This window comes from Theropithecus gelada, chromosome 13 (assembly GCF_003255815.1).
Source record: "Theropithecus gelada isolate Dixy chromosome 13, Tgel_1.0, whole genome shotgun sequence".
NCBI lineage: Eukaryota > Metazoa > Chordata > Mammalia > Primates > Cercopithecidae > Theropithecus > Theropithecus gelada.
In genome coordinates this window covers 102,314,231-102,458,409 of record NC_037681.1, presented here as the reverse complement: position 1 = coordinate 102,458,409, position 144,179 = coordinate 102,314,231, and positions in this window count along the sequence as shown.

Genomic DNA, 144,179 nt, shown 5'->3' with positions numbered 1-144,179 from the left:
GTTTTTAGACTTTAAGTGGATATCATGGTATCCGACCTCTAGTAAAGGCTCAACAATTGCTGGATTCAATGAAAATAAATGCCGAGAGACACTCCGGCTCAGGGAAGTCCTTGTGTTTTGTTTTGTTCTTGTTTTTGTTTTCTAAAGTGCAATCCTTGCACAAAGCTAGCCCTTGTTCTCAAGAAAACCTCATGAAAGCTGCAGCTTGGTTAAAGGGGCTGCTCAAGGAGAATGCCGACCTTTAACCTCTACCACATCCATCCTTTCATGGGAAGACTGTACTTTTGCAAAGGCAGCAGGCCAAAAGGAGGAATGAGAGACTGTCATTTGTGAGGTATCTGCTTTGTCTTAGGTGTTGTTCTCAGGGTAGTTCAGTAGAGGCATCTTGGAAAAACTTGAACAAAACTTAAGGGATGGGCTGGGGAAAGAGGCAGGAGCTCACACTTAAAGGGATCACATGTAGCACAAATGACTGGCAGAGCTCCAACACCCGCACGGTGGCCAGGGGGAAACCTGTGAATCGGCTCTGAGTTCTCAGGCAAAAAGGAACTAAGAGAAAACAAGGTAAGTTATGCCTGAAGCACGGACTGGGAGTTACTTCTTTTAAAGATTTATGGTGGTGGAGAAGTCCGGGACGTAGAAAAATTGGAAATCAGGCAAGACCTTTATAAAAAAAAAAAAAATAGGCAATAAGATTCAGGGTTAAACTTAGCAAATAATAACAAATCACAATAAGATACATCTAAGAAATAATTAATTAACAAAAATAGGTCATTAAAATCAACATGAAAAATAACTTAAACAGTTGGGTGCAGTGGCTCGAGCCTGCAATCTCAGCACTTTGGGTGGCCAAAGTGGGTGGATCAGTTGAGGCCAGGAATTCACCAACAGCCTGACCAACATGGCAAAACCCTGTCTCTACTAAAAAATACAAAAAAGTTAGCCAGGTGTGGTGGTAGGTGCCTGTAATCCTTTCTCAGGTGGCTGAGGCTCAAGAATGACTTGAACCCAGATGGCAGAGGTTGCAGTGAGCTGAGATCACATCACTGCACTCCAACCTGGGCTCTGTCTCACAATAATAATAATAACTTAAATGTCTGTTTATAGTTAAGGTCATAACGGACAACTGTTTTTAACATTTTCAACTCTTGGACATTGAATATTTGAATTTTTTTTTGTTTATTATTGGCTCATTATCCAAGATCTATATCATCTATGATCAAGCCAGACATAAATCAAATTTTGAATCAGAAAATGTCAAACTTTTGTGTCCCTGTTAATAGGAAGTTTCCTTATTATTTTAATCTCATGCACTTCTTTAGAACAGAATTGTATTAATTTTGACCCCTAGGAAAAGCACCTGTATCTAGTTTCTCTGTTGTAGATTATTCCCCCCCAAAATTTATGTATCTTAATTTAACCAGATGCATTCAGTAATGATTCATTATTTTCTTTCACATTTCACATACAATCTATCAGAAAATCTAGCCATATTTATCTAAAAGAAAAAAAAAATCCCTCACCTTTTTACTACTTCTCAGAATCACTCTGACAGACTGTCTAATCCAAGCTTACATTGGCTCTCACCTGACTTATTAGAAAAGCTTCTAACTCTTCAGCCTAGCTCCCTCTCATCCCCAGACCAGTGCTGATTATTCTTAAAACCACAGCTAGAGCTAGCCTAGCAAAATGTAGTTAGGTAATGGCACTTATTTTTCCTAAACCTAGACCCTTTCTTAGAGCTAGATTCAATTGCATTTTATTTCTTTTTCTGGCATTTGATTGTCTGTTTAGCAATAGTATGTGTTGGCTTTAGAGGAGAAAATAATTCTCGCTTGTGTACATAAATGGCATATCAACTCATCTTTTATAGATGTGAAGTATATTTTACTTCCAGCATATACAGAGACTGAGAGGTTCTTATTTATGCAAATAAGCTACTTCAAATACATAATACATAAGACACTGACCTCAATTCATCACTGGTATGTTTTTAATGTAGAAAACATAGAATCATGCTAATTCTACTTCTTAATTCCTTTTACGAGTCATATTTCTTTCCTGACATTAGCCATATTTATTCACAGTGATGACAGTTTCATTTAATTCAAGCAATCTACAAAACCTAAAATAAGAACCTATTTTTAAAACCTCTTCCTAATTTTTTTAAGATTAAATGCTGTTAATATTCCAGAGGCAATAGAAATTATTACGGTGAGTACACAAAATAAATCATCTAGCTTACATATTTCCCAATTTAAAAAAATAGTAACTCTATTGCATTTTATATGAAGAATAATTATGACATTTTCGAATGTCCTGATGTTGATATCAACAACTTATATTTTCAGAAATTTTTAATAGATTTTGTGAAGTTATCCCGATACTAAAGTCAGCCTAGAAGAATGTCATTGAAAGTAGTAACTGAATTTCACCATAATGAATGCATGAATGCCCTTATGTGAATTTGTGTATCAGATATTTTCCAGCATGGCATCTGAGTAGATTTGTCTGAAGGGAGATTTGTTTCAGACTAATGAGTCCAAGTTCAGAGGCACACTCAAGCTGGAATCCTAGGTCTCAGAGGGCAATCTAAAGCCACTAGACCCCTTCCTGGTTTCAGTCTAAGTCATATCCCTACCTGACATCATTTACTTCCTACCTCCCTCACGGTGGTTATCTTTTCTAATATACAGACTCTACTACTTCTCCTCTGTGAAATTCATGCCAATGCATCTGTCCAGGAGCTCTTCTATATGTCTGTAAGCATTTTGCCACAATTTTTTGTCAGCCCACATTGTGAGCATCATTATTTACCCTGTTTTCACTCTGAGCTCCAATCACACCCATTTACCACTTCTCAAGTATGCAGTGTGTGTTTTCATATCTTTGTTGATGAGGTTTTGTTTGTCTAAAATGCATTCCTGCCCCTCAAAAATCCTCAATCTGTTTTTTGCATTTTTTAAATGCCATGTTTATTAATGAAAAATTCAGACCAAGCTGCCTTAAATCTTTTATTTTTTGAACAAGGTGAAATTGCAAATAAATAAAATGCAGAACAGTTGAAACAAGAAACTAAATCATCCATTCCCATCATCTAGATGTATAAGGAAATGTTAACAGTGGTTGTTGCTTTCATCTTCCCCCCTTCTCTGAGTAAATTTGTTTTTCACACAGTTATTACAATATACTGTATATTTTATTTTTGTTTTCCTGTAACATTAGCTTGGGTATTTCTCTGTGCTATCATGAGGACTTTGAAAACATTGTCTTATGATTTCATTTCCTCCACTGAGTGTCCAAAGATGCTTACAGAGATCTCAGAGCCTTAAGTGTATTCCCATTTTCCTGTACATTGTCTTCTTCCCATGGGGAGGCTTGCTTATGCTCCCTTGGTATCCTTTAAAGAGAAAATCTGAATTCTAAATTATCTGTGCCCTACAGTTCTTAGCTATAGCCCTGACTGTGGAGCTATTACAAATAAATTACAAAAGTACGATGAAGAGTGCCCCTATATCCCTCATTCAGTTTCCCTTACTCAACCACTTACATTACAATAGGGTATTTATTTACCTTATTAAACTTGGTTAAATGTCCATTGTTTCTTTTTTATATGTTTTTAAAAAATAATTTTTATTGTGTATAAGTAAGGTATACAACATGGTATTATGGGATACATATAGATAGCAAAAAAGTTACCATAGTAAAGCAAATTGATATATCCATCATCTTACATTGTTACCCATTTGTGTGTGTGTGTGTGTGTGTGTGTGTGTGTGTGCGTGTGGCAAGAGTAGCTAAGTCTATTCATTTAGCATGAATCCCATATTTACAATCTAATTACCTATAGTCCTCATGTTGTACCTTGGATCTCTAGACTTGTTCATCCTACATATCTGCTACTTTACATTCTCTTATCTACATCTCCAATTCTGCTCTCCCCACCCTCACAGGAGTAACTATTGTTTTGTTTTCTATGTATATTTGATTTTTTTTTTCTTAGATTTCACATATTAGTGAGATCATGTAATATTTTTCTTTCTGTGTCTGGTTTATTTCACTTAGAATAATGTCCTCCAACCTTATCCATGTCGTGAGAATGGCAAGATCTCATTGTTTTCTGGGGGCTGTATAATATTTCATTGAATATAGGTACCACAGTTTATCCATTTGTTCCTCAATGGACATATAGGCTGTTTATCTTGGTTATTGTGAATAATGCCACAATGAACAAGGGAGTGTGCAGATATCGTTACAAGGTGGTGATTTCATTTGCTTTGAGTATATGTGGAGAAGAAAGATTGCTGGGTCATATGATAATTCTGCTTTTAATCTCCTTAGAAACCTCCATACTATATTCATAATCGGTGTACCAATCTACATTCCTACTAACACAGTACAAGAGTTCTCTTTTCTCCACAACCTAGTCAACATTTATCTTTTTACTTTTTTTCTTCTCTTCTTTCCCCTCTCACTCTTGACTTCCTGATAATAGCCATCCTAACAGGTGTGAGGTAGCGTCTCATACGCATTAGATTTGTAATGCCCATTCTTTCTATCAATGTTTTTTTGTTGTTGCTATTTGTTTGTTTCAAAATCGAATCCAGGATCTCACATGAATTTAGTGGTCCTGTCTCTATAGTTTCCTCCCATTTGTAACAATTTGTCACTCTTTCTTGTCTTTCATAACATTTTTTCGTGTTTCTTCTTTAATATTTTTCAACTCACTTTTGAAGGGTCAGCTAGTATGCTGAATGTCCTTCAATTTGAAATTGCCTAACATTTTCTTAAGATGAGTGTTAAAGCTATGCATTAGTGGGAAGGACACAACAGAACTGATGTGCACTGCGCATCATTTCAGAGGGTACGTGATGTCGTGTTTTACTGGCAATATGAACCCCAAGCAGTTGACTAAGGTGAAGGCTGCCAGGGTTCTCCACCCTGAACTACTTTTTCCCTTTGTAATTACTAAACATTTTGGGGAACATACTTTGAGGTTATGCAAACATTCTGTGTCTGCTGAAACTTTCACCTACTTATCTTAGCATTTATTGGTGGATCTTGTCCAGGAATTTATTACTGTGATGTATTAATGGTGATTTTCTATTTCCCTCACTTTTTATATATTTATTAATTGAAATTTCTTGCAAGAAACACTTGGCACATCTCCCTGTCCCCCCTTTTTTTTTGAGTCAGAGTCTCACTGTGTCACCCAGGCTAGGGTGCAGTGACATGATCTCAGCTCACTGCACTATCTGCCTCCCAAGTTTCACCAATTCTACTGCCTCAGCCTCCTGAGTAGCTGAGATCACAGGCACCTGCCACCACACCTGGCTAATTTTTCTATTTTTAGTGGAGACAGGACTTCACCATGTTGGCCAGGCTGGTCTTGAACTCCTGACCTCAGGTAATCCACTCACCTTGACCTCCCAAAGTGCTGGGATTACAGGCGTGAGCCACTGCACCCAGTCTCCCTGTCCACTTTTATTTATTTGTTTATTAAATATTTATTCATATAAGTATGAACTTACGGATTTTTTTTAGTACATTCTTACTTTCTGGCACTGCCAGAAGCTCCAGGCTTGTCTTTATTTTCCCTGCCCAAGCCCCAGAATCAGCCAGTTTACTAAGGAGCTCTGATTCATTGTTGTTGAGGATGGTATTAGAAGCCAAGATCTGGGTGCTGGCTGTGCTCATTGCTAACGGATGTCACTGCTTCTAGTCTCTGTCAGTGGATAGCACTACATTTTTGAAGCACAGGAAGGCATTTTAGAGAAATAGAAATGCTTCCACAAAGACTTTCGTATGTATGTATATGCACACGTAAACTCATGCATATACACGTTTACATTTATTATCTGTATCTATTTATCTTTCTGTATGTGTATGTTTTCATACAGTCTATACTGATACCTTAAGCTCCAGTCTAAAAACACAGGTTTTATTCTAGTTCCTACTTTTTCCTTCATTGTAGATGCTTTCTCCAGCAGTGAGAAACATTACTTTCATTATTTACAATTTATTTATTCAACACCAGTATATGAATAAAATGGTTCTGGAATTCCTAACCCATATCCCTGTGAGAAAACAATGTACCAACTAGGACACGATGTTTATGGTCAGTTCTCTTTGTTTTAGCCTCACAGTATCCTTCCTGATTCATGTTTGCAACTCATGGCTCACATCTTCTGTGAGACCTCCTCCCATCAATGACTCCTCTGCCTGGGTTTCCATGGATATGAGACCACAGTTTTATGAGGTTCCTGTTGACCCCTGAGATATAGAGAGAGGAAATACCCATCTCTGCCCTCAAGGAGTTTGTTGCCTCAAAACTGGTGTTGTCTTTCTGTTTGCTCACAATACTGGATCATGTGGTCATAACATGGTACCCAGAATTAGAATGATTTTCACAAATGTTATGTCAATAAGTAAATGAGTGAATGTATATTCTTCTTCTTTTTTTTTTTTTTTTTTTTTTTGAGACAGAGTCTTGCTCTGTCACCCAGGCTGGAGTACAGTGGCGCAATCTAGGCTCACTGCAAGCTCCACCTCCAGGGTTCATGCCATTCTCCTGCCTCAGCCGCCCGAGTAGCTGGGACTACAGGCACCCACCACCACGCCTGGCTAATTTTTTGTATTTTTAGTAGAGATGGGGTTTCACTGTGTTAGCCAGGATGGTCTCGATCTCCTGACCTTGTGATCTGCCCATCTCCTTCCCAAAGTGCTAGGATTACAGGCATGAACCACTGCGCCCGGCCCAAGTGAATGTATATTCTATGTAAACAAGAGAAAGAAAGGGGTCTGGAAAGTCATATAGGGGCTGAAGACACAGAATCATTTGATGGTTAGGAGTCCTGACTTTGGAGTGGCACATACCCAGGTTTGAATTCCAATTCTGCCATGTACTGCTAGCTGTGAGAACTTAGCTGCATATGATTATTAGAAAGAATTACAAGTATAAGATAGCACTGAAAAGAATACATTGGTGCAATCAAATTGCACAGTATGTTTTAGAAAACCCAGCAAATGTTAGTGCTAGCAAAATCTATGACAATCTAGTGGTTATATGGGAGATTAAGATATTCCCATCATTCAGAGATACAAACACAATGTTAAAGTTAAAATAATTTAGGTCTATACACACAGACATTTAGGTTTAATTCACTTGGCATCATTAAATTTGAGTATTGCTCATGAGCTTGTTTTTTCCTTAAGAAGATAAAGTAAAATTATTTAAATTCCTTTTCCCATTCTAGCCAACCTTCAACCCCAAAGTGATTTTAGACTATTCCTGGTTATGGCTGATATGCAAATTACATTTGTGAAGGGGCAATTAGCAGAGCCCCTTAGAAGACACCAATTATTGTGCTCTCTTTTATTTTGTATTCCTCTCTCCCTGTACTTGGGCTTAAACTTGCAAACCCTTCTCTGAGTAGATAAAAAGCACCTGCTTCAGCTACAGGTATTTTCAAGTTTTAGTGATTCATTTGAGTAGACATCAATGAAATATTCCATGAGGTGTTCTGGTGATCATTAAGGTGACTAACCAGATAAAACTTGATGGTACTATATGTTTCTTCTTATATGATTATGATGCTTGCTGAGGATGAACTTTGCAGAATTAGGAATAATAATACAAAGGCTATGAGTTCTTTCCTCAATATGGATCTATTTCCACAGCTCTCTGTTTTTTCCATCATTCCTAATCATAGTGTCATAAACCTTGACTTGCTAGATATAGTCAGACAGATCAAAAACTATAGATTCTCCAGTAGTGTCTATTCCACAGAAGCAAGCACACTGAGGACATACTTGAAGTCTATGAATCCCATGAGGCCCTGCACAACTAACCATCCTTTTCATTCTGAGGTGAGGGTTAGCTGTGAATACATTTCGTTGAAGGAAATGTTAAGAATCTATAATGATGAAACTCTGATTTTCATAATTGCATAGTAATCTAAATAAATAAAGGAAAATTATTTACAGAGAGGACATATGCAAAACGGTGAACAAATATAAGAGGACTTCTTGTGACCGTGCAGAGACCAACAGCTAGTAGCACCAAAGCTGAAAGGATGAGGACAGTGATACTCAAAGCTTGAAACATGGACCATCAGCATCAGCTTCACCTGGGAATTAATTAGACACTCAAGTTTTCAGAATCCACCCCTGAATTAGAAACTCTAATTGAGATTGGTGTGCAGCAATTTGTTTTCACAGGTGACTCTGATGCACGATAATGTTTGAGAAACAGTGGACTAGAGGAAGCAGAGGTAGCTGGTGCCCAGAAGAGGAGGGAATTGTAGGAACAATGTGATTTACTGAGGATTATAGCCCAAGTTAGGATGAACATACATACAGATTTGTGCTAGTTGAGCTTTATCCCTATTGCGCAAGTAGAACCATTAGTAGTGCCTCTTTCACTTTCAAGTATGTTCCAATTTGGAAGGGAAATTGTGTGGTCATCCCATACAAGTGTTGTGTTGCAGCAAGAGAGCTAGGGAAAAATATCTGCCTCACTCTCCTCCCTCTTTCTTATCTTACGGAAGGGTCCTCATTATCCAAATCCTTCTGAATCCTACTGGCATATGAACTCTAGACATAGTTTACGTAGGCCAACTATAATGGACACATAGCAAGGTGGAGAAGGGGGAAAATGAACCTGAAGTGGCAAATGGAAGCTGTTTGTTATACCTAATGTTTGTTTTCTTCATTGATTCCAAAGAAAAATAAGAAAGCAATGAATTCATTTGTTTCTTACTCCATAACTTCATCTCTTCTTCTATTGAATCTTCAATAGATGGCATTTTTTTTTCCCAGCTAGCAAATTATTTACTTCTAAAATTTTTGTTCTTCTATTTAAAAAATACAGACAAGATCAAGATAATAAGATGTTCTCTAAAATGTTATTTCTTTTAGATTAAATATATTGTACTTTAACTCTGATCTCCTCAAAATCCAGCTTTTAAATGTTATATTGTTTCATCAAAGAAGGCATAAGGTCATAACCTCTGTATCACATGTGACCATATTCTTTCTTTTGTGGGCTTGAGTGATGAACTACAATATTTTGATTTATTTTAGATAATTTAAACACATTGCAAATGTTGAACTGGTATCAGCTAAGGCTAGCATTTTTCTAACTCTTTGTCAGTCTAGAAAGTTGGCCACAGTTTCTACCCATTCCCATGAGTTGCTGCTCTCTCTTCTGTTTCACTTTGTGTATCTTTATTTCGTGCAGCCTCAGTCTCACTGACAATAATTTAAGTGCAGAAATCTGCTTTTACATTGTTATTATTGGTGTCTTTAAAGAATTTTACTCAATATTGAGAGGGGAGTACATCCCAAACTCTTTCTCCATCATCCATGTAGGCTTATGGCAATACATCCTGTTTGGCTCCGCAGAGCATGGCACTATCTAAAATGCTCTTGCTCATGTATTCATTGTTTAAATATTTATATTCATTATATTATAAACTGGGGGAAAATAATCTGTTTTGCTTATTGCTGTAGCCTTTGTGGCTAGCATATGGTAAATGTACAATAAATAATAGCTGAATTAGTTAGTAAATACATGAAATAATGAATAATTGAGTAACACTTTATACATATTTTACCTCCTTAGTTTTTTCCTCACCGATCTTACCAATTTTTAAAATTCCTTCTTCTATTCCTACATCTCATCTTTGCCCTCCTCCTTTCTCTCCCCTGTTCTTTCTCTTCTATTTCCTTCTCCTTCTCCTCCTTCTATTTTTCATCTGTCTTCTCCTTCATAGAAATATCTTGTATGTTCAGGTACCCTTGGAGTTTCACCCTAAAATACTTACCTTTTTTTTTTTTTTTATTTTTTAGATGGAGTCTCACTTTGTCGCCAGGCTGGAGTGCAGTAGCACAATCTCGGCTCACTGCAACCTCCCCCTCTCAGGTTCAAGCAATCCTCCTGCCTCGGCCTCCTGAGTAGCTGGGACTATAGGAGTACGCCACCATGCCCAGCTAATTTTTGTATTTTTGGTAGAGATGGGGTTTCACCATGTTGGCCTGGATGGTCTCGATCTCTTGACTTCGTGATCTGCCTGCCTTGGCCTTCCAAAGATTTTCCTAATTTTTGTTTAATTCAGGGCTTTCTCTAAATGGAATTCTTATTGAGTCAATTTTTTATATCTCTTACACAGCAATTATTTATTGAGCGCCAGCTCTATTAGTGCTGTACTAGCAAACATTGATAGCAGGAGGCCTGTAGCAGACATAATTGCTATTCAACATGGTGGGAAAAGGAGATATTAATCAAATTATAAATTATGTATTTGGATCATTATTACAAGCAGAGATTAGTACAATGACGAAAAGTGATAAGAAACCATGAAAGCATACTACAGAAGGAAAGATGTAGTGTAGAGATTCACAGAGGGCTTTCCTCAGCAGTGAATCTGAGTGAAGAAATGAAGAAATATGAGAAGTTTATGAAGCCAAGAGAGACTGAAAGTCTGCTTGAAGTAGAGGAAACAGCACATGCAAGGTGCTGACTTAGAAGGAAACATGGCAGACTGTAAAACTTAAAATACTGGTGGTAACTGAAGTACCGTGAACAAGAGTTAGACAAGGGTAAGGTCATACACAATTACAAAATCATGTAAAATCAGATTACATATTTTAACTTCCTTATCAGTAAAACAGAAAGCCATGTAAAAGTCTTGGCTGTTGACTTTTAAATTAAACTACCCCTTCAGCTGCAATGCGGTGTAGAGAACAGATTGGAAAGCACCATAAATAGGTATATAGAGACCAAGTAAGAAACTTTTGCAGTTATCCAGGTGAAAAACGATGGCAGCTGATGACTGCAGAGATCAAAAGAACGGATAGATTTCAGCAGTCATTCAGACGAAAAATAAACATGACTAAATGAGAATTGTACTTCTAGGATGGCTGTTTTCTGGGCACTGTGTTATTCAGAGAACACAGAGTTGTTTAGGGTAGCCGCCCGGAAGGAGTAGTGATCTTCAGCTGAAGGACGTGCCTCCTCAAAAGCGCAATACAATCCCTGGTATCCCATAAGTAGTACAGTGTTTTTCTGTTTCTCCAGCATAATGTAAGCCACTATTTAAAATGTATAAAATATGTAAAGTTCATACAGTGACTAAGCTCAGACTAAGAGTTAAAATACTGTTAAAAAAAAAAAAAAAGAGAACATACTGGAGCATTTCATTACAAAAATAAAAAACAATTTATTTTTTCCATGCTACTAGGGAGAAGATTTTAGATTTTTTGGTTTTTCTTTTAAAAACAATGTGGGTATTAACATTTATTTCTATATCTCCCAACGTGCTTATGTGAGGGTTTCTTAATATTTACACCTCAGCAGTACAAAGGAGTGCTTTACATCTTCCCCTAACGTTGGAATTGGCATAGTTGAATAAAAAAACAAACTGTAAATCTAATAAAAATAAAATTGTATTCCATGTAATATTTTATTTTTATGAAAAATTTGATGATTTTGCATTACCATCATTACTGTTAAAGTTCTGTATCTTCACAACCGTTTATTAGTCAATCATGTTTCTTCCATAAATTGCTTGTTTGTATCTTTTGTGTACTTTCTATTGGGCTGTGTGTGTGTGTGTGTTTGTGACTCTGATTGATTCGTAGACTGTATTATATATAGTCTGAATTTTGTCTTTCTCATACCAGTAAGTGGTAAATATTTTCTCCCTGTTCTGGTTGTCTTTTCATATTTTCTGTTATATTTGGGTAGATTATTTTTTATTAACATTAAATGTGATCAGTTTTATTTTATACTAAGTGCCTTTCATCTCTTTTTTGAGAAATTCTTTCATTTCCCAAATATATATTGATATTCTCTCATATTTTGAAGTTTATTTTTGTATTTATTAATTAATGCACTTGGAATTTTCATTATATGTTGAGAATGACTTATTTTTTTTTAATGTGGAAACCAATTATATTAGCAGTGCTTGTTAAACAATCTTCTTTCTCCAGTCTTCTACATTGCCACCTAATTTACACATTAAGATTTAGGCGTGCAAAATGTTTCTGGATTTGACTTTGTTACATGAGTTTGTATCTGTCATTTTCCTTCATTTTAATTTCTATCATTTAATGATACATCTTGATCTCAATGTAGGACACACACACCTTGCTCTTATTCAAAATCACTTTATTATTGGCACTTTAATTATCTACATGTCACTTAGAACTAGTTTTTCAGTTTTCTTTGGTTGTAATAGTATTACATTTATAGAGAATTTAGAAATAATTGATATTTCTAAAATATAATCACCCTCCTCATGAATGTAGGGCATTGTTCTTTTATCTTAATCCTTTTTCAGTAGTATTAATTTTCTTCATAATTCCATTCAGGTTTCTGTTAGTTTCACATTTATTTTAACTCTGAGTCAAATTACATAATTTTAAAATCTTTTAAAATATAATTTTATTTTCTAATTACATGCTTAATATGGGTAAATTCTCTTATTGGTTTAAATGTAGAAGAAATAATTATCATGCCTACAGATAGTAATATTAGACTTTCTATTTTTCTAATCTTCATATATTTCATTCATTTTTCTTGCTTCAGTTCACTTAAGGAACACCTAGGAAAGTACAAGTTAAAAAGAACATTAATATTGGCAATTATTATCTTATTCCTGATTCTTAACATAAAGTCTTTAAGATTTTACCATAAAGATAAAAATTGCTGGTTCATTTTGTATTTCATCAGGTTGAGTATATTTTCTTCTAATTAAATTTTTAAAGATGTATACATATATATGTAACTATGTTAAATAAATGATACCCATTTTTCTGCATTTTACAATGATAATACGCTTCTTTTCTACTGTGTGCAAATAAGTTAAAAATATATGGATATATACATATACATGTACAGTCATAGGCCCTCATGGTTTTGATTTGATGATTATAAATTTAGGATTTTCTGTGTGTGTGTGCATGTGTGTATATATATATACACAACATTTTTTTTTTTTTTTTTTTTTTTTTTTTTTTTGAGATGGAGTCTCACTTTGTTGCCCAGGCTGGAGTGTAGAAGTGTGATCTCTGCTCACTGCAACCTCTTTCTCCCAGGTTCACGTGAGTCTCGTGCCTCAGCCTCCCGAGTAGCTGGGATTACAGGCACACCCCACCATGCCCAGCTAAGTTTTGTATTTTTAGTAGAGATAGGCATTTCACCATGTTGGCCAAGAAACTCCTGACCTCAAGTTGATCCTCCTGCCCCAGCCTCCCAAAGTGTTGGGATTACAGGTGTCAGCCACTGCGCCCAGCAGCTACATGTATATTTATAAGTAATATTGTTAACTAATTTTTTGTATATTGTGATGGCTAATTTTATTTGTAAACTTGACTGGGCCACTGGTTGCCCACATAGTTGGTCAAATATTTTCCTGAGTATTTCCATGAGAGTGTCAGGGTGTTTTGGATGTGATTAACATTTAAATCTGTAGACTTAGTAATGCAGACTGCTCTCCCTAATGTGGATGAGCCTCGGTCAGTCAGTTAAAGGCCTGAATAGAACTAAAAGCTGAACCTCTTCTGACTAAGAGAGAATTCCTCCTGCCTGACTGCTTTCAAACTGGGACATTGGCTTTTTCTTACCTTCAAACTTGAACTGAAACATCACTTCAACCTGGGTCTTGAGTTTTTGGCCCTCAGGACAGGAACTAAAGTGTCTATTCTCCTTGTCCTCAAGCTTTTCAGCTCAACTAGAATTTGCACCATTGGCTTTCCTGGGGATCCAGCTTGTTGACTCACCCTGCAGACATTGGGATTTTCCAGTATTCATAATCATGACAGTGAATTCCTTTTAATACATTTCTTTCCATATATACATCCTGTTGGTTTTGTTTATTTAAAAAACCCTGGCTAGTAAATCTACTGTCCTTATCTAATTTGGGTGTAAGGTTATTCTAGTCTTATAAAACTAGTTGAAAAGAATTTTTACTCTCTTTTCACTCAGTGGAATAGTTTGCATAATATAGGAATTATTTCTTCCTAAAATTTGTGTGACACTGTCAACAGAGCAGTTTAGGCCTTGTGTATTCTTTCAAAACCTTTTCACTTTCTTTAGATGCCGATATGGTTAGAAATGGACATTCTGGAAAACACTCTCGCCTTAATTACTGAACACTGCTCAGTATCTATGTTTTCAAAGATTTTTTTTTTAATAATATCCTCTTATGTTGCCTAACTCTTCTCTTTTTCTAATGAAATATGACCTTTTTAATAATGACAATTAGGGTTTTTCTCATTTTTCCTGGTCAATCTTCCACAGGCTTATCTATGTACTTTTTTCTCTTAAATAATATACTTACAGTCATTTTCTCCTCTTTACTGTATGTTTTATATTTAGTTAATATTTACCACTATATTTAATTCTATTTCTTCTTGCAGTTTTTACAATGTTTTTTCCTTATTCTAACTTCCTAATTTAGATGATTATCCCAATAAGCATTTAAGATAAAATTACCTGGAAGTACTACTCTAGCTGTACCCACATATTATGTTATATAGAATTTTCATGTTTTTCTTTTGATTAAATTTATAAATGTTTTAGTGATATGGTTTGGCTGTGTCCCCACAACCCCCAAGTCTCACCTGGAATTGTAATAATCCCCACATGTTAAGGGTAGGGCCAGATGGAGAAAATTGAATCATTGGGCTGGTTTCCCCAATACTGTTCTCGGGGTAGTAAATGAATGTTAGGAGATGTGATGGTTTTATAAATGGGAGTTCCCCTGCACAAGCTTTCTTGTCCGTCACTATTTAAAACGTTCCTTTACTCTTTGTCTTTTGCCATGATCATGAGGTCTCTCCAGCCATGTGGAACTGTGAGTCCATTAAACCTATTTCCTTTATAAATTACCCAGTCTTGGGTATGACTTTATTAGCAGTGTAAGAATAGACTAATACATTTAGTAAAATATTTATTATTGAATCCAAGACCTATTTAGAAGGAACTTTAATAATTCTCAAATATAAAAGCTTATGTAAAATATCTTTGGTTTCTGAGCATTTAAAGGAGTTATAGAGAGTATGAGCTTATGACATATGGTCCTTCAAATTTATTGAGCATTAATAAAGTGCCTCCCGTTCCATTTTAAGAAAAATGTCGCATGTATGAGTTAGAAAAAATTTTAACCTTATAATTTGCAAGTTCTGTGTTCTAGAATGTCTGTTCATAACTTCTGTATATCCTCATTATTTTTTGTATTTAACGTTTTTCTTTCTTAGAAAACTCTTCTCCATTGTGCTGATAAATTCAATAACATGTTCTTGAAATTTCTCCTGTTAGGTATATTTTTATTTTATATCTTTCAAAGCTATATTATTAGGCATAAAAGAGTTTACAGAGTTTTTATGGCAAATTGTTTATTACTATGCATCAATCACTGTTTTCGTTAACACATCTTTTATTGTTATAAGGTCTATTACTTTGCTATTAATATACCACATTAATGTGGGGGTGGGTAATATATACATCGTATTCCTTTGGCTATAGTCTTATTTTCAAACCTCGTATACTTTATATTTTATGTTTAGCTATTTTAAAAAGCATAAAATATCAAAATTCAAATTCAGAGAATTCAGATATTAATTTTAAGAAATATAGATTACAACAAAAGTATATATTAATATATTTGCAGAAACAAAAGCAGAATTGTGTAGTTACCCTGGACATTTAAACTGATGTTTTCATCTTGAAAGTTTCTTCTTTTTATACAATCTTTAACTTTCTGGTTATTTTCTTTAGATGCACAGAAGACCACCTGGTTTGTGTGTATGCCCTGAATTACAGTTCTTTCCTCCCAAATACAACATTTAATTTCAATGATTCATCTCTATATTTTATTTGAGTTTGATACTACCTCACTTCTACTAAATGTAGGCAACTTTGCCAAACATTGAACATATAAACATTAGAATATACTCTCTACTTTTGAGGGCCTTTGGTCTAGTTGTCTAGGCCATTCATGCTTGTGAAAATATAAATAACAATAAAAGCACTGCTTTATTTACTATACACCAAGTGACAAATGAATGGTCCACATAGCTAACTGCTAAGAACGTTCATTATCAGTCTCTTCTTCAAGCAGACAGATACTTAATTTTTATATGCCTCAGGGTTCATTGTTTACAGTTTTCCTTTCTATTCAGCACAACTGTGGCAGCTGGAGTAATGTTTAATTTGAAAAAAACAGATCATCAATGTCATCCTGCCATCAGCTGGATCATCTGTTAGAAGTGCTTAAAAGTTGCAATTTTATGGATGTGTGGGTGTATTAAATTCCAAACAAGTTCAGGTCAAAACATTTCTCTAAGTAGGAAAACAAATTAAAATTCCATCACCTAGAAAACTTAAAAATACAAGAATCTGAAGCAATAGTTATTTTTTAAATTAACATTCACTTTGACATTTTCAGTAGAATTGGGTTGCTTTCCTCTGATATGTATTAGTAACTATAAAGAAAAAAAAATGGATATTAGTCAATGGATAGCAAGAGCAAAGTCTAATCCTTTCTAATTTGCAATCCACAGAACAGTTTCTGAAATAACAGACATACTATTTAGTATGAAATAAATTACAGCCCCTACTCTAAAAGGTAACTTACTACAAAAATAATTAACTTTTCATAATCTACTAAATTATTTGAATTTCTGTCCAGATAGAGATGTATAGGGATGCATTCTATAAATCCTTGTTTTTACCTTACTACAGAATTGCTTGTTTTTCTTCCAAGTTATCAGCATTCTGGCAATTGTCTCTCACTGTCTCATCCTGCTTATTTTTAATTTTCTCTAATGTCTTTGAAAATTCGGCCTTTAGTTTAGACATAACAATTTTCTTCTGCTTTTCATCATGCACTTTATTAATGCTCAGCCATAGGCTTTGCACAGTTAATTTAGTGTATGGAATTGGTTTATTTTTGTTTCATTTCTCAATTCACCCCTTTCTGTCACTTAGGTCCAAACAAAGGGCAACTGATCTGTCATTCTGTGATTCTGGAAAATTCTCTTCCTCTCATTCCAGTGTCCACTGATATTTATCACATGCAAAACACTGAGGGGAGGTTTAAGTACATCTGCTTGTGGCCTCCCATTACTTTTACATTTGAACTGTTTCCTGATTCACTCAGTTTTGAATTTGTTGAAAGAAAAAGTAATCCCATGTTCCTGTTTCTCTAAGAAAAGTATATCAATTTGAAGAAACATTGATTCGAAGAGCTTTAGAAAAAGTTGTTTTATTTGTAACCCCTCTTCTTTTTATGACTCCACAGTGATTCCGTATCTGCTATTGACAGGGTGGTCATATGGTGAAAGACCTACAGTTTCACAGCCCTGATGTGGTCTTCTTTCTTTGTTCAGAAAAAGTATAAAACATTTGCAGAACAGCAAAGCTCTGATTCAAACTGGCAACTGACTACCAATCCCAGCATGGAATACAATTGCCTGTCTAAATTTCACATATCATAGGATTGAATTCGAGAAAGGGGTATATCTATGATCTAACTGCTGCTAGAATCTGAAGTGAGCATAGAAACTGAAATAAGTAAGACTAAAGATGATTACACACCAAACAAACAAAAAGGCAAAAGCAAAAGTAGTTTTGAATATGTGCCATTATATGGAAATGGGGATGATAATTCTTTGTAATAAAAAGTTTTGTGTAATGAAACATAAGTACTATAATATTATCCTGGAAAATATTAAAATTTTAAAAGTACTTTTCTAAAAAATATTGAAACATTTCTCTGATTCTGAACAGAATATACACTCTTTTTTCTCATTAGACTTCCTATTGTGTCATAAATGAAAAGTGAATGTTTTGTTTTCTAAATCTTCAATTTATACACTTAGTAAAATGGTCTGAATTAACATAAACACACACAGACATACACACACACAAGATTTTTTATATCCTTGGCTAAATCTTACATTCTTGTTCTGTGTTTCTTACTGAATTGTCTCCCTAATATTTGGACAGAAAGCAAATAAAATCCACTGTTAGGTTAAAGACCATATCCACTGAGATATGTTTTACTCAAATATTTTTTGCAATGTTAATGGGCAGGTATGATGTGTACATGAGTAATTGGGGGAAGGGGGCCTCAGTATTTTCTTTCTTTTTTTTTTTTTTTTTTTTGAGATGGAGTTTCACTCTTGTTGCACAGGCTGGAGTGCAATGGTACGTTCTTGGCTCACTGCAACCTCCGCCTCCCAGGTTCAAGCGATTCTCCTGCCTCAGACTCCTGGGGCAGTAGTAGCTGGGATTACAGGCATGTGCCACCACGCCCGGCTAATTTTGTATTTTTAGTAGAGACGGGGTTTCTCCATGTTGGTTAGGCTGGTTTCGAACTTCCGACCTCAGGTGATCTGCCCACCTTGGCCTCCCAAAGTGCTGGGATTATAAGCATGAGCCACCGCACCTGGCCAGGGCCTCAATATTTTAAACGGCTTTGACAGGTACACATGTATACCCCCACATATGCACATTAAATGCCAACACTTGATCAAAGAAACATTGCAATCTGAATTCTGAAAACAGGAAGTCCAGGGGGATATGATTAACTGGATAAAATTAAGAAAGAGAGAAAAAGAGATATAGCATAAGCTTGATTACAAAAATCCGAGGATACCAGAATGATTTTTAAATTAGGCCAAATAAATCACAAATTTTATACATTAAAAAGCAAAATTAAGATGTTTGCTACTCCCAAGAGGTTAAAGAGCCTAGAAAGAAAAATATCTGCAAAAAGGGTTTAGAAAAAATTATGGATAAAAAGTTACAATGAGTTTTAATTTGAAACATTTTTTGTTTCAATTGTGGTTTACCAGAGAGTTTATAAAACATGAGTTACTTTACAGTGTTAGATATCTACACCAGGAATTATATGGTATTTATTGAATGAGTTTATTTCTACAGGCTCAGAATTACATATGAACATCAAATATCTTTGATAATTCAAAAATTACCAATTAACTAATTTGATTATTTAATTAATACGATAATTGGTTGACTATTCTGAAAATACTTGTGTATATTTGACTGAGATGGGGGCAGACTTCAGATCATGGAAGACATGTAGTGGTGAGAGGGTTGATGCCGGGGTCAGCCTACCTGTTTGGAACCCTGGCTGTATGAATTAGTTGCTGTGATTGATGTTGAGTTTAAATACTTCTTACTCTCTAAACTTAGTTTCCTCATCTATAAATTTGAGGATAAGATTACTCCTCTTACATTTATCATTTAGCATAATAATAATCTACAGCTATTTTGTGCTCACTAATACTAGCACACAATAAAAGTTGGCTCTTTTAGTGAAGATACTTATACCCCATCTCCTTATTTTCTCTGTTGGTTAAATATCAACTCAAAGGGGAGAAAATCTTGCTGTTTTCTCTAATTAGTTAGAGTCTAGTGAATAAAAATAACACACAAATTCCTTCTTATGACAGTGTTGTGTTAACCTTTCGTCACCTACCTTCTACACTAAGTATGTACACACAGCATTAAATAAATGTATTCTGTTCTAAATCACTATGCATATGTAATTATTATGACAAAAGTTTGGGAAGAGTTGTAACCTAATATTCTAAAACGTAGTTGGATAGGTAAATTGTCTCAATTCTTCTATACACAATTTTCTTGCTGCCAGAGTTCACAGGGCTCTTGAAAGATAAACCAGAATTTTAATGGAAATCAGCTGGTATAGTCAACATAGTTGGATTGGACCTCACTCTCAGTTGCTGTTGCTACTTCGAATGTTCTCCTGTTTTGACTCACTTCGATGTGTTCTTTCCAGCTTTTAATTTTAACTCTGCAGTCTATTCTCAAATTGTGTTCCTCATCTGGTACTTTCTAATGGCTTCCCAGACCACTTAAGACAAAGGCTGGCCAGGCGCGGTGGCTCACGCCTGTAATCCCAGAACTTTGGGAGGCCAAGGCTGGTGGATCACGAGGTCAGGAGATCGAGACCATCCTGGCTAACACGGTGAAACCCTGTCTCTACTAAAAATACAAAAAATTAGCCGAGTGTGGTGGCGGGCACCTGTAGTCCCAGCTACTCAGGAGGCTGAGGCAAGAGAATGGTATGAACCCGGGAGGCAGAGCTTGCAGTGAGCCAAGATTGTGTCACTGCACTCCAGCCTGGGCGACAGAGCAATACTCCGTCTCAACAACAACAAAGATAAAGGCCTACAGGGAAGGCTTTTCATGACCTCCTTCCACCCACTCCTCCTTTACCTTTCAGAGCCTATCTCCTGCCATTCTCCCTCTTGCTCCACCTATCCACACTCATGTCCTTGATGAGCCCTTGATGTATTCCCAACACAGAGATTTTGAATTTGTTGCTCCATTAACTATGTTGTTTTTGACCCAGATCTAGAATACTGGGTTCATTCTAGTAGCAGAGATCATTTTGTTGTATCATATCAAGTGTGGTGGAGAGGACAATGCTCTGCCTCCAAAGTAGTCCACATTCTAAGCCCCAGAGCATGTCAGAACATGTGTCTATGTTGCCTTACATAACAAGAGACTTTGCAGAGTGATTAAAGATCTGGAAATGGGGAGAGTATCTCGAATCAACCAGGAGTGCCTGATATAATCACAAGTATCCTAGTAAGAGAAAGGCAAGAGGCTCACAGTTGGAGAAAAGGCAATGCAATGATGAAAGCAGAGGGAGAAGAGACAAGGTCAAATAGAGACATAATCCAGGGAATGAGGACAGTTCTAGAAGTTGGAAAAGGGCCTCTGGAAAAAGCACAGCTGCCAACACCCATTTTAGAATGTCTGATCTTCAGAGCCATACTACGATGAATTTGTCTCCCTTTAAGCCTCTAAGTTTGTGGTAATTTGTTAAAACAGCCAGAGGAAACTAATACATCAAGTTTTCCTTGATAGCCCTTTGTGTAGGATTGAGTCATGTGATTAGTTCTGATTACTAGTCTGTGAGCAGAAGGAATATGTAGGGCTTTGAGACTGAAGCATGTATAATAAAAACTGATGTGTGACTCTCTAGTCTCTCTCCCACAGTACAGAGACATCCAGAGCCATATGTTCCTGTGCAGTCCAAATAAGATGGAGCTGCCACCTGTGCTGGTGCCTCACTGATTACGGAGAGCAGAGCACCTCACCAACGCTTGCTCAACATGCAACAAATGCAAGAAATCATCTTTGGTTGCATTATCCCACTGATATTGCAGAGTTAATTTGTTACTAGAGCATAGACTATCACTGTGAATTATATGCTTTTCCTTAAGTTCTTTGGCCAAGTGTCACCTCAGAAAGAACTTCCCTGACCACATTTAATTTTTTTAAAAAGAAATCTAAAAGCAACATCTTTCTCTGGTAGTAAATTTCCCTCTGCCTTGGTTTATTTTATTGTTTTGTTTTGTTTTGTTTTCCAATGGCAATCTTCACCAAACGGTGTCCTACATTTTATACTTATTTATTTTTTATCATCAGTGTCTCCAACAAGAAAGCTCCAACGGAGCCAAGATTTTTATCTGCTTATCACTGCTTTTTTCCCAGCACTAGAATAATGCCTAACATGTGATAAGAGCTCAGTAAATGATCACAGAAAGAATAAACTGGCTTGTGAGGTGACTATCCATTCATTTTTGACCATTTTGTTGATGATTAGAGTGGTTTTAACTCATTTCCTGACTTTGACTTCTGCCCCAGGCTGAATAAGCCCACTGCTTTATTTCTGAGCCATTTATTCAATTCTTCTGATCTACAAATTTCACTTTGCCAAGTGTGGTAAGAGCTCTTCCAATTCTTTTCTCTCCCCTGCACTTTGATAGAAACAAAAACATGAAGTACAGAACAAGGAATGAGAATATTTGGACCAAAAACAAACCACATGCTAAAACTTGGGGTACAGAAATAAATGTAGCCAATCTTGAAGGAGCTCTTAATCATGAGAGGGATGGTATGCAATCAGGACAAAGTTACAACCAGTGACTACAAACATTCATTATCTGTTACCAAAATACTGAGTGTAAGGCCCAGAATCTAAACATAATTTTCTGGATGATGTTACATTTAAATTGAGTAATTTTTCATTTATTCAGAAAATTTATTTATTGACTACTCACTACTTAGCAGTCACTCTAATAAGTGCTGGAAATATAATAGGAAGCCCAATACATACAATGATTGCCCTCATACAGCCTAGTGACTTATGTGATTAGTAGAGACTTGGGAAGAAAGAAGAGTGACATTATTTTCAGCAAAAATAGCAAGAGAAATTGCATGTTGGCGATAATAAATTGCAGATGGTCTGAAATGTCTAAGTTACAGGTACATGTAGGAAAAGGAGCAGCACATAGAGAAAACCAGTAGAGGCCTTGTAGTAACAATATGTCAAAGGCTATAGAAGTTTTTCACGAAGAAAATTTGGGGTCACTAAAATGATTTAGAAGAATAGCATAATCATGTATACAATTTAGAAAAATTGTTCTGTAAAAAATGCAGTAGATAGATGGGAAGAGAACAAAACTATGAGTAGGTATCCTATTAGAATTTCATTATAACAATCCTGGTCAGGTGTGGTAGCTCATGCCTGTAATCCCAGCACTTAGGGAGGCCGAGGCAGGCAGATCATCTGAGGTCAGGAGTTCAAGACCATCCTGGCCAATATGATGAAACCCCGTCTCTACTAAAAACACAAAAATTAGCTGGGTGTGGTGGCACATGTCTATAGTTCCAGCTACTTGGGAGGCTGAGGCGGAAGAATCTCTTGAACTCGGGAGGCAGACGTTGCAGTGAACAGAGATAGCGCCATTGCACTACAGCCTGGCAACAGAGCAAGACTCCGTCTCAAAAAATAAATAAATAAATACAAAAATGATGTGGGCGTGGTAGTGGGTGCCTGTAATCCCAGCTACTCAGGAGGCTGAGGCAGGAGAATCGCTTGAACCTGGGAGGCGGAGGTTGCAGTGAGCCAAGATCCAGCACTCCAGCCTGGGTGACAAGAGCAAAACTCTGTCTCAAAAAAACAAACAAAAAAAAAGAATTTTTGATAACAATCCTAAAAATAAATTATAAGTTTCTTTGAAGATAGGTATGGCTGTGAGTATAGAGATTAGCTGACTGATACTGTAAAGGAAAAGATTGGTTTAGAAATAAAGTCAATCAGGATATTGGATGCAGACCTTTTATTGTCAAATATCCTGATTGAGACCAGGCAGGTGGTAACCTTAATTTAATTGGTATTTTCTATATACTCTGGTAATGATTTTCTCCCTCCTGGATCTCAAGCCATATGCTAAGTTTTAAGTGGTTTTTTTTTTTTTTTGAAACCTTCTTAGATAATGCCTGTTAATTTCAGAAAGATATTTAGTTTATCACAAATGCAAATGTTTCAGCCTAAATTGAACTTAAGAAAAAAAAAAAAAACTGTGACAATCGTAATTTGAGGCAATGATGATGTCTGCTTTGGTTTTATGTTTGGAACACAATTACTTCCAGTGATGGAGGAACTTAGAAAGTTCTTAATCCACTATCATTGATTTTGCTCAGTGACAATTTTTTGTTTCAATCTGTTGATCATAAAACGTTGGAACTATATCCTGACAAGTTTTCAAAAATATGAATCTGTAATGAAACACACAATAACCACACCCAATTTTAAAAGGGTCCTAAGAGAGAATGAAAAGTAATCCTCTGATAACATATAATGCTGAGAACTTTGGCTTAAACCAAAAACTGTGACCTAGAAGAAGCACAGAGTAGTTTAGTAAGTTGTATAAAGGCTCTATAATTCTTGTAACATCTTTTTGAAGCTCTACAAAGAGTTTTGCCTATATACCAGGATGAGTTATTCCGTGGTCCTTTTCATCTTACCCATCCATGCTTTTCTTGGTCTTAGATGAAAGAGAAGAAAATAAAAAAAGAACACAGGGAAAATTCCACCAAAGGAAAAACCAAAAGGCTGCCTCTCTCTCTCATTCTCTCTGTCATGTATAGACAGGACCTCAGTCACTCCTCAGCCTGGTACTCTCCCAGTTAGGAGAAAGCCTCAATCTTATAAGACAACACCAACTATGAGGAAGAACCAACATTCAAAAGGGGTATTTGCAAAAGCAGAGCAAATATTCACAGAAACACTAAAACCTGTAAATGGATGCTGTTTATTCTTTTATTTTTTTTTTCTTTTTTTTTAATTATACTTTAAGTTCTAGGGTACGTGTGCACAACGTGCAGGTTTGTTACATATGTATACATGTGCCATGTTGGTGTGCTGCACCCATCAACTCGTCAGCACCCATCAACTCGTCATTTACATCAGTTATAATTCCCAATGCCATCCCTCCCGTAATAGGCCCCAGTGTGTGATGTTCCCCTTCCCATGTCCAAGTGATCTCATTGTTCAATTCCCACCTATGAGTGAGAACATGCAGTGTTTGGTTTTCTGTTCTTGCGAAAGTTTGCTGAGAATGATGGTTTCCAGCTGCATCCATGTCCCTACAAAGGACACGAACTCATCCTTTTTTATGGCTGCATAGTATTCCATGGTGTATATGTGCCACATTTTCTTAATCCAGTCTGTCACTGATGGACATCCAACTCTTTGCTATTGTGAATAGTGCCACAATAAACATACTTGTGCATGTGTCTTTATAGCAGCATGATTTATAATCCTTTGGGTATATACCCAGTAATGCGATGGCTGAGTCATATGATATTTCTAGTTCTAGATCCTTGGGGAATCGCCATACTGTTTTCCATAATGGTTGAACTAGTTTACAGTCCCACCAACAGTGTAAAAGTGTTTCTATTTCTCCACATCCTCTCCAGCACCTGCTGATTCCTGACTTTTTAATGATTGCCATTCTAACTGGTGTGAGATGGTATCTCATTGTGGTTTTGATGTGCATTTCTCTGATGGCCAGTGATGACGAGCATTTTTTCATGTGTCTGTTGGCTGTATGAAAATCTTCTTTTGAGAAATGTCTATTCATATCCTTTGCCCACTTTTGGAAGGGGTTGTTTGTTTTCTTCTTGTAAATTTGTTTGAGTTCTTTGTAGGTTCTGGATATTATCCCTTTGTCAGAAGAGTAGATTGCAAAAATTTTCTCCCATTCTGTAGGTTGCCTGTTCACTCTGATGGTAGTTTCTTTTGCTGTGCAGAAGCTCTTTATTTTAATTAGCCCCATTTGTCAATTTTGGCTTTTGTTGCCATTGCTTTTGGTGTTTTAGACATGAAGTCCTTACCCATGCCTATGTCCTGAATGGTATTACCTAGGTTTTCTTCTAGGGTTTTTATCGTATTAGGTCTAACATTTAAGTCTCTAATCCATCTTGAATTAATTTTCATATAAGGAGTAAGGAAAGGATCCAGTTTCAGCTTTCTACTTATGGCTAGCCAATTTTCCCAGCACCATTTATTAAATAGGGAATCCTTTCCCGATTTCTTGTTTTTCTCAGGTTTGTCAAAAATCAGATGGCTGTAAGTGTGTGGTATTATTTCTGAGGACTCTGTTCTGTTCCATTGGTCTATATCTCTGTTTTGGTACCAGTACCATGCTGTTTTGGTTACTGTAGCCTTGTAGTATAGTTTGAAGTCAGGTAGCGTGATGCCTCCAGCTTTGTTCTTTTGATTTAGGATTGTCTTGGCAATGCGGGCTCTTTTTTGGTTCCATATGAACTTTAAAGCAGTTTTTTCCAATTCTGTGAAGAAACTCATTGGTAGCTTGATGGGGATGGCATTGAATCTATAAATTACCTTGGGCAGTATGGCCATTTTCATGATATTGATTCTTCCTATCCATGAGCATGGTATGTTCTTCCATTTGTTTGTGTCCTCTTTTATTTCACTGAGCAGTGGTTTATAATTCTCCTTGAAGAGGTCCTTTACATCCCTTGTAAGTTGGATTCCTAGGTATTTTATTCTCTTTGAAGCAATTGTGAATGGAAGTTCATTCATGATTTGGCTCTCTGTTTGTCTGTTACTGGTGTATAAGAATGCTTGTGATTTTTGCACATTAATTTTATATCCTGAGACTTTGCTGAAGTTGCTTATCAGCTTAAGGAGATTTTGGGCTGAGATGATGGGATTTTCTAAATATACAATCATGTCATCTGCAAACAGGGACAATTTGACTTCTTCTTTTCCTAACTGAATACCCTTGATTTCTTTCTCTTGCCTGATTGCCCTAGCCAGAACTTCCAACACTATGTTGAATAGGAGTGGTGAGAGAGGGCATCCCTGTCTTGTGCCAGTTTTCAAAGGGAATGCTTCCAGTTTTTTCCCATTCAGTATGATATTGGCTGTGGGTCTGTCATAAATAGCTCTTATTATTTTGAGATACATTCCATCAATACTGAATTTATTGAGGGTTTTTAGCATGAAGGGCTGTTGAACTTTGTTAAAGGCCTTTTCTGCATCTATTGAGATAATCATGTGGTTTTTGTCTTTGGTTCTGTTTATATGCTGGATTACGTTTATTGACTTGCGTATGTTGAACCAGGCTTGCATCCCAGGGATGAAGCCCACTTGATCATGGTGGATAAGCTTTTTGATGTGCTGCTGAATCCGGTTTGCCAGTATTTTATTGAGGATTTTTGCATCGATGTTCATCAGGGATATTGGTCTAAAATTCTCTTTTTTTGTTGTGTCTCTGCCAGGTTTTGGTATCAGGATGATGTTGGCCTCATAAAATGAGTTAAGGAGGATTCCCTCTTTTTCTATTGATTGAAATAGTTTCAGAAGGAATGGTACCAGCTCCTCCTTGTACCTCTGGTAGAATTTGGCTGTGAATCCATCTGGTCCTGGACGTTTTTTGATGGTAGGCTATTAATTATTGCCTCAATTTCAGAGCCTGCTATTGGTCTGTTTGGGGATTCAACTTCTTCCTGGTTCAGTCTTGGGAGAGTGTAAGTGTCCAGGAAATTATTCATTTCTTCTAGGTTTTCTAGTTTATTTGCGTAGAGGTGTTTATAGTATTCTCTGCTGGTAGTTTGTATTTTTATGGGGTCGGTGGTGATATCCCCTTTATCATTTTTTATTGCATCTATTTGATTCTTCTCTCTTTTCTTCTTTATTAGTCTTGCTAGCAGTCTATCAATTTTGTTGATCGTTTCAAAAAACCAACTCCTGGATTCATTGATTTTTTGGAGGGTTTTTTGTGTCTCTATCTCCTTCAGTTCTGCTCTGATCTTAGTTATTTCTTGCCTTCTGCTAGCTTTTGAATCTGTTTGCTCTTGCTTCTCTAGTTCTTTCAATTGTGATGTTAGGGTGTCAATTTTAGATCTTTCCAGTTTTCTCTTGTGGGAGTTTAGTGCTATAAATTCCCCTCTACACACTGCTTTAAATGTGTCCCAGAGATTCTGGTATGTTGTATCTTTGTTCTCATTGGTTTCAAAGAACATCTTGATTTCTGACTTCATTTCTTTATGTACCCAGTAGTCATTCAGGAGCAGGTTGTTCAGTTTCCATGTAGTTGAGCAGTTTTGATTGAGTTTCTTAGTCCTGAGTTCTAGTTGGATTGCACTGTGGTCTGAGAGACAGTTTGTTATAATTTCTGCTCTTTTACATTTGCTGAGGAGTGCTTTACTTCCAACTATGTGGTCAATTTTGAAATAAGTGCGATGTGGTGCTGAGAAGAATTTATATTCTCTTGATTTTGGGTGGAGAGTTCTGTAGATGTCTATTAGGTCCGCTTGGTGCCGAGTTAAGTTCAATTCTTGGATATTGTTCTTAACTTTCTGTCTCATTGATCTGTCTAATGTTGACAGTGGGGTGTTGAAGTCTCCCATTATTATTGTATGGGAGTCTAAGTCTCTTTGTAAGTCTCTAAGGACTTCCTTTATGAATCTGGGTGCTCCTATATTGGATGCATATATATTTAGGATAGTTAGCTCTTCCTGTTGAATTGATCCCTTTATCATTATGTAATGGCCTTGTCTCTTTTGATCTTTGATGATTTAGAGTCTGTTTTATCAGAGACTAGGATTGCAACCCCTGCTTTTTTTTGTTTTCTATGTGCTTGGTAGATCTTTCTCCATCCCTTTATTTTGAGCCTTTGTGTGTCTCTGCATGTGACATGGGTCTCCTGAATACAGCAAATTGATGCGTCTTGACTCTTTATCCAATTTGCCAGTCTGTGTCTTTTAATTGGACCATTTAGTCCATTAACATTTAAGGTTAATATTGTTATGTGTGAACTTGATCCTGTCATTGTGATATTAGCTGTTTATTTTGCTCGTTAGTTGATGCAGTTTCTTCCTAGCATTGATGGACTTCACATTTTGGCATTTTTTTGCAATGGCTGGTACCTGTTGTTCCTTTCCATGTTTAGTGCTTCCTTCAGGAGCTCTTGTAGGGCAGGTCTGGTGGTGACAAATCTCTAAGCATTTGCTTGTCTGTAAAGGATTTTATTTCTCCTTCACTTATGAAACTTAGTTTGGCTGGATATGAAATTCCGGGTTAAAATTCTTTTCTTTAAGAATGTTGAATATTGGCCACCACTCTCTTCTGGCTTGGAGAGTCTCTGCCGAGAGATCTGCTGTTATTCTGATGGGCTTCCTTTTGTGGGTAACCCGACCTTTCTCTCTGGCTGCCCTTAAGATTTTTTCCCTCATTTCAACTTTGGTGAATCTGACAATTATGTGTCTTGGAGTTGCTCTTCTCGAGGAGTATCTTTGTGGCATTCTCTGTATTTCCTGCATTTGAATGTTGGCCTGCCTTACTAGGTTGGGGAAGTTCTCCTGGATGATATCCTGAAGAGTGTTTTCCAACTTGGTTCCATTTTCCCCCTCACTTTCAGGCACACCAATTAGATGTAGATTTGTTCTTTTCACATAATCCCATATTTCTTGGAGGCTTTGTTCATTTCTTTTTCCTCTTTTTTGTCTAAACTTCTCTTCTCACTTCGTTTCATTCATTTGATCTTCAATCATGGATACTCTTTATTCCAGTTGATCGAGTCAGTTACTGAAGCTTGTGCATTTGTCACGCATTTCTTGTGTCATGGTTTTTATCTCTGTCAGTTCATTTGTGGCCTTCTCTGCATTGATTATTCTAGTTATCCATTCTCCCATTCTTTTTGCAAGATTTTTAGTTTCTTTGCGCTGGTTACGTAGTTCCTACTTTAGTCTGAGAAGTTTGATCGACTGAAGCCTTCTTCTCTCAACTCGTCAAAGTCATTCTCCGTCCAGCTTTGATCCGTTGCTGGTGATGAGCTGCGTTCCTTTGGAGGGGGAGATGCCCTCTGATTTTTTGAATTTCCAGCTTTTCTGCCCTGCTTTTTTCCCGTCCTTGTGGCTTTATCTGCCTTTGGTCTTTGATGATGGTGACGAACTGATGGAGTTTTGGTGTGGGTGTCCTTTCTGTTTGTTAGTTTTCCTTCTAATAATCAAGACCCTCCGCTGTAGGTCTGTTGGAGATTGCTTGAGGTTCACTCCAGACCCTGTTTGCCTGGGTATCAGCAGCAGAGCCTGCAGACGATAGAATATTGCTTAACAGCAAGTGCTGCTGTCTGATTCTCACTCTGGAAGCTGCGTCTCAGGGGTGTACCCCGCTGTGTGAGGTGTGAGGTGTCGGTCTGCACCTAGTGGGGGATGTCTCCCAGTTAGGCTACTCACGGGTCAGGGACCCACTTGAGCAGGCATTCTGTCTGTTCTCAGATCTCAACCTCCAAGCTGGGAGATCCATTGCTCTCTTTAAAGCTGTCAGACAGGGTCATTTACCTCTGCCGAGGTTTCGGCTGCTTTTTATTTAGCTATGCTCTGTCCCCAGAGATGGAGTCTACAGAGACAGGCAGGCCCTCTTGAGCTGCGGTGGGCTCCACCCAGTTTGAGATTCCCAGTGGCTTTGTTTACCTACTTAAGCCTTAGCAATGGTGGGTGCCTCTCCCCCAGCCTCGCTGCTGCCTTGCAGTTACATCTCAGACTGCTGTGCTAGCAAGGAGGCAGGCTCTGTGGGCGTGGGACCCTCCCGTCCAGGTGTAGGATATAATCTCCTGCTGTGCCATTTGCTAAGACCCTTGGTAAAGCGCACTATTAGGGTGGGAGTTACCTGATTTTCCAGGTGTTGTGTGTCTCAGTTTCCCTTGGCTAAGAAAAGGGATTCCCTTCCCCCTTGCACTTCCCAGGTGAGGGGATGGCTCGCCCTGCTTCAGCTCTTGCTGGTCAGGCTGCACCAGCTGACCAGCACCGATTGTCTGGCACTCCCCAGTGAGAAGAACCCAGTACCTCAGTTGAAAATGCAGAAATCACCCGTCCTCTGTGTCGCTCGCGCTGGGAGCTGGAGACTGGAGCTGCTCCTATTCGGCCATCTTGCTCCGGAAATGATGCTATTGATTCTTAATCATAATAACAGCTTTGACTTAATGAGTGCTCATTTGTACTGAGCCTGAGATAAGCTTTTTATATACACTTTCTCACTCAGTCTTAACAATAGCCATAGACACAGCTATGTCTGTATTAAGAGGAAAATGAAGCTCACACAACCTAAATCATGTTATTCATTGAGAAAGTAGGAGAGCAAGATTTGGATTTATAGCTTTCTGGTTTCTTCACTCATTTCCAAACCATTGTATTATGATACCCTGGCCTAGGTTTTAACCACATAATGATCCAGGGTAGTAGCTCTTAATGATCCAGGGTATTAGCTCTTCTCTTGCTCTCTATAAAGGACTTTGAGCATTCCCAAGTGGATTGAGTAGATCATTAAATTATTAACATCCCAAACAGTCAATCAGCTGGTTTTTCAGACTAGGATTCCAATAAGTGACAAAATTTAACTAAGTTTCCCAGAAGTTGGGATGAGTGTGAAGGTGGTAGATATGATAAGCATTCTCACCAAAGGCTAAGAAATGTAAAATAGCAAGGAAGTGCATGTTTTTGACACTCAACCCTGTTTTTAGGCTATATCTGTGGTCACTGTGTTCCTACTAGCTCCTGGAGAGGAAAGCAACAACCAGCATTACAGACAGGTGCCTGAATATATGCTGATGCATTTAAGGAGGAAGGAGCAGGAGAGTTGGACCCATATTATACCTGCATGGGCAGGGATCATGCCTTCTCTATGGTATGGTAGGAGAATGACTGTGAGTGAATAATTATTAACTATTCATAATCTAGAATACACTGGACTCTGATTGAAGCTGGACAGCTGGAAAAAAATAAATTAAAGCAGGAAGTAAACGAGCCCATATGGTGGTGCCAAGTGGCATCTAGTCCACAGCAATAGCAAAAGATAAGCCAATCATAAAAAAGAAAAAACTCAAGCATTACAACTACTAGTAGAAACAGCCAGGAATAAAGAGAAAAAAATAATCAATGAATTTGATGTACCCTGGGAGTATTTTCTTCATTTAATTGAAAATAACATGTCATCTTATGACTTCATTAAAATTGATGACCATTCATGAAAGTAGTGACCCTCGACCACAACTGTCCCCATATTTGGAGCAATATCATCTTCACTGAAACTCACGCATATTGCAATCTAGATGCTATGGGTTCTTTTGTTTGTTTTCATAGTTTCCTGAAATCTCTCCCTTCATTTTTATTTCTCTATCATTGACTGAGTTATTTGATACAATGCTCCTCTGAGTCTCACAATTATGACACCCATTCTAAATAGCTGCTTTTTGGATGAGCCCCATGTTCTTTCTGATTATTGAAATATTTTCTTAGCAATTTCATTTAAAGAATCTCTTCAGATTTACTCATTAGGGTAATTGTGACTGCTGAGGTAAACGACTGTGTGATCTTAAGAGGTGAATGTAGTCACTGGTTGAATTAAACAATTCTGGTAAAATCTATAACAAGAAGAAACAGCCAACTAAGACAGGTTCTATTTCATTTTGGCCCAAATGAGTACTATGAGACTTCCAGAAGGAACTATAACTGACATACACTGTAAGAGATGCTGAGAAGTCAGATGTTATAACAGGAGTTTTCTTTGCATGAGCATTTAATGAGTCCTTTAGGAAAACTGTCAAAGAATCATATCAGGAATGTGGAGTGAGTCTCTGGACAGTCTCTCCCAAATGAAACCTATCTCTTTCCAGTATTCAGAAATAGTGCCCTTAAAGTGCATCCTGAAGAAGAAAAGAGTTGAAGGGTCTCGACACTGGACTGAGAGATGGATTGATAATAACAAGATAAAACAGTGTTTCTTTGAAACATTTTATGGTATCAATGTAGTGTTCTCTGCCATGTTGACATACATATGTATGTATGTAGCCAGTAAGGTAGACTCAAAAGTGAGGGACCAAGCTTAATATACTATTTGTAACCCTGGAGCATCCATAAGAAAAGAGAGAAGGGCATCTACAGCCATACCACCCTGTACACGCCCGAGCTTGTCTGATCTCGGAAGCTAAGCAGGGTCGGGCCTGGTTAGTACTTGGATGGGAGAAAAGAGACAAGGGCTTTGTTGAATCCTTATGAAAGGAACCAAGAAACATAGAACACTCTTGTGCTTCTGTGGGTCTTGCTGAAGTTCTGATAGAGCTACTATTAAAATGAACAACATTAACAGAGGCAGAAGGAGTGATGGAAACAAAGGTAAGCATACATATTAAAAACATAACCAGCAAGGTTGATTCAAAAGTGAGGGATGAAGCTTAATATATTATTTGTAACCCTGGAGCATCCATAAGAAAAGAGAAAGAGAAGGGCTTTGTTGAATCCTAATGAAAGGACTCAAGAAGAACACTCTTGCACTTTTGTGAGCCTTGCTGCAGCTCTGAAGGAGCTGGTATTCAAATGGACAACATTAGCAGAGACATAAGGAGTGATGGCAGCAAAGGTAAACGTTAAGACAAGGTGTAACTCTGGTAAGATTTGAACCAGGAAGCAGGAATAACATTAGCAGTCACTTGGTAGGGAGACATTATAAGGCACGGGCAGTGACAACTAGTGAAACTGTGTGGTTCTGCAGCAGAATCATCCAAGTTGAGAAAAACAAGCCTGCCCCAAATGGATAGCAACCGCAAGGAGGAGAGGTGAGCTCCATTACAAACAGGAGATAGAACTGAAATGGAAGAGTCATGGTTCCGCAGTGACACCATGGAGAGCTGACAGAGAGGCAAAGCACATTCATTCTCCATAACTATTTCACCTAAATTTCCTTTTTGTTCCCCTGACTGATATGGGCAGGGGAAACAAGAGTTAGACTAATAAGGGCAGCAGAAAACATAACCTCAGTATTTATCTTCGGTATTTAGTCAGAGCACTCCAGGGTGCCCCTGCAAAAGAACCTGAAGAATTCTTTTTTTTTTTTTTTTTTTTTTTTTGGTGCAGTTGAACTTTAGCAACAGAATTATACAAAGCAGATTCATGGATGTTTCATTAACTGTAGAGCATTGGGCAATAGTAATTAAACATTCTGATTTTATTTTGCTAGAATTTAAAAATTAGTGATATTCATATATAACTTGCAGGGGCATTCTGGGGATTAAAGTAGATATGTGTGGCAATATTTAGCATAATATTTTATGCATCATAAACATTTTTAAAATTATAGTTTCTCTTCTTCCTTCCCCTTCCCTACTTTAAAACAAAGACTAGATGATGAGATTTTGGTTAACAGGGAGTACATGATAGAATATTTGACTTGGTGATTTGGTTTCTGGAACTGATTCTGTTATTAAATAAATCAAGAATAATTACAGATTATTCTTAGTCTACAATTAAATTTAGTACTGCTATATAAGAGACTATGAGTAACGTAACCTCTCCAGGTTTTAGTAAGTCAACCAGATGAATTCTGAAGTCTTTGTTGGCACTAACAATGGGACTCTCTGGCATAGAGTAATTGTACAACAGGATTGATGTTCCACCTCTGCCTAGGAGGGTGGTTCAGTATGTTTTTAAGTTAGAGATGAAGAAAAGATAAATTCCTTCGCCAAGCTAAAATTGCCACCTATTTTACAGACATATTTAAAATACATATAAATGCAAATATCCTGCCAATAGTGTTAAATTCACCATCAAGTATTAGCAGTTTCAAGGTTCTATAGAGAAAATTGGTTGGCCAGTTGGAGTCAGTCATTGTCTTGAATAACAATGGCACATACGTATAGTCAATGGGACAAAAACCACGGTGCGAGAAATACCTGGCCTTATGCTTCAGAGCTTTAACAGATTGCTGGCTGGGGTGAGAAGAAATTTATTCTTTTTACATCTTGCTGTGAAATTAGTCTAAAGCATTCTGGGAACTCACTCATTTCTTTACAACATCTGGAAAGGAGACTGAATATTGATCTCTTTGGACTGCTATGTTTTGTCAAAGGTGACAGTTTCTATATTCAAGGGAAAGGTTATTTGAGAATAATGAAGACATTTCACATAGCAAACCCCAATACACATCCAGATAAAAAGCTGAATTCTTGTCCTCAGGTTGTGCAATTCAATACAAAAGGTAGAAGTGAAAATGGAGAGATCACTGCTGCTCTGCTGCCAATTCATTACAGAAAATGCCTCTCAAGGCTGCTGACTGGTGTCATCTGCAGCATTGTCATTTGCTTAGGGAGGGGCACACAGGTTAAAGCTGACAGAAAGGTAGGCTGAGCTTTCCTATGCTGTCCTTTTTATGCCATTTTAATTCCATTGCCTGGAGTTGTGTCAACTTTTTCTTAACACTACATATTCATTTCTTACAATACATGGTTATAACAACAGTGGATACACAGCCTCTGTGCTGCCATGTTCCCATTAATTAATCAATTATGATTGACATTCAAGATACATACAAATGTAACACTAGGATTGTTCCAAATACAACACTGTAAGCATTCATTATTGATCTGTTGCAATTGGTGTTCAGTTATGAATTTGTTTAAATCTATAGATTTACATATTACTAAATTACTGATAAGACCTGTGATATTGTTTGGCTCTGTGTCTCCACCCAAATCCCATCTTGAATTGTAATCCCTACGTGTCAAGGGAGGGACCTGTAATCCCAACATGTCGAGGGAGGGAGGTGATTGGGCCATGGGGACGGTTTTCCCCATACTGTTGTGGTGATGAGTTCTCACAAGAACTGATGGTTTTATAAGTGTCTGGAAGGTCTTCCTCGGCTCTCCTCTTTCCTGCCACCTTGTGAAGAAAGGTGCCTGCTTCCCTTCTCCCCATGATTGTAAGTTTCCTGAGGCATCCCCAGTCATGCAGAACTGTGAGTCAATTAATCCTCTTTCCTTTATAAATTACCCAGTCTCAGGTAATATCTTTATAGCACTGTGAGAATGGATTAATACAACTTGACTACTCTGACAAAACAGGGTCTCTTCTCTCCGTGGGCTCGATATGACCAAATACCTGAACATTATTTTCCTTTTGCTTTCATTTTCCTATAAAAGTTATGATCTCTTCAATAATGTTTGCTGATGATTTTCATGAACTACATTTTTACAATATTTTTCAAAATCTATCAAGACATGTATTCAAGCCCTTTAACATAAGAGGCTTAATGAACGTAAACTTACTATTAAAAAGAAGATGTTCATGAATTCCAAGCATACAAACTTCTAGAGGTAAAATGTCACTCTTAAGAATCATTGTAGATAACTTATTTTTGCTCCTGATTTTTGCAGATGCAGTACATGAAAGCCTTAGAGTTGAGGTCATGGGGCAATTGCCCACTCTGTCTCATGTAAGTTTGGTCTCTATTAAAATTACACAATGTATATCAAGAAAAAGTATAATTATGTCATCTAATATACTACACAATATCCCATTGAACTGAGTAGCAGTGATATTTGTTTATATTCATTTATTTAACAAAGATGCATTTAGTACCAACTATGAACATGATTCTACTTCTGTGTAGCCTGTTGCTTTGTTATACTATAAAATTTCTAAAATAATAACCTGAGATCTGCTTTTAGGATCCCAGTTGCATCCTCATAACAGATCCAAGAAATTGAGTAAAACCGGTCAAGTGACCCAACTTTGCTTCACGTGAGAGGTGGTAGGGATTATATAAAACAGACAACGTCAATTCTAAATCAGCCAGCCACATCACCATGTAATTAGCTTTCAGATTTATAAAATTAAACATCTCAAATGCTCCAGAATTTACTGAGTGACCAGAGTCGAAAGCATTGTGATAAGGAGGCCAATGAAGGCCACAAAGTGGAGTACCTCTATTCAAAAAAAAGAAAATGTCTATGAATACTGTATGTACTTCCAGTTGGTCACTCAAATCTCCAGTTGGTCACTCCAATCTCTACCTCCATCCCACCCTAAACCCTCTTTATCACTCCTATTAAAGTAACTAGGGGGCACTAATCTTAAACAGTGTGTGTTCGCAGAGCATTCTCTCCTTTATCATTCATCATGTCTCAGTCCTTATTCAGGCCATAAATGCACTTTCTGACCCTAAAAGGTTCACATCCCCCCAAAATATTTAAATTGAAAACGTCACAATATTTAGGCCTCCATGTCCTGGAAATTCCTTTTCCCTCATTTTATTTAACTTCTCTTTACATGACACCTTCCCATAGAAAGTAGTTTTGAATTCTAACAATGATCTTACAAGGCCCAATGGGAGGTGACATTTTTCAGGCTAAGTAGCACCATCTGGTTAACTCAAGGAAGGTGGTCACTTAGTCTGCGTTTTTACAGACCCCACTCTGGCAGAGACAGGAGTGACCCTGGGTTATAGGTAATCTCTCTTGCTCTGCTCTGATTGTTTCTGAATGTGCAGGTGCTGAAAAATCAATAAACAAATTATATGTGTATGTATATAAGTGTTCATCATTTATATATATATGCATTTTTTTTAATAAAAGGAGGGTTGGAGGATGAGATTACTATACAATCAAAGTCTGTGAAACCACAATATTCATCGAAAACACAATAGTAAATAGAAGTAATTCTATTGCATCTGATATAACAGAATCAAAAGTCTTTTTTAAATTTGTTGCTTTGAAAATTGTATGACTTTTTCCATTTTGAAATGAAAATTTCATCACTTTGCTGTCAGCCATTAAGATACTAAGAAATACACAGAGAATCAGGAGAAGGAAAGAATAAATAGAAGTTATACCTAATTGCTTTAAACAGAGTGTGAAAATAAAAATTCATTAACATATGCTTTGACCAAAGTGAAGCAAAATAGCTGGATTTTCTGAGTCATAAACTAGAATACCAAAAATCATAGTGAGGCCAGTCTATGGGAAATAATTAAAATACAAGCAAATGATTATTTTGTGTAAGGTGCTCTGCTAAACACATAAAATGCATGATAGGTTTAATCCTCACAACAATCCTGCCAGGCAAGTGTTTTCATATCTCTATTTTAGAAATAAGCAAAAGACCAGTGAAGTTAGAAATCTGCCCCAAGTCACACAACTAGAAATGATAGAGTGAATTTAGAATGTAGATCTCTCCAATTCTAAAGCCCAGCACCTAAAACAGTGCAAAATATAAAGCAAGTTCCTAATAAATATTATCAGTGTTATTTAAATACTACATGGTACTGTTTTCTGCCTGGCTAAGCAGGCCATGCACATAGGTAGACCCGACTGCCACACAGCTATTGTAATTTGTGGGTTCTGCAGGCTCCATTCAAATGAATAATATACTCACCCTCAGAAAAATTTTATATCCCACTCCTGGCTTATATCCCTTTAACCCAATTACTTTATTTGCAGAAAAGTCCAAATTATCCTGGGGAGCATAACCCTTAAAGAAGAAGCTTATTGAGACTATATTGAAATTAGGTGGAAGGGGAACCAGCATGAACATTATAACAAGGTGCAGAACTTCCTTTGTAGATAAATTCCAATGCTATTCCCAATCCCATACCCACTGAGGACCAATAGTAATGCCTTCAGTGACTTTCCCTCTTTGAGAGACTAGGACAGACTTCACAAAAATAACAGTGTTTTCAGGATTCCCAAACACCTTGTTTATTCAAAAGTAAGATTACAGACAAAACGCAGTTGGTAGTTGACAAAAAAGAGGCTAGGGAAATTAGAGATTGGGCAGTTGATTGAATAGGAAAGGAAGTTATTTTCCTTCTCTCCAACTTGAGAGGTTAGCTTCTATGTAGCTAGGTAATTATCTAGGACTAATCTAGATACAATAATAAATGGGGCTATGACTCACATGGCTTTCTTTGCCACATAATGAAATGTTCTAATGCAATATGGCAAAAATGAACATCAACTTTAAAAGGTATAGAAAAAAGAGAGTTTACAGAGTATTGGGGTGGCTGCCCATCAGTATTACCTATGGATGCAAACTCCCTGGCTTCCTTTTCCTACAATCCATAGCTAAGGTGATTTTGATTCTAAATTGTGAACCTTACATCTGCACTTGCAGCTGTTAGTAATTTCCAAATTAAAGAATTTGAGTCAAAGACAAATGAGAGGAGCTATACAAATTGTCTATCAAGCTATCATTTTACATGAGAAATTCTACAAACCACTAATGTGTTATTTTTCAATTATCTGTGATAGTAAATTAAATAATATAATACACACTCATAAAAATGCAAATAATTTTTCAACTATGAAGTGTGAAAATTTATTTATTTCTGCCCTAATATCTTTTATAATTTTCAGAGTTTTAGCCCTCAATATACTTTACAAATGCACGCAGATTATGTATGTCTTTTCTGTAAAAACAGGAATATACTGTCCATAGTATTTCATAAGTTGCTTTAAGTTTTTCTTATTTTTTAATTGCAGAAAAATACATAAAACATAAAACTTACCATCTTAATCACTTTAAATGTGCAGTTCAGTAATGTAAAGTACATTCACATTGTTGGGCATCCAACTTCCAATACTGTTTTCAACTTGTGATACTGAAACTCTATACCCATTACAAAGCTGCTTCTCATTCCCTTCTCTCCTGCCTCGGCCTCTAGCAACCATCATCCTACTTTCTCTCTCTATGAATTTGATTACTCTAAGTACCTCATACAGTACTTGATTTTTTTGTGTGGCTGGCATATTTCACTTGGCATATCATCAGGGTTCATCCATGTTGCAGAATTTGTAAAAATTTTGCTCCTTTTTAAAAACTGAGTAATGTCCCATTGTGTGTGTATATCCCATTTTGTTTATCCACAATTTTTATGGCTGCATAGTATTCCATGGTGTATATGTGCCACATTTTCTTTATCCAGTCTATCATTGATGGGCATTTGGGTTGGTTCCAAGTCTTTGCTATTGTGAATAGTGCTGCAATAAACATATGTGTTCATGTGTCTTTATAGTAGAATGATTTATAATCTGTCGTGTATATACCCAGTAATGGGATTGCTGGGTCAGATGGTATTTCTGGCTGTAGACTCTTGAGGAATTGCCACACTTCTTCCACAATGGTTGAACTAATTTATAGTCCCACCAACAGTGTAAATGCATTCCTATTTCTCCACATCCTATCCAGCAACTGTTGTTTCCTGACTTTTTAAGGATCACCATTCTGACTGGCGTAAGATGGTATTTCACTATTGTTTTGATTTGCATTTCTCTAATGACCAGGGATGATGAGGGTTTTTTCATGTTTGTTGGCTACATAAATGTCTTCTTTTGAAAAGTGTCTGTTCATATCCCTTGCTCACTTTTTGATGCGGTTGTTTTATTCTTGTAAATTTGTTTAAGTTCTTTGTAGATTCTGGATATTAGTCCTCTCTCAGATGAGTAGATTGCAAAAATTTTCTCCCATTCTGTAGGTTGCCTGTTTACTCTGATGGTAGTTTCTTTTGTTGCGCAGAAGCTCTTCAGTTTAATTAGATCCCATTTGTCAACTTTGGCTTGTGTTGCATTGCTTTCAGTGTTTTAGTCACGAAACCCACGCCTATGTCCTGAATAGTACTGCCTAGGTTTTCTTCTAGGGTTTTTATGGTTTCAGGTCTTACATTTAAGTCTTTAATCCATCTTGAGTTAATTTTTGAATAACGTGTAAGGAAGGGGTCCAGTTTCAGTTTTCTGCATATGGCTAGCCAGTTTTCCCAACACTGTTTGTTAAATAGGGAATCTTTCCCCAGTTCTTGTTTTTGTCAGGTTTGTCAAAGATCAGATGGTTGTAGATGTGTGGTGTTATTTCTGAGGCCTCTGTTCTGTCCCATTGGTCTATATCTCTGTTTTAGTACCAATACCATGCTGTTTTGGTTACTGTAGCCTTGTAGTATAGTTTGAAGTCAGGTAGCAAGATGCCTCCAGCATTGTTCCTGTTGTTTAGGATTGTTTTGGCTATGCAGCTTCTTTTTTTAGTTCCATATGAAATATAAAGTAGTTTTTTCCAATTCTGTGAAGAAAGTCAGTGGTAGCTTGATGGGGATAGCACTGAATCTATAAATTACTCTGGGTGGTATGCCCATTTTCACAATACTGATTCTTCCTATCCATGAGCATGGAATGTTTTTCCATTTATTTGTGTTTTCTCTTATTTCCTTGATCAGTGGTTTGTAGTTCTCCTTGAAGAGGTCCTCCACATCCCTTGTAAGTCATATTCCTGGGTATTTTATTCTCTTTGTAGCAATTGTGAATGGGAATTCTCATGATTTGGCTCTCTATTTGTCTGTTATTGGTATAGAGGAATGCTGTGAGTTTTGCACTGTGACATATTATAGTATCTCATTGTGGTATTGTTTTGTGTCCCCCTAAAGATTAGTGATATTGAGCATCTTCTCATGTGCTTATTGGCCATTTGTATGTCTCCTCTGAAGAAATGTCTATTCCATCTCATTTTTTAATTGAGTTTTTATTGTTCTTGTTGAGTTTTAGGAATGCTGTGTATATCCTGGATGTTTCTCTCTTACCAGATACATAATTTGCAAATGTTTTCTTTCATTCTGTATGCTGCTTTTTTTTTTTTAATTATTTCATCAATAGTTTCCTTTCATGCACAAAAGGTTTTGTTTTGTTTTGTTTTGTTTTGTTTTTTGTTTTTTTGTTTTTTGTTTTTTTTGAGATGATATCTCGTTCTGTCACCCAGGCTGGAGTGTGGTGGCCCGATCTTGGCCAACTGCAACCTCCACCACACCGGTTCAAGCAATTCTGGTGCCTCAGCCTCCTGAGTAGCTATAATTTCAGGCTCTCACCACAACACCAGGCTAATTTTTGTACTTTTTGTAAAAATGGGGTTTTGTCACGCTGGCCAGGCTGGTCTCAAACTCCTGGCCTCAAGTGATCTGCCCACCTCTGCCTCCCAAAGTGCTGCTATTACAGGTGTGAGCCACCACATCCAGACAAAAGTTTTTAATTTTGATGATGTTCAGTTGGTCTATTTTTCTTTAGTTGCCTGTACCTTTGGTATCACATACATAATCCACTTTAATCTACTTTTCAATATTAGATATAATTTCTGGTCACTACATATAGATATGTATCACTGTTTTTAATTGCTATGTGAGGTTCAATAATATGCATGTAAGAGAACTTATGCATTCCTTTATCAATGACCATTTGTGTCATTTCTAACATTTTATTATAAAATCTGCTGTAATAAATAGCATTGCCATATATTTTTTCATATGTGTAAGTTTTTCTATATACTGTTATTAGAAGAAGTATCAATGCTTTAAAGGGAATGTACACTTTGTTATTTTGATATATCCTACTAAATTGTACTTAAGATTACACTATTTACAATGTAACATTTCCCTCATCCCCTTGACTACAATAATTACTATCTCTCATTTTAAATTTTTATGAAATGGGTCGGAAATGACATATTATTATCACCTTAATTTGAATGATCATGTATTTTAATGTGTTAATACAATTTTATTGCTATTACTTTAAGGCGTTATTCATTTGCTTTTAGCCCATTTGTTGTTTTTATTATGTTTTACCTTAAAAATTTGTAGATTTTTCTGTTATAAATATTTCTTTTGTATATATTTTTAAATTTTCTTCAAATTATGGTGCATTGTTTAAACTTTTAATGAAAAAAATGTTACTCTTCTTATCCTTGTTTTGCCATAGTATTTGTTAATGCTTTTATACTTAGACAAGTAAATATTTTATTTTGTTTCAGAGTATTGTTTATGACTTTTGAAAGCTTTTCCTATCTCCAAGTTTATAAAAATATTTTCTTACATTTTTATTCTACCATATGCTAATGATCACACCTACCAAGCCTGGTAAAATGTGAGAAGGAATACACGAGAATGTGAATACCAGGAGGCAGAGATCACGGGGGTCTATCTGAAAGGCTGGTTACCACAGCTTACAATCAAAGTCTTGGCCATATGATAACTTTGCTAATAATTCAGGCATTCGATGTTATATCCCCATGGACATCCTGAAAGCAATAATTTTCTAGAAAACCAATTATTTAAGCGGGTATTATCCAACAGTTTTGTAAACATATACAGATATACAAATATAAACATATATTTGATTTGATAGAAAACAAATTTTTTTGAGCTTATGAAGCCACTGATTTTAAATTACACCACTAAACTAGAGAAAGAAAAACAAAAAGAGAAAGAGAAAGAAAAATGAAAAGTTACAAATTATAGAGACAGAAAAATAAAAAGTTACAAATTATAATTGAAAGACACATCAAATATAAGGTTGGATGTTTAATCAACATCTTAATGCTTTATTTTAAAATGTCCACATTGAGATTTATGAAATATAATAGATTATCTGTTAAAAACTAATTTCATCCACAGAACTTTTAATAACTCTAAGATATGCATAATTACCTTAAAGTAAATTGATTAAATTCTCCAGTGAAAAAAAAAATAGTGACTGAATGGATTTTTAAAAATCCAACTAAATTCTGCCCTCAAGAGACTCACTTCCCCTTTGAGAACACATGCAGACTAAAAATAAAGGGACAAAAAAAAGGATAGTCCATGTAGATGGAAACCAAAAGAGAACAGAAGTAGCTATACTTATTGTTGTAGTATATTTTGGCTGGTATAATAAAATACCGTAAGCTTTTTATGTAACAGAAACTAATTTCTTACAGTTCTGTAGGCTGAGAAGTCCAAGATCAAACCACCAGCAGATTTAGTGTCTGGTGAGGGACCATTTTCTGTTTCATGAATATCTTCTAGTTGTGTCTTCACAACCAGAAATCATTTTCCTCACAAGATAAATTATTTTCTGTCTCATGAATGATACCTTCTAGTTGCATCCTCATAAAGGGGTGAACAAGCTCTTTGGGGTCTTTTTAATAAGTGTAATAATTATATTCATGAGGGATATGTTATCATGACCTAATCACTTTCAAGTGGCCCAACCTCCTAATACCATCATCTTGGGGGTAGTTTCAATACATGAATTTTGGGGGGAACATCAGCATTTAAACCATAGATTTTATATTAGACAAAACAGACTCTAAGTCAAAAACAGTAAAAAAAGGTCATTATATAATAACAAAGGGGTCAATTTGTGAAAAGAATATAATAATTGTAACTATATATGCACCCAACATTGGAGCACCTATAAATGAAAAGTAAATATTGATAGTTCTGAAGGGAGAAATAGAGAACTATACAATAGTAGTAAGGGACTTGTATATGCCACATTCAAAATTTGTAGATTATCAAGATGCACATCAATAAGAAAACATTGGACATGGATTTCACTTTAAACCAAATGGACCTAACAGACAAATACAGATAATTCCATCCAACAGCACCAGAATACCATTCTTCTCAAGCACACATGGAACATTCTCCAGGATAGATCATGTGTTAGGCTACAAAACAAGTTTTACCAAATGTAAGAAGATTAAGATCACAGCAAGTTTATTTTCTGACCATAATTTTAAGAAACCTAACATCAATAACAGAAGATGAGTATACTCACAAATATTTGAAAATTTAATACCATACTCCCAAACAACCAATGGGTTGATGAAGATAGTGAAAAGGAAATGGAAAAATAATTTGAAACAAAAGAGGAAATGTAAGATACCAACATTTATGGGATGCAGCAAAAGCAATTCTAAAGGGGATCCTTAGAGCAATAAAGGCCTATATGAAGAAAATAAAATGTCTTTAAAAAAAAAAAAACACCCTAACTTTACATGTTAAGGACCCAGAAAAATAAAATAAGCCCAAAGTTAGTAGAAGGAGGAAAATAACAAAGATCAGAGCAGAAATAAACAAAATACGATTTTTAAAAAAATAGAAAAAATAAACTGAGTTGGATTTTTGAAAAGATAAACAAAATCAACAAACTGTTAGGTAGACTAAGAAAAAAGGAGAGAAAGAGAGGACATTACAATTGATACCACAGAAATGCAAAGAATCTAATTTGGTTTGGCTCCATGTCACCACCCAAATCTCATCTTGTAACTACAATTCTCATGTATTGTGGGAGGAACCTCGTGGGAGTTGATTGAATTATGAGGGCAGGTCTTTTCTGTGCTATTCTTGTGATAGTGAGTCAGTCTCTTGAGATCTGATGGTTTTAAAAATGGGAGTATCCCTGCACAAACTCTCTTCTCTTGTCTGCCACCATATGAGACGTGCCCTTCACCTTCTACCATGATTGTGAGGCCTCCTAGCCACATGGAACTATAAGTCCAATAAACCTCTTTATTTTGTAAATTGCCCAGTCTCTGCTATGTCTTTATCAGCAGCATGAAAACGGACTAATACAGAATCTTAAGACACTAATATGAACAACTGTACACCAAAAATCGGATATCCTAGATGAAATGGATAAGTTGCTAAAAAAATACATAAATAAAAACCCATGACATGTGTTTACCTATGTAACGAATCTTCACATGTACCCCAAAACCTAAAATACAAGTTAAAAAAAAGTAAAAAAAAAAAAATTAGAAATCAATAACCTCCCTCAAAGACAAGACCAGGAACAAATGGCTTCACTGGTAAATTGTATATCCTAACATTTAAGGAAGAATAAAGGCCAACATTTCTCAAACTCTTTCAAAAAATTAAAAAGGTGAGAATATTTCCGAACTCACTTTTCGAGACAGCATTACCCAGATACTAAAGCAAGACAAAGACACTACAAGAAAAGGAAATTATATGCCAATATATGATGAATGTACACGCAAAATTCCTCAATGAAATACTAGCAAACTGAATTCACCACACAATAAAAGGATCATACACTAGGATCAAATTCCTGGAATACAGGACTGTGTTTCAACATATGCAAATCAACAAATACACACAGAACACCAAAATAGTAAATAATAAAATAATATGATCAAAATAGATGCAGAAAAAGCATTTAACAAAATTTGCTATGATAAAATTTGCTTTCTAATAAAAATCGAACAAGTAAGATATAGAAGGAATCTCAACACAATAAAGGCCATATATCACACACTCACAACATCATACTCAATTATAAAAAGCTGAAAATTTTTTTCTCTAAGATTAGGGACAAGATAAAGAGGCCCAGTCTCACCACTCTTACTCAACATAGTACTTGAGGTCCCAATCAAAGCAATTAGTAACAGCAGCAGGAGAGCGACAAATTCTTAGGAGGAATGGGCGGGTCCCCAGAGAAACCCGACTTTCAAGCCAAAGACAGTCTGGAGCCTAAAAACCAGGCTACCAGTTCAGAGCAGAATGGGCAACCTGGAGTGAGAACTTTCTTGATGCCTTTCAGCCAATTAAATGGTGTATTTCCAGGCCTGCCCATGGACCTATCAGCATGCACTTCCTCCATTCTGAGCCCATGAAAACTCCAGGCTCAGCCACACGTCAGGATTACCCACCTGCGGGTAGGGGCAACTCACTCCAGTCTCCTCCCTGCTGAGAAGTTCTCCACTTTGCTCACCCTCCAGTTGTCTATGTAACCCCGTTCTTCCTGGATGTCACACAAGAACTCAGGACCTGCTGAATGGCGGGCGTGAGAAGGGTTGTAACGTTTTCCTGGCTGCCTTGCCCAGCTGCAGACAGGAGCGAAAGGGGCTGTAACACGTTCCTGGCCAGCTCCCCGAGCTTGCGGGAGGTGACATGCTCCTGTTCCTTGGACTGAGGGAGGGAAGAGCCGCGACCCCTCTGGAAGCCAAGACCCTGGCACTCCCTGGGTCAGAGCTGTAACACTACAGACCTTCCATCCTCTCCTGGTGTCCGGCAGCTGCCCCATGTGACCGGAAGTGGCAGCAGGGCTGAGCCAGCCCGGAAGCAGCGGTCCAGAGCGGGGTGGCAGGAGTGAACTAGCTAAAACATGTAAACCCGCACCCATGGCTCGCTGAGCTGTGGGCAGCAGGCATGAGAGAGCTCTAGCATATCCCCCGACCCCTTGGGGCTCCACGGCTGCTGGTGTCTCCGAGTTTTAGGGCATTACCGTGTTCCCCTCATCCCGATGTTGGCGTCTGCATCAAAAGCTGCTTGTACCATGACTGGTCCAGTCACAGCCTCACCACAGAGCCAGTGCCTGTGTCAGTGCCTGGAGCTTCCTGCCCTGCCACAGCAGCCAGTGTGTTTAGCTGTGCACAGTGGCCTGACCCTGCGCTTGCTCACACACCGCTTGCTGCCCTGCACCTGGCTTGCCCTTGGTGGGCGTAGGATCCAGGCCAGTAGCATGAGCCAAGCATAGCCTGCTGGGCTAAGTGAGCAGAAAGAGCCCAGTGGGCACAAGCAAACTCAAGTAGAGGCACTACCAGCCACAGTGGTTTCAGGCTGGCGAAGCGACACCCAAAGGATCCTGTGATATTAGGCAAGCAAAGTAAATAAAAAGCGGCTAAGTAGAAAAAGAAAAGTTAAATTGTCTCTGCAGGTGACATGATCTTTTACATCAAAAACTCTCAATATTCCACCAAAAAACCTATTAGAACTTGTAAACTAATTCAGTAAAGTTGCAGGATAGAAAATGAACGCGCAAAAATCAGTTGTGTTTTGAGGCACAAACAAGCTATCTAAAAAACTGTCCAATTTACAATAACATCAAAAAGGATAAAATACTAAAGAAAAAATTTAGTCAATGAGGGTAGAAGATATGAAAACTGAAAACTATAAAGCATTCATGAAAGAAATTGAAGAAGATATAAGTAAATAGAAATATATTCTGTGTCAATAAATAGAAAATATCACTAATTTAAAATGGTCATACTACACAAAGTGATCTACAGATTCAATGCAATCCCTATCAAAATTTCAATGATATTTTCATAGAAATAAAAGAAAAATTCTAAAATGTGTATCCTCCACAAAAGACCTCAAATAACTAAAGCAATTTTGAAAAAAATGATCAAAACTGGAGGCATCACACTTCTTCATTTAAAATTATATTACAAGCATAGTAATCAAAACAGTTTGGTTCTGGCATAAAAATATACTTATAGACCAATGGAACAGAATACAGAGCCTAGAAATACATTCATGAATGCATAGTCAACTCATCTTCAACAAAGTCACCGAGGATAGTGAATAAAGAAAGGATACTCGTTTCAACAAACAGTGTTTACAAATATAGATGTCCACACACACACACACACACACACACACAAATGAAATTGGATCTTTATTTTACATCATACACAAAAGTTAACTCAAAATGGGTTAAAGATGTAAGTGTATGACCTAAAACTCTAAAACTCCTTGAAGAAAACATATAGAAGAAGCTCCAGGACATTGGTCTCGACAATAATTTTCTGGATATGACACCAAAAGCACAGTCACCAAAAGCAAAAATAAATAAAGAAGTAGGATTACATTAAAGTAAAATTTCTGAATAGCAATAAAATAAAAAATTTTAAAAAGGCAACCCAAGAAATAAAGAAATAGGTGAAAATATTTGCAAGGCATTCATCTGATAAGAAATTAATATCCAAAACATGTAGGAAACTCATACGGCTCAGTAGCAAAAAACAAAACAAAAAACTACAAATGACAGAACAACATGCCCAAAGAAAAAGAGGTGTGACTAAGAATCTCATGTTCTTACCCTACCTGTATTTCACAGTGGCTGAAGTGTAGGATTTAATGGCCTACAGAGGGATGAGATAAAATAAGGGCTTTGTTTTGTTTTGTTTTTTCAGATGGAGTCTCGCTCTGTCTCCAGGCTGGAGTGCAGTGGCATGATCTCGGCTCACTGCAACCTCCGCCTCCCAGGTTCAAGTGATTCTCCTGCCTCGGCCTCTCAAATAGCTGGAACTAGAGGTATGCGCCACCATCCCCAGCTAATTTTTGTATTTTTTAGTAGAGACAGGGTTTTACCATATTGGCCAGGATGTTCTCAATCTCTTGACCTCCTGATCTGCCTGCCTTGGCCTCTCAACGTGCTGGGATTACAGTTGTGAGCCACCGCACCCGACTAATACAATGAGAATTCAAAACTTAATTGCTTGATTTGCTTTGCTATGCAATCTTGACTATTAATTATATAGGTGATTGGGGGAGAATTATTTTTAACAAATGGCAATGACATCTTGAGTTTTGTTTAAGAAAATATCTCTGATACCACAAAAGAGAACTAAATGAAAGAAAATTAGATTAGTTAAAGGGAACACACAACATATCCAGGCAAATAAATATATGTGTGTTCAAACATCTGTCTTTAATTTCCTTTAAAATTTTACATCTGGACTTCAAAATCTCATTTATAAGAAACAAATCAAGCCCATCCTGTGTAGACATTTATATATTCAACAATATAAAGATTTTTTTAATTCAGAACTTTATGAGGATGACATAATTCTGTAAAATTAATAAGCCTACTTTTTGTTTCTAGAAGCATGTCAAAGGATATGTTCTCAAAAATAGTGAAACAAAACATCTACAAAAGCGGGACAAAATTTTTTTTAAATTGTTTTTTCTTTTAAAATTCAACTTTTATTTCAGATATGAGGGTATACGTACAGATTTGTTATATGGGCATATTGCACCCATGTAGTGCGTATACTACACAACAGGTAGTTAGAATTTCTTTTTTTTTTTTTTTTTTTTTAGGACGGGTGTGGTCGCTCACGCCTGTAATCCCAGCACTTTGGGAGGCTGAGACGGGCAGATCATGAGGTCAGGAGATCGAGACCATCCTGGCTAACACAGTGAAACCCCGTAAAAATACAAAAAAAAAAAAAAAATTAACTGGGCATGGTGGTGTATGTCTGTAGTTCCAGCTACTCCGGAGGCTGAGGCAGGAGAATGGCGTGAACCTGGGAGGCGGAGCTTGCAGTGAGCCGAGATCGCGCCACTGCACTGCAGCCTGAGTGACAGAGGGAGACTTCGTCTCAAAAATAAAAATAAAAATAAAAATAAAGAAAGAAAGAAAGAAAGAAAAGAAAATCATATATATTTTTTAAAGTCAAAGATGGTTCTACTAAACTGAAAGACAAGTCTCCAGGTGTCAATATAATCCATAAAAATTAAAGAAAGAGAAATTCCTGGACACAAGCCTCTTAATTTGAACACAAATTTATGTGTACCCTGTTGGGTTCCCTCTATTCCTAGTGACCACACAAGGGATAGTAGAGTATGTAACATGCAAAATGAGGGTGTGGAGGATCACATATCATAACGAGAATAGACTACCATCATTTTTTCCATAAGCAAAGAGAGACAACTGTGTGAATTGATCATCCCACCTGATTGGTCTGGCTCTGTGTCTCCATCCAAATCTCATCTTGAATGAGAATCTGAATTTTTATCCCCACATGATCGGGGAGGGACCTCGTGGGAGGTAATTAGAGCATGATGGTGGTGAATGAGTTCTCACAAGATCTGATGGTTTCATAAGGGGCTTTTCCGACCTTCCCTCTGCACTATTCCTTCCTGTTACCATGTGAAGAAAGATACGTGTCCTTCCCCTCCCATCACGATCAAAAGTTTCTTGAGACCTCCCCAGCCCTGCAAAACTGTGAACAAATTTAAACATAGCACCTGATAGGTGGTGTTTCAATCTTCACCATCCTCTTACTCTCCACTCTCAGGTAGGCTTCAGTGTCTGTTGTTCCCTGCTTTGTGCCCATATGTACTTGATATTTAGCTTTCACTTATAAGTGAGAACATGTGGTATTTGGTTTTCTGATCTTGTGTTATTTCAGTCATGATTATAGCCCCCAGCTCCATCCATGTTGCTGCAAAGGACATAATCTAGTTCTTTTTCATAGCTGTATAGTATTCCATGATGTATGTGTATCATATTTTCTTTATCCAGTCTACCATTGATAGGCATCTAGGTTGATTCCATGTCTTTGCCATTATGAATAGTGTTGCAATGAACATACACGTGCATGTGTCTTTATGGTAGAATAATTTGTATTTCTGTGGGTGTATACCCGATAATGGGATTGCTGAGTTGAATGGCAATTCTGTTTTATATTATTTAAGAAACTGCCACACCGTTTCTACAAAAGCTGAACTAATTTACACCCCCACCAGCAGTGTATAAGCACTCCATTTTCTCCGTAACCTCTGGAGCACTTTTACTTTTTTTTACTTTTTATTAATAGCCATGACTGGTTGTGGTGGATCACGTCTATAATCCCAGAACTTTAGGAGGCCCAGGTGGATGGATTGCTTGAGTTCAGCAGTTCAAGACCAGCCTGGGCAACATGGCTAAATCCCATCTCTATAAAAAATACAAAAATTAGCCACACATGGTGGCACATGCCCATAGTCCCAGCTACAGGGGAGACTGAGGCAAGAGAATTCTTGAGCCGGGAAAGAAGAGGTTGCAGTGAGCTGAGATGATGCCACCGCACTTCAGCCTGGGTGACATAGTAAGACACCATCTCAAATAAATAAAAATAATAGGTATTCTGATTAGTGTGAGATGGTATCTCATGGTGGTTTTGATTTGCATTCCTCTATTGATTAGTGATGTTGAGTATTTTCCCATGTGCCCGTTGGCCGAATGTATGACTTTTGAAAAGTGTTAGTTCATGTCTTTCACCCACTTTTTTTTGTTGTTGTTAATTTTCTTTTTTCTTTATTTATTTTACTTTAAGTTCTGGGATACAAGTGCAGAATGTGCAGGTTTGTTACATAACATGTTTGTTACATGTGACATGGTAGTTTCCTGAACCTATCAACCTGTCATCTAGATTTTAAGCCCTGCATGCATTAGGTATTTGTCCTAATGCTCTCCTTCCCCTTGCCCCCAACCCCCAGACAGGCCCTGGTATGTGATGTTCCCCTCCCTGTGTCCTTGTGTTCTTATTGTTCAACTCCCATTCATGAGTGAGAACATGCAGTGTTTGGTTTTCTATTCTGGTGTTTAATGGGATTTATTTTTTGCTTGTAAATTTGATTAAGTTCCTTATAGAATCTAGATATTAAACCTTTGTTGATGCAGAGTTTGCAAATATTTTCTCCTGTTCTGTAGATTATTTTCTCTATTGGTAGTGGCTTTTGCTGTGCAGAAGATATTTAGTTTAATTAGGTCTGATTTGTCATTTTTTGTTTTCGTTGCAATTGCTTTTGGTATGCTTGTCATGAAATCTTTGTCTGGTCTTATGTCTAGAATATTTCCTAAGTTATGTTACAGGATTTCTATCGTCTTTACTTTTACATTTAAGTCTTTAATCCATCTTGAGTGCATTTTTGTACTTGGTGGGTAAGGAAATAATCCAGTTTTGACCTTCTGCATATGGCTAGTCAGTTATCCCAGCACCATTTATTGAATAGAGGGTCCTTTCCACGTTGCTATTTTCAGAGACTTTGTCAAAGATCAGACAGTTGTAGGCATGCAGCAGTATTTCTGGGTTCTCTATTCTGTTCTATTGGCCTGTGTGTTTTGGTACCAGTGCTGTGCTGTTTAGGTTACTGGTGAAGAAACTCAAAGACCAGGAACTTTCCCTGGCAGATACAGAAATTGCATCTACACAACGATAATAAACAACAATGTAGTATGGGTGCAGAAACATTAATGAGACCCACAGATGTATGGGAGTTTGTTAAATGACAAAATTGGTATGCAGATTACTGGAATAAGAGGAACTCTTCTTGAAGTGGAGCTCTGAAAATTAGAAATCCATAGAAAATTCTTTCAAACTTAATTCGATCTGATCCAATTCAAGATAAATTAAGGTTTTAGCTATCAGAATAGATGTCAAATCTCATAGTAGAATATAGAAATATACATCTTTTAGACCTTGTGGTAACAAAATATGAGAGACAAGATATATAAAACACTTATAATAAAACCCTTCAGAAACACGATATTCTTTAATAACTTTTATTTAACAAATCATGCTTTAACAGAAAATAGTCACCCTACGTCGAACTGGCCAAAAACTCAGGGGAAGAACATATTAAAAACTCTGAAAAATCACTAAGCAGAACATGAAATAAATGAATAATAGTCAAGAAATTTCCATGGCATTTTATATAAGAGACAAACCTATTACAAATAAACTTTAAACAAGATGTTCAACAACACTGATGACCACAAAATGAAAAGACCATATAAATGATATGTACAATGACATATCATTTATATCTCATTGAACATGCAAAAATTAAAACTTCAGGGAGAAATGGCAGGAATTAAATAGATCTGCAACTTATACATTGCTAGTCTATTGTATTTGGTACAGTCCCTCTTAAAAAACACCTTTGTTATTAACTCCTAAGGTTAAATTTTCACATACCCTATGAATCAGTAATTCAACTCTGGACATATAGCCAGAGAAAGTTTTGTAATCAGAGACATGTATAACAATGCTTATAACAGCAATAGGTATTGTAACAAAAACCTGGAAACAACTCGGATGCCCAGCTACAAATTTTATATGTACCACGACGTATATTTTTATACAATTAAAAGCAACTAAAATTATACATAGATATTTAAAGACTACAAATAAATATATTAAAGCTATTATACAGAGTACATATATACACACTCCATCTTAAGGTGCATATAGATATCATAAAACAATATAAAAAGATATGAAATGATAAATAGAATTCAGGGCAATGATTTGATGATCATGCTGGTTGTGGGATGGCACAAGCTTGGGTGGGCAGGAGAAACGTATGGTTACACGTAGATAATTTTTAAATGCCCAGCCTTTATTTCAACAGTAGACTTACAGGTGCTTATTATGCTATTTGAAATAGTGATATATATAGCTAACTGTAAAAACAAGCAGTCCATACCTAGACCAATATAGAGAGTCCACCACTAACTAATGAACAATGTTAGTGATAGCCAAGAATTATGATTAAGTCAATTGAATGAACCTGAAAAATATCATCATAATCAACAAAAATTAAACAATAATAGAGAGTGTGGTTGAGCTATAGCAAAAAAATAACTCCACTGAAAACGTGAAACCCAGTCTATCCTTACACTAATTTACCATTAAAATTTACACTGCTATAAGGATGTGACACCAACCTACAAAATTAACTTAACATGGCCCAACATTTGTTACCACCACTAGGCTGCCTGGCAGAAGCAAAGAAAACTTCTGATTGGAGGGATAAATACTCAGACCTTTTTTTTCTTTTTTCTTTTTTATTATACTTTAAGTCCTAGGATACATGTGCACAACCTGCAGGTTTGTTACGTATGTATACATGTGCCATGTTGATGTGCTGCACCCATTACGTCATCATTTACATTAGGTATATCTCCTAATGCTATCTCTCCCCGCTCCTCCGACCCTACAACACGCCCCAGTGTGTGATGTTCCCCTTCCTGTGTCCAAGTTTCTCATTGTTCAGTTCCCACCTATGAGTGAGAATACGTGGTGTTTGCTTTTTTGTCCTTGAGATAGTTTGCTGAGAATGATGGTTTTCAGCTGCATCCATGTCCCTACAAAGGACATGAACAGATCCTTTTTAATGGCTGCATAGTATTCCATGGTGTATATGTGCCACATTTTATTAATCCAGTATGTCATCAATGGACATTTGGGTTGATTCCAAGTCTTTGCTATTGTGAATAGTGTCACAATAAACATATGTGTGCATGTGTCTTTATAGCAGCATAATTTATAATCCTTTGGGTATATACCGTGTAATGGGATGGCTGGGTCAAATGGTATTTCTAGTTCTAGATCCTGGAGAAATCGCCACACTCTTTTTCACAATGGTTGAACTAGTTTACAGTCCCACCAACAGTGTAAAAGTGTTCCTATTTCTCCACATCCTCTCCAGCACCAGTTGTTTCCTGACTTTTTAATGATCACCATTCTAACTGGTGTAAAATGGTATCTCATTGTGGTATTGATTTGCATTTCTCTGATGGCTAGTGATGATGAGCATTTTTTCATGTGTCTGTTGACTGCATAAATGTCTTCTTTTGAGAAGTGTCTGTTCATATCATTTGCTCACTTTTTGATGGGGTTGTTTGTTTTCTTCTTGTAAGTTTGTTTGAGTTCTTTATAGGTTCTGGATATTAGCACTTTGTGAGAAGAGTAGATTGCAAAAATTTTCTCCCATTCTGTAGGTGGCCTGCTCACTCTGATGGTAGTTTCTTTTGCTGTGCAGAAGCTCTTTAGTTTAATTAGATCCCATTTGTCAATTTTGGCTTTTGTTGCCATTGCTTTTGGTGTTTTAGACATGAAGTCCTTGCCCATGCCTATGCCCTGAATGGTATTACCTAGGTTTTCTTCTAGGGTTTTTATGGTTTTAGGTCTAACATTTAAGTCTTTAATCCATCTTGAATTAATTTTTGTATAAGGTGTAAGGAAGGGATCCAGTTTCAGCTTTCTACATATGGCTAGTCAGTTTTCTCAGCACCATTTATTAAATGGGGAATCCTTTCCCCATTTCTTGTTTTTGTCAGGTTTGTCAAAGATCAGATGGTTGTAGATGTGTAGTATTATTTCTGAGGGCTCTGTTCTGTTCCATTGGTCTATATCTCTGTTTTGGTACCAGTACTATGTTGTTTTGGTTACTGTAGCCTTGTAGTAGTTTGAAGTCAAGTAGCAAGATGCCTCCAGCTTTGTTCTTTTGAATTAGCATTGTCTTGGCAATGCGTGCTCTTTTTTGGTTCCATATGAACTTTAAATTAGTTTTTTTCCAATTCTGTGAGGAAAGTCATTGGTAGCTTGATGGGGAATGCATTGAATCTATAAATACCTTGAGCAGTATGGCCATTTTCATGATATTGATTCTTCCTATCCATGAGCATGGTATGTTCTTCCATTTGTTTGTGTCCTCTTTTAGTTCACTGAGCAATGGTTTGTATTTCTCCTTGAAGAGGTCCTTCACATCCCTTGTAAGTTCTATTCCTAGGTATTTTATTCTCTTTGAAGCAATTGTGAATGGGAGTTGACTCATGATTTGGCTGTTTGTCTGTTATTGGTGTATAAGAATGCCTGTGAGTTTTGCATGTTGATTTTGTATCTGGAGACTTTGCTGAAGTTGCTTATCAGCTTAAGGAGATTTTGGACTGAGACGATGGGGATTTCTAAATATACAATCATTTCATCTGCAAACAGGGACAATTTGACTTCCTCTTTTCATAATTGAATACCCTTTATTTCTTTCTCTTGCCTGATTGCCCTGGCCAGAACTTCCAACACTATGTTGAATAGGAGTGGTGAGAGAGAGCATCCCTGTCTTGTGCCAGTTTTCAAAGGGAATGCTTCCAGTTTTTGCCCATTCAGTATGATATTGGCTGTGGGTTTGTCATAAATAGCTCTTATTATTTTGAGAAACATCACATCAATACCTAGTTATTGAGAGTTTTTAGCATGAAGGGCTGTTGAATTTTGTCAAAGGGCTTTTCTGTATCTATTGAGATAATCATGTGGCTTTTGTCTTTGGTTCTGTTTATACGATGGATTACTTTTATTGATTTATGTATGTTGAATCAGCTTGCATCCCAGGGATGAAGCCCACTTGATCATGATGGATAAGCTTTTTGATGTGCTGCTGGATTCAGTTTGCCAGTATTTCATTGAGGATTTTTGCATCAATGTTCAGCAGGGATATTGGCCTAAAATTCTCTTTTTTGTGTGTGTCTCTGCCAGGCTTTGGTAGCAGGATGATGTTGGCCTCATAAAATGAGTTAGGGAGGATTCCCTCTTTTTCTATTCGTTGGAATAGTTTTAGAAGGAATGATACCAGCTCCTCCTTGTACATCTGGTAGAATTTGGCCGTGAATCCATTTTTTCCTGGACTTTTTTTGGTTGGTAGGCTATTAATTATTACCTCAATTTCAGAGACTGTTATTGGTCTATTCAGGCATTCAACTTCTTCCTGGTTTAGTCTTGGGAGGTTGTATGTGTCCAGGAGGTTGTCCATTTCTTCTAGATTTTCTCATTTATTTGCATAGAAGTGTTTATAGTATTATCTGAAGGTAGTTTGTATTTCTGTGATTGGTGGTGATATCCCCTTTATCATTTTTTATTGTATCTATTTGATTCTTCTCTCTTTTCTTATTTATTAATCTCCCTAGCGGCCTATCAATTTTGTTGATCTTTTCAAAAAACCAACTCCTGCATTCATTGGTTTTTTGAAGGTTTTTTGGTGTCTCTATCTCCTTCAGTTCTGCTCTGATCTTAGTTATTTCTTGCCTTCTGCTAGCTTTTGAATGTGTTTGCTCTTGCTTCTCTAGTTCTTTTAATTGTGATGTTAGGGTGTCCATTTTAGATGTTTCCTGCTTTCTTTTATGGGCATTTAGTGCTATAAATTTCCCTCTACACACTGCCTTAAATCTGTCCCAGATATTCTGGTATGTTGTATCTTTGTTCTCATTGGTTTCAAAGAACATCTTGATTTCTGCCTTCATTTCGTTATGTACCCAGTAGTCATTCAGGAGAAGGTTGTTCAGTTACCATGTAGTTGAGCTGTTTTGAGTGAGTTTCTTAATCCTGAGTTCTAGGTTGATTGCACTGTGGTCTGAGAGACAGTTTGTTATAATTTTTGTTCTTGTACATATGCTGAGGAGTGCTTTACTTCCAACTATGTGGTTACTTTTGGAATAAGTGCGATGTGGTGCTGAGAATAATGTATATTCTGTTGATTTTGGGTGGACAGTTCTGTAGATGTCTACTAGGTCTGCTTGGTTCAGAGCTGAGTTCAATTCCTGGATATCCTTGTTAACTTTCTGTCTCATTAATCTGTCTAATGTTGACAGTGGGGTGTTACAGTCTTTAGCCCATTTACATTTAAGGTTAATATTGTTAGGTATGAATTTGATCCTGTCATTATGATGTTAGCTGTTTATTTTGCTTGTTTGTTAATGCAGTTTCTTCCTAGCATCAATGGTCAGACCTTTTATAATTACTGACACAGTGCTAGAAAGCATGAGCTCAAACAAAAACAAAATTCACTATAGAAAAGAATAGGCAGAAACAAACAGAAGAAACATGAACTTAATTTAATGAAATTATTAGACAGACTACAGATAATTACATGATTCAAATCTAGAAAACAGAAAACGTTTTCTAAAAAAGCAAAAGGTAAATAAAAATCTCACATCAATTTGATTTAAAAATAGTCTTCTACACTTTATCCTCAGTAAGATGGCTATAATATTTTTTAAAATAAGATAATACGTGTTGGTGAGAATGTGGAGAAATTGGAACCCTCATACATTGCTGTTGGAAATGTAAAATAGTATAGCTGTGGTGAGAAAACATTTTGATGTTTCCTCAAAAAGTTAAACAAAATTATGCAATTGTGGGAGCTGGAAATCTAAAATGTTTATGGCAGGCCACCAGAGTGAAAATTAAGGCAATAGTTGGTGTAGTAATCTTTTTTGTTTGTTTTTTTGTTTTGTTTTGAGGTAGGGTCTCACTCGGTTGCCCAGGCTGGAGTGCAGCAGTGCCATCACAGCTCACTGCAGCTTCAACTTCCCAGGGACAGGTGATCCTTCCACCTCAGCCTCTGAAGTCGCTGGGACTAGAGATGCGTGCCACCACATCCAGATAATTTTTTGTATTTTTTATGAAGACTAGGTTTGGCTTTTGGGCAATCTGACCACCTCGATAAAGTACTGAGATTAGAGGCATGCCCAGCTGATGTAGCAGTCTTGAATTCAATTTCTGTAAGGCAGCAGGCTGGAAACTCAGGCAGAAATTCTGGAGGCAAAATTGCTTCTCTGAAAAACCTCTGTGTTTGCTCTTAAAGCTTAACCTGATTGGATGAATGCCACCCACATTATAAAAAGTAATCTGTTTCACTCAAATCCTGCCGATTTAAATATTAATCACATTTAAAAACCACCTTCACAGAAACATGTATACTGGTGCTTGACCAAACATCTGGGCACATAGTCTAGCCATGTTGACATGTAAAATTAACGTTACGACCACTCTCCAGAATAAGCTTTAAGTGCCAGAATGCAGGGGCCCAATCCCTTTCCTTGATTGCACTGATGGTAGAAGCATATTTTGAGATAGAGCCTTTTCAGTCCAAGATCCTAACCAACCTATGTTGGGTATATAGCATAAGTTTGAAACATACACCTTTGGTTATTTGGGCATATTTATTTCTATAGTATAATCTAGCCTACTCTAAGATATACGACAGTTGAACAATATTATGAAAGAAAACAGGGCAAAGTAAAATAGTTCCAGAAAGAATGTCTGAGAAGCAAGAAGAAATAGAGAGCCAGATATTGGTAATCCTGGGTTCTATAAATAAATATGAACTGTCTAACATAATAATAATAAGGATCTTGATGATGTTTAAATGTGGGATAACAAAATACCAGGGAACTAAAATATTAGAGAATAGTAACATATAATTAAGATTGGATAAAGTACTAACAAAAATTTGTAAGTTTCTTTTTATCTTCAGGAAAATAGAAATATTAATGGGTTTAATCACTTGCATATATTTTTGTGTGTTTAAGTTTGTGTGTGTGTGTGTGTTTGTGTGATATTGTATTCTGAAACTAAGAAAGTATGCCTAAAGGAGGCATTTTAGAAGGTGAAAAAAATGCCTGGATCTACAACACTGTAGTAAATCTCTCATACTAATAACCTTAGTTTGTAGCACTAGTGAGACTTAAATTATCTAAAGTTGTCAATGCCCTGAAAACCCATCAGACTACGGCCAGGTGGATTGCATGCAAGGCTATCATTTTACTGGTGTATGTGTGTGTGCGTGTGTGTGTGTGGTGTGTGTGTGTGTGTGTGGTGTGTGTGTTGTGTGTTCTGTTGAAAAACCTTGCCTTCTAGACTGGCCAAAATTTAAAAAGTTTTAATTGATGGCACATCTCATACATACCAATTAGGATTGCTAATCGGTAAAATACTTCCTTTCAGGTTGTTTAATAAATGTTTTGAAAGTTAAAAGAGGCCGGGCGCGGTGGCTCAAGCCTGTAATCCCAGCACTTTGGGAGGCCGAGACGGGTGGATCACGAGGTCAGAAGATCGAGACCATCCTGGCGAACACGGTGAAACCCCGTCTCTACTAAAAAATACAAAAAACTAGCCGGGCGAGATGGCGGGCGCCTGTAGTCCCAGTTACTTGGGAGGCTGAGGCAGGAGAATGGCATAAACCCGGGAGGCGGAGCTTGCAGTGAGCTGAGATCCGGCCACTGCACTCCAGCCTGGGCAACAGAGCGAGACTCCGTCTCAAAAAAAAAAAAAAAAAAAAAAAGAAAGTTAAAAGAAAATGATCAGATTTTGACTCCAAAATTCCACACAGTTATATTAAAAAGAATACAATTGAAAATGATACTAATACAAAGATGTATTTAAACAGTGATATCACTGTTTAAAGTTGTAAAAAAGGGACAAAATCTAAATATCTATAGATATTAAACAAATATGTTATTACATTTACATAGAAATATTTGCCAACCTAAAGATGGTAATTTATATATGTAATGTATGTATGTCATCATGTATGTGTATACATATGGTATCTATGTATATCATCTCATTTTGTAAGGCACTCATTTATGTGTAAGCACATATATATATAATATAATCACACAAATGTGTTTCATAGACTATGAAAATATGCAGGCAGTGTGATTATATGATTATATACCATTAAATTTTTTATATATACCATTAAATTTTTTTTCATGTATTTAAATGTCTTTATTAAGTGAGAATGTACTATTTTCTAAATAAAATAACATATTTAGGCACATTGAGTCATGTAGAGGTGGTCGCTAAGTCAGGCTACAGACTGACTTTAAATTTAAGTAAACTATTTTTTATTGTTTTCTTCTGGTGAAAAGAAGACCGTGTTCAAGAGTATAAACATGTAAGCATAGAGAAATCAAGCCCAAATAATTATGATATACAAAGTTATGTTATTTTTCTAACTAAAAGTGTTTTTATTTCATTCACGTTTCACACACAGTATTATTATTTCTATTATTCTAATGAGGTTTAGTTTGGCAAGGAAAGAGAAGAGGTATCAGAGGCAGAAGGAGGGTAATGACAATAAGTATTATTTAAGGTATTATTATTTAAGGTAGTTTTTTGATCTTTAATTTCATGGGTTACAAAACAAACAAACAAAACCAAAACTACAACCAAAAACTATTCTACAATTGAACCTTGTCCAAGTGCATAATAAAAAAATATTAAATGAGAGAAACATGCAAAATTATTAAACAGAAACTTATTACCAAAGATTGTTCTGCAATTGAGATAAATGGAGTTAGTGATCTAATGATTCTTTATTGTTCTTCTTAATCTTTTCAATTCTAGTAAAAAATTATTCATGAAAAGAAGCTCAACTATTCTGAACACATAAAAATGACTAAAAGTTAATTTAGCAACTGCATTGATTGACATAGAATCTTTTTTTGTTGCACGGTCCCTTGGTCTCAGTGATATTGGATGGTTTTCCACATATATATATTCAAATATTTTATATATATATATTCAAATATTATATATATTTTTTTCACGAGGTTGACAGAAATCCAAGATGGAATGCAGAATGTGGAAAAAAATCAAATTGTATTAGAAATATGAAACAACCTCCCTGAATGAAGTTAGGTAAAGGCAGGTAACCTAAATACCTTTGGAAAGAGGAAGGTAAAATTAAAGACAAAAGACGCTGTACATAAGCCCTATACTCCAGTTAAGAGTGTTAATGTGTGCACTGAACATAAACAATTGTAAATGAACGGCAATGGTAGTAGCCAGATTTCTCACCGTTGCACAGAGAGGTTCCAGATAAGTAAGGGCAGGAAGTTATAGAGGTCCAGGTGTTAATAAAGTAGAAATGGAGACATCACTATTAACTCAGCTTTAGCTTAATATCTATACAGATGGCTACATATAGAAATATGAAGAGATACTTACATACACGTACATTTTCTTGCTCTGTCAGCTAAAAGACCCTAGAAACATTGATACCCCAATATCAATGAGCACATACAGCTCCCAGATTTCAGGTTCTATTAACATTTTACAATAAAAGGAACCAGGGCTGCTTGCTAAAATAGCTGATACAAACACAGGACAGGACATATACAAGATAAGCCTGGAGCATCTTGTAGTGCAAAGAAGTAAGGAAGTGCTCAAGAAAACAACAAAACCAAAAATTCAAGATGATGGGAAGATGTTAAAGGGAAACAGGAGCCAATAGAAAGAGCTCCCTATATAGCTAATTGCTGGAACAATTTGAACCAAAAAATAAATAGTATTGTATTAAACTCCAAATTATAAAATAAATACCTGCCAGTTTATATAAATATACTAAATAAAAAACAAATTGATAAGTGGAGAAGAAGAGATAAATCTCCCATTCAGAATTCCAAATAATTTATATGTATTCTCTGCCCTGAAGAAGGTAGAGCATAACAGTGTATAATGATGTTCTTCCAAAAAGGAGACAAGTTGGAAAAAATAAAACAGAATAACTTTATAGTTACTTTTACAACACTTTAGCTGAGTTATGAAGGTCAACATCAACAGTAATGAATCATGTTAAAAGTAGGTATCAGGGGAAGCAGCCCCCAATATTTCGATGTAGGTTCTTTTCTATTTTCCCTAAGTGTTGGCTGGTCTGAGAAATAGAGAAAGAGTACAAAAGAGAGAAATTTTACAGCTGGGTCTCCGGGGGTGACATCACATGTCAGCAGGTTCTGTGATGCCTCCCTGAGCCACAAAACCAGCAAGTTTTATTAGGGATTTCAAAAGGGGAGGGAGTGTATGAATAGAGAGCAGGTCACAGAGATCACATACTTCAAAAAACAATAAAATATCACATGGTAAATGGGGACAGAGCAAGATCACAAGGCCAGGGTGAAATTAGAACTACTGATGTGATTTCATGTCCCACTATGCATGCACACATTGTCATTGATAAACATCTTAACAAGAAACAGGGTTCAAGAGCAGACAACTGGTCTGACTAGAATTCACCAGGCTGGAATTTCCTAATCCTAGCAAACCTGAGGGTGCTGCATGAGACAAGGGTATATTTCATCCCTTATCTTCAACTGCATAAGACAGACACTCACAGAGCGGCCATTGTAGAGAACTCCCCCTGGGAATGCATTATTTTCCCAGGGCTATTCCTTGCTGAGAAAAAGAATTCAGCGATATTTCTCCTATTCACTTTTGCAAGAAGAGAAATACGACTGTTCTGTCTAGTCCTGCAGGCAGTCAGACCTTACGGTTATCTCCCTTGTTCCCTGAAAATCACTGTTATCCTGTTCTTTTAGGATGCCCAGATTTCATATTGTTCAAACACACATGTTTTACAAACAATTTGTACAGATAACGCAATCATCACAGGGTCCTGAGGCAACATACACCTTCAGCTTACGAAGATGATGTGATTAAGAGATTAAAGTAAAGATAGGCATGGGAAATTATAAGAGTATTAATTGAGAAAGTGATAAATGTCCATGAAATCTTCACAATTTATGTTCAGAGATTGCAGTAAAGACAGGCATAAGAAATTATAAAAGTATTAATTTGGGGAAATAATAAATGTCCATGAAATCTTCACAATTTGTGTTCTTCTGCTGTGGCTTCAGCCAGTCCCTCTGTTCAGGGTCCCTGACTTCCCACAACAACTAGGTACCCTTGATATAATGGGATATGTCCTTTCTCCCCAAAACTCCTAAGTCTAATCATAAGAAAAAAAAATCAAACAATTCCCAATAGAGGATCACTTTACAAAATACCTGACCAGCATTCTCCATAATGTCAAGGTCATCATAAACAAGGTTAGTCTGAGAAACTGCCATAGCCAAGAGAAGCCTAAGGAAACATAATGACTAAATCTAATGTGGGTAACCCAGATGGGGTCCTGGATGGTCATTAGGTAAAAACTAAAAAAAACACAAAGTATGGACTTGTTATTAGTAATATGTCAATATTAATTCATTAACTGTAACAAATAGACCATATTAATGTAAGATGTTAATAATAGAGGAAACTGACTATAAAGCGTGTGGGAAATTTTATCCTCTTCCTCAGTTTTTTTATATATGTAAAACTTCCGAAAGTTAATTTGAAAAACTGAAAGAAATGTCTTGAACATATTAAGCATAGGAGAAAGGTGATGCTTGATACAGATGAAAAGCTAGGTAGGGATCAGATCACCACGGCTTTGTAATACATGCAAAGGTGTTTGGAATTTTTTTCACAATTCAAAATACCAATTTTTCACAATTGGTAATTTAAATCTTGTGTGAAATTTGATCTCACTCATGATTTTTTTAAACAGTCTACCAGTTATGTAGTAGAATGGATTGTAAATTAAGGATGGGTGGGATAAAGGTATGAAAATTAAAACAGGGGCAACACTAAAGAAGCAACTGAAATGCAACAAGATTGAGTCAACAGTAGCTGCAATGATTTGAATGCAAAAGCATGAATTATAAGTACATATTTAATGTAAAATAAACAGACTTGGTTATAGAACGTTGTGTTGAGGTAGAGTGAGTTGTTAATAATGACAGATTTCCAGCATTTTAGCAGGAGCACATTTACAGAAATATATAAAAATACAGGAGAAATCTTGAAAGAAAATATTTAGAATTTCATATTGGACATGTTAAGTTTGGGAAATTTTGAACAGTGTTAGTGAAGATATCAAGGACTAATTGAATATGCTTATAAGAGGAGTCAAATAAGAAAGAAAATTTTTGGCCGGATGTGATAGCTCACACCTGTAATTCTGGCACTTTTGGAGGCTAAGGCAGGAGGATGGTTTGAGGTCAGGAGTTCAAAACCAGCTTGGGCAAAATAGACTGTATCTATAAAAAAATAAAATAAAATAAAATAAAATAAAATAAAATAAAATAAAATAAATGGCCTGGTGGTGCACATGCAGTCACAGCTGCTCAGGAGATTGAGGTGGGAGGATCACTTGAGCCCAGGAGGCAGAGGTTGCAGTGAGCTGAGAGCCTGGGCAACATAGTGAGACCCTTTCTCTAAAAACAGAAGAGAGAGAAAAAATTTGGTAGTTAAGACATTAGGATATTCACACACATAAAAACTGAATGAAGTAAGTTAGTAACAGAAAATAGAAAGTAAAAGGGTGGAAACAGAAGAAACACAAACATTTGTGTACAATGAAATTTGGAGAATAATTTCATACCAATGTGTTTCAAAAGACGAAAAGTGCTCAACTCTATGTTGCTATGAGTTCTAAAAAGGTAAGGAGAAAAAAATGTTCTCTTCTATGCAGGAAGACAGTGGTCAGGTATATGTCTTAATGGTCTTGAGTTCGGTTTTGGCAGAGAGCAGGCCAAGCACAGCCAGCTGCCCTCACCCGGGGGTGCTCTGGACGCAGCCTGGGCCTGCAGTGAGCTGGGGAAGTGGCAGGCGCGCCCTCTGCCCAGCAGACACCCTGACACCTCGTTGTGGCAACCAGGGCTGGGCCCAGGCCTTGAAGCAGTGGCGAATCTCTCTTTTCTGTTCCACCTGGAGACCTGATGGAAGCCACGGCCTTTCCCAGCCCTGAACACGCCGGCCGCCAGGTCTCTCGGCCACCAGGTCTCTCGGCCCAACCCTGTCGGGCCTAGACAAAGCCCCTGCCGAGCCGCGGGGACGCAGTGACTTTGGGTGGTGGCGGGTGTGCTGGGCCATAATAATGGCGGCCGCTTGAGCGCCACATGACGGAGCTGCTAAGTTGTGGAGGGTCCAGGAAGGCGGTCACCGGCACTGACTCAGCTGCCTTCTCAGGTCATGGAGCCGCACAGATCCAGGTCCTGGGTGACCACTCTGTCTCGAATGGGCAAGAGCTACCTAGTCCTGACGACAAGGGACAACGGCCTGAACGGGCCTGGAAGGTGAGAGGAGTCCCTACAACGAGTGGAACGGTTAGCGGTGCTTGCTCTTTGTTCTACCAGACTTTGCTGTCGGAAGAGAGAAATGGCAGAATGACATGCCCCATTTGGCCCACTGGAAATGCTCATCATCTTTTGGGAAGATTTACTGGCTGTTTGTAGAATGATTGCCTATATAATATGAAAAAGATGCTCTCAACTTCTCCCACCCAAAAGCTTTTAAAAGAAAACATTTGCCACATCCAGCCCTTGTAAAGAAGTTGCCGATGTATGAAGTAGAGTTAAAAAATCACACATCTTGCAAATTACCATTTGCGTAAAAAGAAGTCATAGAAAATGTCTTCTGGAGTTGACTTTTTGAAATGGAGTCATTAGACCACTTCTGGAAGCAACACATCCATGTTTGTTCAGTGGGTTAGAAGACATGGAGCAGAAGACCTGAGAAGGAAGAGAAGAAGGTTCTTTGCCAGACTGGTCATATTTAGAAGAATTTTCATACCCTATCCATTGTTTTGTGTGCATTTTATTCTCACTACTGTATATATAGTTGACAATGCTAAACTTTTTTGTATGTCTAGTCTTTCTAGATGTTCTGAAGTGCCTGATATATGTTAAAATTAGAGACAGTAAAATAATACATTTTGTAAATATATATGTATATACGTAGAACAGTCTTTGCAAAATAGTACATGGGAGTCATGGACCGAAGAGAGAATGGTTAGGTGAGGAAGTGGACACAGGAAATGTTAAAACATTTCTTTGACAAGTTTGAGTGTGAAGTGGAAGAAGAATTAGGGCAGTAGCTGGAAGGAGATATGAAATAAATTTGTGACTTTTCCAGATAGAATTATTATTAGACATGTGGAGGAGAATACTAGGTTCTTTGAGAAGATGAGAGGTAATGGAAACTAAGCATATGGTAAAGAATAAGTCCTTCATACAAAAAGAAATACTTCATTAGAATGAAGGAATGGAGAAGTGAGTGGAAAAAATAAGACAAAGACTAATGAAGAGGATGATGGTTTTAAAATAGTTCTGATGGAAGAAGAGATTTCTTTTTAAATTGTTTCTATTTTCTCAATGAGGTGTGAAGCATATTAATTAACTGAAAATAAAAGCAGAAGAGAGAGACATTTTTAGTATTATGTTGAAAGCACGTAATAAGCATTTTGTGAAGTAAACATACTAAAAAACTGTAATCAAACATCTTCCCATGTAGAGTGCTCTTTTAAAGGGGTAATCATGACATTGTTGATACAACAACATTCGGGTGTTTGGGTGTGAGACTAGAGAACTCAGATGATTTATTGATCTAAGGGTGAAGTTTTGACAGGAGAAAGTATAAAGAGTGATAGATTTAATTAACAAAATGCTAAATGTAAGTGTGGACCATAACATACAAGCTAGATTAAAAGGAAAGTAGAGGCAGAAAGGGAGTGTTACTACATAAAATGAAAGGAAGTCAATGGATTGTGACAGCCGACTTTTCTTTGGCATAATTAACACCTGTTGCACAAGAAAGAAATCCCCAAATTTTCATTGGCTAGTACAACAAAAGGTAATTTCTTAGGCAAGACTGTTATGAAGTGTGTTAGTGAGAACTCCTTATTTCATCTAGCTAGGAGTTGATTTAGCTTTCGTTCGTGTTGTCATGTTATCATTTTAATGCATGGCTCCCAAAGTCGTTTAAGCAGAAGAAGCATGGGATAGAGGTTGTACATCGTCTTTTCATTTGGTATACTTTAATTAGAATTAGCCACATGAATTCAATGTGCTCCAAGGAAGTTTTGAAAGTAAACAGAATCTCATTTCATTTGGGGAATTTGGCAAATATTTTCTCTGCCACAAAGATCGCTTTCAATGTCACAAATTAGTTGAGCTGAAAATCTAGAAAACTGTAGCCAGTTTGAATTTATGTGAGCAATCTGAAGTGTTTGTTAACAAAATCTATGGTGTAACCTTGGGATTGTGTGGCTAAAATAGCGAGGATGAAAAGGAATTTGGAGATGAAGTTGTCAATCACTGAGCATAAACAAAATTTCAGTGAAGAATGTCTATGGATTTCAGCAACCAGGTGGGAAAGACAAGGTTTTAGGTGAATAGCATAAACTTTAAGAGCTGACAGTGTTAGAAAATAGAGGGGGAGTAATTACCTAGAGTTGATTCTGATGCATGAAGGTAATTCCATTCCCAGCTCCCCACCATGAGATATATAAGGTGTGAGAAAATGTGAAGTTGGAGGGGGAATTTAATGACATCAGAAGACAGTCTGATTTCAGTTAATGTAAGATGATTAGAAAAATGTTAGACAGGAAAAAGGGAGAATATCAGGGAGTTTTTATATGCACACATCTTCATAAGTCAAGAATTTAGGAGGAAAGAGTGTGGTAGGATCAGCAGAACTAGTAAGGCTCTGTGTGTCATTAGGTAACTGAGATTTCAGGGGATAATGAATGACCAAAAGGCCTATGGTAACTAAGGTAGAGTTACAAAATGAAACTCTAACTGAAGTTGCAATTTTAAATACTACTGAAATGTATATGACAGAAAGAAAGCTACATTGACAATATAATGTGTTGAAAGTGAAATATAAACCTTATCCTGTTATTATTATTATTATTATTATTATTTTGCCATTTCAACTGTTTATCTCTTTCCGCCTTTCCATCTCATCTGAAAATTGCAAATAAGTAACTGATAATGGTTTGGACTCACCCAAATCTCATGTTCAAGTCCAATTTTCAGTGTTGGAGATGGAGCCAGATGGGAGGTGATTAAAAATGAGAGTGGTTTCTCATGGCTCAACACCATCCCCTTTGATTCTGCCACTGTAATAGTGAGTTATCATGAGATATGGTTGTTTAAAAGTTTGTGGCACCTCCCTCTCTCTCTCTTGGTCCTGCCATCTAAGATGCCTGTTCACCCATTGCCCTCCTCCATGGGTAAAAGATGCCCTCCACCATGAGTAAAAGCTCTCTGAGGTCTCGCCAGAAACAGATGCTAAGGTGCTTCCTGCACAGCCTCTGGAACTGTAAGCCAATTAAGCCTCTTTTCTTTATATACTACACAGTCTCAGGTATTTCTTTGTAGCAATTTGAGAAGAGACTAATACAGTAACCATATAATAAATCTCCTTATATTTTTCTTAGCAATATTGCATGTTCTGAACACATTATCTGTGTCTTTCTATGTACATTTAACTTTTAAAAGTAGTCAAAGCTTTTTTTTAATCATGCCACTCTTCAAATAAAAAGCCTTTTCACTGACTGAAGTAAAAATTTAGAGGAAAAGTCAAGGTAATTACTTGAAGTGTATCATTTTCCTAAACTTGTTATAGGTGTAATATGTTATTCAAAAACTCCCCCCACACACACCCATGCGTAACTATTTTTTATGCACAGCCTTAGAGAAATAAAACTTAAGAATTCTGCATGTTCAGTTGGTATAGACAAGTGAGTACAGAAACATTTGATTGAGATACTTTCTTTCAAAAATTAATTTATCTTTGATTTCCCAAATAAATCTTTCAAATCACTTGATCCTTAACTGGTTCACACACACACACACCCCCCAAAAGTTTCTGCATTATAGCTCTCTTTATTAAAGGATAGGGAGAATGTGAGGAATAAGAAACTAAAAAATTTGATAGAACCCCACTTATGTTTAAATAGGCTGTTTAAGAAATGAGCTACATAAATTGCAAAGCAAAATCCTAGGACACAGAAGAGCCCAAATATTTCTGAGAATGCAAAACATTAAAATCCTCTTTCATGATAGAAACTAACAAAAAAAATTTGTGAGAAACATCCTCTAAACAAGATTAATAGAATTCCTACTCCATACCTGTGCCTACCTCCAAATTCAACATGGCCATAGATATAATTTTCACTGTTACACTTCTGCTTGAAAAATAAAGGGAAAACTAAATTTCAGTGAAATTGAAGCACAGACTTAAAGATGTCCAACAGTGGAATGGACTATTTTTACCAATGAGATCTTCAAAATCTTGGAAATTATGTAGTTCATATGATCATCTATTGGTAAAAATGTAGAGGTGACTCTTTCATAGACTGGTAGACCTATGAAAGTATCAAAGTATTTAAATCAACCATTCGACCACAAATGCACAGCCAGTTCTGCTGGTTTTACTAGTCTCAAGTATCAGTTTAACTGAATAATGGGTGATTGACACTTTCTTTGATTTAGTGCCAGCAGAACATATGTCCGAAACTCTCCCCTTTCCGCCTGAACTTAGAAGACTACATGTTGAAAGTTTGCTTTGAGCTTGGTTCTTCTTGAACATGCAGCTTCAAATCAATGTCTGTCTGCTCATAAGTCCAACCAAACCAGGACTGCCACTGGCTGCTAAAGGGAAGAAAAAGGCTCCATAAAGAATTCCAGTGTCCCTCCTGCCCCAGCAGTCATTCTACTGTTTCTATGGAAATATTCACCAGATAGCAGCATGCTGCACTGTGTAAATGAAGAAAAAGGCATGTTCCTTTCATCACCACATCTAGAGTCTGACCACTTCACAGAATGAAAGAATGTAGTGAACATAATTCTTTATTCTGACAGATAAATCGTTCAAGAGAAAAGAGTTCTTTTCAGAAATTGTATAATACTGCTCTTTTTCTTCCTCACAGTTAAGCATTTTCTTCAGATTGATTTGTATAAGATTGTAGAAATGAGGAAGGAAAATAATCCACATTTATAAAGTGCCTACTATTTACCAGGTACTCTGTGGTACCTTTAAATTTCATATTTCCCCAGGAGAAAGTGGAGATTTAGAATTCACATGACTTGCTCAATGTGGCACAGCATTCAAGATGGAAAGTTGAGATTAAAATCAGTGTAGGTCTGACTGTAGAGTTCAGTGTGTTTCCTGTGCCTACAGCAGGTAGATATGATGGTTTCTGGGTAACAGGCAGACAGACAGTGGAGAAGGGGCAAAGATTCAGGACCCAAAAGTGGAAGCAATAAAACAGAGCCAAGAGAAGACATAGTAGAGTTGTGGAATGGGTTGGCAATGAGCTTGGAGGCTGATAATAATATCAGATTTGGGGTAGTAGGTTTAATCCAGGATCTACTTAGTGTTAACTCTCAAAAGTAGATAGCAGGTATGGAGTTAGGAGGGTTAGGAGGCTTAGGAATCAAGGTGACATTTTGAAGTCAATTTAATCATATATCAGGGATTTTTTAGTATTTTGGTGCCAATCATTACTCACTCTGGGGAATAATAGAGGGATACTGATTAAAATGTAGCATTTTACTAACAGTAAGTAATTTTTGACTCAGAGAAAAGAGCCTGGGGAAAAGGTTGAATTGGCACCTGGTCTCAGCATGAAGCCTAGGTAAGGCTTTCTATACATACTGCTGTGGTTTGAACGTTCCTTTCCAAATTGATGTTGAAATTTAATTGCAATCATGATGGCATTAAGAGGTGAGACTTTTAAGAGGTGGTTATGTCATAAGGGCATTTCCCTCATGAAGGATTAATGCTGTTATCACAGAAGTGGATTAGTTATCATGGGAGTTTGGCCTCCTTTATTCCTCTGCCTTGCATGCCCTCACTCTTTCTTACCATGTGATGACTTTTGTCTTCCACCAGGGACCACATGTCAGTGCCATTTTCTTGGACTTCCCAGCCTCTAGAACCATGACATAAATAAACTTCTATTGTTTATAAATCACCCAGTCCTGGGTATTCTGTTATAGCAACACAAAAGGGATTAAGATACACACCAAATATAAATAGTGCTATTAATATATTCAACTTTTCTGAGACAAAAGAGTGGTGATTTGCTAACTCAGATAAATCACACCTTATATTGGCTGTCTCTTTGAGAGATATGCATAAGTGATGCATCATACTCCTTTCTCACTGTTGCTAAAGTCTTTATGGATGATCAATCTCTTATCTGGGTGCTACAGCAAGAAGTTGACCCATCACATTGTTTGTAGCCTGGATTTCTGATGCCACCTGGAAAAAGGGGGTCTCTGGGCCTCTACCACATTTCTCCAATTTGCTTCACAGCTTTTCCTCTAAAAGAAGACTCAGCACACTCTTTGACACAATGATTACACCATGAATACTGCTACTTCCTCAGATTCTGAGCTTTGCAAAGAAGAAACTCTGCTTCTAACATTTCCTTTACATTTTAGTCTACTGTATATGGGAATATGACTTCTAACACCAGTCGTGTTCTCTCCTTTCAGTAAATATTTAAATCTCTCTTCTCATTTATTGTATATACACATTAACCATTTATCCAGCTATGTTGTAAATTCCTTGAGACCAAAAACTTTATTTCATTCATCTTTATATTCCCATATCTATCAAGGGCCTGATATGCCATAAATGTATTTTAAATGTGAATTGAATTCACATGCCTGTCATTGATTCTGACATTGTCCATTGGATTCCCATAACCAACACTAACCTGTTTTATATATGACAAATTTTGGAATATATAAGGACATTTAAAATGTTCCCCATTTTACTGATTGTTTGTTTTTCGGCCCCTACATCTCATACTGTTTCATCAGGTTTTCTTATGGCAGAGTTTTGAGTTTATATATCATGTTGATGGCATTTTGTAGTATTACTCTAAAAGTGTGTGTCCTGATGAGGAAGGATAACTGGGAAGGGATATGCCACCAAATTCTCTTTCTCATAAATGTGTTGGTCCGTAGTCTTAGGTATTAGTAGTTGTTTCCAACAAGCAGATTGAAAGTTAAATATTTTCACGAGAAGACATGTTCTATTTCTTTCTATTTGTATTATTGAATTATTTTATTATAGATTACAAACTTTTATCCCTTAAGGTACTTTTATTCTGTTTTGGTGACTGTATTGTTCTTTCATTCCAGTTTCTAGTTTCTCAGTTCCAACTGAGAAACTGTGAAGAGTCATTTATTTCCACATACTGATATGCATGAATTTTGTCAAGCCTAGACAATGCCAATTCTTTGATTATTCCTCTTCACCTGGACTGATTGCAGATTCCAAGCAAGAAGGAAAGCAATCTTCACCTAAGAAGTATAACTCAACCCATTCAGTTCTGCCTTTAAGATGTTCCATTTTCTTTCATGACCTACTTTTCTAGCCTACATGCTACTATCCCATCCACTAGGTATCCCACAGTTTAACCAAAAGTGCTTTCCCTTTTCTTCTAAGCATGTACACTTCTATCCATTGGATAAATTCTTAATTATTCACTCTACAACAAATCTAAATATGCCTGATAATACCCTACCCCTTGATATATTTTCTTTTTTTTTTTTTTTGCCTATTCTCACTTGTTAGTGCTTCCAAAAGGTACATATAAACACACACACATACACACACACACACACACACACAAATGTATCTGTATGCCTATATAGATCCAGATCTACATATTCCAGCTAGAATTTTTGTTATTAATGTTCTCAGGAATATTGTCACCTACATTGAGAGTTTCTGGATATTATCTCATCCTTTATTCTCTTCCTGAAAGTCTGTTATTAGTTATCTAATGTTGCAAACAAAGTATCCCAATGTAGCAGCTTAAACCAATATACATTTATTATCTACAGTTTCTGTGGGTCAGGTGTCTGGGCCTGGGTGAGTCCTTTGCTCAAGGTTTCTCACAAAGCTGCAATCCAAGTACCTGCTGGACTGCAGTCATCTGAAGATTGAACTGGGTAAGTATCCATTTCCAAGAGCTTTAATGTTGGCAGAATTTGGTTTGTTAAGGGCTATTGGACTAAAGAATGCCCTCAGTTCCTTGTCGTGTGAGCCTCTCCAACATGGCAACTTGCTTATCAAAGAGTATAGGCCAAGAAGATAGGAGAGAGGGAGTGCTTTTGTAGCCTAATTATGGAAGTGACTATCCATTGCTTTGACTTCATTCATTGGTTGAAAGTGAGTCACTTTGGCCAGTCCACACACAAAAGGACTGACTTAAATACCAAGAGATGGTTCTCATTGTGGGTCACCTTAGAAGTCTGACTACCATAAAGGCCTGAGGTAGAACTGTGTATCTAGGTAACTTAATACTGTTAAATTTATGTTTGCTGAATTTAATGGAAGTATTTTTTTTCACAAAGATCTATCAGTGGCTTGTAATTTAAAGTGTGAAACTTTCAAGGTCATTTTCACTTTTAAAGAACATGCTTATAATCATGGGGAGGGGGGAGGGGGGAAGGATTGCATTGGGAGTTATACCTGATGTAAATGACGAGTTGATGGGTGCTGACGAGTTGATGGGTGCAGCACACCAACATGGCACAAGTATACATATGTAACAAACCTGCACATTATGCACATGTACCCTAGAACTTAAAGTATAATAATAATAATAAATAAATAAATAAAAAAGAATATGCTTATAGATAACAAAGTCTTGAACTATAAAGATGGTGGGGATGACACACTCGTTTCATATTCACTCAGTCTCATATTTGTTTACATGAATCTTTTTTAGCCATAAATTCCTATATCTTTTTAACCTTCTTCATTCCCAATAATTTCTACCACTGCTCTAAGACAAGGTCGTAGAAACATTCTATGGGATATTCTTTCTTGACCTAGTCTGATTACACCTTAACAGGTTGAATTTCTACTGCTTTATTTGCCTTAATACTTCTAAAATGGTATTAAAAATCAAATTAAATTGGAATTCAGTGATAATAACAATATAGTATAGCACTTTCTCATTAAGGTTTCTCATCCTAATATGAACTTCTGCATCTTTTAATTTACATACAACTGCTTCCTATGCTAACCTAAAATAGACCTTGCTGTAGGCATTATAAAATGTTTGATTATTCTGTATCTGAATATCTTGAAAGTCATAAAATCATGCTTAAGTTGTAATGATCTACTTGGAATTTCCATACTCAATTGCTCACATTCACATTACTAAGCCACTTAACCTCTACTGAAAGGTTTCTTTTCTGTTTCAAATTCTTAAGTCAGCCCTGGTACTCAAAAAGTATTCCAAGGAGTTCTATGATGTAAACTTAATAATTCGGCATCAACTTTAATAACCCAGCATCCCAGTCCGTACTGACTGGGTTCTGTTTTAATTCTCATTTTTTCATTAAATTTCTTTTCTTTATTTTTCCTTCACTTGTCCTGTGAATTCCTGCCTTATACTTAGTCCTTTGAAATTCCACTCCTGAAACTCAGCTCCCTCAATGGGGGAAATTCTACCACTGGATTCCAGTTTTCTGATTTCTTAGTTCCCAACACCCAATTTCCCTCTCACTTTTGAATATCCTTTTTAATACACAAGTATCAAATTTTCCTAGCTAGACTGGCACTCTAAATATAGCAGCATATTTTTATCTATTTTTATCTTGGATGATTAATTGAATTATAAGTTGGAAGTTCATATTTCACCTCAATTGTTTTAGTGCATATTGTATTCCTTCAAACCAATAGAATCTTTTAATTCCAATTTCAGTCCTCTGACTTTGGAATATACAGTCATGTGTCCCTTAATGATGGAAATACATCCTGAGAAATACATGACAAGGCAATTTCATCATCATGCAAACATCATGGAGTGTACTTACACAAATCCAGATGGTATAGCCTACTACACACCTAGGCTATATGGTATAGCCTATTGCTCCTATGGTATAAATCTGTATGGGTGCTACTGTCCTGACTACTGTATGAAATTGTTATACCATGATATTAGTGTTTGTAAACATTAAAAAAGGTACAGTAAAAAACATAGTATAAAAGGTAAAAAATGGTACACCAGTGTAGGGCACTTACCATGTATGGAGCTTGCAGGGCTGGAAGTTGGTCTGAGTGAGTCAGTGAATAAATGGTGAGTGAACGTGAAGGTCTACGACATTACTGTATACTAGTGTAGACTTTATAAACACTGAACACTTAGGTGACACTAAATTTATTTTTTAAAATTATTTCTTGGGTCATAAATTAACCTTAGTTTACTGTAATATTTTTTACCTTGTACACTTTTTAAAAAAAACCATTAGGCATTTTAACAGTAACACTTAGCTTAAAACACAAACACATTGCACAACTACACAAAAATATTTTCTTCCTGTCCTTATTCTATAAGCTTATTCCACTTATTTATTTATTTATTTATTTATTTATTTATTTTACTTGTTAAACTTTCTTTGTTAGAAACTAAGATACAAACACACACATTAGACTAAGTCTGCACAGGGTCAGGATCATCAATATCATTATCTTCCACCTCTACTTCCTGCCCAACTAGAAGGTCTTCAGAGAAAATAACATAAATGGATCTTTCATGTATAACAGTGCCTTCTTCCGGAATGCTTCCTGAAGGACTTGCCTGAGACTGTTTTACCTTTCCTTATACATAAGTAGAAAGATTACACTCTAAAATAACAGTTTAAAGTGTAGTATATAAATACATAAACCAGTAACATAGTCGCTGATTTCATTATCAAGTATTATATACTGTACACAATTGTATGTGCCACACTTCTATATGACTGGCAGTGCAATAGGTTGTTTACACCAGCATCACCACAAAGTCATGAGTAATGTGTTGTTCTACTACATCAAAGTGTCTATGACGTCACCAGGCAATAGGAATTTTTCACCTTCATTATAATTTTATAAGACCACTGTCATATGCAGTCCATCAATGACCAAAATATCAGTCTGTGGTGCATGGATAAACCTTATTTTCAAGTTTTAAACTTTTTTTTCCATCTTCTGCCTGTTCAAACTTCACCTAGCCACCAACAATGAAAACCTAGTTCATAAGAATCAGACTTTTGTCCTTAGACAATGAGAACCCAGTCTAGCATTATATCAGTTGGTGGAGTTAGGTATTAAGTGCATACTGAAGCTTAGTTATAGACTCTTGGAGTTGATCACACCCTTGGACAGTGCATTTAATACTTAAAGACTGTGTTCTTCTTCATAACATGGATAAATCAAATAACAACAATTAATTAGAATTTATTTTATTTTTGTATTACTCTACATCTCTATATAAGTGATGGCTGACATTAATTAAGTGACTCAAGGGAGTCAGGTCTGAAGTTTGAAAGTTTCTCGGATTTTCTATCATTTTGTCAAGTTGGCTGCTTCTGCTCTAGTCATCACAGGAGGAAGAAAAGGCTAAATTTCAGAAGTGTTTGCCCAGTATCTGTTCCTCCATTTCTTCTTTATTAAGAGACCTCTGATTTTGGGGGTGGGGGGCAGCAACGTGCCCAATTTAAAAGTAAACAGACAAGCAAATAAGCAAGCACATTAAACAAAAACAAAAATAGCTCTATATTTTCTAGACTGTCTTGCAGCTGTGTTTCTTGCTGGAATACAGTTTGACACATGAGGTATCTGCAGAAGTCACTGGGTAGGGTTTGGGGGAAACTTCTTAGAAAGGGTACTGATTCAGTTAACACACGTCCTTAAATTATTTTTTTCTTTTTTTTTCTGCCATAAGCATTGATATAAAATTTGAATCACAGACAAAGATTACATTTGGCTCCTATATTTTAGTAGAGCTTTACTGGTTGCTTTTGCCCAGAACCCATTTTGATTGGCCAGGTATCCATTCTGATTAGTTCTATGTCCATGCCACACTGGTGGTTTCAAATGTTGAATATCACTGCTGATATTCCCAGCTCTTGTATACCTAAGTCATTACATAATCCTGTGTTATCTATTTCCTAAATATTTTGTTACCCAGTAAAAGATAAGCTTCTTATCTTGTTATCTGAGTAAAAGGTAAACCTCTTATCTTGTTAAAGTCTCTGGTGTTTTCTTTTCTATTACATACAGCTGAATGCAAATGTTAAGAGAGGTAGCTACTTGAACATTGACTTGCAGCCTCTTTACAGAACTCTCTTTGTGTATGCACAATCTGTTTAGTATACCTACTGCCTGAAATGCTTACATTCAAAACACCCTCTGGGATTAGTCTGACCTTGAATCTTAGCTGAGTCATCTACTAACCCTGAAACCACTGTCAAATTCTAAAGAAATATTTCCATTGATCTCTACATTTTACCTAAATCCCTTCCAGTCACAAGCAAGTTCTTACATCAGTTTAAATATTTGACTTTGCTGTTTACCTAATGTAAATTTTTTTTTTCCTGCCCTAGAGTTTCTTCCAGTAAATTTCTACCACCTCCTGGTTCAGATACTTTGTACACTGAAAATAAATGACATCTTAGTCAGTAATCTGCTAACGAAACACCTTATTTATACAATTTTCATGTTCGACCCATAGTTAACATACCTATAACCAGAAAAACATGCCTTTGCCATTCATAAATAATACTCTTTCAAATATTTTGTGTTTTTTTCTCATGGTATTATCAGTTATTCTGTTGCAGAGCTGTGATGTATCTTGGGAAGTTTTTGTTATCTCTTTTATATAAAGAATGAAAAAAATTGAAATACAGATTAGCTAGGCAACTTGTCAAATATAACTCTATTAACCAATGGCAGAGCTAAATTAAAATCATGGCAAATATCCAATAAACTAATGTATGCTTGTATTGAGGCATTTTATAGAATACAAAGATTGGTAACTAAGACTGTAAGCAATTGAATATACTTACTTAATAGTAGCTGTAAAGTCATTTATAATATCTCTGAGTCTTAATTTCATGTTATTCTAAAATAAATGGATGAAATAAGGCATACTATTTTTCTTCCTGACTCAATTAAAATGTATTTTTCAGTTCATATTGCAGATATGTAGCAAATTCCTAATGACAATTCCTTGCATAAAAAATAAATCTTATATACTTAAAATATATGTATATATAAATACAATCTGTTTTTATAACAAGCCCCTTCCAAATTGGGATTTGACCATGATACTAACTATGGAGTATTTTACTTAATATGGTCCTCTCTGCAGGGGAAGGTTTTGCCATCACTATCCACCAGTTTGCTATGCCAAAACCTGAGAGTTATCTTCACTCCTTTCCACCCACTCACTCTCATTACCAGTAAACCCAGCAGTTTTTATTAAATATTGCTCCAGATAATTTCTTACTATGCTCTCACTGCTTCCACTGTTATCAGCCTCATTATATGGAGCAAAGACAAGTATCCTCTAAATGCTTTTTCACCTCAAGTCCTTCTTCCAGGCTGTCCTCCACTCAGCAAGATAAATTATTTTTCTTAAAAACAAAGCAATACCTTCTCCATTGCTTAAAGTACTCCAGTGGGACACTTCACTACCAAATGGCATTTGTGCACACTTTCTGTTATCTAAATAAGCTGTCTTCTCCTCATTTCTCCATCTGTTTGTCCAATGTTTTACCTTTAAATTTTAACCTCGAGTCATAACTAAATGTGTACCTCTACATATACAGCACATTTTTTTCTTGTCCTATTTTCTTTAAAATTTTCTCTCCTCCTGCTTCTGCTCCTCTGCCTCCTTCTGTGTGCTCTTTGAGTGTGGCTTCATTCACCTGCAATGCTACTCTATGTGTTTTTTGTTGTTAGAAAACTTCTTTCTCCAAAACTCCATTCAAGTGTTGCTTTTTCTGTCATAATTTCTATGACTTATTCAGTAAAGATAACCCCTCCTTCCCTTTGTGAGATTAATGTATCTCTTACATATTTACATATAAATATATAAAAATATATGTGTATATACACATATGTGTGTGTGCATGTGTATCACCTTGAATTGCATTGTGTTTTTTTTTAATCTCGTATCCTCCTTCCTCCTGTTCTTTGAATCACCTCTACCAAAGCAGTACCAACTTTGACTGGGTCCATCATGTTTTTCAAATCCTGACCACTTAGTTAAATGCCTGATATATGACTGGTTCTCTTCAAACAGATATTGAATAAATACATGGACTGAATTCATAGACAAAGGAAAGACCGGAGTGGAGAAATTTATTAGCAAAGGCCTCTTTGATTAGTAAAATTGATTAGTGCATTGTATAAACAAAGTAGCTCAACAAATCTGCAGAGCACATACGCAGAACTACAGTTAAACTTTTCTCTACTTAAGACATAATTCTATTTGGGACAAACTTCTTTACTTTGGGTGATATAGTTACAAATTAAAAGTGGCTCAAGAGTGGTTTTAATATGTTTACAAACAATGTAGCAGCATTTTAACATGTTTCATCTTGTGATTACAGACATATTGGTAAGAAAAAAAAAAGCAATATGTAGAATAGGAAATATAATATGCCAATATTTGTACAAAAGAGAATGGTGTGTCTGAATGTAAGCATGCACACATTACTTTATATATGCTGGAACAGCTCCATAACAATGGTTGCCTTTGATGGGAATATTGTACGGCCTAGGCCAGGAAGGGAAGGGAGATTGAATTTTCATAGTGTACTCTTTTAATTTATTAATTGTATTCTATATAAATATGTACAAATTTAAATTGTTAATATGTAAATGTTCATGATACAGTCAGCCAAACTATGATGAAAACAGAAAAAGATAAAATATGATATTAATGGATAAACTAGATTTTTATTGAGCAGAATCAGGCTGGGGTTTACATCAATTGCTGCCAAGAATTTTATGTCTATTCAAGATTTAGTTTTATCAAGTCTGCTGGACCTCCTAAACAGACTAAATAGATCTGTCATAGTAATTTTTTCCCTCTGAAAATGAACTAAATTCACTCATTTGACAAATCATTCTAAAATTGTGTACACGTAATTCAAGATTTCATTTCCATGGAAAGTAAAGCAAAGTTGCTGCTTCACTTAATCTGTACAGATGGCTTTCACGGATAATTCACACAAAATCAAATGATGTTTTTTACTCTAACCCATTCATTACCTGAACTGTTGCTTTTCTCGAGTCCTTTGTTCATTTGGTGAAATCAGACCAAAGCAAGAAAGATAGTTGGAAATATTAAAGAGAAGTGAGATGGTCCTGACTAAGGATGAAAAAAAAAAGTTTTGTGTTAACTCTTCTATCAATGGCAGATTATTCCCAGCAGGGACGTATTTCAGCATAAACTCAAAAGTTAACTTTTGAGATGATTTATAAAGCAGGTGTAGGTCATAGCTAGCTAAAGTAAATCCATTGAGAAATATTGACAAAGTAACGATTTCCTACCCTTTTATCACATCCTGATGCTTAAATGGGAACTATTTGTCTCAGGAGGACACTATCAGACTGAACTGCTGGTCCTTTGAATGGAGTTATAGCTTTGCTGGTGTGAACTCATTCTCGACAATGGTTTGCTATCAGCTATGAATCTCCATTCACTTCAGGGAAGCTGTAGTTCTTGAAACACTAGATACTGCCACTGAATGGATTGCTATTGACAACAAATCTTTAGCAATAGGAGTAAAAGAAAGAAAGTAAACTCCACAAGTTGTAATAATTAGAGCTTACACTAAGTATGACATTGAAATCAGCAGAGAAGGCTAAGTAATTAATATCGTACCATTCCCTTCCAGAAGGGATAGTCATTGACACTTCGCTAAAACTTCCCTGTGTTCCTTGCCCATGTCATTAGACACAAGCTGCCCCCATATATCTAGACTGTTCCTCAATGTGTACTGCTAACATAGAAATTTATAAATGCAATTTGCCACTTTTGCCCCCTGTTGACTGCATTTAATCTCATACTTCTTCCTGAAAACCAGTTTTCCTTCCCTTGCCTTTTGCATTTAGACATCTTTAATTGTGCTCTGCTGCAGCCTCCTCCTTTTCAGTTGCCCAGCTTCTTCTAATATTCTGACTCAGAAGATTTAAATTCTCCGTACTTCTCTCCATTCTCTCTCCTTCTCCTTGTTTATGTTTCTCCCATGGCCACTTCATTTTCATCTACATTGCAAGCTATGTTTTAATTTTTTGGGTTCCTGATATGTATTTCCAGCTTTATTGTAATAGAAATATATTTCATTGTCAAATATTGATAGTCTAGTAATTTTACTTTTCATTGACTGAGCAATAAAGTTTAATTGTTTAATATATTTAACTTCATAGTGCCCTCTTCCAACATTTTATTTTCCACCTATCAAAACGCTAATAATTTTTGAAATATTGCAAAATCCCAAACCACTTATTCTTGTTTTGATTTAATGAGTATGTAATGATTTTTTATAAGATTCTTGAAACCTCATTCATTTTGTAATTGCCAAAGTATGTAAAACATAAAAAAGATTACAAATGTTTGTTCAGTTAATTAGATAAATAAAACAACAATGATGCAATGACTAGTGTCTAGTGGCTAGAAACACACAAAACATATCCACACATATACGTACACCTATTTAAGATATAAGTTGTGCATAAAAGTATTTGGATGGTTTTTCAACATGGATTGTACAATACAAATAAAACAAGTAAAAATAATAATTGACTACAAGTACAAATAAATAATTATTAAACTGTTCTAGCAAGCTTTTCTGTATACTACTGAATAACTCAAAACAGAATCAAAACTGATTTATTTAATAAGTAAAACAATTGAAGTATTAGCTAATAAAAATTTTTAAGAGCTAATCAAAATCTCCAAAATTTGAGGAGCCAAAAAATCACCAAATATCTCACACACACACACACACACACAAACACACACATATGTCTAATTTTATATATATGTAATTACATATATATATATACATGTATAATCTCGTGTGTGTGTGTGTGTATATATAATTAGAGAATGAGGGGAAAACCATGATAGAGTTAACCATAATGTATATTATACTTTCATGATTATTTCTGGCTCAGTTTGCTCTCTGTGTAAAATTTCACACATATGTTTTCTTGCTCCAGTAGTGAAATGCAAATAAGGATATCTTATTTTCAAATACAGTCACTGAAGTAAAGGACAGGGCTACACAGAGAGAGAACTAGTTTCATCTAATGCTGAGATGATCATAAATGGATGGTGGGGTCCTTCATGACAGAAGGTAAGCAGAAACAGAGCTTGTGTTTATGAACTAGCCTTACTTGCTAGCACTGTGCTGGACAAACATGTATGAGGACCAGGAGTATGTGCAATGGGACCAATAGTGTATGATGTGTGAACCCTGCTCTCGACAAATTTGCAATTCATTTGGAAATACACAGTGAACACAGTAAACATACAAGTGACATTCAGTTTTATTCAGTGTTTATTGAGTGGTCACTGATGTGCTTCTTAAACTTTTTACCCAATTAATAGTAATGGCAGGATGATAACTTTAGTGTGGCGCATGTGTGTGTTTGTTAGAAAGGAAATACACACACACACACACACACACACACAGAGAAAGAGAAGGGAAAGAGAGAGAGGTAACACGAAGATCAAAGAGTGCTCTTCTGAGCCCCACTGCTAAAAGAGTGTCAGTTGACACAGACAGAGAGAAAAGAAGAATGGACATTATATTTTATATGTCCCTCATATTTTTATTTTATTACTCTTAGACTCTCTTCTCTACCAACCACCAGTAACTAGAGATAAATCTTGCAAATAAGAAAGGCCTGCTTGTCGCTCTTTAGTGTTAGGAAAGAAGTGGAAATAAGCAACGAGAAGGAGGAGTGCTGAAGGTCAGTTTTTCATCTTGCAGTCAAGTTTGGGTAGGAGAAAGTCCCTCAAAGCCAGGATGGATGGTGGACATTAAACCATCGAAGAAAAGAGAATGATCCTCTCTAATGAGTGGGATGCAATATATTAAGACCGAGAGAAAGTTTAACAGTTAGAAAACTGTTCAAACTAGTCATCACTGAAGACCTCACCTAATCTCCACACATCAAGTGATATATTCCCTGACAATTCCAGCCAGTGTTAATCTTGCTCCTTGCTCTCATTAATAGCACTACTTTATATATTTATGGAATTAATTCATGTACAAGGTCTTCAAATAAGGCACATTTAACTCATTGTTGTATTTCCCTAATATATATTATAATGGCAGAGACTGTTTTCACTAATTGAATCACTAAGACTAGTTAAATAGCTTGTAAGTGCAAATATAAATTGGTATCCCAAATAATAATCTAAGGACATTGATTCACCCTAATGGAAATAAAGTTTTGTTCATTTTTGGAGACAAAACTGTTACTGGATTGATTACAAATATATATGTAAGAAGCAATTAGGGTCATTGATTCTGCAGGTTTGAAATGAAAACCATTAGGACCTGTAACAATAATCTCCTTAGAGCTGATTATCCTCAGGCAAGGTTTATGAGGAGCATATGGAATGGGAGATACGGTGATATCCTTCTTTGGAAAGTACATCCTGTGAAAGTCTGTCCTCCAGCCACAGCAAATCCCACCTGCACACCCCCCACCCATATAGAACATATTCATCCCATTCCAAGATAGCCCCCTCCCCAGTCTTGTCCTAGTAGGCATCAGGATCAAGATTCAGTTCCAGGATTATGTTCATTCAATTAGGCCCAGGTGAATATGAGGCTCCATAGGTGCATTTTATCAGGTACAACACGTTGAATTCTTTTTTTTTTTTTTTTTCTGTACAGAGATTTGTGAAATAAACAGACAAGTTATTTGTCCCCACACACCCAACGTGAAATGATGCCACAGACCTAGGATGATGGCTCTAGATACTCTTATTCAAAAGGGGAAAAATTGGAAAGCCCAAGTAGTCACTGGTCCATACAAATACTGAAATCACAGGACATATCCAAGAAATGTTAAGAGTTTTTAACCTAATTGCAAGTTGAATTGTTTATGGGTGCTGAAACAGGATAATAGAGTTCTGTGTTAGAGATGAAGCATGATTTATTACTCACAGCAATACCAGTAGCCAGAGTTTGCATAGGTTCCTTGAATCTCAATTCGGACAGGGCAATAGAAAGAGTGTCAAGTAATGCGTTCACGTGCAGTGGGTTGCATTATAGGAAAGGACTCATGAATTTAGGGAATCCAAGTTTTTAAAAAGGAGAATAGTCTGACCTACCATTTTCTTTGAAGGGAGACACTATCTGTTTCATCATAAACTGTAAGAAACCTGCCTTTTGATCTCAATGGAGACACTATATCCCCCAAAACTTTTTACTATATAACCATATTTTAAAAAGCTAGTCCAGAACAAAGAGTCAATTTCTGTATGTGTGTGATGTCCAGAATCATGAGAGACCTATGAAGAATTGTCTCCCAATGAATATCTTCAATCATTTAGAAATCAAGCATGTCAAACTATATTCTTATGCTTATCAGCACACTTACCAGATACCCTTTTACCCTGGAAGCTTGGATCAAGGAGTACATCAATAGCAGCTCATTGGAGAATACTAACCACAAAAATCACCTCCATGTAAATGCTAGCATCTGAAGACTGAGAGAGAGTGAAGAAAGAGCAGGATAAAGAAAAAAGGATCTTACTAGAGTCTGTTATGTTAACGGTTATATTCTGAGTGCTAATTCATTGTAACATTCTCTACATAGTCACTTCCGCCGCACTCATAGCAAACTTGGCAATAGCAATGGCCTGCTGTCTTAAATTCAGCTCCTAAAGCCATATTCCCAATTCCACATAATGTAGGCCAGTAGTTGTCAAATTGATCTTGGCTTAGAATTATTTGGAGGGCATCTTAAAATACAGATATCTGGGTCCAAGCTCAGAGACCTAGTCTGCTAGATATGTGACTGGACCCAAGAATTTGTATTTGTAACATATTCTCATGTGATACTGATGTTACTGATCCTGGAACCTTACCTGAAGGATGACTGCTATAGGGTAACCTTTGACTTTTGCTATAAAATAGACATATCACCACTCATGACTTTGACTAAAAGTTACATTTCTGAAGTATGGTGTATTTGTCCAGTTCCTCAGACAAGCCTGCATTTTCTAAAATAAAGTCACAAAATGCAAATCTCAGCCAGAACACTTTAGGAGGTAAGATTTATTCAGTCCTAGACTATTGTCTTCACAAATAAGAAATAAATTGATTCCAATAACCACTTCCAACTACCTGTCTTTGCTCAAGCTCATGCTCCATGTCTAAATGAGAAAGTAATGAAGCCAAGATTATCTCCTTTGTACAAATTAACCAAATCAACTTCCGACAATATAAGACTGAATTCTATTTATGTGACAAAAACATTCCCAAAAAGTTGGGACAAAGCTAATAAAGAATACAAATGCTTACATTCAGTTATGTCTTCTTAAGGACAGAAACCATGCTATATGACCTGTTGACATCTCATCATGAATCCACCTAATTTTTGCATTCTTCTCTGTATTGCCAGTGGCTGCAGACCTAAAGAAACTTGTTCCACAGACTCCCTTTTCCTGCATGGTAGATTGCGCCAATGAGAAGCATTTGCACAAGGGCTGGAAGACAGATAAGAAGGGAAGTCATTACTTTCCATACAGTGGAAGGCAGGTATCTGCCCACTTAGAATAGACATGAGGGCTTTGATACGGGGTTGGTGGTGGGCTTTGACTGAGGGCAGGAGTAAGGTTTTGTCAGTGACTTCTTGTTTTCACCCAGTTTGCTACTTCAGGCAGCTGAGATGATTCCTGGCTATTATTTGCATTGCAAATTCCTCCTTTCCTTAATTCCTGAACATGAGCAGCGTCTCCATTCTAGTGGTTACTACAGATTTTTTTAAAAAATATCTTTCAGACTATATTTTTGTCATATATTTGACTGTAGAGTCTATTGCAAATAAGATATTAAGGGAGTCTACTGACTGATATCTTACTTTCTAAATCTGACCTCATGGATTTAGTAAAATAGTACATATTCTGAGATTACAGATCATAAATTCTTTAAATCTCAAACATTAAACTGAAGCATAAATTTTGTCTTACAATCTTTATTTCTTTTTGCTACTCTTGTATGACCATAATGCCTAGACTTATAAGTTGGTTTGACATCAACATTTCCTGAAACCAGTAGATCATTACAATTCAAGCAAATAGCAGTTTAAAATCTAGTTTACCTGTGTATTGTAGTAGACACAAACTGTGTAGGGACAGAATGTACTGCAGAAGAGATATTAAACAGGTTTCTAGCGCTAAGTTTGTCAGTAATGAGCTGTAGTTCCTGCACAAGGTTCTTAGCTTCAGCTTCCTTCGGACTTCATGCTTTATTCTGAAGAACAAAACTGTTCTCTAATAATAAACGAGAAGGTTCATCACAACCGTAGCATTTTATAATACTTATAATAATTTCATGACATTCAGTTAACCATAGCCTCATTTACTTTTAGAATTGACTATTTAAGAAAAGTCTTGAGTGTGATTCTATTTCATTGCAACAAACTTGTGCATTTATATGCTTATTCTATCATATAATTGCAGTAAGAATGATATTCAATCGAATACATTGTTATAAGCAAAAATCACACTCCTACATGGCAATTAGTTTGTAGTGGGACCTTGGTATTGATAACCTGGGACAGTGATAAATAACTTTCAAATAAATACAGACTCTGTTTGGAGAATATAGAACTGGCTTTCACAAAGAGATGTACACTTTAAGACACTTACTTACATTTACCATGACAGTTGGATTTGGATAATTGTCACATTTCACCAGATTTGCATTGGAAATAGCTGCAAATTCCTGAAACCTTCTTGTGAATCTGGGATCAGTGAAGAGAATAAGCTCTCATTTCAGGCACTCTACAATTAGTAATCAACATCCTGTATTAGAAAACAGAGAAACACTGTCACTCACCCCAGGACTAACTTTCTTCTTTGGGGTGACCTTTTTCTTTAAGACAAGCAAGTACCTTGATAGTTCCTGGCATTTGGAACAAATTTAAAATAAAATAAAATAAAATCTAAAAAGGTCAAAAGTTATCTAAAATCATGCTGTATAAAATGTTTAGGTCTTCCTAAGTGACAGCTAAAAGAACTCTAGGTACTTTTATATGCAAACATTACCTTTCTTTTGCAACCATGAAACATTAAGATGGTTCCAGTTTATAAGAAAAGTCAGGAATGCAAAGAGATATTATCCCCATAGTAGTAACCACTTTTTCTTATTCTCCCTGGGTGGTGTTTGAGATTAGTAACCTGTCTGCTAAAAATAAACTCAAGTGTTGAAAGGACTGTGGAAGAAGTGACATAATTATGCAAATCTAAGCAGTAAGCATCAACTATGTGAGGCAAGAAATATTTTTTGTTCAATTAAACTATAGAACAATTGTCTATTGGTTTGTCTGTTACTCAATATTTACCAATCCCAAATCCAACATAAAAAATATTTTCTTCTGAGATTGGTATGAAAATCCTCATCCATAAAGCTGATATAATTCCTATCTTCAGTGCAAAAGCACTAAAGAGGGATTGATGATTCAACAATTAGTCTATAAAGCAAACAAAAAGTTTGATTTATATTCTCTTCTCATCACAGCGGTCAGTACATTCAACAAAATCAAATTTTCTAGCAGACACAGCATTAATTTGCACATTCATTTGTTCATTTCTTTCACAAACATAAATATGTGTATAATAAACATGTACAAATATGTATCTGGTAGTTATTACTAGAATTTTAAGTTATTAATGTGAATTCGACATCATTTTTAGGATCACAAGGGTTAAAAGCCTACTAAGTTATAGCAATAATGTAAGGAATTATATATAATATGATGTACTGCATGCAATTGTTATGTACAGAGGATGAAATTTACCTAGACTGAAAGTCAGTGAAAATTTCCTAAAAGACATTTTAAGATTCCCTTGATAAATGTGTTATATGTGTCCCAGCAGACAAAAGAAAACAGATATTTTGGGCGTATGGAAGAATCTTTGCAAAGACGAAAGGTCAAGAGAGAAGTTGTGTTTAGAAATGGGAGAGGGTTGCAACAGCAGGTATATTAACCGTAAGTGGGGAATGTTGCAGAATGAGGCCACACAAGTATACTCTGGAATGAGAAATTGCCTTGAAACTAGTTTCATATTCCCACCAATCAGGAACTATATCTAATGAGGGCATAAGGAAACGGTGTTAAGAAAGCTTTCCATGGAGCCACCCTTCCATATTAGAGGTATTCACCATGTTCTTCTAACTACTAAATATTCATAATATATCTTCACGTAGTAATTCTCTTAACATTTTCTTATATACTTGGAAAAAAATCTGTACATTTTTATTTACTTCCCCTCCTCTAGAAGAAAGGATTTGTTTTACTCCCGTGTAAATCTACTTTTTAAAGTTTTTAAGGCTGGCATCTTCATATCTTGAGATCATGTCTCCTCTTTATTTCAGGCGATGTGTAAAAACAGTAAAATATTCAGCTGTTTGTTTAGTGATTTTGGAATATTGGCAAGGTTTATTTAAAAGGTCTGTCTCTGTCATTGTCTTTAAATCCATTGCACCTAGCAATGTATCTAAGAGGTAGTAGGCATTCATAGAATGGATATTCAAAGAATGAATTGGTAAATGAAAGGACTAGTGCTCAAATGGAAAAGATGGAAAGAGAAGATAATACATACCATATAGATTTAAAGTTGCTTCTGGCCACCCCTATAATACCCTTGGCAAAGCGTAATATGTGCCCTCATCTTGCTTAGGCCAAGATCTTTTCCAGGTCTACAAAGCTGGGGCATTGTTAGTGTACAGGAAACATTTGAATCCACAGGTGTGTGATCCTAGAGAAGCACAGAAAGATAGTGATGCAATGAAATTTGGGGATTATGAAGGAGGAAACTGAGGCTCAAAGACATCATCCAGCTTATTCAAAGGCAGAATTGGCCCTAGGAACAACACTGAATCTCAAGACATAGATGGGAGAGAAAAAAATAAATTGAGCTGGGGTTGGGAGTAGTGGAACAAAAATAAGTTAGATATGGGCCAAAATATTGATTTGGGTTGGAGAGTATGGCAAATGAATACTAATTTTCAAGGCTATATCTTTTCCACTGAACAGACTAATGTGTCATGTTATAAAACAGAAGGTGAAAAGACATGTTGAAAAGAGTTAAAATGGGAGATGGGTGCATTAAGCATAAGGAAAATGAAGAAATAAGAAAAAAATATTGCCACATAATGTAAGCAGGATAAATATAAAGGAGGCGATGTTTCAGGATATAAACATTTCATTCAAGTTATATGAATTAGTTCACTCACGGTGGTTTTCTGTTTGTTTTCTTTTTTTAGTTTATCATTCTATTCCTTATTCCATTCTGAGTTAAAAGAAATAGAATACAAAGTCATTAAGGAGAGGTGAGAAGAAAGAAGAAAGTATTTTCTCCATTCATGTATTTTTAAATAATCAGAGGGGATTTCCAAGCTTTTCCAGACAAGTTTGGAAGGGCTCAAAATAAATAACTCTCTATGGGAGTAATTCTTGGTATTGGAGGAACAGTTTTTTAGTATCAATTGCTGAGCTTTAAAAAAATATATATAACATCCATCTTCTATTGAACCCTGAGAGCCCCTCTCCCTGCCAAGTCCATTCTGCTGTGAGAGACACATGCCTACTAGTTTATCTACTGTTACCTATGGAAGTAGATAGGCATTTAGGTGTATGGTGGGAAAAAATATTTAAAAACTAGCTGAATTATACAATTAAAAGTAGAGGTTTCTTCATCTTTTGTCCTGAATTCAACTTTTAGAAAACAAGATGACAAAAGTAAATAAATAAACACAAACAAAACTTCAAAACAATTGTTTGAATTTTTTAATTGAATATTTTCACTATCAATGTGTTTGTAAGACAAGCTAAGAAGATCATTGAAAAAGAATGGAAGATGGCGCAATCGGAACAGCTCCAGTCTCCAGCTCCCAGCGCGAGCGACACAGAAGACAGGTGATTTCTGCATTTTCAGCTGAGGTACTGGGTTCATCTCACTAGGCAGTGCCGAACAATAGGTGCTGGTCAGCTGTTGCAGTCTGACCAGCAAGAGCTGAAGCAGGGCGAGGCATCGCCTCACCTGGGAAGTGCAAGGGGGAAGGGAATCCCTTTTCCTAGGCAGGGGAACTGAGACACACAACACCTGGAAAATTGGGTAACTCCCACCCCAATACTGCGCTTTAAGCAAATGGGCACACCAGGAGATTATATCCCACACCTGGCTGGGAGGGTCCCATGCCCGCGGAGCCTCCCTCATTGCTAGCATAGCAGTCTGCAATCTACCCGCAAGGCAGCAGCGAGGCTGGGGGACGGGCACCCGCCATTGCTGAGGCTTAAGTAGGTAAACAAAGCCCTGGGAAGATCGAACTGGGTGGAGCTCACAGCAGCTCAAGGAGGCCTGCCAGTCTCTGTAGACTCCACCTCTGAGGACAGGGCACAGCTAAACAACAACAATAATAACAACAACAAAAAAGCAGCAGAAACCTCTGCAGATGCAAACGACTCTGTCTGACAGCTTTGAAGAGAGCAGTGGATCTCCCAACACGGAGGTTGAGATCTGAGAACCGACAGACTGCCTGCTCAAGTGGGTCCCTGACCCCTGAGTAGCCTAACTGGGAGACATCCTCCACTAGGGGTAGACCGACACCCCACACCTCACACGGAGGAGTACACCCCTGAGAGGAAGCTTCCAAAGCAAGAATCAGACAGGTACACTAGCTATTCAGGAGTATTCTATCTTCTGCAGCCTCTGCTGCTGACACCCAGGCAAACAGGGTCTGGAGTGGACCTCAAGCAATCTCCAACAGACCTATAGTTGAAGGTCCTGACTGTTAGAAGGAAAACTAACAAACAGGAAGGTCACCCACACCAAAACCCGATCAGTACATCACCATCATCAAAGACCAGAGGCAGATAAAACCACAAAGATGGGGAAAAAGCAGGGCAGAAAAGCTGGAAATTCAAAAAATAAGAGCGCATCTCCCCCTGCAAAGGAGCGCAGCTCATCGCCAGCAACAGATCAAAGCTGGACGGAGAATGACTTTGACGAGATGAGAGAAGAAGGCTTCAGTCCATCAAACTTCTCGGAGCTAAAGGAGGAACTACGTAACCAGCGCAAAGAACCTAAAAGTCTTGAAAAAAGAGTGGAAGAATTGATAACCAGAATAATTAACGCAGAGAAGGCCATAAACGAATGGACAGAGATGAAAACCATGACACAAGAAATACGTGACAAATGCACACGCTTCAGTAACCGACTCGATCAACTGGAAGAAAGAGTATCAGCAATTGAGGATCAAATGAATGAAATGAAGCGAGAAGAGAAAGCAAAAGAAAAAAGAAGAAAAAGTAATGAACAAAGCCTGCAAGAAGTACAGGATTATGTAAAAAGACCAAATCTACGTCTGATCGGGGTGCCTGAAAGTGAGGAGGAAAATGGAACCAAGTTGGAAAACACTCTTCAGGATATCATCCAGGAGAACTTCCCCAACCTAGTAGGGCAGGCCAATAATCAAATTCAGGAAATACAGAGAACGCCACAAAGGTACTCCTCGAGAAGAGCAACTCCAAGACACATGATTGCCAGATTCACCAAAGTTGAAATGAAGGAAAAAATCTTAAGGGCAGTCAGAGAGAAAGGTCGGGTTACCCACAAAGGGAAGCCCATCAGACTCACAGCAGATCTCTCGGCAGAAACTCTCCAAGTCAGAAGAGAGTGGGGGCCAATATTCAACATTCTTAAAGAAAAGAATTTTAAACCCAGAATTTCATATCCAGCCAAACTAAGTTTCATAAGTGAAGGAGAAATAAAATCCTTTACAGATAAGCAAATGCTTAGAGATTTTGTCACCATCAGGCCTGCCTTACAAGAGACACTGAAGGAAGCACTCAACATGGAAAGGAACAACTGGTACCAGCCATTGCAAAAACATGCCAAAATGTAAAGACCATCGAGGCTAGGAAGAAACTGCATCAACTAACGAGCAAAAAACCAGTTAATATCATAATGGCAGGATCAAGTTCACACATAACAATATTAACCTTAAATGTAAATGGACTAAATGCTCCAATTAAAAGATATAGACTGGCAAACTGGATAAAGAGTCAAGACCCATCAGTCTGCTGTATTCAGGAGACCCATCTCACATGCAGAGACATACATAGGCTCAAAATAAAGGGATGGAGGAAGATCTACCAAGCAAATGGAGAACAAAGAAAAAGCAGGGGTTGCAATACTAGTCTCTGATAAAACAGACTTTAAACCATCAAAGATCAAAAGAGACAAAGAAGGCCATTACATAATGGTAAAGGGATCAATTCAACAGGAAGAGCTAACTATGCTAAATATATATGCACCCAATACAGGAGCACCCAGATTCATAAAGCAAGTCCTTAGAGACTAACAAAGAGACTTAGACTCCCATACAATAATAATGGGAGACTTCAACACTCCACTGTCAACATTAGACAGATCAATGAGACAGAAAGTTAACAAGGATATCCAGGAATTGAACTCATCTCTGCAGCAAGCAGACCTAATAGACATCTATAGAACTCTCCACCCCAAATCAACAGAATATACATTCTTCTCAGCACCACATCACACTTACTCTAAAATTGACCACATAATTGGAAGTAAAGCACTCCTCAGCATATGTACAAGAACAGAAATTATAACAGTCTCTCAGACCTCAGTGCAATCAAACTAAAACTCAGGACTAAGAAACTCAATCAAAACCGCTCAACTACATGGAAACTGAATAACCTGCTCCTGAATGACTACTGGGTACATAACGAAATGAAGGCAGAAATAAAGATGTTCTTTGAAACTAATGAGAACAAAGATACAACATACCAGAATCTCTGGGACACATTTAAAGCAGTGTGTAGAGGGAAATTTACAGCACTAAATGCCCTCAAGAGAAAGCTGGAAAGATCTAAAATTGACCCTCTAACATCATAATTAAAAGAACTAGAGAAGCAAGAGCAAACACATTCAAAAGCTAGCAGAAGGCAAGAAATAACTAAGATCAGAGCAGAACTGAAGGAGATAGAGACACAAAAAACCCTCCAAAAAATCAATGAATCCAGGAGTTGGTTTTTTGAAAAGATCAACAAAATTGATAGACTGCTAGCAAGACTAATAAAGAAGAAAAGAGAGAAGAATCAAATAGATGCAATAAAAAATGATAAAGGGGATATCACCACCGACCCCACAGAAATACAAACTACCATCAGAGAATACTATAAACACCTCTATGCAAATAAACTAGAAAATCTAGAAGAAATGGATAATTTCCTGGACACTTACACTCTTCCAAGACTAAACCAGGAAGAAGTTGAATCCCTGAGTAGACCAATAGCAGGCTGTGAAATTGAGGCAATAATTAATGGAGCGTATCTCAAAATAATAAGGGCTATTTATGACAAACCCACAGCCAATATCATACTGAATGGGCAAAAACTGGAAAAATTCCCTTTGAAAACTGGCACAAGACAGGGATGCCCTCTCTCACCACTCCTATTCAACATAGTGTTGGCAGTTCTGGCTAGGGCAATCAGGCAAGAGAAAGAAATCAAGGGTATTCAGTTAGGAAAAGAAGAAGTCAAATTGTCCCTGTTTGCAGATGACATGATTGTATATTTAGAAAACCCCATTGTCTCAGCCCAAAATCTCCTTAAGCTGATAAGCAACTTCAGCAAAGTCTCAGGATACAAAATTAATGTGCAAAAATCACAAGCATTCGTATACACCAGTAACAGACAAACAGAGAGCCAAATCAGGAATGAACTTCCATTCACAATTGCTTCAAAGAGAATAAAATACCTAGGAATCCAACTTACAAGGGATGTAAAGGACCTCTTCAAGGAGAACTACAAACCACTGCTCAGTGAAATCAAAGAGGACACAAACAAATGGAAGAACATTCCCTGCTCATGGATAGGAAGAATCAATATCATGGAAATAACCATACTGCCCAAGGTTATTTATAGATTCAATGCCATCCCCATCAAGCTACCTATGACTTTCTTCACAGAATTGGAAAAAACTGCTTTAAAGTTCATTTGGAACCAAAAGAGCCCACATTGCCAAGACAATCCTAAGTCAAAAGAACAAAGCTGGAGGCATCACGCTACCTGACTTCAAACTATACTACAAGGCTACAGTAACCAAAACAGCATGGTACTGGTACCAAAACAGAGATATAGACCAATGGAACAGAACAGAGCCCTCAGAAATAATACCACACATCTATAGCCATCTGATCTTTGATAAACCTGAGAAAAACAAGAAATGGGGAAAGGATTCCCTATTTAATAAATGGTGCTGGGAAAATTGGCTAGCCATAAGTAGAAAGCTGAAACTGGATCCTTTCCTTACTCCTTATATGAAAATTAATTCAAGATGGATTAGAGACTTAAATGTTAGACCTAATACGATAAAAACCCTAGAAGAAAACCTAGGTAATACCATTCAGGACATAGGCATGGGCAAGGACTTCATGTCTAAAACACCAAAAGCAATGGCAACAAAAGCCAAAATTGACAAATGGAATCTAATTAAACTAAAGAGCTTCTGCACAGCAAAAGAAACTACCATCAGAGTGAACAGGCAACCTACTGAACGGGAGAACATTTTTGCAATCTACTCATCTGACGAAGGGCTAATATCCAGAACCTACAAAGAACTCAAACAAATTTACAAGAAGAAAACAAACAACCCCATCCAAAAGTGGGCAAAGGATATGACAGACATTTCTCAAAAGAAGACATTCATACAGCCAACAGACACATGAAAAAATGCTCATCATCACTGGCCATCAGAGAAATGCAAATCAAAACCACAATGAGATACCATCTCACACCAGTTAGAATGGCGATCATTAAAAAGTCAGGAAACAACAGGTGCTGGAGAGGATGTGGAGAAATAGGAACACTTTTACAATGTTGGTGGGATTGTAAACTAGTTCAACCATTATGGAAAACAGTATGGCGATTCCTCAAGGATCTAGAACTAGAAGTACCATATGACCCAGCCATCCCATTATTGGGTATATACCCAAAGGATTATAAATCATGCTGCTATAAAGACACATGCACATGTATGTTGATTGCGGCACTATTCACAATAGCAAAGACTTGGAATCAACCCAAATGTCCATCAGTGACAGACTGGATTAAGAAAATGTGGCACATATACACCATGGAATACTATGCAGCCATAAAAATGGATGAGTTTGTGTCCTTTGTAGGGACATGGATGCAGCTGGAAACCATCATTCTCAGCAAACTATCGCAAGAACAGAAAACTAAATACTGCATGTTCTCACTCATAGGTGGGAACTGAACAATGAGATCACTTAGACTCGGGAAGGGGAACATCACACACCGGGGCCTATCATGGGGTGGGGGGAGCGGGGAGGGATGGCATTGGGAGTTATACCTGATGTAAATGACGAGTTGATGGGTGCTGACGAGTTGATGGGTGCGGCACACCAACATGGCACAAGTATACATATGTAACAAGTCTGCACATTATGCACATGTACCCTAGAACTTAAGGAAAAAAAAAAAAAGAATGAACTAGGGATATCTTTTATTAGATAATTTTTCTTTTGATCAAATTATCTCATTTCAGCTGGTGTGAAGACAGAGGGCCATATGAATAAAACAAGAGTCAAGTGGGACAAATGTAAGAGATGATAGAAAATGGGGAGCGATGGGTCCAATGGTAAATGCATACTGAATCAGATGAAATACCTGCTTCTCTTGCCCAAGTCAGACTGTGAGTTCACGGTTATTAAAGATAATCCAGAAATACAAGTTTTAATGTAAAATAATATATTTTTTTAAATTGGTAATTAAAACTCAGTTTTGGGGTTTTTTGTTTTGATTTAGATGACATTTACTTTTTAAAAATTTCAGTAGTTTTGGGGGAACTGGTGGTGATTGGTTACAGTGTTCTTTAGCAGTGATTTCTGAGATTTGGTGCACCCATTACCCAAGCAGTGTACACTGTACCCAATGTGTAGTTTTTTATCCCTCACCTGCCTCCCACTATTCCCCCCAAATCCCCAAAGTCCATTATATCATTCTTATGCCTTTGTGCCCTCATAGCTTAGCTCCCACTTATAACTGAGAACCTACGATGTTTGTTTTTTTATTCCTGAGTTACTTCACTTGTTTTTATTTAACTTTTAAGTTCATGGGTACATGTGCAGGATGTGCAGGTTTGTTACACAGGTAAACTTGTGTCTTGGGGGGTTTTCATATAGATTATTTCATTACCCAGGTATTAAGCATAGTACCCATTAGTTATTTTTCCTGTTACGTTCCCTTCTCGTATTCTCCACCCTGCAATAGGCTCCAGTGTATTTTTCTCCTGTATGTGTCCATGTGTTCTCATCATTTAGCTCCCACTTATAAGTGAAAACAAGTGATATTTGTTTTTTCCTTCTGTGTTAGTCATTAAGGATAATGGCCTCCAGCTGCATCCATGTCCCTGGAAAGGACATGATCTCATTTCTTTTTATGGCTGCATAGTATTCCATGGTGTTTATGTACCACATTTTCTTTATCCAGACTATCATTGATGGGCATTTAGGTTGATTCCATGTCTTTGCTTCTTTATCCAGTCTATCATTGATGGGCAGGTAGGTTGACTGTGAATAGTACTGCAGTGAACATACATGTGCATGTGTCTTTATAATAGAATGGTTTATATACCTTTGGTTATATATCCAGTAATGGGATTGCTGGGTCAGATGGTGTTTCTGTCTTTAGTTCTTTGAGGAATTGGCACACTTTCTTTGACAATGATAGAACTAATCTTTACTCCCATCAACAGTGTGTAAGTGTTCCTTTTTCTTCTCAATCTCACCAACATCTGTTATTTTTTTACTTTTTAATAATAGTCATTCTGACTGGTGGGAGATGGTATCTTGTTACAGTTTTGATTTGCACTTCTGTAATGATCAGTGATGTTGAACTTGTTTTCACATGTTTGTTTGCAACTTGTATGTCTTATTTGAGAAGTGTCTGTTTATGTCTTTTGCCCACTTTTTATTGGGGTTGTTTGTTTTTCTCTTGTAAATTTATTTAAGTTGCTTATAGTGCTGGATATTAGAACTTTTTGGATGCACAGTTTGTAAAACTTTTCTCCCATTCTGTAGGCTGTTGATTCTGTTGATAGTTTCTTTTGCTGTGTAGAAGCTCTTTAGTTTAATTAGATTCTATTTGTCAATTTTGCTTCTGTTTCAATTGCTTTTGGCATCTTCAGCATGAAATCTTTGCCTGTGTCTATGTCCTAAATTGTATTGCCCAGGTTGTCTTCCAGGGTAATTTGGGGTAAAACTTAGTTTTAAAATAACCATGCTGTTGCCTATAGTATAACTGTGGGTTACATAGGGAATGTAAGCTATCAATTTATAACCTCTGTGATATGAAAAAATGAAACTGTTTTCCTTTATTTTTGTCTCATCATAGCTTTTGCAAGCGACTGCCTAATTTGAGTTAGTTACATAGCAATTAGGTCATGAATCCCAGAATGATATCATTCAAATTTAGCTGAAGAGGAAAAAGATACTTGCTCTGGTCTTAGTGAGTCGCAATGTTAAGATTCTTTTACCAGGTCAAAAAACTTTCAAAATAAATTTTGAGGACTTGACAGAGAACTGTCAAAAACATTAAAACAAAACAAAAACTAATGAAAACACCAAATACAATAGGTTTTTTGTGTTTTGATTGGCGTTTTCCTAGTGAGTAATGATTCTGAACATCTTTTTTTTGTTCTTGTTCACCATTTATGTATCTGTGGGCCCTTTCTTCCTCGCTTACATAAGGAGGGCTAAAGCATATATTTCAAATAATTCTTTCTACTTTGTATCTTTTGAGAGTGCTATTAGGGCAGGCGGGTTTTTTTGAGAACCATGGCCTGTTGTTCTCAACCAACTAGTATTTGCTAAACTGTTGGAGACTCAAAAGAATTGCTTTCAGTCTAGTTTACATCAAAGTCCTCATCTTGTAGTCTAAAAGACAGTGGCAAGAGAAAGCTGTTGATGTTGATTTGTACTAACATTGTAACCTTCCTGAGAGTAAGCATATTTTTTAAAGCTGATTCTGAGGCTCATAACACCCAAAGAAAGTTTCCAGGTAGATAGGAAAGGACCTTTCATGCTTAACAACAAATCAAATTAAACCTAAATTGTTAAATAGATAAATAAACAAATAAATAAATAATTTTGTTCAATGAATTTATGGTTGCCCATTTTTTGACATAAAGTTTGAAAAATCAGTCACCAGATTTGGGTTTTTAAAAAAAGAAATCTGAATATTTTTCTGTCCATGAATACTACTAGTTTATTCTTTATCTTAAGGGAGAAATATATACGTGTGTTGGTGGGGAGTGCACCTATTATATTAAGTGTCTCTGTAGCGAGCTTTTTCAAACAAATCACTGAAGAGTCAAAGTTAATAAAAAATGTGAATTACAAAAGAAATGATTTGCCCAAGACTCAGATAATCGAAGAGAGAGTGTTCCAAAGGAGTGTATTTTAAAAACCCTATTCTGGCATTTACTTGAATTTCTATGACAATAATTACCAAACAGAATTGAACTTCTTCTACTCGATTGATAACTCCACGAATATCCAAAGACATTCTCATAACTAAGAGCTGTGTAGAAGCATGTGCATTTGGAATAGAATATAAATATCTTGCGCTGCTTCAGTCCATGGAGGCTGTGGAGAGCTGAAGGAACAAAGAAGCACTGATTTATTGCAATGCTAAATAGTACGCTAGAGGTAACTGTGCTGCCGCTCTGGAAATACTGAGCTAATTTATGCCAAAGACTCCTGAGGATCTTACTCTAGTGGCAAGCCTAGTCAGAATTTTTTATGCAACCTTGTTTTTTATAGATGCTCCATCTACACATCATTGAAAGCATGCTGGGCTTGTAGAGGAACAGAAGCAGTCCTTGTGTCTCAGCACCAGGCACTCTGAAACAGTGTTCGTGCATTTTGGTATTCCCATCTGCACATGGTTACTCTGTGGAGCAGTAGGCCCAGCTCTGGGTTCATTTCTCTCCGTTGCAATTTACCTCTTCTAATTTCAACTAGCCGCCTGGGCTTGGAGAAGCTTCTAAACTTCTCTTGGGTTGCTTCACTGTAAAATTAGAAACTTCAACGTGCTGCAATCATGTAGAAAGCCTAAGGACATAAAATCTTGTGTAACTGTTCTATAATAAAGGAAATAAACTAACACCGTTTTGTCTCATATGCCTTAATTACAATTTTGTTCAAAAGTTACATTTGAGAATTAACAGTATCCTTTGGATAACTTTCCAGAGTAATAGGGCCGACTGCCTCAAGAAGATATTCTAGCTTTCTAGCTTCATACTGTCCCATAGAACTTTGAAAAATGATGGATAGATAGTCTATATCTGTGCCATTCAATAAACTTACCATTAAACACAGGTGTCTATTAAGCCCTTGAAATGTGGCTATCATGAATGAGAAACTGATTTCTTTCCTTTTTTTTTTTTTCCTTTTTGTGGAGAACGGGGTCTCGCTATATTACCCAGGGAGGTCTGGAACTCCTGGGCTCAAGCTATCCTCCCGCCTCTGCCTCCCTGAGAGTGGGGTTGGATTGAAATAACCACGTAAATGGCTACTGTGGTGTAAAGCACGGATTCTAGCCTCTATGTCATAAATGTCTTAACACTGTAGCAATTATGGAGCAACAAATTGTCTAGTGTCTTCTCAACCACAGTTTGACAAAGAAAAACTATAATAAACACTAGGGTTCTAGATTCTCAGAGAAGATCACCTCTAATAGTAATTCTCAAACTTGGCTGCACATTGGAGTTTCCTGTGAAGCTTTCCATAAATGTTAGTGCCAACAAATATTCTAATTTAATTACTTTGCTAGAAATGACCTACACATCCTGGTTTTTTTCCTTTATTGTACATTTGTTTGAAAGCCACCCAGGTGATTCTAATGTGCAGTCAAGTTTGTAAACCACTGACTTAGAGATGTAGCTTAATTGATTGTCTTCTCTGGTGACTAGTCCAATGTTTCACCATGGGACAGCCCTTCGGTATACAATGCTGGCTTTATAGAGGTCTCTGCTTCCACTTGTATAACTCATGTACTATCCCGGGAAGATCCCAAAATGTCATACACATTAGAGATTTAAATTTATTCTAATACTTTTGGCAGAAAATCACAAGCAAAAATACTACTAAAAATAGTTTTCCCAAGTTGTTAATACTACTGCGGTTCCTAGAACTGTGGAGTGACGTTTTTACAACTTAAGCTGCAAGGAATTCCCAACAGTAAAAGGAATTCTCAACGTTTACCTAAAAACTAACAAAAAATTGAAAAAATCCACCATAAGCAACAGCCAGCGATAAAGGGAAGAATTAGAAATCCAAGATTTCAAGACAACTGAACAATAATCTGAAGAAACATAGACATTATCTTTATAATGAATAAAACCATAGAAAGAAAGGAGAACTTTAATTTTCAACCATTGGTGGAGGCTTATTTTGTACCAGACTATGCAGGTGCATGCTATGGACATGTTTTTACTGATTGCTTGGAAAGTGAAAACAAGCAAAAACTAGAGCATATGTATATAAAGGAACTGATTTTTAAAGAGATACTGAATATGTTCATACAGCAGAGGAAAATAACACAGGGAGAGAATAGTTGAACTTTTGAATGAACAGGGGATGCTAGAGAAAGAAAGGATTTAAGTTAGGCTTATTGTTATTTACTAATTAACCCCCAAATTCTTTCCTCTGTCTATGGTAACTAGGCTGTGCTAGCTAATTTTATTTGTCAACTTGACTAGGTGAAGGAGCACAGATTATTTGGTCAAACATCAGTTTAGATGTTTCTGTTAGGTGATTTTAAAGAAAAAGTTTTGAGTTTCTCACCATTATGTATAATATTAATTGTAGGTTTTTTGGAGACGTTCTTTATCAAGTTGAGAAAGTTATCCTTCATTCTTAGTTTACTAACAGTTTTTATTATGAATATTGTTGGATTTTGTTAAATGCTTTTTCTGCTTCTGCTGATAATCACCACGAGATTTTTCTCTGTTAGCCTATTTGATGTGATAGGTAACATTAATTAATTCCCATTTGTTCAAGTCTCTGATTCTTTTTAATGGAGCTGCAGTATCTCATATAAAGACTTGACTAGTTGCATTAGTTCCAACTCCGGTTAAAGTAATTTGAAAGAAATGTATGTTAGGAGAAATTAGTAAAGCAGTTTTTCAAAAGTTTTTGATTCTAAACTTAAACTCTGTTCTAAGATGAGGTGATGGATAATTTTCTCATTGTATATCTAAGCACAAGAATTATTAAATGTCACAGAAATGTCAAAAGAATACTAGAATGGAAGGCTATATTGATTTATTAAATGTTTTAAAATGGCAATAATGTAGAGAGTTAAATATACACAGGCTGAAAAAATAAGATGACAAAGTTTTTAAATCATGGTCTCGCTGTGGAAGTACTTCAACACACCCCCACACATACTATGACTCCTATAGATACAGCATCTTTTGAAAACCATTAGCAAGAAGTAGAAATCAGTGACTAGGCTACTGTATTAAACATACTTCTATATACAAGGATTCAATCTGAAGAACCACTTACACTGTAATTAAATAAATTTTTCTAAATCTCAATTTCTTCATCTATAAAATTAGAATGATAATAATATTTGATCTTTCTTACAAAACTGTTGTGAAGTTCAACTGCTATGATTCTGCATGATAATCTATAGATAAGGTTAAATACCATCCAAATGTAATATCATGCATTGAACATTGCTATGTCTGTGAATATATATGTTTATATACACACAATTATTAAATTATGTAGATTATAGTAATATCAGTACTATATTTAAATGATTGTCCACCTAAGATTTTCTAGGGCAAGCTTCCTATGAAACATTCTGATCGAGTATTATATTTCAGGTCAAATCATGGATGTTTTTGTGTTGTTGTTTTTGGTTTTTACATCACAGATACTTTTGTTATTGACAAATTTTCTACATATTCTGAAGATTCTTTGTGGTGTCACAGTCAATTTTTCATATGACCAATTAAAACAGATTAGTAACACCTTAAATTCCTTCCTCAACTTCAAAAACCTATATTCTTATGTTGAGCTCTGAGCTGGGCAAGCACATATATGGTCTACTTAATGAGTTTTTAGTAGTGGAAAAATTATTTCCAAAGCTCCACTCTTCTATTTGAGTATTTTTATTTTTACTTTCTTTTGTATGTGTATTATGTTTACTTACCATTGATTTTTTTGAATCTCTGGAAAGTACAACTTGCTAATTCAGTCATTTAAAGTCCAGGGTCAATTTTTACATATTTGATGCTTTCCACTTCCCTGAAATGTAATGGATTTTCAAAATATTTGTTTATTATGCTAAGGAGAAGGACATTTGACTACACATTTGGCCCTGCTTATTTCATCATATTTGAAATATAGCCAAGTTTCTATCATCAGCATCATCTTTAATTTGAGATTAAATATGAACATATTCTTTTAAACATACAATCCTTACATAGCTAGAAGTGTTGGCATAAATTCCAATAAATATGAGGTCAAAATGCAAGGAAGATTGTAATTGAAAACATTCTGTTCATGGATATGACTGATAGTACAGGAGGAGCATTTCACACAAGAGTGTCCAATCTTTTGGCTTCCCTGGGCCACATTGGAAGAAGAAGAAATGTCTTGGGCCACACATAAAATATGCTAACACTAACGATTGCTAACGAGCTACACACACACACACACACACACAAATCTTATAATGTTTTTAAAAGCTTACAAATTTGTGTTGGGCCGCATTCAAAGCCATCTTGGGTCACATGAAGCTCATGGGTCGCAGGTTGGACAAGCTTGATGTAACAGATATTTATTGTTAAAAGAAATCAGGATAATAAATGAAATCGGTGAGTGAGTGAGAAGGACAGAAAAGGCAAAGTTTCCACACAGGATGAGGATGAAATTTGCAGTGCCCTAACTACAAGAGCAAATGTCATGTCCCAGTCCTCACAAACAGGTTAAGGTAACATTTTCAGCATCTACTTGCTGAGATGGAATGGACTTTCCGGGGTTATCATACACAAATCTTGTTGCTAAAGCAATTTAGGAATGAAAAACATAATAGAGTTTACCCTAGGGGAGCTGCTATTTAGTAAGAAAAGGTGCTTAAACAGTGCTGAATTCTGGAGAGCTAATGAGCACTCTGAGGAGTGGATTTCCTTAGGGGAGTTTACCAGATCAATTCATTAATTGTGTATCATTTTGAAAATTTACACCAGAATAGGAGTAATTATATGTTTCTCTTTTTTAAGACCCACTACTGGGACTTAACAGTGCACCTGAGAATTGCATTCAACTTTGATGTGAAAGCAATATGTTACTGAACATGGCAGAAAAACAATTTGTAGATATGCAGGACAACTTGCAAAATGAACATTTACATTAAAGAGAAGAGCCATTTGTAAAGTCTGAAGGCTGTAAGTTCAGAAAACCAGCACAAATAGCCACTCCTCATGTTCATCTCTGCCCTTGAACATGTCAACTGAGGTAAACTCTCTGCATAGTGGTATCATTGGCAATGTTAATAGACTGAGGTACTAAATGGCCATGAATGAGATTTAAATGATATATTACCAGGTATCCTCAGCTTGTGGGTATATTACCTATTTTTAAATGAAGTAGGGTAGATTCACATTACTTACTTGCACTGAGATATTCTAATTTGAGTGAGAGAAGCAAAGACAGAGTTTCAGTTAGTCAGAAATATGACTTAGCTTTGGATAGGATCATCAAAAGCACAAGAGACACTGGAACAACAATTGTAATGTTTTTAGTGACACTGCCATACTTTTGAGTATTCCACTTCAGACCAGGTGGAATTTCTTACCATTCCTTGAGAAACTTTCATTCCTGAAAACCTTCCCTAGAACTGAATGTCCTTTGCGATAATACTTCTGCTACCTTCCAAATTTTAATTATCATCTTTCATTACGCCTACATAATAAGATATCTCTACACCACTCTGTGCACAGAATGACTTCCTACTCAAATATGAGTGTCCCATCATTGGCTCTATTACACTAGTATTGTTATTGTTTATTGTATTTATCTCTTACAAAGCTACCACCTCCTTGAATTTTGGACTTTGCTAACCCATCTCGAGATCCCCAAAGTTATTGGTGGGCCTTTGTATATGACCAGTAAGAAGAAGAATGTATATTAAGTAAAGGCTTAGTTTTGTTGATTTTATCAAATATCAGAATCAACAAAATCAATTTTTCCAAATAATTTTATATTGGGTCATAGTATTTGAGTAATTTTGCTCATCACGTTTGAATCTTTCAGTTACTTTATGGAAGGAGTTGCTAAAATGATAATTTATTTGCAGCTTGTACAATAGTCGGTTTCTGCCTCTGGAGAATATTCAATAGGGGACCTACGCAATTGCCTGGCTGATCCTGAAATCTGACCTTGATCATCCAAGAGTCACTGTTGGGCTTCATAATGTCATTCGCGATTGTGCTTCACAATGTCAAAGTAACAAGTCTCAGGTCCCATTTTGATAACAGTTCTCTTAAGTTCAAGAATTTGGCACAATCTCTCACCAGCCTCATTTACTTGCAGGTGGGTCTTCTCCCCACCCCTACTCCTCACAAAGTGAATAGAAACTGCCATGATATATATAAGAAAGTGAACTATGTTATCAAACTAATCTTAGCATTAGTCATATAGCATTTAATTTAGCCAGAAATAATAACTCATGTAAATGTAGCATGGTAAATAGAAAATTTATATGTATCTAAATGGGCACTAATAAAAACTATGAACTTACATATTTTTTATTTCATTGCCTCTGTTTGAATGACAGGGAAGCTGAGCAGAGGATTTAAGACTATTTTATGAAGCCTGACTTCAGTAACCAGCCAACCGTGCCATATATTACCCCACATATGAAGCCTTTAGTGAGTGCTTTTTCCTCCCTAATAATAATTCCTTTATGGTGTTGTTGTAAAGGATTAAAAGAGACAGTGCACTTAATGGGTTTTTGCAGCAGGTATAATAAATACTGTTATTCAGTCTGATTTTATATATAATTTTAAAATAACACATAATCTTAATTAAGTTCTTACTATGTTCCAGGTAGGGGACTAAGTTGTTAGCATTCATTATTTCATTTAATCCTTACAATATACTATTATTATTTCGCTTTTTCAGATACTCCACTGAGGGTTACAGATGTTTTGTGAGTTGCTTAACGTCCCTCAGCTACGGAATGATTGATATTCTAATTCGAATCTGGATTCTCTGATTCAACTCCCAAATACTTAACAACTGAACTATAATTATATGATTAAATATTATGCTCCTTTAAAGATGTTCAATTTATTTCAACCTTCTTACTTAAATAGACAGAACATTCACAAGCACATTTTCTTTTATCAATTAATAACTCATTAATTACTGTCCATTCACGCTCCCTCAAGTTATTGTCTGTGTTTCCTTAATCCATCTCCAATTGTATTTAAAACAAATGATAATATAAATAAGAATTTTAAATCATCAACTCAATATTTATTAACAGAATAATCTGATATATTGAGAGATTTTATAAGAAATTAACAAGTGTGTTTACTCAAAACTCCTGTAATAGAATTAAAGTGATATGTATTTGAAAACAAATACTCAGAGTGGGAAATAAAGATAAAAATGCCATCATGAAGGTAAAAAGAATCTTCAAGTGGTAATAATTTGTGATGCAAGGGGCACTAATGTTGGAGTTAGTGGCCTCAATCTCTTCTAATTACTTTTGCTGTGACCCTGGGCTTAACATTCACTGTCATAGAGGGCAGTCCTGGTCTCATCATCTGTAAAATTTAGATAATGGTGCCCTATTCATATTGCAAGGTGAATTTTAAAAAATAAGTACATGAACTGTTTCAAGTCTCTTCCCTTTATAATTGCTATTTTACTCTTTTTGGAAGTGTTCAAATATATGTGCGTATACACACACATGTATATATATATACACACACACACACATATATATATGAAGTTCTCTTTAGTAATCATATATTAGAGTTGAGTGCCCTATTCTGAATTTTCAATTGAATCCTAACTTATCTTTGTATTACACAAAAACTTACATTAGACTACACAGAGAGATTGCCAAAATCTCTCTAGCCAACTTTCTGATTTCTGGAAGTATTTGGGGAGCAAATAAGGGATATGATGAACTAGCTCTATTGGTCCTCTTATAGCTAGATGAGAAATAACTGTTTAAATATATGGTATCAGTGTGTGTGTGTGTGTGTGTGTGTGTACATGTGTGTTTAAGCAGAGTTTGAGTTGCTGAATCATACACATACAATAATATTGATCTTATACAGAAAGTAAAATGTCATTAGGTATAAGTACTAATAATATGACAAGCAGCAAAACAATAAATGTTCAGAAAATAAAAACAAAAAAGAACAAAAAGTAGAGACACACACAAACAATAAGATCCAACTTTGTTTCAAAATCTGTGGTTAAAAAAAAAATTATGAAGCACATCTTCATTTTCTTAACACATATGGAGCAAAAAATTATGGCTCATACTCTTACTTCAAAGAGGGCCATTGAGTGAGGAGTATTGTCTAGGATCTATTTAATGTGACAGGGGAAAAAATTGGGAAGAGATATCTCAGTGCAGAAGATGCCTGAAAAGATTTGTGTCTCTTTAAAAGAGATTTCCTTTAGCTCCCACTTTGATGGATATATGAGAACTCATTCTAAATTATACTGCCAAAGTATATAAATTTTCTACTATTTCTTAGAATAATTTCAAATGTCACATCTATTTATAGTTATTCCATTGTTGTAGGTAGGAGGAAGTTGCATAATAGGAAAAGAAATAATACAAGTGTAGATGAGGAGATTTAAGCAAAGGTATGCTTCTCCTTTAAAACATTCTCAGAATTATAAGGAGTTAATTATTTGTACATTTATCAAATGACTGTAAACTCCATAAAAGCAAGATATCTATGGTTTTATTTGTATATTTATAATGTCTAACTCTGTGTATGGCACACCCAATTTACTAAATAAATGAGTATTTTATTAAGAGAGTAGCTGAGTGTATAATTGAGCTAATAAATGAATATAGTGTGGGAATAGTAAAGTGGACAAACTAAGCTTATACAAAAGAAGAAGTTATAATTGCAAAGCAGTGTTAAATAAAATAGACCGGATGATGGAAATCTAGATTTTTGCTGTCTTGAAGCCAGGCAAAGGGATTTCAGTTTGATTTGGTGGGGAGAGAGAGCCAAAAGACAGCATGGCAAGAATGAATTGAGGGACAAAAGTGGAAATTATTAACAATGACCAATTTGGGGTATTTAACTGATTCCAATATTTTCTTCTCACAATTATTTTTGTAGCCTTCATTGATTTCACTAGAGGAGAGGAGAGAAGAGGAGAGGAGAGGAAAGGAGAGCAGAGGAGAGGATAGGCGAGGAGAGGAGAGGAGAGGAGTGGAGTGGAGTGGTGTGGTGTGGAGTGGAGTGGAGTGGAGTGGAGTGGAATGGAATGGAATGGAATGGAATGGAATGGAATAGAATAGGATAGAATAGGATAGAATAGAATAGAATAGAATAGAATAGAATAGAATAGAATAATGGAAAAAATAAGGAGCTGAGATGAGGCTTATCTGATTAATGATAAGAGGACAAGAAGAGGAACAGGTGGCATAAAAGACTAGAAATCTACAACTGATAGCCTGTGATGCCCAAATTACGTTTGCACTGCTACAGCTGACACTGGAGAATAGCCCACTGTGTCAGGGGTCCCAAAGACCACCCTCAGGTTAGATGATATCCTAGAATTATTATACTTGTATTTACTGCCTATGAGAGGAAAAGAATGCAGATGAAAATGAGCAAAAGGAAAAAGTGCGTGCGGCAAAGTCTGCAGGAAACCAGTTGTAAGTGTCCCCTTCCAGTGGAGTCACATAGATCGCATTTAATTCTCCCAGCAATAATGTGTGACAACACATGGAAAATGTTTTCAACCTAGGAAGCTCTCCCTAGTCTAGACGTCCAGGATTTTTACTGAGGGTCAGCCCTGTAGGCATGCAGCACCAGTGAAACTGACCTCAGTTACTCAAGCTCAGGAACACCAAAGAAAAAGCAGGTGCTCACCAAGTATCATATTGTTAGTAAAAACTATCTGGAAATACTGGATACTGTGGTTCAAAGCCTTAGGCTTGCAGAAGCACTCATTGAATAAAAAGTTTCAGGGGCTCAGTTTCCAGGAGTTAGTCAAAAGCCAGCCCTGAAAACAGGCCTTTTTTGGGATATGCAGTTTGAGCAACCCGGGTCTGCAGAGTTAACATTTCCTGTGTATTCACATTTTTAAACTGTCCAAAATTCTTGTTGAACATAATTGTGTGTGCAAACCAAAAGAAAGAAGAGAAAAACTGAAGACAGAAAAGATCCAGTTCACCCAACCTCTGTTTTAGAAGCAAAGTGTAGGCAATCAGGATTAAGAAGCCAATACTACGCCAAAAACAGCAAATAATTCCAAGTAATTGCCTCCAGCTTTGCAAATAAAAGGAAAAATAATTTAGCAAAATTCAGTTCAGATTTTATTTAAATGACAATGCAAGGCATCTAATGTATACTTGGTACTATCATTTATGTCTTCAGCCTTTCCCTCAATCATAACAAAACAGGAGTTATAAAGTATTACTGCAGCTTCAGTGGATGCTGTATTTATAACAGCCTAGGCCAATGGCAGAAGGTGCATTAAGAAAAGAAGATGGTAAATATACTATTATTTTTAAGCATTTTATTGTCATTCCAACCTACTAATGTCCCTAAGCATTTTAATGCCATCTCAGATTTCCCTCTGCTACTTCGGTTAAAATCAAAATGCATAACCCAGTAGAAAACACTCCATTTATTTTCTAATATATCATTATGGAAATACAGATTTATATAAGGTCTGCTTCATGAATATGTCCAAAGAGTGCCTGTAATTTGTGAAGTTATAGGTAATTGATATGATTCTTCCTTAAGAAGTTTGAGAAAAATTAAAATTTAAGAATATCTTGGAGGCTAAAATACAACTGTAGCTCCCACGTGGTCATCTAAACATATCCAGGGCCACATATGATATTACACCACCTTATTATATAGGCTTAGCGATGTACCATCTGGTGAAACTGATGGTATGGCACATGCAGCAGCCTATGTTGGCAACTCACAATCATTTATACTAACATTTTTCTACCTAGGAAAGTAATGGTGTTTTTGTTACATTCTTGCTCTGATAGCATCATATGAAAAAATTCCATAGGCCAAGCACCATGGCTTTCATGTATAATCCCAGCAGTTTGGAAGTGCCAGATGGGAGGATTACTTGGGTCCAGGATTTTGAGACCAGTCTAGGCAATACAGTGAGACACACTCTTTACAAAAAAAAAAAAAAGCCAATGTTGTGGCACATGCCTGTAGTCCCAGCTATTCAAGAAGGGTTCACTTGAGCTCAGGAGTTTGAGGCTGCAGTGAGCTATGATTGCACCACTGCACCCCAGCGTGGGCAACAGAGTGAGATTCTCTTTCAAAAAAAGAAAAAGAAAGCAATTATAAGTAAAAATGTAATTACCTACAGAGCATCTAATTAAGGATTATTGAAAAACACATCTTGCCCCAAATCATCTCTTTCACTGGGGTGGTATTCTGCCTTAAATTGCCCTGTATTGATCCACTGACTTCCAGCTATTCCCCCTTTTATAATCTGAATAGGAATCTGTAATTTGGTATTCCTTAGTGTATAAGGTACAATGGTTTTACTTTTTGTTAATTTCTCTGAGTGGTTATGAACATGGTGGCAAGTTATAAAATGTCAACAGTATCAGCATAGGTTCTTGGTTTATCACATTAAGTACAACAAGAAATTAAGAAAAAGATGTGTCAAGATCCTTGGCTCTAACTTATAAAGTAACCTACTTTCTACAAAGATTTTCACCAACCTATTTCTCCAACGTCTAGTCTTTGTTTTCTTATTGGGCAAAGAGAAGTGCAGGATTTATGAGGCTGATGCCGAAGCAAATTCAAATATAATGCCCACCTTTCCGTTTTTGATGTTAGTTCAAAATACAAGAAAACTTAAGGGCAAACTCTAACAGGAGGCCACATAAGATAGGCACTGCAATTTTCTACCATTCTCCTGTCTCTCTGCGTTGAGATCAATCACTGATAGTAGAGAGGCCTCGTTTATGAAGAACACTTTAGAAATGAAACCTCGGAATGTTTATATGAAGTCAAATGATAAGTGAGACTAGCCTCTGGTTTCACTCTTTAAATTAAAACAGATAATTTGAGGAAGTTTGATAATACTTCATGATTTCTGAAAATGTACCTAATTACCATTTTTAAATTTTGTTTTAAAAATGTGCTTTATGGATGTTAGTTTTGCATTGCATGCCTTCATTTAATAAAATTTTATTTTTAATTAAAAGATAAAGGCAAAAAGAGGTTTTTTACATAAACATGACTATGACTGGAATGTGGATACTTTATATATGAACTAACATAAATAAGGTGCTTCTTGTCACTTGCTGGCCTCCCTGTATTATTTACCTAAAGCCAAACGTCATCTGAAATTACAGCCCACCAATACTACCTGCTTCAACTACCACTGTCATTTCTTGAGCACTACTATATACTAGCACTTCAGTAAGTGCTCGTATTGTCTTATTTAATACTTAGAACTATCTATGATGAGCATATTATCACTATACTGAGAAAACTAGAATTCAGTAGAGCTAATAAAAATGCTCAAAGTCATTTAAAGAGCAAGATTATAGAAGAGGACTCTCCAGTATGCATTTTGCCCTCACTCAAAAAAAGCCACATCAGCTTGAACAACTACTATCCACACAGGAAAATACCTTCACAAGAAGTGTGAGATTACAGCACTTGGGTGTAGCACAGAAATAAGAGAAGATGCATAGAGAAGTATAGGAAGAACACTTTCAACATTATCCTTGTTACCCTCCCCAAACTCCAAGTGGCACAGCTCAGAGAGAAGATACTCTCTGCTTGGGGATGGAGAGGAAATTGAGCACCAGGCTTTGCCTCATATCCCAACACTGGGCCTATGCCACACCCCAGACTTCAGACTGGTATCCACAGAGCCACCAAGCCTGCCCCACCACCAGAACTGATCTCAGTACCCCTGGCTTTGGACTCACCCCTATGCCAGGCCAATTCTTACAGACTTAGATTCCAAGCTCTTTCTCATGACCAGGTTGGCTCCAGTGGACTATCCCAACACCTGGGGTGGGGAGGAAGTGACTAAAGTCATTGCCTAAGATGCGTGAAAGAGAATGGATATAAACTTAAGTATATCTCTAAAGACTGTGCTCTGAACCATTACATAGTTTCTTCTCATGCACTTTACTTGTGGCTTTCACTTTATAAATGCTACATCTAAGTCATAAATTTATAAAGCATAAAGATGACACGGGGATTTCTATTTATGCTCAGCAGATAAAGAAAATGAGGGTCAGAGGACTCAAGTAGCAAACCCAGAAGTATACAATGTGAGAATATTAGGGAAACCATTGCAAGCAACTTCTCCTAATCCCAAGTCCGGGGCTTTCTCATTTGCTCTACCACTCCAGTATACCATGTCCTCTGGTATACAATGCACCCCTCTAAATAAAAGCATCATTCCAATGGAGTTTTCCATTCCCATCTACTTTCCATCCCTGATTGAAGCCAAAATGCTATTGGTCAAAAAATTTCACAAAATACTGTAACAAATGTGGTGTCGGAAGGACCTATTCTTTGTTCTCAAGTTACACAGGTAAAGGAACACATTCAAGAAAATAAAAGTTAATGACTGTTATATTGGGTAAACACCAGAAAATGGTTGTAAAAGCACAGAGAAAAGGATAATTAGGTTTCCATCTGGCAAGAGGTGACATAAGGATTACTCCCACAGACTAAGTAAGTTCTCTTTAGGAAGAAAGAGTAAAGGGAAATTGAGCAAAGGAAGAATCAGTAAGGTGTAAAATGCTCATAGGTGTAATATATGAATGAAACAATGAGTAGTACAATTTGCTAGGAAAGAGGAACAATCCAAAGGAATTTGGAACAATCAAGAAAAAAATATGAAAGTATATATTAGAGAAACTAAATAATTTCTTTCTTGTTGTTACCTCAGTGGATGAGGGTTATAGAATATACAAATATCTCTCAGCTAAGAAAATATTCCACAGTGTTTCACAATTATAGTATATTGAATTTTCATCAAAATTCAGCAGTTTTGTAAAAGAATGCAAAAATTAAAAGGCAGCTATTGCATTTTCACTTTTTATAATTTCATAAGGTTTGTGTTTAGTAATGAACTTGGTGAGTATAGCCCACAAGATTAAAAAATTTGGATTGCCAAGAATATTTTATACACAATAAATAAAATTACCACAGTGATAACAAATATGTTGTATACTATTACCTGTTAATCAATCCATTAAGGCAAATAGGCAAATAGAGTATTGAGAAAAGGGAAAATAAAGGGACAGGCATTAGGAAAAATGTGTGGTTTAATGGAGGCAAAAGAACGAGAATGGAAAAAAAAATCAGTAATTAGGCATGACCTGGCCCACTAAGGCAGAACTACTATGAAACATTGGCATGTAATATAACTCGTGTTTTCCAGGTCTAGTTTAAGATATTGATCCCCATATGAACGTGAAAATGGGCATTAATTTCCACCGCGCAGACAGGAAGTGCCAGTAAAAGTACAAATGGAACCCATTCCATTTAAATTAAATGAACTCTCACTTTTTAAAAAGTTCTTCACAAAATTAAATAGAACATTTTAAAAATCTTAGTTCATCTACTACCACACTGTCTCCTACTGCAGGCATTACTTGTTATCAGGGAAGTGGGGTGTGTGTGTGCGTGTGTGCAAAGTCTATTGTATCTAGTTAGCAGTGCTATTTAAATTCAGAAGTATCACACATAATTTAATAATTTACAGTCCATGTGGAAGACTGTATCATGTATTATTTATGGTAGCAAATGCTCAGGGCCACAACAATACAGGCTATATTTCTCAAGCTCACATTATTGCCTTTTAGGTCACTTCAGAATAAAAAGTTCTTGAGTTGCCACTTAGGAAAGTCACTATTTATACCAGCCATCAGAAGAAACATCACTGATTAATTGCAATGTCTGAAATGAGGTCAATAACACAACTAGCAGGGTCGGGGGCAGAGGGGAGACAGCCAATTATCTCACTAGCAATACTCTTGAGTCATTCACCTTGTCTTTAAGCAGAGCTGATCCTGAGTCCCTAAGAAAAGAAGTCATCTGTCTAGAGGCCAAGAAGCCACCCTTCCCCCTGCAAAAAAAAAAAAAAAAATCATCTAGTTCACTGAAGCCTGTGAGGGAGGTTCTACAATCACATCTTCATTTGTTGGTGTAAGCAACATAATGAGTGTGGGGTAACACAGAGATACCACTCTCCACTTTAGGATGGAGTTGCTTATTCTCCAAGATTCTGGAGATGTTGGCAGCATAAAAATGTCAGCCAAGTCCCTTTCTGGTAACCGTACTCTACAAATGAAAGCTGACTTGGTGAGGGTTACACCATGTTTATGAGAAGCAGCCTACATCCACTGATGGATGTAGGAATTAAAAGGTTTGCCTCTCTTGCTTTAAGTAAAGAATTTTGTAGGAGTGTTCCACTCCAGAATTCCCCACAGAACTATTTTGAAGGATTTGTGGTGACTTCATCACAGTTCAGCATCCTTCTGCTCTGTCCTACTTCTTTCATTCTCCTACTGTTGTTGATCCCAGAAGCATTCCTTACTTAATCTTTTTTTTTTCCCACAAATCTCAGCTTCAGAATTTTCTTAGAGAAATTTACCTTAGACAGGGGATGCCAAAAATTACTGAGAAAGCCTGCTTGAAAGCACAAATTTGGAGCTAGATTAACCATCATACTGTAAGCAACAAAAACTCCATCACTGGTAGAATGTGTAACACTGTTAGTGCTTTGCATGCTCTGGCAGTGTAATCATTAAGGTTTCCATTGCACGAAAGTAATACTGGGCATATACACTAATGGGGGCATATTTCAGGTGTTTAAGAAATTCTGGGGAAGTAATTGTCATTAGGAAAGTGGAGTTGAATGATTCTTACTAGGACTTATGATGTATTCGATAAAGAAAAGGCTAAGGGTAGTTAGTCACCAATTAAAAGCTAAGAGTGAAAACTAGAGGGCCTCCTTGGTTGCTTCTACTGAAATTCTCTTTTACTGCAGTTGGTGAGCAGACAAAACACAGAATCAAGCCCAGGATTTAAGAACAATAGTAGCAGCAAAACTATCAAGAGGGTTTAATTCTCAAACTTGGAATGAATGCCTACCTTACTAAAACCAGGGTCCTGATTAGGTAAAAGTGGGACTCAGAGGCATATTATAGGGTTATCTGGGTAAATTCAATTCAAACTATTGAATATTTAGATACTTGTGAAGACTCTAGGCCCATATTAAAGGCCCACTACTCTCTGTTAATTGCTAGAGTGCCTTTCTTGCTTGAAATCAATGTACAGGTTGCTGTCTTGCAAGAAACTATAAACCCCCGTTAGAATTTACCTACACTAACACCCTTCAGTCTGCAAGTTCAATAACTGAAACTAAATTACAAGATAACCAAGCTGGAAAGTGCAGGGTGTACCATAAGTAGGAGATTATACCTAGAATTTGCTGCTGGGCTCAGCCAACATTTACTGTTAGAATTAGGGTTAGATACTGAGGAGACTAGATTACCGGGAGAAGATAAGAGAATACAAAATTTAAAGAAGAAGAGTTTGTGGATATGAGAGTGCTCTCTCATAATACAGATTTAACATCTTGGCAATGTGCTAGGAAATGAAATTGAGATACTATTTTTGGAAGTTTGAGAAAGGTGATACCCAAACAAAGTGAAATTGAAATGACAAAACTGATATGGCATAAAATGGAAAAAATGGACATAGGAATGCTGGTATGGATAAACAACATAAGACTGGGAAACTCACCAGTTGAGTATATCCCATGGGAGGGACTAGAGAATACTCATTTTACCCCAATGCTGATAAAAAGTACACATTCATTTCTGAGAAGCTCAGTGGCCATCTTCCACATTCCCATACTGATGGTAAGAAATGCTACTAAAATATTTGGAGCATAATTGGCAATAAAGATGATTGTGAAAAACAGGAAATAAGTGGTAGATAGAAGGCTGACTGATCATAATAGGATTATTTGAGAGGTAACTAAAGAAGACTTGACATAATCTGATAAATATTTGAGAGGCCTATAAAGATTCTTAAAAATACCTGAAGTCCCTAGAAAGTAGTTCTCAACCAGGAAAAAGTTTTCTAAATTGGACAATGTCTAGCAATATGGTTGGCTGTCAATTTGGCAGAATGATGCTGCTGGCATCAGAATGGTAGAGGCCAAAGTTGCTGCTAAGCATCACAAAATACACAGAGTAGCTCCCACAATAAAGAAATATGCAAACAATAATATCCACATATCTGAGGTTAAGAAACCCTGAGGTAGGGATGAAGTGGATAGAATCAAAGAAGTCAAATATAGTTATTCATGAGCTAAAGGCAACCATACACAAACAAGTCAGAATTTCTGAATTAATTTCTGTTTATGGACAGTTTTTCAGATCCAGTACCAATCGACTACAGTAGACAATGAGTATTTGGGGGGAATGACGTTACAATAATTCCCATAGTACTTCCCCAAATGGATCTACTGCTGATATGATTTGACTGTGTCTCCACCCAAATCTCACCTTGAATTGTCATAACCCCCATGTTTCAAGGGTGGGACCAGGTGGAAATAATTGAATCATGGGTGCAGTTTCCCCCATACTGTTCTTGAGGCAGTGAATAAGACTCATGAGCTCTGATGGTTTTGTAAATGGGAGTTTCCCTGCCCAAGCTCTCTTGCTTGCTGCCATGTAAGATGTGACTTTGCTTTTGATTTGCCTTCTGCCATGATTGTGAGGCCTCCCCAGCCATGTGGAACTGTGAGCCCATTAAACCTCTCTCCTTTATAAACTACCCAGTCTTGGGTGTATCCTTATGAGCAGCATTGAGAACAGAATAATCCAATTGTCACTTACTTAGGGAAGGACATATTTGGAAACAGAAATACACAAATATTTTGAGGATAACTGGATACAGAAATTGGACTGATACTCTATTCAGGGTCCAAAATTATCATTGGACTCCCTAATGGGAATAACGTAAGGGAACAGGTAATAAACAAAGTTCTGATGCATGCCGAGGCCTCAGTGTGTCTGCTCTATCCACAAACTTAACTGGCAGTTATTTTTCCATGTACACAAAAGCATATTGAAAATGAACTATAAAAAACTTGGTGGAACTCAAAAATTGGTCACTGTCCCGTATAAGAGCTGCTGTAGAAATGGAAGCTGTGTAACGGCCTCTCTTCATTGCCAGTCAGACAGTAAATCACAAGCAATGTTCTATCCTGGAGGGAATAGTGGAAATTATATCTACCTGTAAAGCATAAGGGAAGCTCTGGCCAAGATGATGTAGGAGAAACTTTCCTTGTGAAGCAAACACAAAATGGGGGAGGGAAATGATATGAAACAACAATCTTCAAAACAAGGTATATCAAGAAACAAAGAAAAGTCTTCCGTGAGATATGGAAAATAAAAGAGAGAGCCCTAAAATTGTCCAAATGCATTGTCTTAAGAGAGTTTCCAGGACACAGCACAAGAAAACAGAATCTAAAAAGAGTCTTGCAGACTCTCTGAGTTGAGAATATGGAAGTGGAATCCAGGGAGACCAAGGAGGATACACTTTGTAACAGAAAGAAAGAGGAGCATGGAGAGGTTAGTCTAGTGATATTCAGAGAGAGAAGTCCATAGACCTGCAGAGGGTCCTTCTTGAGTATTTGGCAGAATAATGATCAACACCAGGCAGAACTGTGGAGGATGCGCAGAAGCAGAGGCTAGAGAGGCAAGTTTGCCATGAGCGGTGCCAGCAAATTTTGAGGAAGGAGAAGAAGAGGAGTGAAACCCCTGAAGAAACAATATAGAAACTGAAAGAGATAGAGGAGATAGTAATCAAGAAACAGGAGTTTCTGGAGCAGATGATTCAACATGAATCGTTTATTAGCAGCATTGAGAACAGACTATCAGAGAACCATGGTTTCAAGAATAAGAAAGCTGCTCTGTGGGCTTTACAGAGGAAGGGAAGATTGGGACAGCAGCTGGCACAAACTGATGGAACATTATCCCCCCTGGAGTTTCAGCATGAAGCCGTTGAGAATGCCACTACCAATGCAAACATGTTTCGTACCTTGTAGTTAGCTGCCCCAGGCATAAAGAAGGCCTCCCAGGACCTGGACACTGGCAAGGTAGATGAACAGATGGATGACATCACAGACTAGCAGGAGGTGGCCCAGCAGATCTCAGATGCATTTCTTGACCTGTGGGTTTTGGAGAAGATGTGGGTGATTGTGAACTGTTGGAGGAACTAGAGAAGCTGGAGGAAGAATTGACCCAAGAATTGTTAAATATGGGGCAACAAGGAGGAAGTGAACCCCAGTCAAATGGCTAGCATATCCACTACACTATCTGCCTTCCTGGGAGGGTCAGCTCCCCCAAAGCAGATGAAGACAAAGAAGCACTAAAGCAGTGGCTGTGTGGGAATCCTGATAAGTCTGGGCTGGTGGTGGTGTTCCCCTTTCCCTAAGTGCCAAGTGCTGAACAAAAGGAGCATAACTTTTGGAGGAAATCCTGCTAAGGCTGGTAGTATGAACTTCCCTGAGAAAAGGGTCTGTTGCCTTTTCAGCCCTGGCTCAATTCTGAAGAAGAAACTTGCTGTAGGAGGAGCACCCGAGGCCCCTTCTATTTGAAAGCAGTTGCAATATAAACATACGCATAAAAGAAAATACCTGAGACCTTGGAAAGAGCCACCAGGAAAGATAGAGGGAACAGTATCCAATACTCACATATGGTGACCATCACCCAGAACTGCAAACTTTATAATCCTTGGGATACTGAATAAACTAATCAGAAGCTTTCTGTCTAAGTAGTAACACAGCTAGTAATGGATTTTAAAAAGTAAACTCAAAAGGATCAAATGTCTTCCAAATAACTATACCCAAAAACAAACCACAATAATATATATAGGAATATAAAAATATCCATCACCCAAAGACGTAAAATTTCAAATTTCTGATATTAAAAGAATGCTAGGCATGCAAAAAGATAGAAAAATATGATACACGAGAAGTAAAAAATTATTATATCAACATCAACCTACAACAGACACAATTGTTCAAATTGGCAGACACTACAAAAGGTAAAATGCATACCTAGAGGAAGACCTTGTGAACTCACTCCTCCCTATCCCTATCTTTAAAAAGAGGGGAAAAAGATAGAAGGAAGTATGTCTAGGACAGTTTCACCTAGATATTAAGGGAGGTACTAGACGTACTAGGTGTCCTGATTGAATCTTTTCATGGTCTCATATATCTATCCTCATAGAAAGAGGCCAGATCCAATATTTCACTTCAGACTTTGTAGGGGTAAAGGGAAACATTTTTTACTTTCTGAAGGTTTGCTAACAAAAGATCAATAGAAAGGTATACAGAGTTTATTAATGTGCACCCATATGCATAGGGAGGTCATACAAAATATTAACTCAAAGAGGAACCAGATATTTGATGTTTAAATATTCTCCTCGTAGGAGAGAAATCCATGAAACTGGGAGGTGGAAGGCAGATTTCATGGTGAGGGGTAGAGTTGCACAAAAACAAAGCTTGTCTTATTATACAGAGTTCCTCAGGTAATCGTTTGGAGCTTCCCTTAGAATAGATGAAAAGTCTTTCTGGCATAGCGATGACTCCCAGTCTCTTTTCTTCTATGGCTGATCTTTCCTGATTATTCAATAAGATCCTTAGGGAAGGGATTTAAGGCAATTGCATTTATTTTGGAAAGAATCTTTCTTGATCAGATAAGAAAATTTCCAGAGAGAGTCCCTCTCTATCAGGAGAATGAGACAAGTCTGTAGGACCTTGATTCTGAGGCAGTTTCCAAGGCCTCTCAGCATGTCAAAATGCCAGTCATGAGGATATCACTTTCTGAGCCCAAACTGCTTAAATGTAGAAGTGGGACAATCAAATTTATTGGTCTGCTTTGGGTTTTGTCCGCTGATGAATAACTAGTCTAGGAATACAGTCTCACTCTATCATTCTTCCCAAATTATTAGTCATTGTAGTCCATATACTTAGCCTGGAATATCTGATGGCAGATTATGTATTTGTAACTATTTTAGACATTTTTAACTCTGCTGTCCAAATACACACTGATTATAACACAACTTTGTCTAATTCTATATATTTATGTATATTATACATAAACATGTGTGTGTGTGTGTATATCTATATCTCCCACATTACTGTTAGAGTCTGCTTATTAGAACCTTCTGCACGTTCTTGAAATAGAGTGAAATTTGTTTCTTTGTCTAACCTAGAGCTATTAGTGGCTAGCCAGGGTAACACTGGAGGTGGTTTTCATTGGGTATTTTATACTTAAAATTCTTCATAGTTACTGTGGTCTCTGGGTTTTAACACATACTTAAATAAGAACACAGTTCTCAAAAAGAAAAGGAACATAAATATAGAAAAAAATGATAAATAATTTTCTGTATTTGGAATCAGCTAAATGACACATTTTGCATCTCTGCATTTAGACGTTTTCAGATACCATTAGATTATAGCAGTCTAAAAATGAGAAGCAACTTGCTCAGAAGAAACGTGAGGTTCTGAAGACATAAAATACAAAGAAAAAAGTCATTCTATTGTAGAGTTAAAGAAGTCAAAATTTAACACTTTCATTCTTCAGGTTAGAAAATAATTAAAATGACCAATTGAAAGTAATGCACCCAGCCAACACAGGCTGGAAGTCATCAGTCATTTTCTCAGTCTAGCTAAACTTTATCCTTACCTTTATCCTTACCTGAGAATAAGGTATCCTTACCTTATTCTCACATGGCTCCCAGCCTTTATTTATTGTATGGACCCTGTAGTGCTTTTCCTCTTTTCAATTAATTATTTTATAATTTCACCAAACTTAAATTCCATTTGAATTTTTACCTCTTCCAATGAGTCATTCACCATCATTTCATCCCAGTCCCATAGTGACTGCTTGTTTCTCTGAATTCCTCTTGGTAGAATTAGGCAATTAACTACTCTCTAGCTGTAACATCTAGCTACATTTATCTCCACGTCTAAGGAGAACTCTTTATCTCGAATTCCTTCCTTAACCTCTCATAGCTAAGATTCTCCAAAATTAAAATTTTAAATGTCAACAAAGGTTACTGATTCATTGATACAATTTTTTTTGGATCTCTTTGTCATTTGCACCCATTTTTAATTTTTAAATTTTCTGCTTCTTTTCCTCTACTTGTAATTATTCAAGGCTCTTCTTCCTTTGGCTGTACCTAAAATGAACATATTCTTGAATAAACCATGCACAAAAAATGGGGATAGTTTATTACTGCAGCATAATTCAGCTTTCCTGACTGGTACAGTAGTTGTGAACATCTCATTCACTAATGAAGAACATAGGAGTTGACATCTATTGGAGAGACTACAGGGGGGATCTCTAATGCCTGCTATTGGAAGAAAAAGCGTAAATCAATTTTTAAACTAACTCTATTTGATTACAAAGTGCACTGGAGTGTAGATGATGTAAGATTGGCTTAAGCAGATCTTTCTCAATTATTGGAAAAACAGTTCCTGCCAATGCTCGGCTTTTAAGATATCTTAATATCAAGGGGCCTAAGCAAATTTGTCATCCACTTCATTAACAAATGAGATGACAATGCCTTTCATCTGCTATGTAGTGACCAAGAAATCTTAAGTATCAATATCCAATAGTATCTTCTCAATTTCACTGACCATTCTTGGCAGAGTGGAATGGGGATGAAATTGCCTGTACACTTTTAAAGGTAAAAGTATAAACAATATTTCCTGGAGAGTAGAAATATGAGAGAAACTAAGGGAAATGTTGTCACACTTTGAAACCTCAAAGCACAGGATAAGTCTGTTCTTTCACGTAACTTTCATCTTTAGAATTTAAGATAATCAAAGGCAATATCAAAGGAATGCTATGGTTTATGTACCAGATTTACCACCTCAGAAGCTATAAAACATCTTTAAGAGGTAGGTAAGATTTTTGTTTAATGTTTAATTATTTATTGATGCATTGTAATGTAGAAGTTAAGACTTGGGGTTCTGATATCAGACAACCTAGGTTTTAATCTCTGTTTCACTATTTCTGTGCCTCTCTGAGCATGTTACTTGGCCAAAATTCATTTGTTTCCTTTGAAAAACTAGAATTTAAAAAGGACCTGTCCCACTGGGTTGGGATGGAGATTGCACAAGCACGTAAACTTATTGGCACACAAAAAATATGCAGGAATTACTTCTGATTATCTATAATTAGCTTACTCCTCCCTCCTTTGGTTTTTCCCTCAGGGGCATAAATTTAAAATCCTTAAGTAGAAACTGTCAATGTTTGAGGTTACTGAGAAAATTGGTAACTGAGGGGGTTGCCTTTAAGTCTGCCCCTGGAATTTGTTTTACTCAGAGGCAGAGAGGAAACTGAAGATGTGATGGTATCTACTACATGAGAAGAAAGCAAGCTGAGTATATGTGCACAGAGATGAAACATAATTAAACATTAGGAGCCTATGTAAATCTGAAAAGGGTACTTGGTGTAGTATCTTTAGAAGCTCCAAGTGGTGCCCTATTGAGCATGTGCCTGTTTCTAGTCCTAGAATTGCGGTACCATGGGGAATGTGTAAATGCTTTAAAAGAACTAAAACTGATGCAGGAAGTGATAATGGAAATAAACTTGTCAAGCTATACTTGATTTTTCATATCAATTTATTTCATTTAAATGCTAGATTTTAATGCTAGATTTTACTTCTTTTAATTAGCAAATGTCTCAAACCATACCTAATATTTAGGGTTAAATTGAGGTCTTCATATTTTAAAAAATGTACATAGCTATCAAATCATGTGAACTATAGAGCACTCTAAAGCATGTTTGTCATATTTTTTTTTCAATCATCAAACAAAACTTCAGCTTTGGTATGCAATATTTGCAAAAATAATGCTTGCATTTTTATGTTAATATACAGCTGGAAGAGAGTACATAGCAATTATATGATGACTAAAAGGCCCCAAAGCATAATAGTGATGTTTTGAACAATTTAATCCATTAAAAGCACAGTTAAGCAAATAAAGAAAATACTTTTAACATATGGTTGCAGCAAAGGAAAGACTGGTAAACATTTTAGTATAATGGAATATTTTTGAGTAATTTTACCTCTTAAACCAATGTTTTCCAAAAATGGAATGAGAGACATTTAAATCTTCAGAATTCTCATGATTATTAACATTTCATCTAATTTCCATCATATGGTTTTTAAAGTTTTCTACAGTCTTACTTCGCTGACCTTTATATTCATATGATCTTCCACTCTCTGAAGGAGTCTATAAAGGCCGATCCGTCATTATCTTCCAAGTTCAGCAGCCTCATCTTTACTTTCCCATGTGATATGGTTTGGACATGTGTCCCCTCCAAATCTCACGTTGAAATGTGATTCCCAGTATTGGAGGTGGGGCCTGGTCTGAGACGTTTGGGTCATGGGGATGGGTTCCTCATGAATACCTTGGTGCTGTGCTCACTATAGTGAGTGAGTTCTCATGAGATCTGGTTGTATAAAAGCATATGTCACCTCCCCCTTCTCTTTCTTACTCCCACACTCACCATGTGTTGTGCGTGCACTCCCTTTGCCTCCTGCCATGGTGGTAAGCTTCCTGAGGTTGCATCAGAAGCCAAGCAGATGCCAACACCAAGCTTTCTGTACAGCGTGCAGAACTGTGAGCCAATTAAACGTCTTTTCTTTATAAATTATCTAGCCAGGTATTTATAGTGATGCAAAGATTGCCTAAGACATCATCTTTCTTTCAGAATTGCCCATGGGATACTCACTGTCTCTTCAAACCCACCTTTTCCTTCCTTGATGTTCAGCTCCACACTCTCTTGTTACTAATGTGTATTTATTAACTTTTGTGTTTCACATACCACCCTAAATACTGAAGCATCACAAAGTCATTGATACTAATCTGCTCACAATCTAGTGGGAGAACATTTTTAAATGAACAATTGAAATAAATTATGGTAAGAAGTATATATTAATCACAGCATTTGTATAAAGAAAAGGGTGATTCACTAAACAGAGGTCAAAGTCTGTTGAAGTTATTGAAGTGAAAGCTTGACTGTGTGAGTGATATGCAGTGATTGTGTGGATGGTGGACTATGATTCCCCAGACAGGGGAAGGGAATCTTAGGAAGAGGGATGAAGCTGTGTAAAACCATGAAGGATTGAAACAAATTGGCTATCACATATAGGAATCGTGTGACATAATGATAATAGATAATGTATTAATTGGTATCCATTCAAAAACAATTCACTGAGGATTTCACCATAGTAACAGTATGAAAAAGGAAACCTATTAGGAAGCATTGTTAGGAGGTAAGTTGGGGTCAGATCCTGAAGGACTGTGCCATGTACTGACATAATAGAGTGCTCAGATTGTATCCTGTTCTTGGTGAGGTACCAATTTGAGGAGTAATTGTTTTAGGTATATCACTATGCCATTCCATAACAGATGTTAAATGCTGGGATAAATAGTTGTTCTACCAAATGAATTAAATAACACCTCTGACCTACTCTCTCACCGGTAATGCCACTCCCCACCCTTGCTACATGCCAGATCATTCTAGTAACACACCATCTTGGATGAAGGTTACAATCTGGATTCTCTAGTTACTGTGAACTTTAGAAGAAAAACACCATTTTCATCTACTGTTCTAAGAGCTTCAGTACAACCCACCAATTGCTTTTTGTTTTTTTCTGACTCTTCATAATTGCTATTTTAAAACTTGAATATTCTCTAACAGTCTCTTACTCAAGCACATTCTCTCATTCTCAGAAGACAGAAGTCAACCTTCCTTTCATTTCTTGTAGCGGTGTTGGAGCTTCCCTGAATAATTCCTCTGAACACCCCCTCTCTCCTACCAAGATTAAACTTCATTCTATATTCATAACTATCTTTCCCTTCTTTTCTCAAAGTTCAGAGAAGAGATGTGAGGAAATTTTACCTACTTCTCCTTTGTGATGAAAACATGTTCACTTGTGTCCTTAACTCCTTTCCCCCACTTCCTCTTGGACTTTTCTCTTATGCTTACTTAAGCTGTTTCCTGTATCATGTTGACAACAAATATACATCTCCTTTCTATTCCCTAATACAATGAAGATATTGCATACAATATATGCTCAGTTACACAGCCAATTTAGGACATGAAATGATTCCTAAATAATTCTCTATCATGCATCTTTAATCATTTACTAAGTTCAGTAAATGCTATTTCTTTAATAATGCTCTAAAACATCACATCTTAACCCTTCCCAGTGTCTCTACTTATTTGAGACAATTATCACTTTTCCATCAAATTATTACAAAACTCTACAAACTGTTCTTTCTGTCTTTGGTTTGGACCATTTCTTTATCTTAACCTCCAGCAATCTCTTAAAAATTAGAACTCTCTAATGGAGAGTTGGGCAGAGATGACTCATCAGTCCTTTTTACCCAAATGCTCTGAGGCCAAAGTTGAAGAGATGGAAGAGATGGAAGTGAAACTTGAATAAAAAGTGTACATTTTGTTTTGTTTTGTTCACAAATTGCCTTCTTTTAGTGACCTAAAACTTTCTAAACATCTTATATATGATCATCCCAAACCACTTAAATTATTAATATTTGGGGGAGGAGTATTATTTTTTGTTCATTTTTTGTTTTAAATAAGTGAATGAACAAAAGAAAAATTAAAAGTGACTCTTATGAATTTGGGCCTTAAAAAATAATTAAATTATTTTGAAATGTGTCTGAAATAGTAGCCAGTTTTTACCTGTGAAAAAGAGTTTCAGTGTTTTTTATTCTTGTTTGGTTAATTTTATAATTCTTATGATGCAATGGTTTGTAGGACTATTGCAGATATTTACAAATGAGCATGTACTTGTTTAGTTGTAGATCATACCCCAAGTCTTACAGCTGACAGAATTTTGCGGAAAGCAGCAAGTGTTGTACTTTCTTAAAAAATACTAAAAATGATCAAAATGAGATTTGTAGCCAAAGGGTGGAAAGTACAAAGGACAAGACAAAATGGGCCCAGTATGCCAAAGGGATGAAAAAAGATAACAGTCAGTGTGAATTTACTTGACATTCTTTTGCTAAGTTCTGCAACTAACGAGGGAAGTTAACAGCCAAGCTAGTAATCTCTTTTCCTGGTACAAATGCAAAAAAACCCAAATAAAGTTGCAGATCTAGGCATTTTACTAATCATTTTTTTTAGCTCATTATTTTTGGGGAATTTTAAATAGTGTGTCAAAATAAATGAAATGGGGGCACTGAAATAAAATCATGAAAGCAAAACTTTTAATTTTAAAATAGATTACTGAGGACATTCCAAAAATGAATTAAAATTATATGTGAGCCTGAATTTTTCTCCTTGCTTATTTCCCCCTTCTCTTCTCTCCTGTTCCTTCACAGGCCTCTTCACCAGCTGAGGTCTTTCATTATTCATTATGTCCTATATATATATTTCTGAAACTAATTATCCATAAGTATTTATCTGATTATTTCTAAAAGGAAAAGTACAATTTCCCTCTGCAAACTCTTCTATTCCACCCTTCATAGGAGTTACAGTTCTATGTGTATATTTGGTGTGTTCCATATTCTTTCTATGTGTTATTACATATATACATTTATAATTTTTAAGCCACACACTAGTTCCCAATTAGCTTTGTTTTCTTAATTTAAAAGAGTTAATTAATAAAAATGAATAATTAGTTGTGGCATATTCTCACAATAAAATATAATACATTGAATTTTATTGTGAGGCCGTATTATATTTAAATGAATTACTTATTTTCTGATTACACTTTTCAGTTGTTTCTAGTTAATTCTTAATATAAATCCTATTTTAATCTTTATATATATTTAAGACAAATTTTAATAGGTGAAATTGTAGTGTTAAAAAGGGCATATGCATTTAAAATATTGATAAACGTTCACAAATTGCCCCCCCAAAATTAAAAAATGTATTATTTTATTCCCATTGTATGGAAGTGGCTATTTTTCTTTCTTTTTTTTTTTTTTGTTATACTTTCAGTTCTAGGGTACATGTGCGCAACGTGCAAGTTTGTTACATATGTATACTTGTGCCACATTAGTGTGCTGCACCCATCAACTCATCTGCACCCATCAAATCATCATTTACATCAGGTATAACTCTCAATGCCATCCCTCCCCCCTCCCACCTCCCCATAATAGGTGTGTGACGTTCTCGTTCCAGAGTCCAAGTTATCTCTTTGTTCAGTTCCCACCTATGAGTGAGAACATGTGGTGTTTGGTTTTCTGTTCTTGTGATAGTTTGCTGAGAATGATGGTTTCCAGCTGCATCCATGTCCTTACAAAGGACACGAACTCATCCTTTTTTATGGCTGCATAGTATTCCATGGTGTATATGTGCCACATTTTCTTAATCCAGTCTGTCTCTGATGGACATTTGGGTTGATTCCAAGTCTTTGCTATTGTGAATAGTGCCACAATAAACATACATGTGCATGTGTCTTTATAGCAGCATGATTTATAATCCTTTGGGTATATACCCAGTAATGGGATGGCTGGGTCATATGGTATTTCTAGTTCTAGATCCTTGACGAATCGCCATACTGTTTTCCACAATGGTTGAACCAGTTTACAATCCCACCAACAGTGTAAAAGTGTTCCTATTTCTCCACATCCCCTCCAGCACTTGTTGTTTCCTGACTTTTTAATGATTGCCATTCTAACTGGTGTGAGATGGTATCACATTGTCGTTTTGATTTGCATTTCTCTGATGGCCAGTAATGACAAGCATTTTTTCATGTGTCTGTTGGCTGTATGCATGTTTTCTTTTGAGAAATGTCTGTTCATATACTTTGCCCACTTTTTGATGGGGTTGTTTGTTTTTTCTCTTGTAAATTTGTTTGAGTTCTTTGTAGGTTCTGGATATTAGTCCTTTGTCAGATGAGTAGATTGCAAAAATTTTCTCCCATTCTGTAGGTTGCCTGTTCACTCTGGTGGTAGTTTCTTTTGCTGTGCAGAAGCTCAGGGATGGGGGAGGGATGGCATTGGGAGTTATTCCTGATGTAAATGACAAGTTGATGGGTGCTGACGAGTTGATGGGTGCAGCACACCAACATGGCACATGTATACATATGTAACAAACCTGCACGTTGTGCACATGTACCCTAGCACTTAAAGCATAATAATAAAATATAAAAAAAGAAAAAAAAAAGAAAGTCATTCACCTGTGAATCAATATGGGTATGTTGCAGAAGGTGGAATCTTGTCCTTAGATAACTGCCTCAAATTCTTCAAAGATGTTTTATAGGTGTGGATTTTCCATCCTTTAATGAGACATAATTAATGGTTTAATGACAAACAAAAATTTTATATTTATGTCTTCTGTATATTCAATTAATTTACTGTTAGATATCTGTTTTTTTTTTCTTTTTTATAATTTATTAGGCTACCTAATGGTTGATCAATTTTGTGAATGTAAAATATCAGCTACTGCATTAGATTACCAGTTAACCTTTTGCTTCTTAACTAAGTCCTTGATATCTCTTGGAGACTTCATTCCTTTGCTTTGGTTTATTTTTATTTTCATCATCTTTAGTTTTTAAAAATAATATTTGTATGGTAATCAAAATTGACGTCTGGTGGGATAAATGCAGATTTTTAAGGAGAGAATAAAAGAAGCAAAAGTTGAACATGAATTAAAGTTACTTTAATGGTAAAGGGTATGGAAATTTATGGAGATGATTTTCTAGGGAAGAAACCACATAGAACAAACCTGCAGTAGAGATAAAGACACCCTACAAACTCCAGAGTTCATTACAGAGACACACACGTGCTGACACGAAAAACAGGGTAAGGACTGTCCTCAGTGCCATAGCCTTTCTACTGTTGGCTCAAATGTGTTTTCTATTCTTTTTTCCTTCCTGAACTAATTCCCTTCCCAGTCATTCTAGAGAATACGATTATTTGACTGTGCTCACTAGGTAAAATGAACTATGAAATATTTCCAATGTGTGTTTTAAGACTAGGGGAATCAAACTTTCTACTTTCTATAACCAGCCAGTCTCTCAAAGACACAGGCTGATTAGATTCAATTCTGTAGTTAATTTCCTTGTCAATGATTCATTTTAATTGGAACATAAGCTGCATAGGTCTACATATCTCTGGCAAAAGAGCAGAAACACGTTTTCATTCCTATTATTGCAATAATTTATTAGGGAGTATGGGGTGTATGAATTAAACAAACAGGCATTTCATTTAAAAATTCAATAATTCATTTTTTTTAGCAAGGAGTAAGCATGAATAATTTGGGTCAATATTATTTTTATCTGGTATATTTTATTTGTTCATTTTGAGTATCATTATGAATTAATGGTTCCTTACAAACTTTACTGGTTCCAGTTAGCTATAAATATTATATTTAACATTTAAGTGGTCACTACTCGATCTTTCCATCAGGACAACTTCTTAATACTTTTTTAAAGCTATTGTAGGCATATTTGAAAGCATCCTTTATTTATAAAAACAAAATATTCTGGACTTCTTTGGAGATTTTCTGACCCAGTGTTGGAACTCATGGATGAAATTGCATTTTGTTCAATGAAAAAAGCCAGACTCAAAAATTAAATATTGTATTATTCCAGTCATCTAATGTTCTAGAAAGGCAAAACTAGGAATGGAAAATAGAGCAATGCTTGTTAGTTGTAGAGAAAGGATGGCTGACTATAAAAAGATACACAAGAGAATCTCTGTGGTAATGGAACAATTCTGTATGATACTGGAGTGCTGGATACATGACTTTATGCATTTATCAAAACCTATAAAATTGTACATTGCTAAGGATAAACATCAGTGTATTTAAAAAAAAACACCAGGTGCCTAGGATCCCAAAATAGAATGGAGACTATGACAAATGAATCTAACTGAATAAAAAACACAGCATAAACCTCACTGCATGGGGTGGAGATAAGGAGTTGAACTAATTAACACTGGAAAAGTGATGTTTAGACTGAAAACTGTTAGGTTTCCAGTCTAAATTGAGTAGCCATGAGCATGTCTATCACCTGGTGTTTGGCTCCTTATACCATTATCCACTGAAAAGAACAAGGGCTCCTTGTAGAAATGGCTGATTTTAGGGAAGGGGCAGGTAATGCTCCAGATGAGCCTGGAGCAAGCTTTTAGTGCCAGAAAGCAAATAAGTGCTTACAAAGGTGAAAAAACAACAGGGACATGCTTTTATAATTTGAAGTATCTTTGTTCCACTGTTTATTATATTCTAGATTTGATGAATTGAGCACTCAGAATTTAATCTTTAATATTTCCACATTTTGACTTATCATTGTTTCCCTTGTAGTCTTTTTGTTTGTTTTTTGTAAATATTCAAGTGCTTCAAATTATCTTATATTGTGTTTATTGTAGTTTTGCTTAAAAGCTAAAATGACACCTTCCCTTTCTTCATTAGTTTATGATACTTTGAAAGGATGAGGTTTCTGCAGTATTACAATATGGTCTGGTATTTGAGTTCATTTTGTCAGTTTCTATCTGAACAATTTTAACAGTGAGTTCCCTTCTTTCTAGTTGTAACTCTTTATCACTGATCTGCTTATTTTTCTGGCAACTGTTTTCTTAGAATTTTTTTTTCTTCTCTAAATAGACTGAAAAGATGAGGGAGGTTTTAGTGTATCAAGTCCAAAATCACCACCCACTTTCAGATTCTAAGAAATTCTGGGCTTTTATAAAGTGAGAGGACAGCTACAGGTGGAGTGACAGCAAACAATATTTTGACTCTCTGTTCATGAGACCAAGTTTGAGCATGCCATGAGGTGATGACTGAGCAGACCCTTCGGTTTTCAGTATTGTAAACTGCTTTCAATTTTCCATATACTCTTGGGAGTTTTAGAAGTTTCCAAATGTCAAACGATATTTTAAAGGGAATGATGTCTTTATTTTACTTAAAGTAGAATCTTTCTGCCTTTTTTTTAAATCTGTAGGAATTAACTTTCACTTTTTATTGTGATGTATTTCACATTCTACATCATTTTAAATATTAAAAATCCCTAGGTCACATAACTCTTTAAGCCATTTGCCTTGTTGTGTGTGTTTGTGTGTGCACACAAGTACATCCTAGTAGCACTCGCCTCCATATGGATCTTCATTTAGTTTTTTAAAGTAATGTGCATACTGAAATACAGACTGTCTGCCTGCCCTCCTAAAATCTACATTCTTAAACTTTTTTCCCATTGCACTATCTCCCAAATGCAAAAAAGAGAAGAGAAAAAGGAAATATCTGCAGGACATAGGTTTTATAATTCTTGTCATTCTATTTTTTAAGCATGACTCTCTCAGGATGTTTTTGAGTTTCACTTTACCTCTCTTACTCAAAGTTAATCTTGAATTGTAGCAAGATTGGGCTCCTCAACTGTTTATTAACATGTTAATGCAGAATCATCACGAATCTTCCTTAGTAGTTCTAATCTGTAAACTTAGAGAAAATCCAATATAAGCTAGTATTAATGAGATCCAAACTAAAGTGACATATTCCAGAAATGTACTTTCATCATAAAGGCTTTCTATCTCCAGTTTATAATAAAAATCTGAGAAGGCGGCTGCAAAAATAACTTTTTGAGTTTTTAAATCATAAGCAAGGAATTGTCTCCTTCCAGGAGAACTAAACTTTAAGGGATAATGTGGGTATGAGGCCAATAGATTGAAGGCCAGATGTGAGAAATATTTACAAATGGAATATAGAACTAAAGATTGAGCAATTTCTGAAGTGACAGTAGAGGCTTTCCATAGATTGCATGTGACCTTAGAAATAAATGGGAAGGCAGCATTAAACTGAACCCCATATTTCCACAGCTGCTGAATGCTGAAACTGCAAAGCCACATTAAACTTCTTTGCAAAACATTACTCACCTTGATCATGAATTCAGTGAAAAATTGTGCAGTGAAGAAACAAAGACTTATATCTTTTCACAACTCATCTGAAAAATAAAGCACCTTGGAGATTTCTGTCTGACACCTCACCAGCAAAAATAAATGCTTATAAAGTAAAAGATGCTGAGACTCTCTAAGAAACATTCACACACTGCTTTAGAAAATGGCCACAATTGCTTTTATTGAAATGCTGATTCAGGGAAATCAGAATATAAATCTGAGTTACTTCTAGAATGTGTGAAAAAGATTTCTACTATCCATCCACCAAGCACTCACTTTCACAAGCAACCTATTACCAACTCTTCTAAATGCTTCTTATCATCCCTATTGTCATTACAGTACAAAGCACTGCCTTTCCTCCTAGGATTTCTGCAACATTCTTTAATTTGTCCCTCAGAGTCCAGGCTTATGACTCTCCAGGCTTATCTTGATAATGCAGTCCGAGTATAATAAATCTGACCCCTCAGCCTCCTACTCAAAACATTCCATTTTTTAATTATGAAGCTTAATTTACTTAGTGTGTCTTAGAAAGCCCTCCATGATCTTCCCCTGGTGTATATTCTTTTTTTTTTTTTTTTTTTTTTTTTTTTTTTTTTTTTTTTTTTTTGAGACGGAGTCTCATGCTGTCGCCCAGGCTGGAGTGCAGTGGCCGGATCTCAGCTCACTGCAAGCTCCACCTCCCGGGTTCACGCCATTCTCCGGCCTCAGCCTCCCGAGTAGCTGGGACTACAGGCGCTGCCACCTCGCCCGGCTATTTTTTGTATTTCTTAGTAGAGACGGGGTTTCACCGTGTTAGCCAGGATGGTCTCGATCTCCTGACCTCGTGATCCGCCTGCCTCGGCCTCCCAAAGTGCTGGGATTACAGGCTTGAGCCACCGCGCCCGGCCTATATTCTTTTATCATTGTTAAGACCATTCATTCGACCTCCAGGTCTTTGCCTATCTTTGTCAAGTTCAATGTTGTCTACCAAATGCTTAGCACAATGCTGATTCCTAAATAATTATGAATAGGCAAATCTGGTCCAAATCCTGTTCAAAGCAGAGAGACTTCATATTCATATTAATAAAGATGAAAGATTTTACCTAGGAGGCAAGAAACGCACCTGGAGGCAATTAGTGATTTCTCTATAATCTAAGAACCTGATACTTAGGTCTGTAGCAAAGGAAAACTGACTCTATGACCCTGTTTAAAAAAGAAAATTATCTTGATATTGAAGTAAGATTTGAAGGATTAAAATTCTACAGTATGCATAATGTCACAACTGTGATAAGACATACTCTGATGAGAAAGTATGAGAAATTGTGGCTAAACAACTATGACATGGTGATGTATACAGAGAATAATTTGAAGAAATGTTGGAGCCACATTATCAAAGCTCATGAATGCCAGACTAGGAAGTATAGATTTTATGCTATAGTCAATCAATAGGAAGTTTTTAAACATGAAATTATGTAATGACATCTGTTACTTACAGGATAAATCAGGTAACACTATGGAAGACCCACTAGATTGGGAGATGTTTCAAAGGGATAAGAGTATAAGTGAATGAAATGCATTCATTCAAACACACATCTTGATAAGACAAAATTGTGTAAGTTATGCTTTTGCCTTTGTGTCACTTTTGAGAGGTGGTATAGTGTAAACCTTAGAGTCTGAGAGTCCTGTATTCAGAATCTAGCTTTAGAGTATACCAGTTATTTAACCTCTTTACCTCTAGTTTTTCATCCACAATCTAAAGATAATAGTAATGATTTCATAAAGTTTTGTAAAAATCACACAAAATAGTGTATGTTATCCTCCTAAACTGAAGTGACTGGTACAAAATAGATGCCTAATAGTTTATATTTATTGTAAGTATTAAGCTTAAGGACAATATTTTAAATAAATAATAATAATTTTTTTTTTTTTGAGACAACGTCTCACTCTGTTGCCCAGGCTGGAGTACAGTGGCACAATCTCTGCCCACTGCAAACTCTGCCGCCCGAGTTCAAGTGATCCTCCTGGCTCAGCCTCTCGAGTAGCTGGGATTACAGGCGCCACCACCACTACCAGCTAATTTTTGTATCTTTAGTAGAGATGGGGATTCTCCATCTTTGCCAGGCTGGTCTTGAACTCCTAACCTCAAGTGATCTGCCTGCCTTTGGCCTCCTAAAGTGCTGGAATTACAGGCCTGAGCCACTGCACCCAGCTAATAATTAATTTCTAAAAATGGTTTGAGTTCCACATATAATCAACAAACTGCTGTTGGCCTATTTAAATTGTTAATAACATGCCTATACTTTTTCCCCCCATAAATTCCTTAGTATTGCATGTCTGGATTCTTTTTGTTCCTCATGTTCTCTTCACCACAACAGCATTATATATTCTGTGGCAACAGTGCAGCAGAGAGAGAGAGTTTAAAACATTCTAATTTAAACTTAGAAGCGTAAATCTGTTTCTGCTTTGTTTTCAAGATGGAAATGTATCCTTCGTGTGGCATTGCCTCCCCGTGTGTCACTGTTCACCAGACCTGATGGTAGTAACTCCCTTGATGCCCAATACCAAATAGGCTACCACAGGACTGCACAAGAGCCCAGGTGAGGAGATGATGAAATTCTACACTATGGCAGTGGCTGTGAGACAGATTTAAACATTTACGGCGGTGTATCAATGGTCTCTGGTAACTTGCTGGATAGGAAAGGTGAAGAGGCAGTAAGAAAGAAATTGATTCTCAAGCTTTTAACCTTTAGACTGGATGAATTTCAACATTATATAATAGAGAAGACATCTGTTCCCTATGCTCTCTCTCACTCTTTCTCTTTTCTCTTTTTTTGGATAGTTCTTTATGAGATGTCTCACTATCTCCTAATAGTGATTTCCTAAAGTTTTGTAAAAATGACAGAAAATAGTGTATGTCAGCCTCTGAAAGTCACTGGCACAAAATAGATGCCTAATAGTTGACAACTAGCAGGAGAATCCAGCATTTCTTCGAATTTTCTCTAAATAATATACTTCTGCATAAGCGTTACTGAGAAATGTAAGATTTAACGAAGAATAAGAAGAGATACTGGAGTACACACTCCTAATACAAATATTTTTAAAAAGAAAACTCCTTAAAAGCAAATATTCGGTTAAAATATAATTCATTATATCTTGTCCGTGATTCCTAACCCCATAGAATGTCCAGTCTTGCTGCAGGCTCTTTTCTGCATTCCCTCTATATACTCTAATCACTTGATAATCGTGACATGGAGTAATATAGTTCTGCTTCCAGTTTGTTTCCGAACTCATCTATGAAAAAAAAATCACAAGATGTTCAGGATGAAGCCTTTCTTTCTGTGCCTTGTATACCACATTTTGCCTACTGGGTTCCCACATTCACTTGATATAGTTTATTAAAATATTATTACACCAAGAATGAGTCACACCCCAAGAATAATTTGTTAGAAACTCTTTTTTTGAAACTCAATAATATTAACTATGAGAGATAATATACATGAGTATAAAAACATGAGTATCAGTATTCACGGGAAGTGGGATTGGTGTACATTCAATTTTAACTTAAGTTGGAAGCTTTTGTGACATTCAGGTGTAATGTCTAGTATATTGTTGGAAATAGGGTTTTTATAGTATGGCCAGAGATGGGTCAGCAGCAAATTAGTTAGAGACCAGAAGGACAGATAAGGGCGACAAGAGCAAAACTCTGTCCCAAAAACAACAACAGCAGCAGCAACAACAACGAGAAAAATAATGATCTGAGGTCAAGCACAGTTTATACCTGTAATCAGCACTTTTGGGAGGCCGAGGCTGGGGGATTGCTTGAGCTCAGGAGTTTGAAACTAGACTGGCCAACAATGCGAAACCCTATCTCTACCAAAAAATAACAATCAATCAGAAAACTGACAAATGGTACGCAAACTCATCAAGTCATAAAATCTAGGGATGCCTTGTAACTTTAAAGATTATCTACATCAATGTCAAATTCTTGTTTAAATAAAGTCTATAAGTATTTCTACCAGAGAACCATTTTCTAGATCTGAAATAACTTTCCATCTTTGCTTTAAGTAAACAAAGTTTCCTGAAGACTGACCTGAAAATGGCAGTGCAACATGGTGGGAAATCTTAATAAGCAAAAGATTCCTAATTGCTCTATTGCTGTAAAGCTCTGCTGCAGGCAAGAATTATTTAAAGTGGGCAGCCTGCTGGCTGTGTCTCCAGCCTCACCCTGAAGTCTGACTCCTGATAAGTAAGATGACCACTAACTGCTGCAAGAGGCACACTATTGTTTTTTGTTGTGCTTTTCTTTGCCTCAAAATGCTCATCTTAGATATACATACATATATATTATACATAAGAAGTGGCTACTTCCTAGGGTATCTATTCCGTGGCAATTTGTCCACTGCTCTGGACTAATACTCTACTAATTCATCTTAAAGCTGAACCTGCCATTCGAAAATTTATCAGAAAATGGAGAAGAGGTATCAGTTTAGTTTAACCTCATTCTTTATTGAATGATATTGTTAACTTCTTAGTAAAATATTAATATGTTTTAATCTACCAAATTAACAAATACATTGCTTTGTAAGAGTTATTTGGTGGTATTGCTTCACATAAGAATGTCCTGGCTGGGCGTGGTGGCTCACTCCTGTAATCCCAGCACTTTGGGAGGCTGAGGCGGGTGGATCATGAGGTCAGGAGTTCGAGACCAGCCTACCCAACATGGAGAAACCTCATCTCTACTAAAAATCCAAAAAAAAAAAAAAAAAAAAAAAAATAGCCCACAAGGTGGCAGGCGCCTGTAATCCCAGCTACTCCGGAGGCTGAGGTAGGAGAATCGCTTGAACCCAGGAGGCAGAGGTGCAGGTTGCCAAGATTGCACCACTGCACTCCAGCCTGGGCAACAAGAGCAAGACTCCATCTCAACAACAACAACAACAACAACAACCCCCCACAACAATAAAAAGAATGTCCTAGCAGGCAGGCCAAATAATTAGAATATTCTTAATAGTGAAGTGGCTATGTTGTCTGGGGTATGAACCTGGGGTTCATCGTCATGTGCCAGGAAAATTTAGGACATGGGCACAGTTGACGATTTTAGGAGCAAAGGTTTAATACGTAGAACAGAAGAGAAAGAGAAACAGCTCCCTCTACATTGTAAGAGGTCTCTGAACTGAAAGAACTGGGGGATGCGGGGGGCGCAGCGAATGAGCAGAGTTTTACAGTTCAGTTTAAGGAGGCAGTGTCTGATTTACCTAGGGCTCACAGATTGATTGGATCAGGTATGACGTTTACATAGTTCATGGGGAAGGCTGGTTGCCCCACCCTAAGCTTCTTGTGCAAATGAGCTTTCCCCTTCATTGATACCATCCTGTCTTCCTCTTGCTGTACATGTGGCTGGCAGAGAAGGGGAGATGGAGCCGCCATTTTGAAAATGTCTACACCTTTGTTCCTGCCAGCTTCCACCTGTGCAAGCTTCCAGCTTGCAGGCTGCTCTTTGTCAGAAAATGATTTGGGGCTGCTTTTCATTAAAAAGAAAAGCCTTACCAAGGACTCCCATGCCTTTGCTATTTGCCTAAGTAATTCCTCGTTAACTCCTATATCAATAGAATGTAATTTTGAACATTTGTTTTGTTTTAGGCCTGTTTTCTAAACTATTGAATGAAAGAGTATGGCTTATTTAACACAGCTAATCAATTGTGAAGAGTCTCACTCTTTGGCATTAAAAATCACAAGTTGATACCAGTTACCTAGTGACTTATTTTGAGCATCAGACTTAAAACATAAGGGCTCAATAGGTAGGAAAATAAAATCTGAAGCTGGTGAGAGCTAGCCTTTCAAACCTCAAATTTCAAAAGAAAAGCCAACACTAAAATTCTCTGCATATAAAGGGATTTGCATATGAAGTGATATTTTTAAAATGTCTTTTACTAAGAGATAAGTAGAGAAGGTTAAATAATTTACATAGGTAATTTAGTTTATAAAGACAGCTCTATAGTTGATTCAATTCCCTTTGAACTTCCTTGCCTTTAAAACAGATTATGTTTATCAGTACAACATGAAGCTTGCATGTATGTAATTATAAGATATAAAAATGATGATGAGAAGATGCTCGATCAAAATATCTGGAAAATCCAAGTAGTCAGAAAAATGAATTTTCTGATCAGCCAAGGGGTGACTCTACACACACACAAATTAAGTTTTACTATAGAAAAGTTTCCTAAAATGCCTAAAGCCATGGTAGCCCTTTAGTGGCTTCTCTGTAATGAAATTACTGATCAAACTCAGGATCAAACTTGCAGGGTTGAGGTTCTACAAGTCCTCAGAATCATCATTCTGAATGTAAGTGTCAGACCTCTGAGCCCAAGCCTGCACGTGTACATCCAGATGGCCTGAAGCAATTAAAGAATCACAAAAAAGTGAAAATGGCCGGTTCCTGCCTTAACTGATGACATTACCTTGTGAAATTCCTTCTCCTGGCTCAGAAGCTCCCCCACTGAGCACCTTGTGACCCCCACCCCTGCCCATCAGAGAACAATCCCCTTTGACTGTAATTTTCCACTATGTAGCCAAATCCTATAAAACGGCCCCACCCCTATCTCCCTTCGCCAACTCTCTTTTTGGACTCAGCCTACCTGCACCCATGTGATTAAAAAGCTTTATTGCTCACACAAAGCCTGTTTGGTGGTCTCTTCACATGAACACACGTGACAGTAAGTGGTGGAGAATATCCAAGTCACCAGCGACGAATCAGTATGGGTCTGCAACAACCTTAATTCTTGTCTCCTGAGAAGAAAGCATTCAACTAAGAAGCTTAAGGCACAAAAAGAGACTGAGGCAAGTTTCAGAGCAGGAGTGGATGTTTACTAAAAAGCTTTACAGCAGGAAAGAAAGAAAAATACACTTGGAAGAGACCCAAATGGGCTTCTTGGAGGTCAAATGTGGGGTTTGATCTTTTTACTTTTAAAGTTTTATATGTTGGCATACTTCTAGGGTATTGCATCCTTTTCTCCCTATTCTTCCCTTGAAGTGCCCTCCCCACATGCACGGTGGCCTGCTAGCACTGGGGAGGTGAGCATGCACAGTGTGTTTACTGGAGTTGTATACACACTCAAATAAGACTTTCTTTTCCAGTGCAGTACCCCCAGAAGGTCATACTGTGCCATTTTTCCTCTGAATGTGCATGCTTAAGCCCAGTCACCCCAGTTCCTGAGATCTTATTGGAAGCTGCCTATCACCAATTTAAGGTGTCTCTATCTGTTGGGAAATTACCTTTCCCTGGCACCAGCTGTGACCAATTATCATTTTAGAGAAGCAATGTGACAACTGCAGGACCATCACCTGATGGCTGCCTGACATTCCTGGTGGGTCGGGGGAGCCCTTTCCTGTCCTGTTAATGGCTGATTAGCTCCCTACTGTAACAGGAACATTAATTCTGAACACCTATTTACCACACTATTCGTGATGTAGCAAGAAAGGTTGTAAGATATTGTTCTTAGTAGATCAAAAATAACTCTGAAAAATTACCCAATTCAAGTTAGTTTCAATTCAATATTGACGTGTATCAAACATCTACTATTTTCTAAAAGTTTTATTGTCACAGGGAAAATATTAGGTAGGGCATGGGTAAATCTGGTCTGCTAAAATAAATTGAAAATAGGTTAATAGGAGAAAACAATATACAGTTTTCCTAATGTTCAAATGTGTACAGGAGCCATACAAAATATGACTCTCAAATAAGAGCCAAATGATTAAAGCTTAAATAGTGCCCTCTTCATAAGTGAGAGGGAGATGGAGGAATGTAAGCAATTTTATGGGTGCGGCAAATGATGTTTAGAAGACTTAATCTGGGCCCGAAGGACAGACAATAGTTTATAAATAATTCTCTTTTAATACTGAATGGGACCTTAAGAATAAACAATGACCAGGGACAATGTTTCTCTGAGCTCATTAAGAGAGATGGCAATTAACCTCAAGAAGGTTAGAAGAGGAGCTTCATTGTGAACAAAGGTTTTTTTTTTATTATGCAGATACTGTCTCCCAGGTAATCTCTTAGAATTGACCTTAGAAGAATAGGTGAAATGTTTGTCTGCACATGGTGATGACTTTTAGTCTTTTCTCCTCTCTGGCAGTTAATCTTTTCTGGTTATTTGATAATATTCCTAAAGAGGTTTCAAGACAATTGCATTTCTTTTGGAAGAAGTTTTTCCCAGTCAGACAAGGGAACTTCCAGGGAGAGTGCCTCCCTGTAGTTGGCAGGAGAGAAACAAAAAAAGGTTAGAAAGTCCTTCGTTCTGAGGCAGCTTCTAAGTCCTTCCAATTTCCTTTAATTCAAAAGTACTCAGCCTGCCAGAGCACTATACTTGGTTATTGTTCGCTGAGCCCCTCCCTGCCCCCAAATTGGGAACTTTCATCAATGTGAGTTAGTTTTGATAGTATTACTTTATAAAGTTATATAAACATTTTAGATGTATTATATTTAATCACTTGAAACTCTGAGGGGGAAATAAAATATCAACAGGAGTAATGTATTCATGATCTAGATGGGATTATATCCTTTGAGAGCTTATGATAACAAAATAGGAGATTGCTCAATAATTGAAAGTTTTCATAAAGTTTTGGAAAGCAGATGTTTATATATAAGATACAGCTATGATTCAGTGACTTGAAGTTTTAGAAAGGAAAATGATTCAAAATTAATTACTATGTAAAGAATGGAATTTTTATTGAGAACCATGAATAACTTAAAAAAATCAAATGAAAATAATGTAAAATGCATAGTAAGGAAGTCCAACGTCTTTTTTTCTTTCAAGATTCTGGACTCTTTCTCCTTTTCTCCTATTTTCCCCTTTCTCCCTTTCTCTGTCTCCCTCCCTCCCCCTTGTTTATTTTCCTTTTAAATTATAAGTGGTTCAAAGACATGCATCTATCCATGGAAGTGTAAAAGAGAGTGACAATGCTGTAGAAGAAGAGTGGCAGAACATGAGCTCAGAATGAGCTGTGGCTTATGAAAGTAATAAACATCAGAAAACTGGTTCTTCAGGCAATGTTTTCAGTGGGAGGATGAACAAGAAAGAAGGTCAACTGCTTGAGGCAAGCAGTGTTATTTTAATAGATGTCAAAGAGACAGAAGCCTATCCTACTCTAATTTTTCTTCTATTACCAGCAGCAAGTAGAAAGCTCTTCAAACTGAAGAGTGGGATAAATACATTAAAAAGAGAATTAAATGCTTAAATCAGGTATTCCAAACTTTAATGCCTTTAGCCACCAGAAAGATAACAAATTAAAGAGGCATAGAGTATAGAAAAAAAAAAATGAGGAGAGTGTGGAACTGAAGAGAAATGAAGAGCACATCCTTACCTGAAAGGATTTATATTCCATTATAAAGAACAATAATACATCGTGTGGGGAAAGATGCTGTGTAGAGACTGCTCCCTTTTCTACTATCCATTCTAACAGAACTCCTACAAATACTTGTCTGGACTTTCAATTCTACTATAATAATATACTAGATATCCTGTAAAAAAAAAAAAAATCTCCCAATATATAATATAGCACCCATGAATACTGAATGTATAACAAACGTCTGCTTTTGGTTTTTGTTCACTTGGTTATGGTTGTTTGGTTCTGTTTGGCTTCATTTTGTTTTGCTTTGTTTAACCTACTCCTTACTGCGCAAGAAAGTAAGAGAAGTGCCAGTGATCGCAGATGAAAAAGGGAGCTGAAAATCAGGGAGGTAAGGCAGTATAGATTGGAAACTGCTCTGGAGCCTACGGAGACACTGTAGCAGTTGCTCAAGCAGCAGAGGACAGGGTTGTGTCCCTGCAATAAGGAGAATTGGGACCCTCACCTAGCTGAAACCCATCCAGTGAAATTCTTACCACATGGATGAGGTGGAAAAATCATGATATTGGCAAAGGAGACAATGGTCATTGACTATCCTGAAATGAGCTATGGGTTCAAAAAGTATCTTTTGAGAATTAAGAAGCACTTACCTTCCCTCAAATATATTTGTGATTAGCATTTATCTTCTTTGTGCAGTCACAGATACCTCTACTTAGACATTAACTTGGAGTGGCCCCCAAAAGAAAAGTAATGTTCAGTTAAAATAAATAGAATGAAGTAACAGAATAAGGGTCTTGGAAATAGACTCCTATGTTTATGTATCTGCCATAAGACACCATCATGGGATGGATGAACTGTTTAATAAGTGCTGCTGGGAAAATAATGAAATGAATTGGACTCTCACCTAACATCATTGAAAGAAATCGAAATATTTCACCCCAAAATATATTTCTTTGACATATTTTTAGATGGCCATTCAGAGAGCACACAAACAGAAGTAGCCTTGCAAAGCTGTCTTTTGTGGGGGAGATTTGAATCTGTAGAGAACTGCATTGATGAAACCAGGCTTTCTCTGAGGCCTTCCCTTTTCAGATCTAAGAAAGATTAACCAGGTATCTGAAAACATGAATGGTCCAATTGAAACATTTTACCATTTATTCTCTTTGAAGGCTGCTACCTGTAAAATTTTATCTACATAACGCAGCAACTTTTGCTAGCCATTCCTCTACTTCTTTTTCTCCCATAACCTATTTTGCCACAACCCAAGTCCCCATGTTTCTGTAACCTCAAACTTCTACACCCTGTTAGGGAGGTTGCAGTAATCAGTTTACGGTTCTTGCTCATGTGCACATTGATGAATTTGTATGCTATTTATGATCTGCCTTTTGTCAGTTGATTTTTTCATCAAACCTTCATAGGGAGAAGGAAGCATTTTCCCTTGACCTCTATACCATATAGACAATTTAATTACAGGTAAATTAATTATTAGCTACGGAAAAGAAACTTGGAACTTTTAGAATAAAATATACAATAATATATCCACCAGTTCTGGAAAAAAAATAATTTCTTAACACAAGATGCTCAAATTTAAAATGCTCAAATAAAAATTATTTATAAATTGATATTTAAAATAAAATTTCTTTAATGGCAATGAGAAAAATTAAAATATAACCATACTCCTAAAACAGTATTTACAATATAATCAACTTTTATTATTACAAATTATAATATATATCACTTATAAAGAAAAATTAAAAAGCAAAGACAAAAACTTATAAGAAATATGTGCAAAAGAAAATAGGCAATCTACAAAAAGAAGATAGCTGAATTACCAGAAACATTTTAAAAGATGATCAAGTTCACTATTAAATAGAAAGTTGTTAATTAAAAAACATAAAAAGATACTCTTTCATACTGTCAAATAAAGTTTAGCCTAAAGCTGCCTCCTTACATATTTTTAAGTTTGACTTGTAGGTTTCTCTGTACACTGTGAACTATAACCTAAATGGAGTTGTAAACAGACTGCAGTCTATTCTTGTGCCAATCACTGAGTTTTGGCCAAAGTTTTGGCCAACTGTGCAAATCATGTTCAAATAAGGGAAGCACCAAGCTGTAACCAGTCCAGCTGTTTCTGTACCTCACTTCTATTTTTTGTAGGTCACTTTCCTTTTTATTTCCATAAATCTTCCTCCAGCATGTGGCTGTGCTGGAGTCTCTGAGCCTACTGTGACTCAGGAGGCAGTCTGATTTGCAACTCATTCTTTGCTCAAACTCTGTTAAAATTAATTTGGCTAAAGTTTTTCTTTTAACCATACCCATCTAACAAGCATTTTAAGTTGTAAAAATAATAATTGTCAAAGGTGTGCAGCAACATAACTGCTACACCTTTCCAGAGTAAGTATAAATTGGTTAAACCAATCTAGTCTATAACTGGGAAGAAACTAGCAAATTTGAAGATTTGTATAACCCAGTACCAAACAATTCTATATATGCTAGAGAAAATCTCATACAAGTTTACAAGCTGACATCTACAGAAAAATATATTTTCTGGTATTAAAAAGAATTAAAAAAAAATCAACCCCAAATTGATTATATATGGGGTATATTTTTATGCAGAATCAATTATTAATAAACTAGAGCTACAAACATCAGCATTGGTGCATGTTTTACACATATATCTGAATGGGAAAAAATTACACAAGCCTGGGCACGGTGGTTCACGCCTGTAACCCCAGCACGTTGGGAGGCGGAGGCAGGCGAATCACCTAAGTTAGGAGTTTGAGACCAGCCTGGCTAACATGGTGAAACTCTGTGTCTACTAAAAAATACAAAAATTAGCCAGCTGTGGTGGCATACGCCTGTAATCTCAGCTACTTGGGAGGCTGAGGCAGGAGAATCACTTGAACCTGGGAGGCAGAGGGCAGAGGTGGCAGTGAGCTGAGATCAGGCACTGCACTCCAGCCTGGGGAATAGAGTGAGACTCTGTAAAAAAAAAAAAAAAAAAAAAAAAGGCATACAGCAAGTTTACTTTTGTGAAAAGTTCAAAACCATGCAGAAAAGACTGTTTTTAAAATTATGTATATAGGGGGGCAAGAAAATGATAAACCAAAGCCCAAGTGTGGTTAAGAAATAAGGATAGGAATTACACCTAATGTGCAAGGAGCGGGAAAGTTCAAACAAGAAAGTATATTATAGCCGCTCAAGGGATACTTCTTGTCCACTGCAGAAAGAAATAACATGGCATTGTAGTAAAGAAAGAGTTTAACAGAAAGGAGGCTGGCCATGCTACCTGGGAGATGGAATTCATATTCAAATGATCTTATCTAAAGCTTGCAGGTTAGAAGTGTTTCAAAGGCAGATTGGAGGAAGGTGCAGGGGCAGCCAGGTAACAGGTACTTGCTGCTGATTGGATGCCACAGAGATGAACTCATAGCGAGTGGAAGTTGTTCTTCTTTAGGCTGAATGCTTCTGGCTGGGGCCACAGGAGCAGGGTTGGTGGTCCAGGTGGAGCCATGGGTGTCAAACGTGCAAAAAACCCAGAAAGATGTCTCAAAAGGCTGATCTACAATAGTGGTGCTATTTGCAGGAGTAATTAGGGAAGTTGCATATCTTGTAACCTCAGGAGTAATGGCTGACAATCATTTATGTCTGCACCCTAGAAGGACTCTGGCTCCTCTCTCCTTCTAGTATGATGGCCTCCCATTAGCCTTACAAAAGTAGTCAAATTTTGGGCAAGACCTATTAACATTATACTGTAGCCT